This window comes from Antechinus flavipes, chromosome 1 (assembly GCF_016432865.1).
Source record: "Antechinus flavipes isolate AdamAnt ecotype Samford, QLD, Australia chromosome 1, AdamAnt_v2, whole genome shotgun sequence".
Lineage (NCBI taxonomy): Eukaryota > Metazoa > Chordata > Mammalia > Dasyuromorphia > Dasyuridae > Antechinus > Antechinus flavipes.
This window is the reverse complement of record NC_067398.1, coordinates 712776492-712905443: the sequence shown is the minus strand read 5'-3', so window position 1 is coordinate 712905443 and position 128952 is coordinate 712776492. Positions and strand designations below refer to the sequence as shown.

At 40.2% G+C, this 128952-nt stretch overlaps 1 protein-coding gene across 1 annotated transcript; it reads left to right on the top strand.

The window, feature by feature from the left end:
* Positions 1 to 54361: 54361 nt before the first annotated feature.
* PITPNB (phosphatidylinositol transfer protein beta) lies at positions 54362 to 127527 on the top strand. The gene is made up of 12 exons (XM_051973037.1): positions 54362 to 54534; positions 60529 to 60559; positions 75073 to 75218; positions 81201 to 81292; positions 82682 to 82689; positions 83188 to 83262; positions 86777 to 86860; positions 103789 to 103866; positions 119121 to 119231; positions 119579 to 119701; positions 124163 to 124248; positions 125523 to 127527. Exons 1-11 carry the CDS (start codon positions 54377 to 54379, stop codon positions 124208 to 124210), a joined length of 954 nt encoding a protein of 317 aa, XP_051828997.1. The 5' UTR covers positions 54362 to 54376; the 3' UTR covers positions 124211 to 124248; positions 125523 to 127527.
* Positions 127528 to 128952: the final 1425 nt, after the last annotated feature.

The window sequence follows — 128952 nt, the reverse complement described above, 5'->3', positions numbered from 1 at the left end:
CATCCCGAAAGCCAAACAGCATCAGGATGTGGAGACCCTCCCAAACCAGCCCGCCTCGCTGCTCGGGCTGCACCCACCAGATCTTATAGAGTCAGGCTGCTTCTGGACAAGGTCAAGCGATGACTTACAGAAGCTCCAAGTGGCCTCCCCAGCTCTGCTGAAGGGGCGACCCTGGAGGGCTACAATCTGCTGTCGGCTTTGTTGGGAGGCTTGGAATCCCTGTAGCTTATCTCAGCAGGAAGGACAACAAAAAGACTGAAGATTCTTGGGCACTGTTGGGTCTGACCCTAGTGCCTTAGGAAATGCATTTATGTCACTGTAGCTATTTCTGAGGAAATGCTCTATCCAGTCTCCTGATGGATGTGTTAAAGGGGGACAATGGCCACTTACGAAAGTTGGATTATAGGCCAACTGACTCAAGCTGATAAGAAAGATGCTTGAGCCCTGGGTGTGGTGGGGTCTGCCTCCGTGATGTCTGTTACTGGGGAGGATGAGGCAGGGGACTAGCAGAGCTAGAACTGAGGTGGGACCTTTGTGGCAAGTCTCTGAAGTCATTAAGTCACCAGGCTGGCTAAGGACGGCAAGTTTGCCTAATGTGGAAACTGAGGAGGTGAAAGCTTTCTTACTGATCAGTGTGAGGGATCAGACTGATGTGGTCACTTCATGTCCAGACTGGACAAGATAGGGATCCCCAACAATGAGGGAGGAAGGGAGGGAGGGAGAGTAGGAAAGAAGAAAGGGAGGAAGGGAGGGAGGAAGGGAGGAAGAAAGGAAGGAAGGAAGGAAGGAAAGAAAAAAGGGAGGGAGGGAAGGAAGAAAGGGAGGGAGAGAAGGAAGGAAAGGAGGGAGGGGAAGAAGGAGGGAAGGAAGAAAAGAAGGGAGGGAGGGAAGGAGGAGGAGGGAGGGAAGGAGGGAGGGAGGGAGAGAAGGAGACTTCAAGGGTATCATGAAGGTCCTTTGGGGCAGGTGAATTTTCCAAGAGTTTCTTCATCACTGGATCCTGGAGGTCCTTTCACTGTATCCCACTGTATTCTCTCCCACTTCAGACAGTCAGGACGAAGCCCCCAGCTCTCTGTGTCCCCCTCCTCCATATCTTCCCGCCACTCTCCCAAGCCCTCTGTGTGCTTGTAACCTCTAATCATACTAAATAATGGCAGAGAGTAGGGGCCTGCCGGGCAGCGGCAGCTGGAGCTGAACCCATTAGAGGGACATGTCTGCATCACAGGAACATTTTCCTTCTCAAATGAATTTGCATCCGATCTCAAGACACTTAATTACTTATTAAATTTGGAGCAATTGTGCTATTGGCCTTCGGGGTACCATCAAATGCTGCGTTTAAAACCTTTAAAAAGAACTGAATGTGAGCAGCGGAGCCGGAACTGCCCCTCAGCTTGGCAGACACAGGTGAGCGAGACCGGATTTAGTTCCTCCCAGAATACTTTTTACCAAAAGAAAGTGAATTTTCTTCAGGTATAAACGCAAACCCTCCCAAACAACTACAAACATTTATTGAGCACCTGCTGTGTGCAGATTACTGTATAGAGAACGGGGAGAAATGGATAAGATGCTCTCTCCCCCTGAGCCCCAGTCTAGGAGGGAGAATAGACATCCCCATGGAGCAGCAGGCCACACAGTGGTACACGAGTGACTGACAAAAATGGGGTGACATGACCCTGTCTGGGGTCGGGTGGGGAAAGCGGTTGGTTATCCTCGAGGGGATTGATGAAAGGAAGGAAGAAAGGAAAGAAAGAAGGGAGAGAGGAAGGAAAAAAGGAAGGAAGGGAGGAAGGAAAAGGAGGAGGAAGAGAGGGAGGAAAGGAAGGAAGAGGGAAAGAAGGAGAAAGGGAGAGAAAGAAGAAGGGAAGGAGGGAGGGAGAAAAGATGAAAAGAAGGAAGGAAGGAAGGTTCCCAGAGGAGACTGCAGCGAGTCAGGCTTTCAAAGAGGGCTCAAGTCCAACAAGCAAAAATGGGGAAGAAGAACCTCACAGGAACTAGAAAATGACTCGAATGAGAGGCGAGAGCTCCAAGACAGAGGGGTGGACAATTTGACTGGAGGAAGAGCAAGTGGTAGAGAGACCGGGGTGGGAGGAGGGGGACTCTAGGCCTGGGACTTCACTGGAACAGGGAACTCCCAGACTGGAGAAGTCCCTTCACTTATGCAGTGGTAAACAAGAGCCTGCATCAGAGCAGAGTTCTGAATCCTGTGTGTGTATGTGTATGGGCGTATACTTCTGTATCTATGTGTGTACTCTATGTGTAAAAAAGAGAAACAGGAAATGGGAGGGGAGGAAGAAGGAGGAAAGAATCTTTTTTTTTTTTGCTGAGGCACTGAGGTTAAGTGACTTATCCAGGGTCACACAGCTAGGAAGTGTTAAGTGTCTGAGTTTGAGATTTGAACTCAGGTCCTCCTGACTTCAGGGCTAGAGCTCTCTCCACTGCACCACTGAGCTGCCCCAAAAAGTCTTATTTCTAAGAAAAATTGAGAACTGATTCAAACTTATAATAGTAAGAATCATTTCCCAAATGATAAATTATCAAAGTATATGAACAAGAAGTTTTCTAAGGAAGAAATCCAAACTATTAACAGCCACATAAAGAAAGCTCTAAATCCCTAATAATTAGAGAAGTGAAAATTAAAACAACTCTGAGTTATCACCTTATATTCATCAAATCGAAGAAGTTAACAAAAAAGGAAATGATAAATACTGGAACAGCCATGGAAAGTGGGTACATTAAAGAGGGAGAGCTGGTCGTTTTGGAAAACAATTTGCAGCTTTTTACCTCACCCCCTTTGATACTATTATGAAGTCTATCCCCAGAGAAAGAGGAAAAGGATCCATCCATACAAAGGATTTCTAGCATCTCTTCTCACAATGGCAAAGACTTGGAAACTGAAGGGATTCCCTATCAGTTGAGGAACGGCTACACAAGTCGTGGTGTGTTTTCTTGCTTTCTCCATGGAGAGTGGAGTTGATGGGGGAACCCTGAAACGGTCCTTGACTTTTGGGGTGAACCCTGAAACTCTCCTGACAGGCACCCCCCCCTTGGGGCAGTGAAGTGGTTCCATTAAGACTGGCCCAGGACCACTCCCGATTTAGCTCGAACTTAAGGGGTCTCATTTAGCTACAGATCTGGACCTGCTATTTTTATTGAGTAGCTGCAGCCCCTACTGCTACTGGAAATCCAGGCCTGGGGGCAGCAACATCATTGAATTGAAAATTAGTCCAGGACCACTTCTACTTAGCTCCAATTTAAGAGGTCTTATTCAATTGGAAATCTAGGCCTGGGGCAGTGACAACATTGCATTCACCTGAAACGTGAGTCTGGGATTTCCTATTTAAAGGGCAATTTGGGGCTCGTTTTTTTGCAGAGGCTCGAAGCAGGATCATGTCAGGGCAAGGGACCTCTCTCCCTGTGGCACAGCTGTCCGCCAGGACCCCTGCCCGCCGTGAAGACATTCTCTTCTCTGCATTAACCCCTCTTTATCTCTCTGCCAGGATTTCTTTGCTAGGACCTTTGCCACTAAAGAAGTCAGTCTCCTAACAAAAACTGTTTATTAACTTTCTTTTGCCAGTCTAATATTTCGGTTCATGAATTCTTTCACGTTGGACCTGCACCGACCAAAAAGGGGTTCCCACAACTCTCTGCTCGGCCACTGACCGCATCATTTGGTTCCCTAACCTCATCAGTGGAGAGAAAGAGACTGAGAGATAGAGACAAAGAGAGGAGAAGGAGGAGGAGGAGGAGGAGAAAAAGAAGGAAAAGGAAGGGATGGAGGAAGAGGAGAAGGAAAAAAGAAGATGAGGAAGAGAGAAAAAAGAGAGCGGGAGAGAGAAGCAAGACAAAAGCAGAGAAAAGAGAGAGAAGAAAAAAGAGAGACAGACAGAAACGGAGAATACCGGATATTTGCATTCAGGGTAAAATCAGGAAATGCTTCTTAGAGAAAGGGGCACATGGGCTGAGCCTTAAAGGGATTCTAAAAGGCTGCATAAGCAGAATGGGGGTGTGGTATTTAAACATTACACTCAGGACTTTGTCCAGTCCTTCCTTTTAGAGGTAGAAACAGAAGGCAGGGACACTGTTTTTCCTTTTCACTAACATCATTTTAGAATTAGCAGCCAGTTCAGTGCTAAATGGCCAGTCGTGTCTAATCCCTATTATCTCTTGTCTCTTTACCCCAGTTCTTGTCCCAAAACCAGTAGAATCTGCCTTGATTCCCCAGGCCAGCAGATTACAAAGGCCCTTCCCCTTCCCCAGGAAATATACATTTTCCCCAAAGCTTATGGGGTTGAAGTCAAGGTGTTTTCTGTTTACCATTAGTACTTGTGGGAGAGGTCTGTTAGTCAGAAGTCCTTTTGTCCTGTGGAGACTCACGTGTCTGGTTTCAACTGCTGCTTCTGTCTGCAGAAGCTTGTGGCTGAATGCAGAAAATAAACTTCTTTATGGCCTTGTATTTCACATTGTAATTACTTGGGTTTTCTTGTCACAACAGTTTGTGAGCTATTCTGAACACAGGGAAATGAGGGAAAATTGCCTTCTTCCCTCGGTCCCCATCCTGGTGTCAGATTTGAGGTAAGGGTAGTAGCCCTGGAGTAAGAAGGGCCTGAGTTCAAATTCAGCCTTGGCTACTTAGTAGTTGTGTGATCCTGGGCAAGTCACTTAGCTCTGCTTACTTCAGTTTCCTCATCTGTAAAAAGAACTGGAGAAGGGAATGGTAAATGATTCTAGTACTTCTGCCAAGAAAACCCCAAATGGGATCGTGGAGATTCGGACAGGACTGAAACAGCTCAGCAAGAACAGTTTTCTTTTAAATCTCTGTTAGGGAACTGGAGAAAATGGCTGCCCACGGACTTCACTGATTTCCAAGACATGGATCTTCCCTATTGGTTTGTGGATTGCTGGGAGGGGGAGGAGGGGAAGGAGAGTGGTTTCAGGTTATTCCTGTAATCCTATTTCTGTTCTATGGTTCCTCCATTGAACCCCTTTCTAGTTGTTTATGCTGGCGAGAGATAAGGGAACATCTTAATCCCTTCTCACTTATAGAAGGGCTGGTTTGTTAACTTTGTCTGTCTGGACCCAGAGCTGCACAGTTGTTCTAGCTATCAGCAGTGTTCCTCCCAGAAGGAGGATGCTGTCCATCCAGACTTCTCCCCTTCTTGTGTCTTCTGGAATTTCTCTTGGGAAAAATTTTCTTGGCTGAAAGTGAAGGTGGTGGAGCAGATCTCCTCAATACTCTTGTATCTTCTCTGGCTGTTTTTCTTTTTTCTTTTTCTTTTTACTGAGGCCCTAGGGATTAAGTGACTTGCCCAAGGTCACACAGCTAGGAAGTTTTAAGTGGCTGGATTTGAGCTGAAGTCTTCCTGACTTCATGACCTGCGCTCTATCCACTCCACCATCAAGCTGCCCCATGTTTTTCTTTTAGCTATTGCTCACTTTCCATTGAGAATCAGCTCACTGTTTGCCTATCTCTCCCTCTTTATGTGTCTTTAGGGCTTAACCCTTCCTCGTGATGTAATCACAAGTCCCTGTAACCATCTGCTAAGAGCATAGGTTTGTTTAAATAAGCTTCAGGACGGAATCTCAGGACCTGTGTGACGTACTGTTTTTTTGAGATTCAACTGATCTGCTTTTGCACTTAGTAAGGAAAAAGTCTTGATTTGTTTTTGCTACATATGCACTCCCAGCATGTTCTTCGGGATCCCTCCCTCAACTAGGCGCTCCCCCTAAAAGATTGCATCCCATTCAGGATGTTAGGGTATCATCCCAGAGGGCTGTGGTTTTTAGTGCTATCAGGCACAAGCCCCCATCAGTATAATCCCCATTTATGGTTAGCCAAACTATTTAATTATTAGCTTTTAGGAAAGGTATTCATTGAGAAGTCACAAAACCTTTTCCCCCAACTCGCCTCTTGTACAGGGAGGGAGGCACACCTGGGCCCAAAGGTAACTGATAAAACCCTCTCTGGTGAGCTCAGAGGGTTCCAGGGAGCCGGTGGCTAGCAGCTCCTCCAGAAGTCCGGCTACTTTCTCCCTTTCTACAGTCATGTTAGTCCTGGCTGGCTGCCAGTCTTTCTACTCCTTCAGCTGGATTCTTTGTCTGCTACTGGTCCAGTCTCCAAATATCATCTCAATACAATAGAATATTGATTATATTATAATATAATCAATGGTTGATGAGCTTGGTATCGATAGCCACTGGATTTAGAGTTTAGATTTGTTTCTTACTCGGACAGCGTTCCAGCAGCTAAAATTTCTGCCTTGGCTCAGAGCTCTCAGAGGTGCGGCTAGTTTGTTTGATTAGCTCACACTAGTTTTTTCCTCGACTCAATTGAAGAGCCGATCACACCTGCTACAGGGATCACAGCCAGAAACAATTTTATTTGCACACTTTAAAATCCCAGTCATGTCTATTGATTAATTGCGGCGGTATTGAATTCGGTTTTTCCATTTCCCCAAAAAGTCAAACATTTGCTGTGCCAGGAAATCAACTGGAATATTTGGCAAAGTTCAGGTTCAAGTTTGTTGAGCACTATGGTTTGTTTTTTGGTTTTTTTTTCCCAAGTGCCTCCTTCAATGCCTTATACTAAAAAGTCTTTGGGGAAAATTCATGTGGATAGTTCAATGGGAAATTTACATCCCTTCATGCTTTCTGATTATATGCTGATACAATTTAATAAGCAGCTGTCATTTTATGAAGTTCTTATAGGTTAATACCTGTCCTGATGTTTATAAAAATGCTTCCTTTCTTGGGCAGCTAGGTGGCGCAGTGGATAGAGCACCAGCCCTGAAGTCAGGAGGACCCGAGTTCAAATTTGACCTAGCTATGTGATCCTGGGCAAGTCACTTAACCCCAACTGCCTCAGCAAAACAAAATAAAATGTTTCCTTCTCCAACCCAAAGGCATTGAAAAAATAAGAAAAAGAGATTAAGTCTCCTCACCAGAGGGAAAGCCTGATACCTACAGAGTTCCTGAAACAATGGAGTTCTCCTCCCAGAGATGGTGACCTGAGTCTTATTGGAAGCCATCCCCTTCATCCTCAAGTGAGAAACCAAAACTCCTTGAATGGAAAGACTTTCCTACTTCTACTTTGGAAATTACTTCCAATTCTTTGGCTGATCTAACTTAAGGTCTAAACAAGACATCTTCACGTTTCCCGTTCCATACCAGGCAGACCAAAATGTGTCTTGACTTAAGATGTCAAAGATCTCTGGGGCATTTCACCAAAGAGCACCCAAGTTTTAAAGGGTTTGAAAAGCCAAATAGAGGATTTAATTTGATTTTATTTAATTGCTCCTGGGGGTGATAGGGAGTCATTGATAGAATGAATAAGCTTCAGGTCTTGGTTGCAGTAAAACACAGATATTAGTACTTAATTGTTCCAACAAGCAAAAATTATCTCAAAAGGTCTGGTCTGAATGGTAAAGGAAACACACAGGAAAACCTACTGAAAACCTGTAGGATTCTGGGAAGGGGGTAGAGTAGAAAATCCCAAACTCTCCAGATTTCTCCCACAAATAAGACAGAATTATGCCTCAGAGTGAGCTAAAGTGGCTAAAAACAAAGCAAAAAAAAAAAAAAAAAAAAACAGCGATTCTTCAGGGAAAGTCGAAGATCTGAAGAAAGATCCCAAGATGGAGGTTTGGCTAATGAAGTATTAACATCTCCAGAGTAGCTCTGCTGAGACAGCAAGCCCGCAGCACTGGGGCTTGCTGGGTTGGGAGGAAAAGTGGCCCCAGTCACAGGAAGGTGTCTGAGCACACAAGACTCTGGGAATCTCTGCTGATAAGGACCTCCAGGTCGATCTGTGCTGCTGAGACATATCCCTGGGAGAGAAGGAATCAGCTCACACTGGTTGAGTGGTGAAGCAGTAGGGCAGGGATGCTTCTGGCTGCAGGCACTCACAGGAGAGCTGAATTCTTGGCATCAGTTCTAGACCAGAGGGGAATTGAATGAATATATGTGTGTGTGTGTGTGTGTGTGTGTGTGTGTGTATTTTTTTTTTTTTTAATGAGCAGAGAAAGGAAAAAGAACCCAAACATCAAAAGTGAATATGGGAATAGGGAAGACCTGGATTCATCTTCAGAAATCAAATCAAATTAAATGAGAGAGATTGAGGTACATTAAAAAAAAGTAACAATCAAAGAACAACAAAAAAGATTATGTAAAGAAAAGATCCAAAATTTTAAGGAAGAAAATGACTCCTTGAAAATTAGAATTGGGCAAGGGGAAGCCAGTGAAGTTATGAGACCAAGAAGTCATAAAAAAAAAAAAAAGAAGAGAATTGAAACATCTCATAAGAAAAACAACTGACTTGGAGAACAGATAAAGAAAAGAAAACAAGAATAATCAGACTACCGGAGAGCTGAGATAAAAAAAAAAAATCTTGGTACAATAATACGAGAAATAATTAAAGAAAATTGACCTGGAGTGTTGGTACAAGAAGGGAAAGTAGAAATAGAAAAAAAAAATCTACTGATCATCACTGAGAGAGGTCCTATGAAGAAAATCTACAGGAATATTATAGCCAAATTCTGAAATCCCCAGATCAAGGGAAAAATATTATGAGCAACAAGGAAAAAAACAATTCAAATATAGCATAGCCATAGTTAGAATCATCTTAGAAGCACCTACATTAAAAGATCACAGTTCTTGGAATACTATATCTCAAAGAGCAAAAGAACGGAGATTGAAGTAAAAAAAAAAAATCACAGCCAGCGAAATTAAGTATAATCCTGAATGAGGAAAAAAAAGATATAGTGAATCGCCAGACTTTCAGGATTTTATTGCAAAAAGAAACAAACTTAATAGAAAATCTGATATACAAGATGTAAGACAAATATAAGGTAAACATCAAAGTCTAATTACAAGAGACTCAATAACAACAAACTTTATTTTTCTACATGGAAATGTAAACCATATGTTTAAGATGGTCATTAGTCTAAAGTTATCATTGAATACTTCAAAGGAAAGATTTGAGTGGAGTTGAATGTGATGTGATTTTAAGAAGGAAAACTGTGTAGGAAAAGGGAAAAAGCGTAATTATGAGGTTCCAGAGGAAGAACTGATACAGAGGAATTAGATGGGGACTAGTAGTTCTGGAACCCTGCTCTCACTGGGAATGGGTTAGAGAGGGAACAATAAATATTTACATACATACATATGTGTATGTATAATGTATATTTTATATATGTATTTGTACATATGTATATGTATTTGCATATGTATTTTGTATATGTATAATGTATACATGTTTATATGTATAAAAGTCTTCTAAATTCAAAAAGAAATTAAAGAATAAGGGGATGGAAAATGGAGAGAAGTTAAAGAAGGGATTTTTTTTTTAAAAGAGGAAGCTATTCATATCAGATCTGGGTTAAAGAGGATAAGGGAAGAATACTTGTATATGGGCGGGGAGTCCATTAAATAGTTAGAGGGAAAAGTAGCAGTTAGAAGTAAAGCAGAGAAGTCAAGAGGAATAGGAAATAAGAGATATACAGAAGACTATTAGGTTAAAAAAAAAAAAAGCAGGGTAGTAATCACGATCTCAAACTTAAAGCTAAAACAGAATTAACAAAAGAGAAAAATGGGGAAACTACACTTTATGACAGTCACATTAATCAATACTGTTTTAGACTACTTAAAATAAGCAGAGAGTACAAGGTTGGAATATTGCTGTGATGTAGGAAATGATGAATTAATGGAATTAGAAAAATATGGAAATGCTTGGACTTATGAAGGAAGTTATCCACCTTTAGAGAAACAGGACAAATGTGTGTTTGTGAATATGCATATATATATAGCGATATCTGTATATCTCGTGCTTAATTGTAGTCAAAGTCCACAAAATCTAGCAGACCCTCTGAGGCCATTTCCCTAAATGGAGGTCGGAATCCCTGAGGGCAGCTAACTATTTCAACTCTCAGAGTTTATGGGATAATTCTGAAGAGCCTGGATTTCTAGAACTGTCGCTCCTGAGCCCCCACCAATGTGCTTTCTACTGATAATCGGCCACGTGTGTATCCTGTTAAGTTTGGGGGTTCTGAAATATAGTAGAGCTAAAGCCAATGAAGTTCATCATTAAGTTCAGCACCAATCACGAGATCACAAGATACCCTAAGGAAGGGTAAACTGATCCAGAATGGAAACTGAGCAGGTCAAAACTTCCATGCTAATCAGGAGAAGGGCTGGGCCAGTGAGTATCTGTTATGGGCCAGAACTCTGAAACAAGGATTCTTACAAGGTGTTAACTCAGTGCAATTAATAAAGACAATGGTTATCTAGTTTAGCGTGGTGCTTAATAGTTCTCTAAATTCAATCTGATTGATTTAATCTTATAACAAATAATGGTTTCCTAGTGATATAATGATAACTTTATACTCAGTGTAGAGCATTTAAGCTGAGATGCAGAGCCAGATTCATTCAGAGCCGGAGAAGACAAGAGGACTGGAGGCGGGAGCTCAAGCTCTCGGAGCCAAGGAAAGACAGATTCATTCCATCTCCATCAGCCTTGTGGTGGCTGGCCTGGCCTCCTGTATTTTCTCCACTGAAACCACTTCCCCTCTGAAGGCCTGGAGAAAGCTAGCTGAGCACCAGGAGAAGGAGATAAAGAAAAAGACTTTGGACTTTAACATCTGGTTATTCTTGTGGTGATTGCTGAAAAGAAGGCTGCTCCAGGGACCTCCAGAAAACCAAACAAAGAACACTACAAGTATCTTCTTCAAGTGTGGTCTGGGTAAGAGATGGAGATCCAGTCTCCAAAATCCCCAAACAATATAACAAAACCAATTGATACAAACTACCCACTTCTCAAAAGCCAGAACTTTCCCCTTACCGATAAGGTTCTTAGGGAAACTGGGCTTCAAGGTAACACATGTAGCAAAGGGGTAGTTTACAAGTCCTGCAGTGAAAGTCTTTCTCTTCATGGTGTGGCCATGAAGCTCTCCTTAGCAGTAGCTCTCTGCTGGACGTCAATAATCAGGGCCTTTCTATACTCCATAACTGGATTCTCTCCCTCAGGAGGAATCATGCTATCCATGATCAGAAAGTGCTTATCTACCTTCTGAATCCAATTCTCCCTGTGCAACAAGAGAACGGTTCGGTTCTGCACACATATATTGTATCTAGGATATACTACAACCTATTTAACATGTAAAGGACTGCTTGCCATCTGGGGGAGGGGGGGAGGAAGGGAGGGGAAAAATCGGAACAGAAGTGAATGCAAGGGATAATGCTGTAAAAAATTACCCTGGCATGGGTTCTGTCAATAAAAAGTTATTAAAAAAAAAAAAGAAAAAAAAAAAGAAAGTGCTTATCGGCTGACGGACTGAATATTGTTCTGCCTTCCAAAATCCCTAAGACAATGTCTGTTCCACTCTTAATCAAATTAAGGAGAAATTCCTACCTGATAAAAGGGTCACAGGAATAAATGCGGTTTTCATATCAGATCATTTATAAGGATTGTTTGAATAAGATGCCGCCCTTATACATATGTCATCATTTTTAATGACATTGTCTAAAGGCCAACGTGTACACAAGGCTACAGAAAGACAGCAAGCTGCTAATCCTATGCCTTCTCACATTCTGGGACCGTTCTCTCATGTCCCACCATATACACCCACATCCTCCCCCACACACCCACACATACCCACACTCCCCCCCACATACACATGCTATTTAGTCTTTCCTAACTCCTAGAGGAGATGGGGGTCTGTAATGGAGAGACGGATTTCATAAACACGCCTAACCGCAAAGGAACATTCCACAACAGGCAGATTCTTTGAATTGTTTTCCAAGTAATTGGGGATTTTTCCTTGAAAATCTACAAAGAATTCTTTGGAAAGAAAAACTGCACGAGCAAGGATCTGTGTCTCTTCACAGTCAGAAAATACGGGACTTGTAGATAAATAACTTCTGCAATTTAATAATGAATGAGAGGCTACATAAAGAAACAGCGTGCTGAACTTGAAGGATGAGATGTTAGAAGTAGAATTATGGGTAGGATTAGGGTAACCCAGAATTTGGGATTCAAATCCAGTCTCTGGAACTTACTAGTCAAGTGATCTTGGGCCAGTCAATTAACTTGTCTGGACCTCAGGCAACTCTCTATACCAGGAGATCTTAACCTTTTATCATGTCACGGATCTCTTTGACAGTCAGTCTGATGGAATCCTTTCCAGAATCATGTTTTTAAATTAATAAAATAAGATACACAGAATTACCAAGGACACCAATTCTATTGAAATGTGGTTATCAAAATATCTATGAAAAATAAGTCCATGATTAACTTCTGACAAAGAACTCTTGCATAGGATTAAAAACTAAGTCATGGATTTAGGACTGAGATCACCAGTCTTTCATATGATCTGTATTATTGGAGAGAGTTCCCAGAGCTTTTCCTATATTGGGTAGAAGTCAATTATGATGCTTAATCATAATTTCTGGTGAATTTAGTTTTGGACTAAAAAACTAGTTGATCATAATTGGCCAGTCGATATTTGATATTTGACACATGCATCTTGGGGCTTATAGCCATTTCTAGACAGGAGAAGCATAGGACTGGAAACTACTAGTGCTGGATGCAGTGTGAAGTCTCTGCTTGAGAAATGCAAATGAAGACAATTCTGAGGTATCACTATACACCTCTGAGATTGGCTAAGATGACAGGGAAAGATAATGTGGAATGTTGGAGGGGATGTGGGAAAATTGAGACACTGATACATTGTTGGTGGAGTTGTGATCCAACTGTTCTGGAGAGCAATTTGGAACTATGCCCAAAGAATTATTACATTGTACATACCCTTTGACCCAGCAGTGTTTCTACTGGGCTTATAAAGATCTTAAAGAGATCTTAAAAAAAGAAAGGAACCCACAAGTACAAAACTGTTGGTGGCAGCCCTTTTTGTAGTGTCAAGGAACTGGAAACTGAGTGGATGCCCATCAATTGGGGAATGGCTGAATAAAGTATAGCATATGAATGTTATGGAATATTATTGTTCCATTAGAAACGACCAGCAGGAGGATTTCACAGAGGCCTGGAGAGACTGACATGAACTAATGCAAAGTGAAGTGAGCAGAAGCAGGAGATCATTATACACGGCAACAAGAAGATTATACGATGATCAAATTGATGGTGATTTTTTCCAACAATGATCTGATTGATGCCAGTTCCAATGATCTTGTAATGAAGAGAGCCATCTGCACCCAGAGAGAGGACTGTGGGGACTGAATGTGGATCATAACATAACATTCTCACTCTTTTTGTTGTTGTTCGTTTGCATTTTGTTTTCTTATTCATTTTCTTTCCTTTTTGATCTGATTTTTCTTGTGCAACAAGAGAATTGTATAAATGTTTATATATATTGGATTTAACATATATTTTAACATATAAAAAAATAAAATACAATCTCTGCTCCACTTCCCCTCTTCAGTCCCCCTTCTTCCCCCCCTACTACCCCCCGGTCATTTCCATCACCAGAGTGCATCTCAGGACTTCTGCTTCACAAGAATCAGTGGGCTCCTGCATTTTCTGTGGGCCTGTGGTAGCAGAAGCTCCTAGGTCTCAGCCTGAACCACCACTGAGATACCCAAGTCTTCTGGTTTTCTGGGCCTGCACTCATTATCAGTGTCAGCATAATTTACCAATTCAGCCTCTTCTAGTCATTTCTACCAACATCATACCACAGATTTTTATCAAGAACTTATTGCGAAACATAAGCTGAGTGGTAAGGGAGATAGATACTAAACATAGATATAGAGATGGTCCAGCCTCTCAAGGAGCTAGCTCACAATCTGGGGGAAGAGACCCAAACACAGATAAATACCCAATCAATAAATCCTTTATTAAGCACCTACTGCATGCCTGGCACTGTGCTAAAAGAATAAGATTATCTCTACTCCTAAGGAGCTCCCATTCTGCACAGTATTAGCTGACAACCTAATTAGAGGGTTACTCAACAAAAGGAGCTCTTAGTTGGGCTTTGAAGGCTGGGTAAGAATTCAGCAAATAAGGGGAAGGAAGGAAAGGAAGCATTCTAAAGCCTAGAGGCATGTATAGGGAACTGTCCTGTTAGCCAGAGCAGATGGTCTGGAATAACATGAGATAAGGCTGGAAAGTTAGGGTAATACCAGATTAATTAGTAACTTGTGGAAGTGATAGACAGATAAGTCTCTCTACTCAAGGGACAATAGGGAGCCACTGAGGTTTTTTGAGCAGAGATATGTCCTGACTACAAGTATGCCTGAGAAAGATTATTTGGAGGGAGTCTGCATTGGAGGCCAGAGTAGGAAAGGAGGGAGAAAGGCCTGTCTGTAAGCTCTGTTTCTCACCTGCTGAACTATTGAGCAATCTAAAACAAGGAATCACTTGTTGGCCAAGCTCCTAGGACAGCTGCCACGACTGAACTCAGGTGCAGGGAGCAATTCAGGGAGGAGAGAAGGAAGCATGGCAGGAAATGATCAGAATGCTCAGGAATTGGGGGGAAGCCTACTATTCCTCACTGGCAACTGCACATGTGTGTATGCCTGTACATGCACATATGTGCACATATCCCTATTTCACCACCAGTTTCAAAGTCTTAAAAAAATAGAAAGTTCCTCCCTAGGAAGGTATTAAGAGTAACAGTATACATATAACTTGTGACAATATTGTGATACATTGAAGGCAATAAGATCCAGTTTCTCTTTTGTTTTGTTTTGTTTTTGTTTTAAAATTTATTTCATTTTTTTAAATGTAAGAAAAAGGAAAAAAAAGAAAAGAAATACAAAACAAAATAAAGCAAAACAAAAGAAAACATTGTCATATGTCCAGCAGATCATCAGGAAGTATATACATTAGTAGAATAAATTATATTTATGATCATCTATCTTTTCTTCCTTGTAAATTATTCTTTTGTTCTCTGCTGTGCACTTTTTTGCTTTATTTTTTTCCCTTATTCTTTTTTCCCCTTTCACTCACCCTCCTCCAAGTAGGCTATAGTTAAGAAAGGCTATATTTATGTATATATATACACACACACACACACACACACACACACATTTATACATATACACATGGACACATATACACTGACCCCTCTCATACACACACACACACACACACACACACACATACACACACATATACACACACACACACACACTGACCCCTCTCACACACACACACTCCCCTATTCCTGCTGACTCTGCTTTAATTCTGCTCCTTAACTTGCCTTGCTATTATTTAACCTCCTCCCACCCATGTATCTCTCCCTTGTCTTTTCCCCCACCTCTTTGCCCATCTCTTTCCTCCCAAAATGCTATACACTTTGTGGTATATATGTAGTATTGCCTATTTAACCCATTCCTGATGTACGTTTTCAGAACAACGAGCCCTCCTTCTGCCTCTAATGCCTCTGTGACTATTCTTCTTCTGTACCTCATTTGTATAGCCTAATTACTATTTTTACCTTAACTTTGTCTCAATCTTTCTTTTGAACTACCTTATTGCTGATGTCAGTCTTAAAGATATAGTATCCATTTCCATGTAAAAAAAAAAACCATAAAACAATTTGTCCATGTTAAGATCCTTAAAACTGATATTTGATATTAGTTTTTATATATCAAATTTTCTACTGAGTTTGAAAGTCCTGAAAATCCACAAGTTCTTTGAATGTCCTTTTTTTCTCTTTTAATAATATGGATAATTTTGCTGGAATGATATTTTTGGCTGCAGGTTTAGTTCTTTTGATTGTTGGGAGATATGATTCCAGAACCTATGGTCTTTTATTCTGGCTGCTGATAAATCCTGTACAATTCTAATGGTAGTCCAGCGTATTTGACTTGTTTTTTCTTGTTTCTTGCAAGATTTTCTCTTTGATCTGGGGGTTTTGAAATTTGGTGATAATATTTCTATGTGTTTTCCCCAAAGGGTCTCATTGAGATGGTGATTAGTGGATTTTTTCTATTTCTATTTTCCCCTCATATTCTATTACCCCAGGACAATTTTCCTGGATTATTTCCTGCATTATTATGGTAAGGTTCTTTTTTTGGACATAACTTCCAGTTAGTCCAATTACTCTTTTATTTGCTTGATCTGTTTCCCAGGTCTGTTGTTTTTTTAAAGATGTTTTATATTCTGTTTTATTTTTTCATTCTTTATAATCTGTATTGTTATTTATTGGTCTCTCGCAGCTTCACTGCTTCCCCCTGCCTATTCTAATTTTCAAAGAGTTATTTTCATCTTTGAGATTTTGTATCTCCTTTTTTAATTGATTAACTTTTTTGTAATCTTTTTTTGGGAGATGATTTTTATTTATTTATTTTATTTTAGTTTTATTTTATTTATCTATTTATTTATTTATTTTAGTTTTTCCTGATATCTTTCATTGATTTTTAAGTTCTTTTTTGAGTTCTTTTATAAATTCTCTCTGAGCATTTAGTATTGCTCTTTGGAGTAGAAGAAGCTTTTAAATTTATTTATTTACTTATTTTTACTTCAGTGTCCTCCTCTGAAGATAAAATCCAGTCTTTCCTGTCGAAGATCTGACTCTGTACCTCCCATCCTTGGTCACAGGGCTTGTGGGCATACAAGGTAGCATGTAAAATATATATGAACTAATCTCTCTGGGCCTCAGTTTCTGAATATGTGAAATGGGGGGATAATAATAGTAGCTACTTCCCAGGACTATTATGAATTTCCAATGAGATGTGATCTTTAAATGCTTTTCTTATTCAATCATGGCTGTACCTTGTTTGATATTTTCTTGGCAGAAGTTTGCCATTTCCTTCTTCAGCAGACAGGGTAAAGTAACTCAGCCAGGGTCACACAACTCAAAAGGGTCTAATTCAGGTCTTCCTGGCTCCAGGCCTGGTACTCTATCCATTGTGTCACCTAATTATCCCATCTTTAAATGTTAGTTCTTATTACTTATATCATCTAGTCATTTAATGGGATGTATTGGGTGGGTGGGACCCTGAAGCAGGAGTCTGAAGACCTGGCCTCCTGGTCTCTCACTACCTTCCTCTGAAAAATGGGAAAGCTGGACTGAATCATCCCTAACGCGCCTTCCATGAGCAACACGGGAAGAACCTCTAGCAGGCTGGTCAATAAAAGCCAGAGTCAGTGACCCCCAGCTGCCACTGGACACTTTTGTGGAATCCACTAGGTGGGGCTAAGGCGAGAGCTCCCACTGAGACCCTGGGGTCTGTGGGCTGTGCCCACCTTCTCAGTGACCAGAAGCTGGCGGTTCATTTGCATTTCCTGGTTGAATATCACTTGTGGGCTTTTCTGTTCTGCCTTTTTTTTCTCCCTTGCTGAGCCCCAGACTCCAAGCAGAAGATTGTATGTTCATTGCAAGAAGAAAAGCTAAAGGGCAGTGGAGATTTTTCTATTAGCGGGACTCCTGAATGGCAAGCTTTATGACCTCAGGGATGCTACAATGGTCACAACTCTCAGAGCCTGAAACTACTGTCGGAAGAAGATTTTTTAAAGCACAACATGCCAGTGAATGAAGTGTCTACACTTCCCATTTTCTGAAAATCATTGAAGATTTGAAAATGACAATTACCGGGACATAGAAGGTAAAATTCCTGCTTTCACAGAAAGACTCAGAATTTCTTTAATTAATGGGCTTTTAATTAATGAGGCTTTCTGGAATGATTTGGAATTCTTTTATCATAGAAGTGGCTCCCACTGACAACCTAAGTCTCCAGGGAAGTCATATCTTACCCTCAGGGTTCTAGGTTTGGGGGGAGCTTTCTAATGTTATCATCTCCAGCCCAGTTTTAGTCCATCCTACCCAATATCAATTAGTGCTAATTAATAACTCATCAGTACCATTGAGGTCACAGATTTAGTGGTCCCCTATCAATTTAACCAATTCGTTTTTCATCAACCTTAATTAATTAATTAATACCAATTAGCTTTTACAAAGGAAGATTTCTTGAAAAAGTACAACATTGGGGTAGCTAAGTGATGCAGTGGATAGAGCACTAGCCCTGAAATCAGGAAGACCTGAGTTCAAATCTGACCTCAGACAGCTGTGTGACCCTAGGCTTATCATTTAACCCTAATTGCCTCAGGAAAAAAAAAAACACAGCATGAATCAAAGTACAGAACATCCCCTTGAATCAAAATATAGTCTTCCTTTTGTCCCCTTGGTCAATGGGAAGAAGGGACTCACTCAAAGTGGTTGCTACAGAGCACTTTTGTCGCAAGCTCAGATCCAAACGTGGTATCGGTTCTGGGTGAGCTACACCCCCTTTCTACAGGTCATGGCATCTCAGCTAGTTTAGATTCACTGCTGGTTTGGGTTCCATTCCAGGCAGCAGAGGACCTCCTTAGAAGGTCTTGCCTTAGACTCTCACCCACTGGACTCTGGAACCTGCAGAGTCTTATTTTGATGCCAGATTCTGGACCTTCTCTGCTTCTTAGGACCTTCCAAAACTTCCAGATCTTGAAAGCACATCCTGTTTCATCTCCAGTCATCCTTCACCTCCTCGCTCAATAGACATAATCAAGACGGAAGCAGCAATCTGGCCAGATATACACAGACCAAGGGTTAGTCCAGGAAGTGAAAGTCAGCTGCTGATGCTCCCTCTCTCTCCACCCATAGGCCTCTGGCCATCTTGTCTCAGTGCCTAACAGGAAACAAATCTCGATTTTGCTGGCTGATGGATTCTCTAGATATGCTCGGTTTCAAGACGGTAACTATTCTTTTGGCTTTTCTTCACCCCTGGCTTAGTAGACAGAAAATGATAACTGAAAAAGGATAGAGAAGCTGATTAATGGAACAAATTAGATAAAAAAGAAACAGAGCCACAAAAAACAGCAGCCCAGTGTTCTACAAACCCAAGAATATGAGTTACTGGTAAAAGGACTAAAATGGTCAACAAGAATGGCCGGGAAAACTGGAAAGCAGTTTGCTAAAAATTGCATTTAGGTGGATAGAACACCAGCCCTGAAGTCAGGAGGGACCCGAGTTCAAATCTGAACTCAGACATTTAAACCTATTAAGTGTGTGACCCTGGGCAAGTCACTTGACCCCAATTGCCTCGGCAAAAAAATAAAAGAAAGAAAGAAAGAAAAAAGAAATTGCATTTAGGCTAGCATATTATACCATTTGCCATAAAAAATTCTGACTTTGCACATAATCAAAGTACAAAAGATTGGCATCATTTTAAAAAGGTAAAAGGAAATAGAAGATGATTTTGATTACATAAAACAAACAGTTTTTGTGTGAACAAAATCGATAGAGAATAACAAAAGAAATCATTGAGTGAGGGAAAGTTTTTGCGTCAAATATCTTGGATAAAAGTCTGAGTCCATTATGTAGGAAACACACACACACACACACACACACATGAGCTATTTCCCAACAGATAAATGGTCAAAGACTATCAATTGTTTTCAGAAGAATTGCATCAAATTATGACCATTTGAAAACATGCTCCAATTCGCTAGTAAAAAAGTGCAAATTAAAACCCTAACCCTAACCCTAACCCTAACCCTCATGCCTATCACCTTGGCAAGTGACCAAAAAATAGAAATAATGTTGGGAAGACTGGGAAGAAACAGGGACATGAGTCAGTTATTAGTAAGAATGAAGTATACTAGAAAACAATTTGGAAAAAGTGACTAAACTGTTCAGAACCTTTGACCTCAAGATATATACAATGACTGGGCATGTATCCCAAGGAAATCAAAGGCAGAAATGTACCTGAATAATCATATTAACATTTTCAGAAGGGCTAACAAACTGTGGTACAGAGATATGATAGGGTGTCATTAAGGACTAGGAAATGACTAATGTGAGGATTTCATTGAAAAATGGGAAGGTCTGTGATGACACAGAGTATGAGAAGTAGAAGCAGAAGAAATGAACACTAAAAAAAGTGAATTCTGGGTAACTGTAATAAATAACCTTGGCCCCACAATCAGATCAGGAAACATACATCCTTAGAATTCTGTCCATATTACCACTTATGCTCACGTATTAGTTGTTTTTCTGAAACTCTTTTTCTTTGTCATAAGGAGGCTTTGGTGCCTGAAAAGGGGCAAGAGGTAAGGAGGAAAAAAATAAATATTCTACAGAAATGATTGTGATATAAAAACAAAAGGTATCCATTCAAGTTTGGGATTTTATTTTGATTTGGTTTCTTATTTGTTTTTAAAGCTAATACAGAACTACCCAAAGTGGTCTATTCCAAAAAACAAATTAAGCTGAAAGTGGTCTTTCTAAAAGTGTGTAGTTTTTCTCATTTTAAATGAGACAAATCCAAAGAACAAATATCCAACTTTTCAGATGAAGTATACATTTTGTAAAATTCTGGTAGTGTAAAATGGGAAAATCGGTACCTCTACTGATATGTTACTGAACTCTATGGAAGAAATATTTAGCTTTAAAATAACCAAGGTTTGAAAGACTTACATGAACTGATGCTAAGTGAAGTGAGCAGAAGCAAGAAAACATTGTACTCAGTAACAAGAAGATTATATGATGAGGGGTAGCTAGGTGGCACAGTGGATAGAGCACCAGCCCTGAAGTCAAGAGGACCTGAGTTCAAATCTGACCTCAGACACTTAACACATCCTAGTTGTGTGACCCTGAGCAAGTCACTGACCCCCAATTGCCTCTGCAAAAATAAATAAATAAATAAATATGCTTAAATATAAATAAAATATACTTTAAAAAAATAACCAAAGTTCTATGTGAAGTGATAGGGATGAGGGTTGATAGGGAGCTGGGTGAATTTGCCCACCTCCTTAAGTTAATTAGATAGCAAAACCTGCAAAGAGGAGAAAAAATAAGTAAATACTTCATGGAGGAAAAAGTATTACTGTTTCTTGGTCATCTTAAAGCAAGCATGATGTGTCCTTTGAAGGATCCATTCTTCAGTGAAGGCCTACAACTTAGTATAAAGGTCATTGGTGATTCTTTTTCTTTGGGATATCTTTTCAAAGCCCTCTTAAGAACTTTAGAATTGATTGCATGACGTAAGAGACACTGGCACAGGACTACCCAGCATGCCGTGCCCTCATCAGAAAAGGTGTTGTATTCTACAAGCAAAGCAGAATTGAATTAGCCTGGAAGAAACACAAGATACACAAAGTTTGAGGAGCACCTTAAATGTTCATAGGGACTATTTGTTTCTGATCTATGGCAGAGCATTCTGAGCTCCTATTGTCTCATCAGCTCCAGTTGGATACTTCGGAACTCGACTTTCACATAGTGATAACATTTTGATCCTCTTGAAGAACAAGGGAAATGACTAAGCGACAAAGGAGACAGGTCATTGCTGATTCTCTTTCTTAGGGATCTCATCTATTCTATTTAAGAAGATTGAATCTGAGAATTGTATGTACAAGTATGATAATGAGATATTAGGAATACAGGTCAATTCCACTTCCTGGAGAAACTCAGAGAGATAAAGTAATAATAGATCAGCTAGTTCTATTGGGCTTTTGAAAACAAGTATTTTCTTCTCTCTTTCTTATTCTCTGCTTTTTTAAGCAGAGAGTAGTCTCTGTCACCAGTTTCTCTCTTCAGATGGATGCAGTGTTTTCTCTCTTTTCCTCTATCTCCTATTGTCTATTGCCTCATATCTGGGCTTCCTCATCAACTCAGCTTGACAAACTCAAACATTCCCAGCAGTTCTATGACCTGTGGTTTTTTAACTGTATTTTTCTGAATTCTCCACCCCACCCCCCAAAAAAAATCAGTGATATGTAAGTGAGTGGCATCCATGAATGTATCTGTCCCCCATCTTCAGTCCATACTTTTTGTCTCTGAGATCTCAGCCCATTTACCTGAGGGGCATTTTTCTTTCAGATTCTTAGAACCATTTCAAGTTGTTTTCTCACATAAATGACTTTTTTTCTGTCTCTTTCTTTAAATAAAATGCCCATATAGGAAAGAAGCTAGTCAATTCCTTAAGAACAGGGATTATATTATTTTTCAAGTTTTTCCAGCACTGATCACGGGACTATCACACACTAAATGCTTAATAAACATTTCCCAGCTTTAATATACTTTTATTGGTAAAAGTCTCTAGATTTTCCGATTTGCCATGATGAAACACAGCAGGTAAACCTGGTGGACCCCCACAGGAGCTCAATTGTTTCATTTTTGTCTTTGTAGCTAATTCTAAATACATTTTGAGGAAAACTGATTTATGCAGAGCAAGTGAGCACTGTCTAGCCTGGTGAGTATTTACTCTTGGAAATAGGAGTATGAATGAATATTCAGGTACCTAGACTAGGAAAGGAAAGAAAAGAGAGGAGATGGATATTGTGGAGAAAAGGATCCATTTGTAGAAGCAGATGGAACCAGCCATGAAGATTCCCCAGAAAGTGGAAATATATGGGCTATAATTTAGTCCATGGATTTCTTACATTTTAAAAACATTATTCTTACTGAACAAGAAGAAAGGGAGAAAGAAGAGTAAGAAAAAGGGTGAGGTACAACGACAGCTAAAAAAGGTCAGTAGTTTTCATTGGACACAGAGCCAAGAGGAACAGGAAGTAGAAATCCAAAGCTGTTCTGTTTAATGTAGGATGTCTTATTAAAGGCTTTGGACTTCCTCCTAAACAAGAATAAGCAGGGAGTAAGTGGAGTGCTTGGGAGGTCAGGAAAATCACGTGGGAGTCTTCATCTTTATTTCATGACAGTAACTGGATTTCAAAGCGAGATTAAAGATGGCTACAATCTAACAACGGTTTAATATTGTCGATGCAACTTTGAGGTTTCAATCTTATTCTTCATAGCGGATATTCAGTGGATCCAATGGACCTGATGAAATCATCAGAGTGGCCATTACAACTAGGTCCCCATTAGTGCAAATAATGAAGCCCTTGAAGGGGTCACATGTACTCAAGCTGTCCTGATTCAAAATTACAATCCCATAGACCAAGGTTATTGGTTCCAGCCCAGTCAAAATATGCAATGCAAGAACTCCATGGGATTCATTATCCAGATTCCTTGAGACTTGCCCAACCACAACCACCTAATATGGAAGCACCTTCCTCTGGATTCCTCATTTAAAGTAGCGAGGGATCAGTGAGACTGTTATTCTTAGCTTTCTGGCACTGTCACCTCGGGACTGCTGGAGCTGCCCGGACTGAGAGTCACTTTGGGGATTTTTTTGATTCATGAGTTCCTGTGTCCAAGAATTCATGACCTCAAAGTTAGTCTGCTGGTACCCAGCTTCTCTCTTCTCCATACTAGGTATGGCTGGGCTCAGTCACAGTCTGTAGGGAGACTACTTGAAGCCTTTCCAGCATAGCAGAACCTGCCAAAGCTTCCATTTGGTATTATGCTGTGATAAACAGGATGGGACTGTGGCACTGGTTCTTCCAATTGGTTCTTTTGTCCTTTATCTCTTCCTCCCCTCTTCTCTGCCCACCTTATTTTTTTTCTTCCTTCCCTTCTTTCCTCCCTCTCTCCTTTTCTTCCTTCCTTCCTTTCCTCCCTCCTTCCCTTTCATCTTTCCTTTCTCCCTCCTTTCCTGCCTTTCTTTTTTCCTTTCATATTTCCTTCTTTCCTCCCTTCCCTCCTCCTTTCCTTCCTTCTTTCCTTCCTTCCTTTTCCTTTTCTCCCTCCTTTCCTTCTCTCTCCCTTCCTTCTATCCTTCCTTCTTTCCTTCCTTCCTCCCTATTTTCTTTCCTTCTTTCCTTCCCTCCTTTCTTCCTCCCTACTTTCTTCCTACTTTCCTTCCTTTGCTCCCTCCCTTTCTTCTTCTTTCCTTCCTTCCTCCTTTCCTTCCTTACTTAATTTTTCTTTCCTCCCATTCTTTCTCCTTCCCTCCCTTTCATTTTTCCTTTCTCGCTCCTTTCCTATCTTCTTTTTTTCCTTCCATATCCCTTCTTCCCTCCTCCTTTCCTTTCTTCTTTCCTTCCTTTTCCTTTTTTCTCTCCTTTCTCCCTTCCTTCTAGCCTCCCTTCCTTTCTCTCTTCCTCCCTCTCTCCTTCTTTCTTTTTTTCCTTCCTTCCTCCCTTCCTTCATTCCTTCCTTAATTTTTCATTTCCTTCCACTTTTCCTCTTTTCTTCCCGCCTGTCTTTCCTTTTCCCCTTTTTTCTTGCCATCTTTTTTTCCTTCTTCCTTTCTTCTTTTCTTCCTTTTTTTCTTTCTCCCTTCTTTCCTCCCTTCCTTCCATCTATCCTTTCTTCCTTTTCTTTCTTTCTTCCTTCCCTTTCTCCCTCTTTTCCTTCCTTCCCTCTTTTCCTTCCTTCCTTCTTTCCTCCCTCCCTCCTTGCCTTCCTTCCTTCCTTCTCTCCCTTCTTTTTTTCCTCCCTCCCTCCCTCTCATCTTTCCTTTATCCCTCCTTTCCTGCCTTCCTTTATTCTTCCATAATTTCTTCTTCCCTCCTTTCCCTCCGCCTTTCCTTTCTTCTTTCCTTCCTTCCTTTTCTTTTTCTCCCTTCTTCCCTTCTCTCTCCCTTCCTTTTATCCTCCCTCCCTCTATTCTTTCCTTCCTTCTATCCTCCCTCCCTCTATTCTTTCCTTCCTTCCCTCCCTCCCTCTATTCCTTCTTTCCTTTCCTCTCTCTCTTTATCCCTTCCTTCCTTCCAGGTATGATATTATATATTTTGGCATAAGGTGCAAGTTTTTTGATGAATGCTTGGTCATTTTACAATCACTCTGAATCAACCACATGGTGTCCAAGTACACGGCAAATAGGATGCCTCTGTTCTTTCTCTCCGATTCTTTTTTCTCCTTTTCTGTCTCGGAATCTGTGGCCTTTGATAGCAGATGTCCCACCACATCCACAGTCTGCAGGCCAACCCCTCCTCACCTCCGCCCCCACCTCAGACACAAGCCGTGACTCAAAGCCACAGTTCAATGGTTAATACATATTTGGCATTGTTGCGAGCCTAATGTCCCCTCCCGGATCCCACAACTATCATTAGAAAACATACAATTTTACTTTCTCTATTATGAATGGCAATGAAAGAAGAAATCAGAAGTCACTGTACTCTTAGTCTAGCAGAATATCCCCTCTAGCAGAAAGTCTCCTCTCCAGTGGATAATGTGTGAATAGTTTCTACACAAGTGAAAAGCAGAAAATGCAATTACATTTTATTGCAAGAAATTTGGAAAACGTATTTTTAACAAAGTTAGCTATTCCAAAGTGTTACCTGAGGCTGCCTCTTAATAGCTCCTTTTCACAAGTGTGAAATTTAATGAAAGGCAGCAACATTTACAAGCAAAACCAAAATGGTATCTTAATTACTAGCTGCATTTTCTCAGGCAACAAGAGATTAAATGGAAATAGAAATTAGTTTTACAAATGGCATCATACATCTTTATGTTAAAGCCCCCCCAACAATTCACAGATGGTTATGTATCTTGAACTTCCCGATATTGCCGGCAATTTTCTTTTTCTCAAGTAACCACAAATCCATCACCACTCTAAGTTATCCATTCTATGGAGAACCTACGAGGGCTTAAGAGGAACAATTTTATATTGAACATTTATCAAACACCTAAGGTGGCTCTGTGTCCAGATGAAAGTAAAAAACTGGGATTTAGGGTTTTTTTCCTCTCGCTGGTTGTAAAAGTTGGAAGAGCAGTGGACTGGTGGGGAGCAGGAAGAACTTAGGGCCTAATCAGACTTCCTCTAAACTAAAATGCTTGGAGGTGGTCTTGTAGGGGAGTTTTAGAGACAGAGCCAATGCTATTATTGTTTGTAATGAGATGGACACCCCCCCAGAAGTGGGCACCATATATGAAAAATTTATCCCTCACTTTCACTCCATATACTTTTCAAATAGAACTTCAAACCCAGTGCAAAACATAGGCTTACTGCTATGTTCCTGGAACACAGTAGGTGTTTAATGGATGTTTTTTGAATCGGAAAAAAGATAAGAACACTCGGGAAGTGAAAGTGTATCCAAATGAGACAAAGGCAAAGTCATGATTCTCTTGCCATTGGTGAGGATGACCTTGGAAATAAATAGAATGGGCCATGTTGGTGAAGGGGGAAATGGATTGTCGGGTGGTCTCAGAGATGCTCTGTAGGAAAGTGAATGCTATTCTGATGTTTAAATCAGTGGGACTAACATATACAAAGTATTTTTAAAAGGATTATTTAGGTGAAATGGAATGGAGGATGCCAATAGTCAGCACAACTCGGCAGTCTGGCTTACCTTTCTATCATTATCTCATATTTTTTCCCTCCTGAGCAAATGCGCCTTACCAGCATGGACGTCCACACCTATAAACTCTGCAGCGGGGAAAGGGTTGGTTGATGGATCTCTTGAGTCTTAGAGTTCTGAGTTCCAGTAGGGTAGAATAGGCCAATAAAGTTTCCATGTGTGCCATGAGCCCCAAAGAGTAGAGGGCCAGTAGACTGCTTAATGAGTCAAAATAAACACCACAACAGAGCATGTTAAATCTATGCTGATCAGCATTAGAACTTGTCTGTGACTGGCTGCTCTACTTCCCAGAATTAAGGAGACTCATTCTTAAATAAAGAAAAAACAAAATACCCCAATACTCCTTGCCTTTCCCCAGATCCATGCCTTTCTTTGCCATGTTCCTTTTGAATACCTCTATCTATCTAATTCATCAAGCACTTCATACATACATATACATGACTATATAAAATGTAAACTTACAGTTTTTTTCATTCATTCACTTTATAGTTTATATTTATTCCCTTTATATTCATGCTGTAGATATTATATAAATATGAGCTGTCTTCCTCATTAGAATGTTACCTGTGATAATCCTGTAAGGACTGCATCATTCTTTATAAGTGATCCCCAGAAGGTAGCATGGTCTTTGGCACATAGTAGGCATGTAATAATTACTTGTTGATTGGCTGATTGATTTTGTGCATCCCACTATGCTACATGCCGGAGATAAAAACAAACAGACAATAATGAAACAGCTCAAGCAGCTTAAATTATATATAGATATATGTTATCTGGGTGTATATCTTCTTGAGACTCTACTTAGGTCTAAGAACTGAGCTTAAAGGTCACCACTGGATTCTTCTAACATTTAGACTTTTATGAGAGCACTCTATTCCGGATTTTATTTGTAGCGGTGAGAGAGAGGACTGGGAAGCACCACTACCATGACTCTGCTCTTAGCCATTGCTGACTAGCTGCCTAGATCCCGTATGTCAAATTCAAGGCCCCAAGGCCCCAAGAGGAACTTGTGGTTTTCTAAGTCATATGTAGCTTAGCAGGGATCTGTTTCAATTTGACTTTGACACCAACAGCCTAGATAAGTTTCCTACTATCAGTCCTCCTTTTCTGATCTGGGAAGTTATGTCAAAAGGTCTGTATTTTAGCTGTAGTCATTAAAAAATCTATTACTGGTTGCAAAATAGAGTGGTGCACCAGTGGAATAGATTAAGTACGCGATATACAATGATGAATGACCAGAGTAATCTGGTGTTTGATAAACTCAAAGATCCAAGCTTTGGGACAAAAACTCACTATTTGACAAAAACTGCTTAGAATGCTAGAAAGCAGTTATGTAAAAGCTAACTATGCCCTGACCTCCCATACCATATACCAAGATAATCTCAAAAGATTTAGACACAAAAGGGATATAAGCAAATTAGGGGAGCATGGAATACTTTACTTGTCAGATTTATGGATAAGGAAAGAGTTTAAGACCAAATAAGAGATGGACAGCGTTACAGGATGCTAAATGGATAATTTTTGAATACCAAATTAAAAAGCTTTTGCATAAACAAAAACAATACAGTCAAAATTAGAAGAAAAGCTGAAAAGCAAGTTTTTCTACTATAGGTCTCATTTTTCAAATATATAGAAAACTGAGTCGAATTTATAGGAATATAGGTCATTCCTTGGTTGATGAATGATCAAAGGATATAAAAAGGCAGTTTTCAGATAAAGAAATCAAAGCTATATGTAGTCATATAAAATGTTCTAAATCACCTTTAATTAGATAAATTCAAATTAAAACAATCGGTGGCATCACATCATGCTATTAGACTGGCTAATATGACAGAAGAAAAATAATAATTGTTGGCAGGAATGTGAGAAACTAGGGACACTAATCTATTGTTGTTAGAGTTGGGAACTAATCTAACTATTCTGGAGAACAAATTCAGAAGTACATCCAAAAGACATAAAACCGTGCATATCCTTGCCTCAGCAATACTGCTACTGGGTTTGCATCCCAAAGATATTTCAAAATGAAAAGGGATCTATTTGTACAAAATATTTACAGCAGTTCTTTTTGTGGTGGTAAAGAATTGAAAATTGAGGGGATGTCCATCAACTGGGCAATAGCTAAACGAGTTGTGATCTATGATTGAGATAGAATATTATTGTGCTATAAGAAATTATGAAGATCTTTCAGAAAAACCTGGGGAAACTTATGTGAATAGATACAAAGTTAGCAGAACCAGGGAAATATTGTACCCAGTATTATACACTAATCAACTGTGAATGACTTAGCTATTCTCAGCAATACATGTATGTATTGATCCAATGATCCAAGACAATTCTGAAGGATTCATGATGAAATATGCTGTCAAATCTAGAGAAAGAACTGATGGAGTCTGAATGTGATTGAAATATATATTTTAACTTTATTGTACTTGGATTTTTTGGTCTGCATTTCTTTTGCAACATAAATAATGTGGAAATGTTTTGCATGGCTGAATGTGTATACCTTTACTAAATTGCTTGCCTTCTCAGCAAGGAGAAAGAGAAGGGAGGGAAGGAGAGAGAATGCAAAAATTTTAAAAATGAATGTTAAAAGATTTCTATGTGGGGGTGGGACCATGATGATGGAGAGCAGACGAATATCTGTGTTAGCTCCTCTGAGCTTCCCTCAAATTAACATCAGATTAAGCCTCTGAATTGGTTTTGGAGTGACAGAACTCACAAATATGTGGAGTACAACAAATTTCCAGAAGACATTTTGGAAGAACCTCAGAAATTGGGCGGGGGAAAGAATTCAAAAAGGCTCTTTAAAAAGAGTTAGAAGAAAAAATGGGTAAAGGAAATCTTCGCAAGAGAGTATGGAAAAGGAAAACCAGAAATTATCTGAAGAAAACTCCTTAAAAATAGACTCGATGAAATGGAAAAAGCATATAACTCCTTACAAAATAGATATGAAGAAGAAACCAATTCATTGAAAAACAAAATCTGTGAAATGGAAAAAATGTAATTAACAGAACATTTCATATAAAAGTTCAATTGGCCAAATGCAAAAAGAAATAAAAAAACTATCTGAAGAAAATAAATCACTAAAAATTAGAATTGAACAAATGGAAGTGAATAAATCAATGAGACTTCAAGAATTAGTCAAACAAACCCCCTGCCTCCCAAAAAATGAAAAATAGAAGAAAATGTAAAAGACCTCATTGGAAAAACAACTGACCTGGAAAATAGATTTAGGAGAGACAATCTACAGAGAATTATTGGGCTTCCTGAAAACCATGATGAAAAAAAGAGCCTAGACATCATCTTTCAGAAAATCATTAAGAAAAACTGCCCAGATGTCCTTGAACCAGAGGGTAAAATAGCTATTGAAAGAAGTCACTGATCACGTCCTGAAAAAGACCCCAAAATGAAAACTCCAAGGAACATCATAGCTGAATTTCAGAATTATCAACTTAAGGAGAAAATATTGCAAACAGCTAGAAGGAAACAATTCAAATATCGAGGATTACTTGGGACCTAGCAGCTTCCACTTTAAAGATCAAAGGACATGGAATCGGATACTCTGAAAGGCAAAGGAACTTGGATTGCAGCCAAGAATCAATTATCTAGCAAAACTGAGCATCATCTTTCGGGAAAAAGATGGAAAATCAATGAAACAGGTGAATTTCATCTATTTCTAATGAAAAGACCAGAGCTGAATAGAAAATCTGATCTTCAAATACAGAACTCAAGAAAAGCAAAAAAAGGTAAAAAGGAAAAAATATTTTCTTTCAAAAGTTATAAAGATTATATTGCTATATGGGAAGATGATATGTTTAACTCTTGAGATCTGTATTTCTGTTAAGTGTATAATTAGAGGATACAGATATAATTTGATTTTATTGTGATGATTTAAAAAAGAAATAAAAAAGAATTTAAAAAAGGAAGAATACTGATTCTACAGGAAGAAGAGGAAGATGAAGTTAAAATGGGGTAAATTACATCTCATGAAGAGGCAAAAAATATCTATTGCAATTGAGGGAACAATGGGAGGGAGATGGGCATTGTGCAAATCTTACCCTCATCAGATTTGGCTCAAAGAGAGAATATCAGACACATTTAGCTTTATAGAGAAGCTTGTTTTACCCTATAGGGAAGTAGGAGAGGAAGGAGAAAGGAAGGGGGAGAATAATGGAAAGAAGAAAAGAAGTAGAAGGGGAAAGGTATAAAAAGGGTGTGATCAATGACAAAATACTGGGGAGGAGGGAAAGGGGGAAAGGGAAGAGACAAATATAACCGGGGGTAAACAAGATGGCAGGAAATTATAGAGATAGTAATTTTATCTGTGAATGTGAATGGGATGAACTGTCCCATAAAATGGAAGCAGATAGCAGACTGGATTAAAAGCCAGAATCCTACAATTTTGTTATTTACAAGAATGTCATTTAAAGCAGAGTGATACATTTAGAGTAAAGGTAAAAGGCTGGAGCAGAATCTATTATGCTTCAGCTGAGGTTAAACAAAAATTAGGAGAAACAATCCTGACCTTAGATCAAGCAAAAGCAAAAATATTTCTAATTAAAAGAGATAAGGAAAGAAACTACATCTTGCTAAAAAGTACCATAGATAATGAAGTAATATCAATACTAAACATATATGCACCAAATGGTATAGCATCCAAATTCCTAGAGGAGAAGTTAAATGGGAGAACTCAACCTTGCTCTCTAAACTAGATAAAATGAACTACAAAATAAATAAGAAAGAAGTTAAAGAGGTAAATAGAATCCTAGAAAAGTTAGGAATGATAGACCTTCGGAGAAAATTGAATGGGGACAGAAAGGAATAAAACTTTTTCTCAGCAGTACATAAAACCTATACCAAATTTGGCCATATGTTAGGCTATAAAAACCCCAAAATCAAGTGCAGAAAGGCAGAAATAGCAAATTCATTTTTCTCAGATGATGATGCAATAAAAATTACATGTAATATGGGGCCAGGGAAAATAGACCAAAAATTAATTGGAAACTAAATAATCTAATCCTAAAAAATGAGTGGGTGAAACAACAAATCATAGACACAGTCAATAATTTCATCCAAGAGAATGACAACAATGAGATAACATACCAAAATTTGTGGGATGCAGCCAAAGTGAAAATTATTAAAGTCAGTTCTCTATATAGTTTAGAAATGAGGCCTTTATTAGAACCTTTGAATGTAATTATGTTTTCCCAGTTTATTGCTTCCCTTCTATAATCTTGTCTGCATTAGTTTTGTTTGTACAAAACCTTTTTAACTTAATATAATCAAACTTATCTTTTTTTTTTTTTTTTGGCTCAACAAAGACAAATGTTAAAGGGGTTGTGGGAAAACTGGGACACTTATACATTGTTGGTAGAGTTGTGAAGTGATCCAACCATTCTGGAGACCAATTTGGAACTATGCCTAAAGGGCTATCAAAATATGCAGACCCTTTGATCCAACAATGTTTCTGTTGGGCTTTATATCCCAAAGAGATCTTAAAGGAGGAAAAGGGAACCACATGTGCAAAACTGTTTGTGACAGCCCTTTGTGTAGGAGAAACTGAGTGGCTGCCCATCAGTTGTGGAATGGCTGAATAAATTATGGTATATGAATGTGTTTGGATATTATTGTTCTATAATCTATATTGAAGAGGATGATTTCAGAGAGACCTGGTGAGACTTAAAGGAACTGATGCTGAGTGAAGTGAGTAAACCCAGGAGAACACTGTACACAGCAACAACAAGATTATACGATGATCAATTCTGATGGACGTGGCTTTTTTCAACAATGAGGTAATTCAGACCAGTTCTAATGATCTTGTGATGAAGAGAACCATCTGCACCCAGAGAGAGGACCGTGGGAATTGAGTATAGATCAGAAGATAGCATTTTCACTTTTTCTATTGTTGTTTGCTTGTATTTTATTTTCTTTCTCATTTTTTCTTTTTGATTTGATTTTTCTTGTGCAGCAAGAGGATTGTATAAATATGTATGCATATATTAGACTTAACATTTAACATTTAACAAGAGTACTTGCTATCTAGGGGAGGTGTTGGGGGGAAGGAGAGAAAAATTGGCACACAAGGTTTTGCAAGGATTAATGTTGAAAATTTATTTATGCATATCTTTTGAAAATTAAAAGTTTTAATAAAAAAGCTTTTACATGTAATTGAGAAAAATAAAAATTAAATGTAAAAAAAAATCTATCTTGTGGCAGCTAGGTAGCACAATAGTTAGAGCACCAGCCCTAAATTCAGGAGGACCTGAGTTCAAATCTGACCTCAGACACTTAACACTTCCTAGCTGTGTGACCCTGGGCAAGTCACTTAACCCCAGTTGCCTTAGAAAGAAAGAAAGAAAGAAAGAAAGAAAGAAAGAAAGAAAGGAAGGAAGGAAGGAAGGAAGGAAGGAAGGAAAGAAGGAAGGAAGAAAGAAAGAAAGAAAGAAAGAAAGAAAGAAAGAAAGAAAGAAAGAAAGAAAGAAAGAAAGAAAGAAAGAAAGAAAGAAAGAAAGAAAGAAAGAAAGAAAAGTGTATCTTTTCTTTTTCAGCTCTAACTCACCCAGAGAGAAACAGTGCTTTCAGTGTTAGATTCTTTTCTCTAAGGATGTTCCCCTCTCCCCCAGTTTCCTTCTCATAACTTCATTTCCCAAAGTGCACTCAGACTAGCAAAAGCTGTAGTTAGTTATTTATAAAGATAAAGTTAGCACCTAAAGCAAAGAAAGTTAAACCGACTTTCCTGTGCCAACAGGAAAATGTTTCAAGCTTCCTTAAGGACCTCAATAGGGCCAAAAGAAGATCAGGATTAATGCTTCGTGATATGTAATGAGGGATGGAGTGAGGGTGCTCAGCAACACTGAATTTGTCACAATGCATTTTATTCCTGATTAGCTCTGATACCCTCAATTCTGGAGTCTTCACCCATTTCTTTGCAGCAGATGGCTTTGCCCCCCTTCCATTCTCCCTGATCCATAAGTGTTCCCATGAACTTCTCCTTTTCCAGTTCCAGTCTCTTCTGGGAATCCAATTGGGAGCTGGATTTCATTTTTTTTCTCTTTTTCCTGCAGATATTTAAGTCACCCCAGAATAGCCTATCATTATTCATTCTATGTTCACACTTTATAAAAGGATCACCTTTTCATTTTTACAATTAATTTAACACCTTTAAATTGGTCATTTTCCTGTGATTAAGGGTGTGATGCTGCGTTTTCAAGGATTAATTCTCAGATATATATCTTCTTTCCTAGAATATAAGTTCCTGGGCAGCTAGGTTGCTCAGTGGATAGAGTACTAGGCCTGAAATAAAGAAGACTCATCTTTTTGAGTTCAAATCCAGCCTCGGATACTTACTAGTTGGATGATCCTGAACAAGTCACTCTATCTGGTATGCCTCAGTTTTCTCATCTATAAAATGAGCTAAAGAATGAAATAGCAAACCAGTCCAGTATCTTGCCAAGAAAACCCCAAGTGGATCATGGAGAGTCGGACATTTCTGAAACAATTGTACAGCAATAGCACAGAAATTAAAATGCTGGTAGCCAAAGTCACACAATGGCAGAGGTGGGATCTGAACCCAGCAACTTTTCTCATATACTTTCTCCTCAACCAATCTTCATGTGACTTCACTTTCAGGCTTTTTCCTATCCTTGTCACTGGACACTCTTTGGTTTATCACTGCCCTTTCTAAAATATGGTACCCAGGATGGAAGAATACTTCAGATAATATCTGGCAGTATCCTAATCTGGGATACCATGCCTCTGATTTAATTTTGAATTTTCTGTAATATCTAGCAGAATGTCCTGTACCTTACCTTCCATTTTTATCACCATTTATCCATGATGGTGGATATTTCTCATTCTCAAAGAAAATCAAAATGATACCACTGTGTCGGAGTCGAGTTATATCGTGTCCGACTGTGGCTGATCACACCAAACAAACGCAGAATGCTCTGTTCCCGGTCGGACACAAATAGTCCCTATGTACATTTCCAGTGGAGATGTCTCTCAACTGGTGCATCCATAATTCTTTTGAGCTACTGCAATTTAGCTTTCCCTGCAGAGCATGGCACTTTGATGCAGGCACGTCCTGCTGGACAGTTCTGTGCCCGTGTCTCCCGTGTCTCCCAAATGATTTCAAAGACCTTCTGAGAAACTTTGAGAGTGTCCTTGTATTGCTTTTTCTGACCACAGTGTGAGTTCTCTGTAAAATAGTTTTTTAGACCAATATACATTTAGCATTCAATCAATGTGGCTAGCTCATTCATGTTGCGTTCTCTACAGTAGAGTTTAAATGCTTGGCACTTTAGCTCCAGAAAGGACTTCAGTGGCTAGTACCCTATTTTTAAAATCTTCCTGAAGCAATTCAAATGGAGGAGACTCAGTTTTCTGGCATGGTGCTGGTAGACTGTCCAGGCTTCAAGACATACACCAATGAGGTCAGCCGAATGGTGCTGTAGGCCTTCTGTTTGATAGGACAATCTAATAACCCTTTACTCCTACACTGTCCTTCAGCCTCCCATACTCTGAGCAAGTGCGGGCAATGAATGTACCAATTTCGTTATTTATGTGGACTTTCCTAGAAAATATACGAACTTAACCAGAGCGTTCAAAATTTCTCCATTTGTTGTAACCTATAGTTCTCTGTGTGTGTGTGTGTGTGCTGGCTGATGATGTCCTGACTCAGTTTCCCTTTATTGTCCTGACTAATTTTCCTTAAATTGTTTTGCCTCAGTTTCCCTAAATTGTTCTGCCTCAGTTTCCCTAAGTGGTCCTGCCTCAGTTTCCTTAATTGTTCTGTCTCAATCCCCTTAGTTGTAAACCTTCCCCCTTTCTGGTTCATTAAGACTGGTATAACTCAGAGGTTATAAATGTATAAACTCAAAAAGGGGGAGTCCAGACTTTCTGTCTCTAGCCAGACACTTTCTCACCTTCCCGTTAGTAAGAATTTATGGTCCTACCCCACAACTTGTCAGAACTGGATTAATGGTTCCTGCAAGGAGATTCCACTTATCAGAGTTTGGACTCCATCCCTCTGCCTTTGTTTAGCTACTGTGTATAAATATGTCATAGAGAACTTACATTAGATGCTGGATGCTGGATTCTTGAAGACGATAGTCTCATTCACCTTTGGGACCAAACCATGGATCCATTTGATCCCAGTAAATCTCTCCCTTTCAAATAAAATATAAAAAAAACTCTAATCTCTAGCTTGCCTCAGTTTCTCCAACATTACAGGAGAACCTCTCTTTTCTTGACATTAATCATCAGAACAAGATTAGCGCAAGAAACAGTGAGTCAAGTTGTATTCTACTGTATTACAGCCTCAGAGACTGCATTGAGTGCACAGTTATTTGTTAATAAAAAGACACACACCAATTCTTCTTCCACTTTAATCTCAGCTTGTAGCCTTTTCAAGATCATTTCAAGTAAAATGATCTACCATCAGGATGGTAACTGACCTGGATGTCATTTTTGTCCTCATTGAAGATGGTTGACAACATTGCTGAAAATATTATACTAAAAAGCCCGGGAACAAGCAGAGGGCCCTGCATCACTCCATTGGTGATAGGGAAAATATAAGATTATGTCCACAATCTGGGCAAGCATCATGAAACTGATATACAATCCCGATGAACTTCTCTGGGCAACCACATTTGGACATGATTTTCCATAAGCTCTCATAACTATATCTTGGTCAAATCAACGGATGTTGTGTACAGATCTCTAATTTGCTCCTGACATTTCTCCTGGAGTTGTTGGGCAGCAAGCACCCTTTAGACCATTCCTTGGCCCTTTTTGAAATCAAAATGACTCTTAGGGAGATGACGGTCTTCCAGAAAAAGGATCCAGATAAACAGAACTTTGGCAAGAATTTTGACGGCAATGACACAAGATAGGTTATCCTGTGACAATTATGGGAGGATTTCAATTTCCTTTTCCTTCATAGAGATGGTTCATGGATGCATCCTTGAACTCCTGGGAGATGACCTTCTCTTGCCATATAATCTAGAAGAGTTCAGTCCCTTTTTGGATAAGCAGTGGACCTTCTATCTTCTAAGCCTCAGTTTGAATAGAATCAGCATCACCCATTAGCCCTAAAAGAGGAGGCTGTTGGAATTTAAAACCTCTTCTTCAGTTGGAAGTTTGGCTAGAGAGGGATTGACTTTAACCTGAGTTGAATACAGTTGTATTCAGTTGAACCTGAATATAATCAATGGCTTCAATATTGGTTGATGACAGTTCTGTTGAGAACACAATGGCAGTGTTAAGTTCATCTCTCCAGCATCATGTCTTTATCATTAATCAAGGCGGCTCCAGCAGTGCTGATTAACTAAGATGAACCATAAGTCTTTGGCCCATAAGACCAATTTTAATCATGTTTGAATTTGCATGATCCCATCTGGAGTTTTCTCGGCAAAGAGAGTGTAATAGTTTATCATTTCTTTTTCCAGATGATTTAATAGATGAGACAATCAGGATTGATCGGGATTGCTGAGAAGATGAGTCTTCCTGACTTCAGACCTCGCACTATGTCCATTGTACCACCTAGCTGCCTTCAGAGCATCATAAAAATGCTTTGGAAAATGGATTTTATCAGCAGAACCAGGAGATCATTGTACACAACAACAGCAATATTATATGAAGATCAATTCTGATGGATGTGGCTCTTTTCAACAATGAGATGATTGATGCCAATTCCAATGATCTTGTGATGAAGAGAGACATCTACACTTAGAGAGAGTGTAACTCTATGGTAACTGAGTGTGGATCACAACATAGCATTTCACTCTTTCTGTTGTTGTTCGTTTGCATTTTGTTTTCTTTCTCATTTTTTTTTTCTTTTTGATCTGATTTTTCTTTTATGGCAAGATAATTGTATAAATATGTATACATATATTAGATTTAACATATATTTTAACATGTATAACATATATTGGATTACTTGCCATCTAGGGGAGGGGGTGAGGAGGAGGGGAAAATTTGGGACATGAAGTTTTGCAAGAAAAATTATTCATGCATATATTTTGAAAAGAAAAAAATAGAAAATGGATTTTATCTGCCTTTTTACTGAGTAAAGAATCCTACATCTCTTTAAACTGTGCTTACATTTCACTTTTGAAGGAGTTAAACACTGCCTTTTTAGAGACAGATGAACTATCCTCCTGGTAAACCCCATGAAGGTCTCATTTTATGTTCAGCAGCTTCTGAATTTCCCAATTACTTTTGTTCAACCAATCTTAATGTTTGTAAGTGCTTTGACCTAGATGAGTCAACAGGGTGCTGTCTACCAGATCTCTACAAATTGCCTACATCTTTTTTGCTCCACTGTTGCCAACCTCATGTTGGCTCAGCTTGAATGAGCAACAAACTGTTCCCACTCAATTGACATTAATAATATGTTGATATTAAGTCTTCTAGTAGTCATCTTGCCTTGGGGTTATTGCTTTTGTTGAATATGACTGGTTAGAGACTTCTCTGATCAGTCCAGCTCTTTCAGCATACATCACCTTTGTTACTCTCATGTGCAACTGTCTCTTCTCTTTACAATGATGCAGCCTATTAAATGCCAACGTTTTCTGTGAGGGTGAATCCACAAAGTTTTATTGCATTTAGGTAAATGGAAGACAGTGTTGGTGATGAAGTCTCATGACTAATAAGTGACTGTTGTTTCTGATGAAAGCCTCATTTCTAAAATATATAGAAGACTGGCTCACATTTATAAATGCACAAGCCATTTCCCAATCGAAAGATGACCAAAGGATATAATTTTTCAGACAAAGAAATTAAAGCCATTTTTAGTCATATGAAAAAAATGCAGACATAGGTTCAGAAATACTTCCCTTCAAATTTTGATTCTAAAAAACTAGGTTGGGGTCCTAAACCACACTCAATTGAAATAAAAAAAAATCTCATCTGTCATTAAAAATGTGAGAATAATTTACTGAGTTATCAAGTAACACAAGATTAAAACTTGAATTCCATTCTGGGACATTCAAGAACAATGATCAATGAGCAAATATTTATCAAGCACCTTTTATTTATTTATTTTTTTTTGAAGTTAGAAAGATATTTATTCAAAACATGTTTCTGTCATACTAATTACATTCTTAGTGCCTTCAGGCAACTCTCAAAGGTAGTATCTTGTAGGGCAATTCCTTTTTTTTTTTTTTTTTAATAACTTTTTATTGATAGAACTCATGCCAGGGTAATTTTTTTTTTCAATATTATCCCTTGCATTCACTTCTGTTCCAATTTTTCCCCTCCTCCCTCCACCCCCTCCCCCAGATGGCAAGCAATCCTTTACACGTTGAATAGGTTACAGTATATCCTAGATACAATATATGTGTGCAGAACTGAAAAGTTTTCTTGTTGTACAGGGAGAATTGAATTCAGAAAGTATAAATAATCCGGGAAGAAAAACAAAAATGCAAGCAGTTTACATTCATTTTCCAGTGTTCTTTCTTTGGGTATAGCTGTCAAGCACCTTTTATGTGCCAGGCACTTTTTATTTTGTATTTTTGCGTCCAAGATTTCCCCCCAAATAGGGAAGCAAATATTTCACCTGGAGGGCTTCATCCTAGAGTCTGGCAGCCAAAAGCTGCCACTTTTTTGATTAGGTGTGACACACTGAGTCTATTTCAGCACAAATCTTCAGTCTTCCAGCAATGGCTTGAAAGTTGCCCTCTGGGACTTACATGAACTGATGCAAAGTGAAATGAGAAGAACCAGGAGATCACTATTATACATGATCAATTCTGATGAGCGTGACTCTTTCCAATAATGAGATGACTGATGCCAGTTCCAAGGATCTTGTGATGAAGAGAGCACTCTGCATCCAGAGAAAGAACTATAGGAACTGAATGTGGAGCACAACATAACATTTGTTGATGTTGTTCACTTTCATTTTGTTTTTTACTCATTTTCTTTCCTTTTTGATCTGATTTTTTCTTGTGCATCAAGAGAATTGTATAAATATGTTTACATATATTAGATTTAACATATATTGGATTGCTTACCATCTAGAGGAGAGGATGAGGAGAAGGGGAAAATCTGAAACACAAGGCTATGCAAGGGTTAATGTTGAAAAAATTATCTGTGCATATGTTTTGAAAATAAAAAGCTTTAAAAAAAAGAGAGAGAAAAGAACCCTTTCCTCTTCCAGAAAGTTGTCCTTTACCTCTCCAATATGGGCCACTGAAAAAAAGACAGTAATTATCAGTGCACATTCTATGGGGAATGGTTCCATTAAGCATTTATGGAAAACAAATGGAAGGTCTGTTTGACTGGAAGTGAACTTACATTTAAATAAAATAGACAGGCAAGTAGATATTTTGAAAAGGGCATCACATGCTAATTTGAGGATTTTGTATTTTATCCTAAAGGAAAGAATGAATTAATACAAATTTCTGAGCCCAGTAGTGACATAGCCAGATTCACATTTTAGAAATATCATTTTGGAAGTTGAATAGCTAAGTGATCAGATAGGGGAAAGATTAATATCTGATTATGTCAACTTTCTATTTAATGTTTCAATGGCTGCCTATTACCTCGAGGATCATATATAAAAGCCTTTGGCATTTAAAGTTCTTTACAACCTGGCCTTTTCCTCCCTTTCCAGTCTTCTCCCACCCTTATGTGTACTCTACAATCTAATGACATTGGTCTCCTTGCCATTCCTCTCATAACTCTCTATTCACCTCCCGTGGCCCAGAATGCTCTCCTTCTTCACCTTCCCTGCCTACCTTCCCTGTTTTCCTTTGTTAGCTGAAGTCCCACCTTTCTACAAGTAAGCCTTACTCAGCCCTTCTTAATTCCCCTGAGGCTATCTCCAAATTTATCCTGTCTGTATCTTGTTTGTACATGTTGTCTCTCCCGTTAGACTGCTGGGTCCCTGCAAGCAGAGAATGCTTTTTGCCTTTCTTTAGCTCCCCAGTATTGTGTCAGTTTTTAATCTCTATATTCCCAGTCTCTGGAACCAAGTAGGTCCTGAGGGAATGCTTACATACATATACATATATAGTGTGTATATGTACATATATGTATTTAAGTGTATAGATATGTGTTCACATATATATGTATGTATATATGTATTTAGAGTTAGGGTTATACAGAGAAATATAAAAACATATACATTTGCAGAGTCACACAGAATCTTGGAGCTAAAGGGGGTCTCAGACAAAGAATCCTCCCTATAAACATCCCCATCAAGTGAGCATCTAGCCTTCATTTAAGGACTTCCAGGAAAGGGAAACTACTGCCTCTTCTCCAGTGGAAACTCAGATTCTGACTCTGCAAGGCTCTTTTGCCTTAACTTGCCTTGATCCGCCTCATTTTCTTGCCACTCCCAAGCAGCTCTCGGGTGTTATCTTTCCCATCTTGAGGGCAAGAATGGCTTGTCTTGCGTGGTTGTGCTTGTATCCCCAATACTTGGTTCAGTGTCTAGTATAGTAAGGGTTTAATATATACTTTATCTCTTTTTCTGTCTTTATTTCTATCTCTATCTCTCCCCTTTCCTTCCTTTTCTTTCTTTCCATGTATGTTTCTATGCATCTATCCATCTATTTATCTATCTACCCATCTCTCTTTATTTTCCTCTTTTTGCTTCTTTTATCGAGACAGCCATTTTTCTCTTTCTCCCTTTTAATATATACAGTTGCGATAATGAAAGGTTTTTTTTAATATTACTCCATGAAAATCTGCAACTATTCAGATTCTTTTTCTGTTTTCCTTTTTTGAATGGTTTTGTTCATCTGTACTTTCTCATCTCTGCTACTTAATATCCCACCTTTTTTCTTGCTCTGTCTCTATTTAACTGAACATAATGGAGTAGTTGAATTTTATTTTTTTATTGCCTGTAGATTCTTTGAGAGAAAAGACTATTTCCTTTGTAGCTCCATTATTCAGTATAGTGTCTGGTCATAGTATGTGCTTTATGAATGCGTCTTAACTTGACTTCTCTATTGAAAAGGATTTTATGTTTAAGGCAGTAAGGTGTTATTCAATAAAGACATGCTCCAAAAAATAGATTCTTTCCTTCATACAATCTATTATGGTCCTATCAGCCACTAGTTAACTTTAAAATTAGATTATAGGATTTTAGGGTTTGTATGATATCACATATCCAATTTTCTCATATTATAGACGAAGAAACAAGATTAAAGTGCCTCTGATGATCTGAAATAAATGGCAGGTCACAAGTCTTTCAGGGTTTAATCTAATACATTATCACTGCCTCCAAAGAGTTGTTCATTTCTCTAAGACAACCAAACTATTGGGTATGCAATATATAATTTTGGCCTTTGCCAGCAAAAAGTTTTGTCTCTCATCTTTAAGAACATAAAACCTGCCATGCTGAATTAATAATAATAGCTAGCATTTTTATATTACCAACTATGTGTCAGGGCTAAGAATTTTTCAAATATCTCATTTGGTCCTCATAACAATCTTATGAGTTGAGTTATTATAAACCCCATTTCATAGTTGAGGAAACTGAGGTAAAGTGAAAGTAAGTGATTTTCCCAAGGGTCCCATAGCTGGTCAACAATTGATATACTTGGTTTGAATCCAAGACTTCTTAAGTCCAGGCCTAGGACTCTATCCATAGCAGCAACCAATCATATTCTCTCTCTAGAATGGAATGAAGTGACATATTGTAATAGGATCTTAAAAGTTAAAGATAACTAGTAATGAGCTTATAGGTAGTTAGGTGGACTTTAGCAGAGAAAGCCTGGAAGCCCTGGTAGGATTTTAATACTCCCTGAAGCAAGCAGGGATAGCATCAGTGCTTATCAGCTGTGCCTTTTGTTCTTAAGCAGGCCAGGTGGGGGTCTCTAGAAACCCCATCTTAATTCAATCAGAAAGCCAAATTATGATGTCAAACCCTCAAGGTTATATTTCCCCCATAAAAGATCTGCTCATACTGTAGTTTTGCTAACTTCTTTTTAGGGCAATCCCACCTTAGAGTACTTCTGTTCATGGCATCTTTCTCCTTATAACTCTTTTAGGGTCCTAAATCCCTAAACCCTAAAACATTTTTAGGGTTAGCCTGCCAGTCAATGGTGCAATCCCCTTTCCCTACTCACTCTTTTTGGGGTTAGTGTGCGAAACCGCTATGGATTTAGCCTCAGTCAATGGTATAATCCCAACTCATGGGATCTTCCCTTTAAGAGCTTCTTCCTCCTGGTTAATTGTGAGTTCCACTAGGGAACTTGTCTTTTCCTGTGTTAATTGTTAAAAACCCCTTTCTTTGCTAATTTCTATGTGTCATTCATTAATAAAACAGCAAATCCTTTGTAACCTGCAATGAAGATCTGACTTGATTTCTTCAGGTTGATTGAATTGTAACCAAATCTTTATACTATTCTTATGCTCTCCCAGTTATGCTAAACTACATTCTCCCAAATCTAAATCTATTTACCATTTCTGGTGCTTATTTTTACCACTTTACTAGCATTTAAGTAGAGTTTACTGTGTACCAAGCACTGTGCTAAATGCTTTACAGAGCTGTCATTTGGTCCAGCCTTTTTTCTTCCAATAACCTATTATGATCCTCTCTGCCATCAATTTATTTAAACAAACAAGCAACAAGAATTGGTTAAGAGCCTGCATTATGCCAGGTGTTGTGCTAGGTGATGGGGATATAAGTGCCAAGGATGAAACTCCTTCTAATGAAGGGAAACAAGTATATACATGCAAATATATACAGCATAAATATAAAATGAAACACATGTAAATCCAAAGCAGTTCAATACAAGGTAGTTTGGAAAGGAGGGTCCTAGCAGGAGGGACAGGAAAGGTTTGATGTGGAAGATGGTGCCTTTTTGGACTATTTATATTTTTAGCATGTGCCATTCCTTATGTTTATATATTTTCAACTGTTCCCACCTTTTGGTGTAATGGAATCTATATTTTATATCCCATGGTATAAAATTTATCCTTTTATTTATAAACCTTTCTGTGAGCTCCTCTGTTAGAATGAGTCCCTTCAAAGGAGGGGGCTGTTTTATGTTTTTTGTTTTTTTCTTTCTATCCCTAGTGCTTAGCATATAGTAAGTGTTTTAACAAATATAAGTAGACTGATTAAATATCTTAGATCAAATATCTAGGGATGCAATGAGCAAGTTTGTGCTCTCTAGGGCTCCTTTAAAGACTGGGAATACCATGCTATATTTCAGTCTCAGAAGAAGCAAGTATTTTTTTCAATTTCCTTATTTATTTTGATTGCCCTTCTCTGAACTTGTTTTGAATATTATAGAAGCAAGAAGAATGAATGATAAAGCACTTGAGCATTTACCATGTGTTCTTCACTGGGGATATAAGCAGAAAAAAGTGAGACCATCCTTGCTCTCAAGAAGTTTATATCCTTCTATGAGACACAACATATTCAAGTTCTCATCACTTTTGGCTTAGGTTTATTGACTTGGATCTGCTAATTTATCTACATAAAATTTCCTCTCTCATCTAGTTTCCACAGAACTATCAAGTTGATATTCTTAAAGTGCTAATCTAGCCACATCCCTCACCTGCTGAAAAACAGCCAATGGCTAACTCTTCCTGTTGGCCTTTAAAACTCTTGACAACATGTCTCCAGTATACTTCTTTAGGCTAATACATGCTTGCAGTTCTCATATCTTCTTCCTTATGATTGACCTGGCCTGCTCATTGATCCCCAGTATTTAATATTCCTTTTTTTTAAAACTAGTTATTTTTTCAATAGTATTTTATTTTCCCAAATACATGTAAAGATAGTTTTAAACATTCATTTTTGTAAAACTGTGTTCCAAAAATTTTCTCTATCCCTCCCTTACCTCTTTCTTCTCCAATACAGAAAGCAATTTGATTTATGTTAAATATGTGCAATTCGTTGAAACATTTCCATATTTGTCATGTTGTACAAAAAAATTAGATCAAAAGAGGAAAAACTGTAAGAAAAAAAGCAAACAACAAAAAGGTGAAAATGCTATGTTTTGACTCCTGAGTCTCTATGGTTGTTTCTCTGGATGCAGATGGCATTTTCCATTCTTGTAAACACTACATTGTAGGATTCTGACTTTTAATCCACTCTGCTATCCATTTCCACTTTTATGGGTAACTTCATCCCATTCATATTTATAATTAAGATTACTAATTCTGGAATTCCTACCATCCTCTTTTTCCCCCAAGTTATATTTTCCTTTTCCTTTCACCTTTTCTCTCACCAGTGTTTTACTTCTGATCACTACTTCTCTCAATCTGTCTTCTCTATTTTTTTTATCCTTTTCCCTTCTACTTTTGCCCTCTATTAACTCCTTTCCCCTCCAATTTCCCTGTAAGGTGAGAGAAATTATACTAAGCTAAGTATGTATGTTACTCCCTCTTTGAGCCGAATCTGATGAGATTGATTCAAACAATGCTCATCTCTCCCCCTCATCTTTCCCTAAACTGTAATAGGTCTTTTGTGCTTCATGTGATATAATTTATCTCATTTCACCTCCCCTTTCCTCTTCTCCCAGTACAATCTTTTTTTTTTTTCATCCCAATTTCTTTTTTTTATATCATCACATTAAATTCAAGTTATACCTATACTCTCTAAGTATCTCCATTCTAAATGCCCTAATAAAGATACAGTTCTCAAGAGTTACAAGTATCATCTTCCATGTAGGGATGTAAACATTTTAACCATTTAAAAAACATAGTTGCTTTCTTTTCTTCTTTTCTGCTTAACTTTTTATGCATAAAAAGATCAAATTTTCTGTTCAGTTCTGGTCTTTTCATCAGAAATGATTGAAAATCCCCTATTTCATTGAATGTCAATCTTTTCTCCTAAAAAATAATGCTTAATTTTGCTGGGTAGTTGATTCTTGGCTGCATTCCAAGCTCCTTTGCCATCTGAAATATCATATTCCTGGCCCTCAAATCCTTAATGTGGCAGCTGCTAGGTCCTGGGTAATCCTGATTATCCTCCTCCATATCTGAATTGTTTTATTGAATTTGTTTATTGCTTTCAATATTTTCTCCTTGATCTGTTAATTCTGGAATTTAACTACAATATTCTTTGGAGTTTTTATTTTGGGGTCTCTTTCAAGAAATATAAGTGGATTCTTTCAAAGACTATTTTACCCTCTGATTATGACATCAAAGCAGTTTTCCTTGATGGTTTCTTGAAAGGTGTTGTCCAATAATTCTTAGATTGTCTCTCTTGGATATATTTTCCAGGTCAGATTTTCCAATAGGTAGTTTACATTTTTTTCTATTTTTTATTTAAAAAAATGTTTTTGATGACTGATTATGTTATTCACTCCCATGTGTCCAATTCTAATTTTTAGTGAATTATTTTCTTTGGTTAGCTTTTTTTTGACTTCCTTTTGCATTTGGCCAATTACATACTTTTTAAAGGAGTTGTTTCGTAGCTGAACAAAATCCCTAAAGCTTGGAACAGTGTATGTTCCACCTTGGAAACAAAGCCTTATTTTAATAGTTAGAAAAACGAGCAGACAATAAAAAATTTTTCTAACCATAGAAAGTTACTATGGTGAAAAGGAAGATCAAAATACACATCCAAAAGAAGATAAACAGTTCCTACATCCAAAGCTCCAAGAAAAATAAAAATTGGTCTCAAGCTTTAGAAGAGCTTAAAGGGGATTTTGAAAATCAAGAGAGATAGAAGAGAAATGAGGAGAAATACACCACTGAGAGTGATGCAACAGGAAATACAAAAAAACTAAGGAGAAGAATGCCTTAAAAAGAGAAACTGGTCAAATTGGAAAGGAGGTACAAAAGCTCACTGAAAAAAATTATTCCTTAAAAATTAGAATTGAGCAAATAGAAGCTAATGACTTCACGGGAAATCAAGATACAATAAAGCAAAACCAAAAAGAAAAAAAAAATAGGAGAAAATGTGAAATATTTCGTTAGAAAAATAACTGGCCTGGAAAATAGATACAGGAACAACAATCTAAGAATCATTGGACAACTTGAAAGCCGTGATGAAAAAAAGAACCTGGAAGATACCTTTCAAGAAATTATCAAGGAAAACTTCTCTTATATCTTAGTACTAGAGGGTAAAATAATCATTGAAAGAACCTACCAATACCTTCTGAAAGAGATCCCCAAATGAAAACTCCAAGGAATATTGTAGCTAAATTTCAGAACTGAAGAGCTTGTCCCAAGCTTCTTTTGCAGAGGTCAGAGGTCTCTCCCTGACTATGCTGGGGTCAGTGGTACTTCAGGTTTTTCCCACTGTGCTGAGTGGACCTAGTCAAGTTCCATCTATTATGTTGGGATTTGGAGACTCACAAGTTGTGTTGGAGGTCTCTTAGTTGATCTGCTGATCCATTGGCCTTCTGAACCAGGACAGAGTAGCCAATGCTGCTGTATTTTGACTAAGAATCTCCTGCTAGATTTCCTGCTCTGGGCCTCCCAGCACCAGGCCAATGCTGGGCCATGTTTCCCTTGTCCAACTGAGACACACCTATCCTAAAGTCTTTCCATGATATCTTAAGTTGGAATATTATCACACTCCAAATGTTTTTGGGTTTAGTCATTCCAAAATATATGGAGATGCCTGTTCTAGTCTTGATTCTGGGGGAAGTTGGGGAGAGCTCAGGCAATGTCTTGTCCATTATCTGCCATCTTGACTCTGTCCTTCTTTTCCTAGTTTTTGTATGGACCATCTCCCATGCACAAAGAGAAGACCATCTCCAGCTCAGGAAATCTTTCAAGGGTAGAATCAGGCAAAATGTTGTATATATTCATGTGCATGTTATCTCCTCCATTAGAGTGTAAGCTCCCAAGAGGCAGGGATCATCTTTTGCCCCAGCTCTTAGTGCAGTGCCTGGCATATAGCAGGTCTCTAGTAAATGCCCATTGATAGTTTGTTTATGGGAAACTGTAATGTTCTTGTTTGGTTTCTTGAAGTCTTGGGACAGTCTTCTTTTCAGTAGAGTAATTCAGTAGAGTAGAGGAGAATAGCCAGGTGTTAAAGTCCAAATCCTTTAGTATCTCCTTCACAATCCAGTTTCCTTGCCTGGGACCAGCTAGCTTTCCTGAGAGCTTTGGTCTCAGTAGGGGAAGTGCAGGAGACCAGCCACCAGGAGTCTGACCAAAGATGGAATGAATCTATCTCTCCTTGGTTCTGAGAGCTTGAGCTTCCATCTCCAGTCCATTTGTCCTCTCTGACTCTCCCAGAGAGGCTGGCTGAAGCTCCCAGATTATATGTTCTAACTGAGTATAAATCAATCATTATATCACTAGTAAACCATTATTTGTTGTAAGATTAAATCAATTATACTGAATTTAGAGAACTATTGATCGCCATGCTAAACTAGATAACCATTGTCTCATCAATTCCACTGAATTAGCACCTTGTAAGAATCCTTGTTTCAAGTTCAGAGTTCTGGCCCATAATATTTCCTGCTTTCTTTTGTTTTAGACCATAGGATGGTTATACCCTCCCTGACTTCTCAAGGAGGTGGGAATCCCAAAAAGAAGGTGATCACACCTTCCCTGACTCCTCAAAAAGGGGTGAAAACACCAAAAAAGGAGGTGATCACGCCCTCCCTGACATCTCAGAAACGGAGATGAAAACCAAATTTCTGAAGGGTCTCACTTGAAATAGGTATACATAAATCCATCAACATGGGAGATATTACATAAGCACATAGTAACACGGGATAGTAGTGATGTAACAAACAACATGAATCAACAGGAGAAATTCTACGTGTCCATAAGTCCTAGAAATAGCTCAATACCAATCTATTGTCCATTACTTCATGTGTTTGGGAATCCAATCATTCTTGCAAGTCTTATCATGTCTCAGGGAATCCAGTGATTAATGCGGGTTTTGAAGTTCTGCAACAATCTTATGAACAATTTTTCATCTCAGGGAATCCTATGATTCCTGCTGGTGTTGAAGTTTTGTAACAGTCTCATTATCTTTCAGTGTCAGATGTTTCTTAGGTCTTCTTTGTTTTGAGGCTTTTCTCTTTTTCTATCTCTCTCCCATGGACAAGGTGAATATGGCTTGTTGGCACCCATCTGATTCCATCTGTAGAAATAGAAGCAAATCCTTTTCCCTAAGCAGTTAACCTATCTGGTCCCTTCCATTCACCACTTTCTGGATCTCGCCACATCACCTGGTGATTATCTAAAGATAGTGGAGCTGTTCACACTGTACATTGCCCTTCTAGTGGGTTATACAATATGTCTGTTGGAGCTAATGCATCTTTATCAAAAATTTAAAAAAAATGGTATAGAGAGCTAAATTTAGAAGTTTCTAGGATTACCCTAAAATGTGCACCCATATTGGGCACCAAAATGCAATATTCTTGTTTGGTTTTCTTGAAGTCTTAGGACAGCCTTCTTTTCAGTAGAGTAACCACCAGAAGAATATCCAGGTGTTGAAGTCCAAATCCTTTAATATCTCCTTCACAATCTAGTTGCCTTGCCTGGGGCCTAGCTAGCTTTCTTCAAAGCCTTTCGGATCAGCCTTGGTCTCAGTAGAGAAAATGCAGGAGACCAGGCCAGCCACCATAAGGCTGATGAAGATGGAAATGAATCTGTTTCTCCTTGGCTCCAAGAGCTTGAGCTCCTCCCATCTCCAGTTTGCTTGTCTTCTCTGGCTGAGGCTCCCAGCTTATATGCTCTACACTGAGTATAAACCAATCATTATATCACTAGGAAACCATTATTTGTTGTAAGATTAAATCAATCATACTGAACTTAGAGAACTATTGATCACCATGCTAAACTAGATAACCACTGTCTCATCAATTCCACTGTATTAGCACCTTGTAAAAATCCTTATATCAAGTTCAGAGTTCTAGCTCATAACAGGAAGCCTATCCTGATCTGGATGAAAAAGAAAAAAAAACTAAGCACTTAAAATGTAAAAAAAAAGAAACCTTCCAAGAAATCTTGAGGTTTACTGGCTAGTTATCTTTCTTAACCCAAGTCACTATGATTTTCATGACTGGCCAACAAAGGGCCCAGTCAAGCATCATTTGTTCATTGTTAGGGTCCTTGTTGACTCAGAGTGAATGTAAATAGCAATCATTTCTGTTTTGTTCAGAAATTCTTTAGGTCTTCCCCTCAGAGATTTATTTAATTTTTTGACTAGGTGAAAGAGACCATTCTTTGGCTCAATGGCTACCTAGCCTTAATCACTAAATGGGTGTAGTGCAAATCAAATTGACACTTATTAGCTTAAAAAGGCCAAAGTCTCCCATTTTATCCAGAGTTATCTCCAGTCAACATTGTATCTATGTCTGAACCCAGATGGTTCTGGAGGAGAAAGGGAGGCAGGTAACCTTGTACAATCCTTCCTCACTTAAATTCCATACACTTGCATGTCCCAGCATGACCTCCCTGATGCTATGGTCTTCTTTAAGAATGAAGACAAACAACTACAAAAACAGTCACAATAAAGTGAAAAACACTGCTAAGGACTGGTAATAAAAATAGAAAAGGCAATCCCTACTTTCAAGAAGTTAACATTTGAATAGAGAGAAATAACACAAATTATAAGTCAGGGGGTCCTTTAGGCATATTGGCAAAGCAGATAGCAATACATTTTTAAAAAATATCATTTCTATAGATCTTCTTATATCCTAGTTCCTTCTCCTCAAAAATGATTTTCATTTTTAGATATAAACATATGAAAAAATATGTAACCCATTTATTTTATATATATATATATACATATATATATGTTTATATGGAAACATAAAATAAATATATAAATTAGTGGGAAACATGTAAAATACAAACCCATATGAATAAAAATACACAAATACATGTGTTATGAACCCTCAACTCATTTTAAGGAATTATTAAAATGATAAGAATCATCAAGTCAATTCTCCCAGAATATCCTGTGTAGCCTAAACTCTTCTCATTCAGCCTCTATTGTCTTAATGTAAGGCCAAAATCTTTAATCAGATGATCCACTTTGATACTGTTTAGTTAACATCTTTAAAGAATCTTTTGGAAACTTCTCAGACCATTTTATTTAGCTCTGATGGTATCAAGTTTCCCAGACTATAATTAAAACAGTTTCAATATCTCAAAACACATCTCCCCAGTTCCTTGCTGATTTCTCCTCTTCTCTCTCTGAGGTATTTAAGTCACATCTCATACCTCCCTTCACAAAGCATGTGGCAACATCACCTTTGGATTTTGTCCATGACCTTTTCTTTTGAATAAAGATATCTTTTGGCAAAGAGAATACCACTATGATTTTATCACATGCGCCTTGTCATGTATTTTGAACTAGGAATTGCTCTCCCGACTCTCATCATATATATTTGTATATTAAAAACACATATACTACATATATTTTGCATACATCTTTTAATCATTTTTCTAGGTACATTCTGTTTTCTCCCAACAAAATGTAAGTTTCATGAAGGCAGGGACCATTTTACTTTTATCTTTCTATATTCAGTGTTAACAAAGTGGGTTAGTACATGGTAGGCCCTTAACAAAAACTCATTGAATTGAATCAGGTTTCATCAATTATTTTACAGAGACGGACAAACTGAGGCACAGAAAAGGGCAAGGGATTTACTCAGCAGGGCATAGGTAGGAAATATTGCAGATTGGGTACAAGCCCATGCCTTCTGACCCTTGAATCTCCTCCATCTATATCATTTTATTTGATGTTTTCATCTGTTCATGTGGATTCAATTATTGCTATGGAAATTATACTTAGATCTACCTGTTTAGTCTCTCTCCCAGAGTGGGAAGGGAGGAAACAGGCATTTTTAAAGCACTTACTATGTGCCAAGAAGGGACAGTAAAGTCATATACTGAATAAATCACCAGGCCTGGAGAGAGACTTATCGTCCTGCATTCAAATCTGGTCTCACTTATGATAGAGTCAGGGTAGAAATTCCCAGTTGAAATATGAAGTGCAAGGCACAAGGAACATGTAAAGAATTCAGAATGGTGTTTGCTTTGCCAAAAGATAGCTTTATTTTTGAGGTTATGACAAAGTGAAGAGGAAAAATAGATACCAGGAATGATAAATATGAAATAGATTCAGGAGAGCAATAGAAAGGATATAATGGTTAGCAAGGAAAGGGGTTTGAACAATTAACAAGGGAAAAATTAACCAAGAGAAAGGGAATACACCATGAGATGGGAATACATCACAGAGAAGTTTAATAGTCTAACCCCAAAAGAGGTTTGCAAGAGAAGGAGATTCTACCATTGACTGACAGGCTAACCCTAAAAGGAATTTAGCATCCTCAATGAGTTAGCTATAACAAGGAGAAAGACACCATGAGACATGGGAAGGAGGGGATGAGAAGACACCATGAGGGAAGATGCCATGGTGGGCTAACTAAAGGAATTTAGCCAAGCTGTCATAGGTCATGGGCAGATTTATAGGGAAAATTTAACATGGGGGAAGGTTTAACATAATTTAGCTCTCTGATTGGATTTAGTAAGATGGGATTTCTAAAGATCTCCAGGAGAGTGGCATTGTAATGGGAAGTCCACTTGAACAGAAGACCTACTTAAGACTCCTTACACTTGAGCTAAAGCCTTCAGTTCTCTTCCCTGCTTGCCTCAGGGAGTATTATAATCTTATCGGTATTTCAGACTTTCTCTGTCCACTCCCCTAGTTACCCAGGACCTCATCACTTCTAGCTATGTGACTGTTTGCCTTAGTTTCCTCAAGGAAAAGGAAATGACAAATGACTTCAGTGTCTTTGCCAAGAAAACCCCAAATGGGATCACAGAGAGTTGAACATGACTGAACAATGACTGAAAACTTCTCTCCCAACCTCCAGCCTACTACTGAACATCTAGAATGGGGTATCTCAAAGATGTTCCAAACTCAACATGCTCTTCAACTTAGGGAAACTGGTCTCCCAGCTGTTCTACAAACAAGACCCTCTATCTCCCGGCCTTCTGCATTCTCTTTCCACATTCCCCTATTCCTGGAATGTTCTCCTTTCTCATCTCTGTCTTCAAATTCCAACTAAAATCTTTTTCCCAACTCAATTCCAGTGCGTTCTCTCTCAATTGTTTCCTAATTAACCCGCTCATAGTTTACACTTATTCCTTTGTGGGCTGTCTTTGTGTTCTCACTACTTATCACAATGTGGGGACATGTTGTTCAGTTATCTTTATTTATTTTTTTGCTGAGGCAATTGGGATTAAGTGACTTGCCCAGAGTCCTAACAGCTAGGAAGTATTGAGGACAGATTTGAACTTGGATCCTCCTGATTCTGGGCCAGTGCTCTATTCATTGCACTACCTAGCTGGCCCCTGATCAGTCATTTTTCAGTCATGTCTAATTCTTCATGACCCCATTTGGGATTTTCTTGGCAGAAATATTGTAGAAATATTCTCTTCTACAGTTCATTTTGCAGATAAGAAAACTGAGGCAAACAGGGTGAAGTGAGTTGCCTAGGACCACACAACTAGGAGACCAGATTTGAGCTCAGCAAGCTGATTCCAAGCCCAAAGCTCTAACCACCTGCCTGCCCTTCTTAGCACACAGTAGATATTAAATATATGCTTATTGACTGACTAAATCTTGCCCTTTCTACCTTTACATCTGTTCCACACCTTCCACACCCACAAGCACAGGCCATCATCACTCCTTGCCTGGATTCTTTTGTCTTCTAAACAGTTTTTGTTCCCATCCATCATCCGCCACACAGTGACGGGGGTGTCTTTTCTAAAACAGATCTGGTCATCCCAGCCTTTGCTGGCTGCAGGTTTGCCTCATAGATCCCTGAGCTCTTCCCAACACCCTCTTTCTTATGACTCCAGACTTCTTAGACTCGACTCCCCTGGCTGCACGGAGGTGCCTGCTCTTCCTCAGCCTCTGCTCTCCCAGGGGCTGCCTGGCCCTCATTCCTGGAGTGTTCTGCCTCACTTAAAGCTCCTATCCTTCCTGCTGCCAGGAGGCTTTTCCTCCTCTCCTCAGCCGCGGCAGCTCCCCTCGGAGATCACCCGCCCAGGGTAAGCACTGAAGAGATCCTTGTTCCTGTTCCAGGTGTTGCTTCCGATTAACTGAGACCCGGGAAAGACTTTAGCTGAAAGTGGCCCAGGCCTCTCCGTGCATGCGGGACCCCCTCCAGTCATCCTGACCCATGGCTGGCCACTGGATTCCGATGACTGGAGGAGAGAGCCAGGATGAGGTCTGCATGGCCTTCCTCCCTTCAATCCAATTCACTGGAAAGTCCAGGTGTCCCCTTCCTGATGTCCCCAGTCCTCTTGGAGCACAAAGGTCAAACAGCCCCTTGCTCGGTTTTCCACCCGTCCCTCTCAAATTCTGACAACCGTGTGCTGGAAATCTTGAACAGACCCTTCTCATCAGAGGCTGCTTTTCTAACCTCAGGCCTAAAACGGAAGCGTCCCCGCAGGCTTCTGCCTTCTGGACCCAGGCAGGGGATGTCAGATCCCTATCCAAGGGACAGCCTTTCCAATCTGTGAAGAACGCTCTCAAGCCCCCCTGAATCTTAGGCCAAGTAACCCCCGGTCTTTCAAGCAATGAGGTCACGGAGGGACGGCCCTGTCTCCTCTTCCAGCTGTTCAATATTCTCTGTACTTTTTAGTTATCCGTGTGGCCCCAGAACTAAACGTTATACCGCTGGTGAGATCTAGGGAGAGCAGAGTGCCCCGGATCTACTCTTTCTCGGTGGGCTAGGTCTTGGGTTCAAATCTTGCTCCTGATACATATGGGCTGTTTTCGAATGTGCCCATCTGCCTTGGCAGAGCTCCCTCAAAGAATGAAAGCGCGGATCGAGCGTAAGCCGGTTGACATTGGTCCGGTTTTCTTTTCCGAGAGAGGGAAGTGACTCGGCCTGAGCTGGAGTTCCACTAGACCTCGCACCGCTTTTTCAGACACCGCGGTCTAGACGGGCCTCCCCGGCTCGTGCTGGGGGCACGAAGACCCAGCTCCGCTTCTGCCTCAGTTTCCTCCTCCTCCCCTTCCCCCCGGGGTGGGTGTCAAACGCCCTTCTCGCTACAGTCCAAGTACATCTTTAATTTACAAAGCACTTTAAGTTTGGCCAAGACCGGCCTCCCGGCCCAATTCGGGAAGTCTAAGGGGAGGGAGAAGTCAGCCCGAGGCCGGGCCGTGGGCGTTCCCCCGCGGGGCGAGGCTGGGGCGGGGTCCTCGCGAGGGTCGCGTGAGGGAGCCGGGGCGGAGCCTCTCCCGGGCCGGAGCTCCGGCCGGGAGGAGACGTAATTGTGGGCGTGATCACGCAGGCGCCGGGGCGGCCGCCGAAGGAGGGGGCGGGGCTTGACCCGATGCGCGGACGCGGCCCTCCGGCGGAAGGGTGGGATGGCGCAGGCGCCGGGACGGGGAGGCGGGGCTGCGCAAGCGCCGTGGGTGGCGGTAGCGGCGGCGGCGGCAGTGGAGACGGCGGCGGCAGCGGCGAAGGAACGATGGTGCTGATTAAGGAATTGTGAGTTGGGGCCAGCGGAAGCGGGGGGGTCTCAGGCTGGGGTCGGGGGACCGCTCCTCGGCGGGCGCGGGTCTCGGCGTGAGTCCCCGCAGGGTAACGGAGCCGGGGTGGGCTCGGCGGCCCCGCCCGACGCCCCCTTCTCCCTCCGCGCGGAGAGACCCAGGCCGGCCGCTCCCGGCTCCTCGCGAGCTGCCGGCTCCGCTCGCCTCTCCCTCCCCCTCCCCCGACTCCCGCGCGCCTGCGCACGCGCGCGCACTCCCCCGCCCCCGCGCACCGCTGCCCCTGCCCCGGTCCGGCCCCCAAGCGCGGGCGCGCGCGGCCCACTGCCGCGTCCTTTCCGTTGGGACCGGCCCCTGGGGGGGTCGGGGGAGGGGACCTGAAGCCGAGCGTGGGGGCCGCCTAGTCCGGCCTCTCCCTCGAGCCTCCTCGGCCTCCCGTACGCTCTATGGGGGAGGGACGAGCCTTACGGGAAGGAGGAAGGAGGGGGAAGGGCCCGGGACTAGGGTGGGTGAGGGGCGGTACACCAGACCCTGAGGGGGGTCCTAGTGCCGGTCGGTTCTCCCCCCCCCCCAAATTCCCATTAGGTGATTGATGTCAACACGTGTCCTAGGCGCCACTTTTCCCCTGGTACTGAGGGCTGCCTCATTTTGGGGGTGGGGAGTAGAGCTTCCTAAGAGCCATAGGAAAGTGGAGGGAGGAATATGGTCAGGGGACGCTCAGGTGGAGGAAGTAACCTCATGGAAGGAAGAAAAGTTGGCCAGGCAGAGAGAGACAGGGAGGCATTTCAGGCTTTTTTGACAGCCAGCCCTGGGGCATGGGTTGTGGTCTTCCCTTGGAAGTTGTGGGGCTGCAGGGGACTTGGGTAACACCTTTATTTACAAATCGGGAAACTGAGGCACAGACTTGGCAAGGTTCAAAGCTAGGGTTCGAATCCAGGCCCTTTGATTCCGCATCCCACTGCTTTTTAGAGGCCATAGGGAGCCGTAAAAGGTTTTGGAGAAATGAAGGCTTCTAGGGGTATGTGCTGCTTAACTAGCTCTTTGATAATGATCTAGATTCTTGTTGTAAGGAGGTATTTAGATTATGATCGCAAAGCTAGTTAGCAAGTGTGGGCTTAAGTTTTCATATCTGCAAAATGAGCTGGTAACATACTATCTAATTCACCGTTTTGAGGAAAATGTAAGCTTAAAGGGGCCCTAGAAATGTACATTTTTATTGTACTTTGAACACCACTGAAACCTCTCTACCAAAGGGATTTTAGAGACCGACTTTTACATACCTCTTCTTTCCCATAAGAAGAAATTGAGGCTCACTGAGGGAAAACCTAAGGAAGTATTGACAGGATTTTTTAGCAGAATCTGGACCCAAACCCTGCTCTTCTGCTCAGCACTGTGTCCTTTTTACTGTATAACATGACATGCAGGTAACTTGGAGTTCCATGTGTATTCTTCCTATTAAATACCTATTTTAACTGTCCCCTTTCAGTTATTTGCCATGCTTTTCTTAATTTGAATGGAGACTGCTTCATCATGGGCTCATAGATCTATAGCTGGAAAGAGTTCATAAGAGGTCATGTAAGCCATTCCTCTCCCTTGAAGTATGAGAAAAGACCTTAATATGATTTCCCACTTGTCTACAAACCCTAAGGTGAAACAGATTTTTCAACGAAAAAGATTTGGTTAATGATAAGTATTTCCTGAATTTCTTTAGTTTTCCTGTAACTAGATGTTGCATCCTTTTGTCTTTTACAGTAGAATGAAATGGTGGAAAATGCAGTTAAAAAGTTGGAAGATAAATGTTTAAAATGTCGAAGCTTTGTTAGCATTTTAAAAATTGTTTACTTTGAGATTTATGTGACGTTTTGGGGCCAAGAAGCTCCTGCCATGTGTCATCGTGGAATTATTTATTTATTTATTTTTAAACCATCATTTCTTTGGAGTAAATAAGTAGATGAATTAGTGGTATTAGAGGTGGAAAAATAAGATAAGTAAAGTTTTTATTAAGCCCTTACCATATATGTGCTAGGGCTGTGAAGAAAGGCAAAAATGGTCCCTTCTCCCAAAATAATTCAGTCCTTGGAGGGGGAGGCAGCATCTAAGTAATTATGGACAAAGTAGCTATATACCGGCTAAATTGGGAGTAGTTAAGAGGGAAGTGCTAGAATTAAAAGAGATGGAAAATGATATTTTAACTAGATTTAAAGGAAGTCTCAGAAAGGGTGCTGAGGAAGGAGGCTTTTCAGCTATGGGGTCATTCAGTGCAAATACTGTGAGTCTGGAGTTGGACTGTCTTTTTGTGGAACAGCCAGGAAGCTGATGTCACTTAGAGGAGTGTGAGATGTAAGAATACTGGAAAGTTGGAGGCGGGGAGGTTATGAAGACTCAACTGTTTAATTCTCCAAGTAATAGGAAGCAGTAAAGTGTCTGAGACCTTGAATGAAGAGAGATTACTTCAGCAGTGGGGTGGGGAGAGACTTAAGGCAGGCAGGTAGGAGGTTATGAGGGCCTGCTTCCCTAGAATGGGTGCAGTGTCAAGTGAGAGAGGAGGTGTGTGGGAAAGTGACAGGCTTTGGCAGCAGTTTGGTTTGGGGGGTATGGGGGAGAGGGAAAAATGGAGGGTGACATTTAGCTTGCACACCTGCCCTGAAATGTGACTGTGTTCAAGCTCCATTCTTCTGTTCAGTTTCCATGTTTATCCACAGGGACCCAAGTCAAATGTCACTTTTCTCAGGAAGCCTTTCCTGATCTCAGTTGGAAAGGATTCTCTTCCTCATTAAATCTCCCTGGTCTTTGTATCTCTCTTAGGTTTTGTCTGCTTTGTGTTCTTCTTGTGTACCTAGCCTGGGGACAACTCCATGGGCTAAAAAGGATTTCATCTTCACAATTCCTTCAGCACAAGACCAAGTACCTAAGTGGTGATAATGATGGTAGATCTTTGCTGAGGGAATAAAAGATCTGTGAAATGACAAAGGGGGCCCAAGGGGTTTTGAGATTTCAGTGGAAATATGCTAGATATACTTTAAAACAATTGGGTTTTCTGAAATAAAAGGAAACAGGTTTATGAAATTTGGAAAAATTAATTTTTTAAAATAAACTGATTTTTTTTTAACTAATGAATTGAGGCTTATTAAAAAAAAAAAACTTCCTGAAGTACATTACTCGTTCACTTTATTACTAACTTTACAAAACCAGCATTTCTTTGAAAAGCATGTTATATAAAAAAGATTTCATAGTATCTTTCTTCCAGTGAATTTCTTGGCAATCTCTTCAGTGTTTGTCATACCTAGGGAATTTTTTGTGAAATCAGATTAGACTGGCTACAGAATTGATAGAAATCTAGGGAATTTGTCTTTGATTGAAGTTTTAGCATAGCTTGGCAGTAAACATTTATTAAGTGATAACAGGGAATTCCCAATTCTTTTTGGAATTAAGCTGCTTCCCATTTGATGTCATTACTTGCAAAATTGTTATGTAGCATTTGAAATGACAGTGGAGTTCTTTTGGATTTGAGAATTTACTTGGTTATCCTTGGGATCCTTTACTGGCTTGCTTGTTGACCTGTCTATATCTCTGAATTGGACAGATAATGGAAAGTTGCCTTTGTGTTGATGATTTATTGTGTTTTTAGGGAATTCAGATATGTAGAGTACCTGACACATAGCAGGTGCTTAAAAAAGCTCCTTGATTGATGTGACTGAGTTAGGCAAATTAGGCTGGTTAGGCAAATTTAGAGTGCTCAGCCAGGTGCTTTGGGAATAATGTTAAGTGTTGAATAATGGGGGAAAGTTGTAAAGGCAACTTGAGAAGAGGTGGGAGAGGAATGGGCTTTTAGGCTTGTATGGTATGGTGGTCAGGCTCCTAATCCATCACTCTGCTTTGTAGCCAGAGAGCCATGTCTCTGTGGCCCGGCAAGAATAGTTGTCTCCTGGGTTTTGCTTCTTGAAACCCCTGTCAGTCAGTCATCAAACATAAATGCCTATTATATGTGCTAGACCCCAAGATAACAAGTGACTGAGGGAGACCACACACCTATAGGTTTATGTGTATAAAACCCAGAAAGCCTATATAAGAAAACTAGAGTGAGGGTGGGAGGCTCCAGTCTGGGGGAAGCAGGAAAAGCCTCAAGGAGAAGTTGGTCCTGGAGGGAGGCATTCCAGGCTAGGGGACAGTAGGTGCAGAAGGCCAGAACGGGAGCCCGGGATGCTAGGAATAAGATGCCCTGTTTGGCTGGGGCAGGGAGTTGGTAGTGATGTGTAAAAAGGCTGTTGGGGGGGGGGGGGAGCGAGTCTTTAAGAGTAAAAGCGAAAGCTAAATGAACAAATAGTGTATATTTAGAGATTATTACATGCTATTTCATAGCACTGGGCTAAGTATAACAATTGTTTGTTAGAAAGTGCCTGCCCCAGCAAGAAGGGTATCTTTGGGTATACTGTGTGAGGAAGTGAATTTAGGTCTGATGTAGATTGAGTCAAAAATAATCGTGCCCTTATTAGCACACCCTTTCCCCCTTTGCCTGGTGCTGACGATTTGTTTATCTTGGGTGGGGAGGCTAGCTAGGGTGAAGACAGGAACTAGGAATGATGGCTAACACTGGAGCTCCTTCCAAGCCTGTGGAGTGAGCCCAGCAGAGGATGTCTGGATCTGTTTGGAGAAGCTTTTCTCCGGGTTTTGTAGCCTCCCTCCAGGTAGAAAGAGGCATCCTTATTGACATTCAATTCTCTTACTCCAGGAGATGTTTATATTTGCTCCTGGAGGTGGCTCTAGAATTTGGTGTGTGTGGGGGAATGGGATGAGTGTGTGGGAGCAATTATGGACTCAGACTTGAGCCTTAGGAACTTCATTTTGGTGACTCTGGAGGCAAGGAAATCAGTGAGGCCATTGTAGATCAGTGCAAGCTGGAGGTGGGGGCCTGTCCTAGGATGGGGTGTGTGTGTGTTTGTGGCCGTGACGGAGTCCAGGATGTAGGGTGACAAACCTGGGTGACTCAGAATTGTGGTGGGGAAATTTGGAAGTGAAGTGGATTTGCGCCCTTTTTTGATTACCCCAGTTAGTGTTCATCCCTTTGCATTTCTTTTGTGTAGATTTTTGTGGGTTCCTGGAGTAATAGGTGTTTGCCCATGTAGAAGGTGAGCTTCTGGGAAATAGACATGGTTATGTATATCCCATTGCTCAGAAAGTGTTCAGTACATAGTATGTGCTTAATGATTATTGAATTGAATTATGGGGCTTTCTCGAGAAGTGGTTGTTCCCCTATTTTTGTTTACACCCGCCAAAGGGGTTGGATGACCTGCCTCTCCCATCCCATCGTAGACTGGACCTGCTTGTCCTTTTACCTTCCTTCCAACTGCAAACTTAGTGATTCTGGCACTTATGTTAAGTGGTGAATTCTTCACTAAGAGATTCTTGGAAGAGATGGGGGCAGAAATCAGATTGTTTACAAAGACAGAAGAAGAGAAAGCTGTCTTCAAATATTTGAAGGATTGTCCTGAGGAAAATTTCTTTCTTTGGCCTCAGAAGATAGAATTAATAGTAATGGATGATAACTGCAAATTTGGGCTTAGTTCAAGAAAAATCCTGATAGAAAAGAGCAGAGATCCAGCTGGTATCATGTTGAGTACTGAGTCTTCATTTTGAGCATTTGCACCTCAGAAAATGGCAAGGATTAAAGAACCATAGTTTCCTGAACCAAAAGAAAACATTCTGGATTTGAAGTCACAGGATTTGTGTTCAAATTCTGGCTCTTCTGCCTAAAAGAGGGGATTGGATTAGATCATTTCCAAGGTCTCTTCAAGTTAAGTCCTACAATATTATCTTTTAGTTGGGGTAGAAGACGCTCAGGTAATTTTTACAGTTTGCATTTCTTCATGGTATCTTTGGGCATAATGAAAAAAACTCTTTATACCTTTAGGGGTCTGTGATGTAAAATTAGTTTTTTCACTGATGTGGTTTGTAATGTATATTTTCTTTTTCTTTTTTTTTCTTTTTTTTTTTTTAGCCGTGTGGTCTTACCATGTTCAGTTCAAGAGGTAAGTTCTGTTTATTTCTAATGATACTATGTTTAAGCATAGATAGTATAGTGATATATTGTAACTCTTTTGTCTAAATTGTCTAAATTCATAGTTTGCCTTCTATTTCTCCAGCTGTTAAGACTCTTGAGTCTAGGAAATATTCCAGAATAATGTATAGGGGATCACAAGGTTGTAGTTACCTCGTGACTGGATTATATTAGCCTTCTGATTAGGTGGCTTGTCTCAAGTCTTTTCCTCCCATGCAAATCTTTTTCCCCCACACTTTAAAAAATAACTTTCCTAATACAGATTTGATTGTTATTCATCTCTCAAAAACTTTCAGTGGCTCCTTTTTGTATATCAGAGAAAAAGCAAACCTTTTGTTTAACTTTTAAAGAAAAGTATTGTTGCCTAATGGGAAGAAGAGCTTGGAGATTTGTGTGGTACATACTTAATAAATATATGTCGGTGATTTGTTTTTTGAAGCCTGACACTTCATAGCTGTGTGACCATAAAGAAGTCACTTGACTTTGTGTAATACTTGTATTATTTGCATAATGAGGTGGTTGCAAGGAGCAGGTGAGAGTATATAAAGCTTTTGCAAATCTCAGAAGGCTTCATTTGAAGTCTTCTTAAGAGCCTCTACAATCTGACTGGAATCCAACTTTCCAGACTTAACATAGTTTGCCTTTTATTCAGATCAGAATACTAATAGCTAATTCCTATCCTGCATCCCCATCTATTCTTTTTCCTGGCTTGTATTCCTTCAGCACCATATTCCAGTATCCTTCTTTTAAGGGTCAAACTAGGTGTTTCCTAACTAGTTGGATTCCCTCTTGATTGCTGTTCTCCTTCCCTCAGATTGGGTTTTATCTCTTTGTTGCAGTTACTCACATCAGTAAATCAGGCATTAAGTGCCTATCTACTATGTTAGGAAACATGCTTGAGCTCAAGGAACTTAATTTCATGGGGAAGATAACATGCAAACATATACAAAACAAACTAAACAATACAAAAAGAAAATCATTAACAAAGGGAAGACACTAGAATTAAGGGGTGAGATTGGACAAGGCTTCTTGTAGAAGGTGAGACTTGCAAGGAAATTAGGGAAGTATGTAGTTGGAGTGAAGGGGGGGTGGGTGGAGAGAGAGAAAGAGAGAATGAGAATGAATGAGAATATGTGTGTGTGTATTCTGGGAATGGGGACATCCTGAGAAAATGCCTGGATCTGAGAAGAAGGGTCTTGTTTATGAAACAGTCAGGAGGCCAGTATCTTTGGATCAAAGAATATGTATTGGGGTCTAAGAAGACAGGAAAGATAGGAAGTTGAAGCATTGGGAAGCCACTGAAGTTTATTGAATAATAAAATGATATGATCAAATCTGAATTTTAATGAATAAATGGATAACGGATTGGCATGGAGAGGGACTTGAGGTAGGAGAACTGCCAGCAGCTATGGCAGCAGTAGTCCAGGGATGAGGAGATGAAGGCCTGAATTGGTATGGGAGCAGGATCAGGAGAGAAGGGATGTATTTGGGAGATGTCACCGAGGTGAAATCTGGGGGATTGGGAGGATAAAATGTTGCCATCAACAGGAATAGGAAAGGGATCCTAAGTTCTGTTTTGGATTTATTTGGTTCTGAAGGCAAACTGTGTTAAGTCTGGAAAGTTGGATTAGAGTCAGATTGTAGAGGCTCTTAAGACTTCAAATGAAATTCAAATATAAGATGTCTACAGGACATACAGTTTAGAGGGGCCTGAAAGGCATGTGAAGAATGGAGATCAGCATCAATACTGGGGCAGGAGAGAGAGAGATCTGAGAATCCTCTCAGAGAGAGAGAGAGCAATTAAATCCATGGGAACTGATGAAATCACTAAGTGAAGAAGAGGGAATCTTGAGGGTTTCCTTCTGTGTGTGAGAGCAGAAGGAGGAGACAGAAAGAATGCTCAGAAGGGGAGGTGGAGAGTCAGAGAGAAGGTGTCCTGAAAAGGGAGAGGGAAGAGAGGCACAAGTAGGGGAGAGTGACCAACCATGTCAAAGACTGTGGAGAGGTCAAGGAGAATGAGGATGGAAATGAGGCCTTTGGGTTTGGCAGCTTAGAGATCATCAATAACTTTGCAGAGAAGAGCTTTGGTGTAATGACAAGGTTGGAAGGCAGAGAATAAAGAAGAGAACAAGAGGAGAGAAAGTGGAGACGTTTATTGGCCGAGGCCTTTTGAAGGAGTTACAGAGAGCATAAGAACCAGAGGAAGCCAGTGAGTGAGGATAGGAGGATTAGACAGGGGGCATGTTTATAGGCAGTAGGGAAGGAGTCGGTACATAAGGGAAAGATTGAAAATGAGTGAAAGAGTGGGGATCACCGAGGAGACTGTGTGTGGGAGATGGCAGGTATTGAGATCACTTGAGAAGGTAGTGGGGTTAAACCGCTTTGGTAAAAAGCAAAGCAATTTCATCATGTGAGACTAGAACTAGAAAAGAGAGGGGTAGCAAGCAAGCATTAGGAGATGAGGAAGAGTGCTTGCTATATCCCTGTAGTAAAGCATAAGTTTCTTGAGGACAAAGGATTTTGTCATATTTCTCTTTGTATTCTAAGCTAACAGTCGCAAGGGACACTTAATATTTGTTAGCTTGAATCCCTAATTCTTTGAATTCTTCCTCATAAGGCATAATTTCTGTGGTAGTTCTCTGCTACATCAACCTAGTTTATCCATGTCTCTTAAAATGTATGTTACCTATCACCTCATCTGTCAGATTGATTAAGATGATAGGAAAAGATAATGATAAATGTTGGAGGGGATATGGGAAAACAAAAGCATTGTTGGTGGAGTTGTGAAATGATCCAACTGTTCTGGAGAGCAATTTGGAACTATGGCCAAAGGGCTATCAGACTGCATACCCTTTGATCCATCAGTGTCTCTACTGGGTCTGTATCCCAAAGAGATGATAAAAAAGGGGAAAAAGCAATCCTTTTTGTGGTAACAAGGAACTGGAAATTGAGTAGATGCCTATCACTTGGGGAATGGCTGAGTAAGTCATGATATGTGAATATAATAGAATATTATTCTATAAGAAATGATGAGTGGTTGATTTCAGAAAAGCCTAGAAAGACTTCAATGAACTAACTGATGCTGAATTAAGTGAGCAGAACCAAGAGAACATTGTACACAGTAACAAGAAGATTGTGTGATCAACTATAATGGACTTGGCTGTTCTCGGCAATGAGATGATCCAAGATGATTCCAGTGGGATGAAAAATGCCTTCTGCATCCAGAAGGAGAACTATGGAGACTGACTGTAAATCAAAACATAGTATTTTCACCTTTTTGTTTGTTTGCTTTTTATTTTTCATGTTTTTTTTTCCCCTTTTGTCCTGATTTTTCTTTCACAATGTGACAAATATGGAAATAAGTTTAAAGTGATTGTACTTGTATAACCTATATCAGATTGCTTGCAGTTTTTGGAAAGGGGAAGGTGAGCGAAGGAGGGAGAAAAAATTTAGAATTCAACATCTTACCAAAATGAATGTTGAAAACTTATCTTTACATGTACTTGGAAAAAGAAGTGCTATTGAGGGAAAAAAAAATGTGTACCACCAAGAGCAGAACACATTGCTTCAGGTGTGGCTTTGTTTCTTTAGAGAATGGTGAAATCTTTTGGTCTCTCTAGATCTGGCTCCTCTACAGTCATGCTCACTGCAAGCAGCTAGAATATTTGGGTCTTTGTCCTTCACTACAGTTCTGACTTCAGAAGTCTTGTGTGTCAGTGACACAGATGGCGGCCCAGCTAGGATGATGCTGAACCATATCCTCACATGAGATCCCTTCTCCACCTTCTAAATTCTCTTCATGTTGTGTAGAATAGAGTGCTCATCACTTGGCCCTCTATCTTGCTGTGAGGTTAGTCTATCTTTTGCCAGGTCATGCATTTTCCTCCTGACAGTCATTCTCCAGAATTCATCATGGATTAAAAAAATACGTTGCAATCTATCCATACCTACCATACATCCCTTGCTGCCTTTTGGTTTTCAGCTTTGGAGTCTTTGGAGGTCTCTGGATTGGCTGACTCACTACCATATCAGCGGAAGAAGTAGAAGTGTTGAAAGATAGGCCTTTGTTTCAAGTTATTTAAAGCACTACACAGTTTTCCAAAGGCGGTCTGGCCCGTTTTCCATATCACTTCTAGATCTACCTCATCTATTTGAGTTGTCTGTTCCAGGGTTCTGTCCAGGGTCTATTTCTATCTGGACAGTAGTATCCATTCTTTGAACATTTGGTTTAGCCAGTCAGCAAGCATTTATTAAGCACCTCTCATCTACTGTAAGTGCTGAGAATGCAAAGAAAAGAAAAAGATCAGTCACTTCTCCTAAGAAGTGTATAGTCTGTTGTAGACGGCAACATACCAGACAAGGAAATAATGCTAGGAAAGACTGGAATTAAATGGAATTTTAGCTGGAAGTCGGGGAAGCCCGCAGGGTGAGGTACATCTATCCAGTGAAAATGCCTGCAGTCTGGTTGGAGTTTCTTGTTTGAATAACAAAAAGGATACCAGGCCATTAGATCTTAAGAATACATGGAGAGTTACAAGGTATGAGAGACTGGAAAGTAGGAGATGATCAGGAAGTGAAAGGCTTGGAGTGCCAAAGGGAAGATTTTGTATTTGGTCCTGGAGGAAAAATCCAGCCTCTGGAGTTTATTGAAGAGAGGTGAGGGTAAGGATGTGTGTGTGGTGGGGATGGGGAGAGACATGGTCAGACCTCTGTTTTAAAATGATCAGGTAATGGCTAAGTGAGTGAAGAGAGACTTAAGTCAGGGTGACCAACAGGAGGCTAAAGTAGAAGGCTGCTGGTTCTTCCTGTATGCATAGTGAGACTGAACTAGTAACTAGGGATCTCATTTTGTGTCTCATTTTGAACTTGGTTCTGGTTGATAAGTGATCTGATTACTCATTTGTTTTCAGGAATAACTTATATCAATAACGACTGTTTCCTGCCTTTGAAAACAGGATCAGTTTCACCTTTTATGATGTTGTTTGGCACTTAGCATGTCTTGTACCTCTTGGTTCTTTTTTTCTTTTGGTGCTTTAAAAAAAAGTATTTTTTTCCCAATTTCATGCAAAAACAATTTTAAGCATTTCTTTTTTTAAATTTTGAGTTCCAAACACTCTCCTTTCCTCTGCCTGTCATTGAGAAGGCAAGCAATTTAATAAAAGTTATACATGTTCAGTCATGCAAGACATATTTCCATATTAGTCATGTTGTAAAAGAAAACACAGACCAAAAAAAAAAAAAATCTAAAAGTTAAAAAAAGTGCTTCCATCTACATTCAGACCTCATCAATTTTTTTTTTTTTTATTTTCTGGAGGTGGGTAGCATTTTTTCTCTTTCAAAATTGTCTTAGGTCATTACTGTATTACTGGGAATAGCTAAGACATTGTACTTTTTTATGTTAGCACTTTTTTTTTCTTTTTAATTTTTAAAGCTTTATTTTCAAAACATGCATGGATAATTTTTCAACATTAACCCTTGCATAGCCTTGTGTTTCAGATTTTCCCTCTTCCCCTAGATGGAAAGGAATCCAATATACTTGTTAAAATATATGTTAAATCCAATAGGTGTAAACATATTTATATAATTCTCTTGCTGCACAAGAAAAATAAGGTCAAAATGGAAATTAAATGAGTAAGAAAACAGAAGGCAAGTGAACAAAAAGAGTGAGAATGTTATGTTGTGATCCATATTCAGTTCCTACAGTTTTCTCTCTGGGTTTAGATGGCTCTCTTCATCAGGAGATCATTGGAGGCATTAATCATCTCATTATTGGAAAGAATCACATTCATTAGAATTGATCGTTGTATAATCTTGTTGCCATGTATAATGATTTCGTGGTTCTGCTCCTTTCACTTAGCATCAGTTCCTATAAGTCTCTCCAATCCTTTCTGTTTTCATACTGCTGATTGTTTCTTACAGAACAGTAATATTCCATAACATTCATATACCATAACTTACTCAGCCATTCTGCAACTGATGGGCAGCCAAAAGGGTTGATAGATAGGTCTTTTTTCTTCTCTTTCATCTCTTCCTCCCTTTCTCTCTGCTCTCTCTCCTCCCTCCCCTCCTCTCCCCCTTCTTCTCTACTTCTCCTCCTTTTCCTCCTCTTCCTTTCTTATTTTTCCCCTCTTCTCCCCAGTAGTGATAGTGCTCAGTCAAACGATATGCATGATTTTATAACTCTTTTTACCATAAATCCAAATTGTTCTCTAGAATGATTGGATAGTTCACAACTCCATCCACAATACATAAATGTTTCAATTTTCTCACAATATTTGTCTTTTTTTTTTTTTTTTTGTTTTGTTAGCCACTCCCATAGGTGTGTGGTGGGACTTCAGAGTTGAGAAATAGTACTTCATTCTGACCCAGGGTGATAGATTTTTCCTGCCAAGCTTCTAAATTTTCTTGGATTAGCATATTGTTTCATTCCATCCTTTTGTTGGTTCTGCTGCCCTACAATTCATTTTGAGGCATTTTAAAAAGTTGTTTGGAGAGGAATTTGGGAATTTGGGAGTCTCTGCTATTCTGCCATCTTGGTTCTGCTCCCTTGTTTTTTGGTTGAAGAAAGTATTCACTGTGTGTTGGTATGAAACTTCTGTGCAATATAGCTTCAAGGCTTAGTTGGACTCTCCGCTTAGCAGCCTTATCTGGGATTCCCCAGGTGTGAGTCATTTACTCTGTACTGGCCCAAGACTTGCCGAGATCAGCACATTTGCCCCATGCAAAGGGGAGTGTCTGAATGAGGGCGCTGTCTTTAGGGCATCCCTTGGGCCAGGGCTGTCTGCTGGGCTTGCTCCTTGGCAAACATGTCTGCCCTTGTTGTGTGCTGCACTTGGGATGAATGATCAGAGGATTGGGGAGGATTGTTGTCTTTCATATTTCTTTCATATCATCTTACTTGATTTTGGCTTATAGAGGAAAAGCTCTAGGGTGGGATTTTACTTTGCCCAATCATAAACTTTTTATGGTTGATAAGCAATAGAAGCACAGTGAGATTATAGTCTTTAATCATAATCTCTTAGTCACATGTGTGATGGAAATGTGAAGTCTTGCTCGTGAAAGTCTTTTCTTGTCAATCATTTTCAGTCATGTCTAGTTCTTCATGACTTCATTGAGGGTTTTCTTGGCAAAGACTGGAGTGGTTGGCCATTTCCTTCACCAGCTCATTTTACGGATGAGAAACCTGAGGTAAATGAGGTAAAGTGACTAGCTCAGAGTCAGACACTTGCTAAGTGTCTGCAGCCAGATTTGAGGAGTCTTTGACTTCAGCCTGGGTACTCTCTGCATTCTGATGCCCCCCAGCTGTCTTGTGAAAATCCACTTGTTCTAATACCAATATTGAGGATACTCTGGACTCTTATAGATGATTTATATGATGATTTTATTTAGATAGAAAATGAGTCATCAATTACTGATAACTTTTATTTGTTTTGCCTCATAATGACGTCTGAGGTTATTTCCTTGATCTTGGAACCTTCCCTGCTGTCATATCAAAATTGTGTTGCCTGCTCTATGCCCTGCCTCTCTGGGCATTTGGTCTAGCTGCTTTCTCAGTTTTGTTTTCTTGGTGTTTTCTTGGTGACTATTTTCATTTCCTCTCATTGCACATCTGGGGCTATCATGTGAAGAGTCTAGATGTGGTGACTTCCCTCTCCTAGCTACAATGGGGAAACATTTGTTTTAAAAAAAATACCTTTGTGTAGATCTTGCCTGTTTTTCATCTCTTGTCCTTTTACCAGATTTCTCCTTAAATTCTTTGGAGTGACTTTTTTTTTTTTTAGGGTCCTAGTGAACTTCAGCTAAATTTGCTGTTCCTTCTGCCATTTCTTACTTTTTACCATTCTTCTCTTAAGATTTTATAAGTGAATTTATCTATCTCCAAACAGAGTTGTCCTCTTAGGCCATTTCTTTCCACTTGATAAAGAGTTCTAAGTATTTGTTGACTGTGGCAGTTTCTTCTCGTCGTTTTGAAAGAATTACTGTTAAAACTTCTCAACAAGTTTATTTTATTACTCCTGATGCCTAATTGAGAAGTTTAAGTCCAGGGTTCTTAAAAGACCGGGCCGGCCAGTGAAATGGAAGTTCTTGAAAAAAGGCTTCTTGGATGGCCATGAGAATAGTCAGTGCTTCCCAAGGACCCTTCTGACCAAATACAAAGAGGCTTGGCAACTTTAGACTTGCCACTGAAGAATGAGTGTTTTTGGCAGGGTCAACTCTAGAAAAAAATTTTTTTCATGGGCCTTCAGTATTGTCCGGCCTCTTTTTCTTCTGAGTAATAGAGGCAACAAGTATTAAGAAACATGTTGATAATTTAGTTATCGATATTCCGAATTTGAGGTCTGTATCCAGTCACTTGTAGTGAAACCTCCGTCTAACATTCTTGTGGCCAAACTAAAAGATGTGACTTGAGTGGGAGCCTCTCTTAATTCATTATATGGGTGGTGGTCACCCATATAGTAGGCGCGGGGGGAGGGACATGTGATAAAATACGTGATTAGGTATCATGGTTCAGCAGCAAGAAACAAGCCCCAAATCTTTGTACATCGGACCGATGCCTTCATTTTGAATATTTTCTTTGAGAAGAGAATGAGATAGTATGGATATAAAACAATAGACAAAGATGCAGAAGTAAAGTAGTCCAAAGCCCTTATTTTAAGGGAAACCAAGCCCTACAGCAGTAGGTGTGTCTAGAGTCACAATCTACTGGTGGGATTGCTCTGGCAATAGAGTAGTCTGCTCTTCATTGTACCAAATACTGTCAAGTTTAAAAGTGAGATTGATTGTACTTAAATAGAAAAATTATTACCAGTGTAGGAGTTAGTCTTGAATCAAGTCAAATCACATTAGTAAACCTTGATTAAACATTTTCTATGTGCTAGACACTATGATAAACACTGGGGATCAGAAAAAAAGGTAAAAGACTTTTTTTTTTAAATCCTTGAGGAGTTCACAATTTAATGAGAAGGTAACGGCAAGCAAACAAATTTGTACAGACAATCCCTATACCGAGTTAATAGGAAATAATTGATAGAGCAAAGGCTCTAGAATTTAGAGAGTTTGGGAAAGCCTTCCCATAGAAGGTGGGATTTTAGTGGAGATGAAGAGGGAGAGCATTGCAGGCACGGGGCATAGCTAGGGAAAATGTCTGGGGCCAACACAAGATGGAGAATCTTGTTCATGGAACAGTCAGGAGATCGGTGTCCATGGATCCAAGAGTACTTGTGGTGGGGTGGAAGGTGTGGGGTAAGGCGGGAGAAAGATAGGGGACTAAGATCCATGAAGGGCTTTTGAACATTTTGTTTTTGATCCTAGAGCCAATATGAAGCCACTAGAGTTTAGTGAATAAGAGAGGGGTAGCACATTCAGACCTGAGCTTTCAGAAACTCTCTGGCAGCTAAATGGAAGATGTCTTTGAGAGGGGGGGAGATTTGACCCAGACAGTCCCATCAGCAGACTGTTATGAAGTAATGTCCAGGCTTGAGCTGCTGAAGGGCTTCATCAGGATAGTAGTGGAAGAGAGAAGGGGACAAATTCAAGAGGTGCTACAGAGGTGAAATTGGCAGACTATATGAATGGTGAGATATAATGAGTTGGAAGATGATTCCTAGATAATGTGCCTGGGGGACTGAGAACATGCTAGTAGCCTTTACAGTATTAAGAAGGCAAAAAGCAGGGCCTTGGTGGCAAGATCATGAGTTCAGCTTTGGAAATGTGGACATTTGGACATCTACTTGGAGGCTGTAGGGATGGGAGATTGCAAATCAGCACAGGCTGGGGCAAGATTGGTAGATTTATTCATTCCTTCCCTCAGTAAGCACTTCTTCAGTGCCTCCTAAATGCCAGGTATTTTGCTAAACACTGCACATGCAAATAGGAAAAGACAGTCCCTACCCTCAGTAACTTGTGTTCTAATGAGGAAAGACAGCAGAACAGGGGAGGAGGAAAGGGGGAAGATAGAGTAGACAGAGAAATCCTAAATGAGTTTTGGGGTGTGGGAGATCACTTGGCTGAGGAGGTACCAGTCTTGTTCCCCTCCATAAATGGAGGAGTTGATGTCTCTTACCTCAGGGCAGAGGACATTGAGATATGAGGAGATTTTTCAAGATAAGATTTGCCAGTGATAAGTTTGGGCCATGGTGAAGTCAGAAGTAGGAGAAAGTAGTGTACTGAAGAGCTAGAGATAGAATATCAAGGGGAGAGGTCCATTAGTATAGGGATTGAGGGAAGGCCATTGGATTTGGCAATATCTGCAAAATGATTAGATTGGAATCCACATTATTAGGGCTTTAAAAGAGGGTGAAAGGAGAGGGTGGAGACACTTATTGTAGATGGCCTTTTTGAGGAATTAGCTACAAAGGGCAGAAGAGATGGAAGGATTAAATGAGGCATTTTTTAGGATTGGGGAGACATAGACATGTTTGTAGGTCATAGGGAAGGAACTAATACAGAGAAAGAGATTGAAACTGCGAGGTAAAACTATGTACAGTTTTATAGATTTGGGGCAAAATTCTAAACTGTTCTCCAGAATGGTTCACAGTTCCACCAGCAGTACTAGCAGTACATTTAGTGTCTGTTTTTCCACATCCCCTTTAATAGTTGTCATTTTCCTTTTCTGTCATATTAACTAGTCTGAAAGGTATGAGGTATTCCCTTTGAGGAGTTTTAATTTCTCTAATCAATAGTGATTTACAACCTTTTTTTCAAGTGACTATATATAGCTTTGGTTTCCTTCTGAAAACTGACAGTTCATATCCTTTGACTCATCTTAAAAATTTTTCTCGGGTCTCTATATCATGTAGCCTGTAAGAGAAACTTGTTTTAAGAATTTTTTTCTCCAATTTTCTACTAATTTTCTTCTAATCTTGGCTGCATTGGTTTTGTTTGTGCTAAAGATTTTTAATGTGATGTAATTAAAATTAACCATCCTGTATTAAATAATGTAACATAAGATTTTATATCCTATCATCCTCTTGTTTGGTCATAAATTCTTTCCTTCTCCATAAATCTTACAGGTAAGCTATTACAAGGTTCCCTAATTAACTTATGATAATCCCCCTTTATATCTAAACCATGTACCCATATAGAACTTATCTTTATTTACAATATGAGATGTTGATCTACACCTAGATCTGTTGAAATGCTTCCCAATTTTCCCAGGATTTATGTCAAATAGTGAATTTTTGCCTCCAAAACTTGGATCCTTGGGTTTATCAAATATTAGATGATTTTGATTATTTACTATTGTTTTATGTGTCGATTTATTCCACTTTTCTACCAGTCTGTTTCTTAGCCAGTACCAGATTGTTTTTATGATTACCATTTTGTAATATTGCTTGAGATCTGATACAGTTAGACTACTTTCATATTTTTCATTGATTTCCTGGAAATTTTTGACCTCCTATTGCAGGTGACCTTCTATTCCTCTTGTTACTTTTTCTAGCTCTATAAAATAACTTTTTTTTGATTATATAGCACTGCATATGTAAATTTTGTTAAAACTATCATTTTTATTTTGACTCAGCCTCCCCATGAGCAATGAACATTTCTCCATTTGTTTAGATCTGAATATTTTTGTGAAAAGTGTTTTGCTATTGTTTTCAACGTGTAGTTACTGGGTTTGTCTTGGCAGGTAAATTCCCAAGTAGTTGATATTATCTCTAGTTATTTTAGGTGGAATTTTCTCTTGTCTCTTGCCATTGGATTTTGTTGATGATATTTGAAAATGTTGATTTATGGGATTTCATTTTGTATACTGCTACTTTGCTGAAGTTAATTATTTTTAGTTTTTTAGTTTATTCTCTAGAATTCTCTATATATGCCATAATACCATCTGCAAAGACATTTTATTTCCTCATTGTCTTTTCTAGCTCCTTCAATTTTTAAAATTGTTGTAGCTGGCATATATGTAGCCAACATATAATGTTGGCCTATTTCCTTTTAAAATACAATTTTGACAACACAGTTATTCCTTCCACATTTGGGGGTTGGAGGGATGGTAACCCTGTGGTTTAGAAAATCTTTGTAAATTTTTTTTGGCCCTCTTTGTACCAGAAAAGTCTGATTTTTTTTTTTTCTTTTGGTCTTTTAATAGGGTATTTATAATTCCTTATTATAAAATTTTAGCTAAGTAGTTGGTCATAGACTCTGTGTCATCGTCTGGCCTTTAAGTTTAGTCTTTGACTTCCTCAAAACTGCCAAAATATACATTTAATTTCTTATGTTGACCTGTGATGGGGAAAATCTCACTTTTGAATGGATAGCTGCATCTGCTTTGGTTTCTTAATCCAGAGTAGAGAAGCTGCAGATTAGAAGAAAAGAGAGGAGGGACTATTAGTAACATTGTATTAGTTGACCATAGTTATTGACCATAGCAAGAACTGAGTTGCAACAGGAGACTGAACAATTAAAAAGTCATCAGAAAATGGAAAAATAAAAGGGCAACTCAAAAATCCTAGTAGCCTCATCTAATGCAGAAGCCTTCACCACTAACATTGCCTCAAGGGCATTCTTATGCAGTGATCTTATAGGTTAATTTTTATTCTATGTGATTTTATGTGAGGACACATGCACTTTATTTTGGCAAATTGTCCATCTAATATGCTTAAAATTAACTTTTAATAGGGTTTCACACTCAGCCTTTGTTTGTCTCAGCTCCTAGAACTACCCGCTTCAGAGAGTCATCCTCTCTTTGCTGGAATATGGGAGTAACTTACTAATTGGTCTCCTTATGTTGGGTCTTTGCTCTCTGCAGTCTGTCTATAGTTACAAACTGCCAAATTGGAATCTGGAAAGCGTAGGCCTGAGAAAGGCCCTTCCTTCTGCTGGAGGCAGATATTTTCAGAGTCCATGATATTCTACCTCCTTGTCTGTCCCTTTGTATAGGCTACCCCCTGACTAGAAATCCCTGACTTCTGACGCTTAGCTTTATTCCAGGCTCAGCTTTAGAAGTCTCATACATGTACTTGCTCCCATAACTTTTGCCTATGTTTTGTAGTTAACTTTTCTGTATGTGTGTTATTCGTCTCCAAATCCCTGAATGAAAGCTTCCTTAGAATAGTTCTTTCTGTCCAATCTCTGTGTCCCAAGGGTCCAGCTCAGCACTGGGTACCCACAAGAGTGGGGACTTGTCCAATGAAAGGATAATAAAGATAGAGGGTTGATGGTTTATGTCATTGGAACAGCTGATTTCTCCGACTATTAATGTACTCAAAGATCTCTAGTATTTTTTGCAACTCTGTTAAACCTTTTATCTTTGTATATAAAAACTGTGGTTTCTTGAACCTTTTTTCCTTTCCGTGTTCTTAGCTTCTGCTTAGCTAGATTTCCCCCCATACAGTCCTATTGTTCCTTTGTCCATGGTGTGGATAAAAATGAGAAACAGGAAAGACTTTTTCATAGAAGAGCTGCCTTGGGGCAGCAGGAGATCTTGCCAGCTGCACTTGGGTTGGGTTACTTTGTTTCTCACTTTATTTTTGACAAGACCTGTGACTTTATTGGTGTGCGCCGGCAAGGGAGGAAACTCTCCTTTCAATAATCTGTGACTCTAAAGTCTTGTTCCCTTTGGACTCTGAATGACAAAGTCCCTTGCTGAGCCAGATCAGTCATAATCAAACCTTTGGGCTATGCTACTGAGGCTGACTTTGTCTTCACTGGTTTCCTCAGTCCTTCTTGGGATAGTTGTCTCATTCTGTGCAGAAATTGTATTTCTGCTGTGTTTCTGACCGAGGTTTATTTTGCTGTTGCTTAAATTTTGGCTGTTAAGCCCTGTATTAGGAATTTGAAACATGGAATAAGAAAGACATAGGGACTTTGGCATTTGTCATCTTTGACTATGTTTGAGGGAGTAACTTTTTTAAGTTGGGGAAAGAAATCCAGCTCCTCGGAAATCTTGTTTCTTTCAGAAGTCTTTTTAATGCCTTTTGAGAAATGTTTGATTTTTTTTTTTTTTCCCATAAGGATGTGTTGACTTCCTGGAGTTGTGGGCTCTCTGAAAGAGGGATTGTGTTTGACTTATGTCTTAACGTTCTGAGAGATTAGTATATGATATAGGTGTATATTAGTGTTTATCAAATTGTTAATTCCTGTCGTTATAAAGCAGAATCCAAAAAAGGTTGTGATAATAGTATATTTTGGCATTATAGTATTTTCTTTGGTAGTATAGCCCAGATGAAGCTAAAGGGTAATTAGACAATGTTTAACAATTTTAAAAATACAAAAAAATAGAATATTAAATTAAAAAAAAAAAGCTCAATTCATATGCGGCTCACAGGCTCCCCTTATGTGTGGTCAGTGGCCTCCGTTTTTCTTTGACTTTGACACCATTGTCCTCTACCTACATGGAAGTCACAGCTTTAGTTTCTATCCCTTTTTATGTATGTATACACCTACACGTTTGTATGTACACACATTTAGGGTTTTGATTATAGAGGATTTTTGTTACACATATACTTCAGATGGAAATTGTTTGTTTTTTTGAAATTTCAGTACCAGGTTGGACAACTTTACTCTGTGGCTGAAGCCAGTAAAAATGAAACAGGAGGTGGAGAAGGCATTGAAGTCTTAACAAATGAACCTTATGAGAAGGATGGAGAGAAGGGGCAGTACACACACAAGATTTACCATTTAAAGAGGTAAGCAAGGCCCTGCATCGGAGATCAGGGCTGTCTGGAAGACTGACCCCCCCTTAGCTGACGTAGGCATGTGCAGGCATGTTGTGGCTCCTTCCACATGGAGATTTCCTCCAAATGTAGCAGTGCAGGGTTGACCCCTCCCTCTGTTTCTGCTGCCTTGTCTTGCATGATTTATTGGAGAATTCCAATTGGTAAGTGTACGATCAGAACAGGTGGCCAGGCCCAGGTGCTGCAGGGGCTTCTGGGAATGTGAAAGATCTCAAAGGTCTAGGTGCATTAGGCTGTGGGTGTTAGCCAGACAGTAGGGCTGGTGCATGTGAAGCTTTCAAGGGGCCATGAGACTTGACATTTCCCCAGACTTTGGGGTTCCAGCCCTATCTGTTAGGCCTCGCCCCCTCCCCAAGAATTGCCCATTAGTACCTAGGAAAGGGGAGAAGGCTCACAGTCATGGATTTAGCCTGCTGGGGAGTAATTCTAACTACCTTTGTTTGTTGGTGAGAGAGACCATGGATGGGTACAGTTGAGAGAGGACCTGGCTGTATTCCTGACTCAGGCCTCTGCTCTTTACACTGTATAACTTGTCTACTCACTTAGTGTCCATTAAAAGAAAAAAAAAAAGATGTTAGTGTTGGTGTGGGTGTTGGGAAAAAAAAAAAATTATGGCTGTTTATAATAGGAGTACATTTAAAATAGAGTGAACTTTGAAGGAAATCTCTTCTTTTTTTCATATAATGAATGTTACTACTTGATTGGGGAGAGTTTTTTTCTCTTTTTTTTAAAGAATATAACCAGCAAGTTAGAGCAAAATTAGTAAGTATACGAATTGGTATCTATTCTGGTTGTATATATCCCAAAGATAAATGTTTAATTCGGATATTTGAATGTTTGTGTTAGTCATAAAAAATACACAATTTTACCTTTCTTTTATTAATGTTTTGTGAATCATTTATTGAACAGGCTCATGTGAACTTTCATGAATTGAATTCTACCCATTTATGTTGCTGGAGATCTTGATATGTGATGTCTCATTCTGCCTGTTCTTGATTCACAAATTGCAAAAATAATGCTAAAGGGAAAGAAGTCAACATGATTTTCTAGAACGGTGGTTCTCAAAGTATGGTCTAGAGAATCCTGGGGATCTCTGAAATCCTTTTAGAGGATCTACAAATTCAAAAATAGTTTTTATTTCCAATATGGTAAATGTCTATAAATATAATCCAGATAAACAAAAACTCTTTGGAGAGATCCTCAATAATTTTTAATAGGATAAAGATACTGGAAACAAAAGTTTGAGAACCACTGCTCTAGAAGGCCAAAAAAAAAAAAAAAAGAATGTTTAATAATTTTCTTTGGCACCAAGTATGAAGAATCAAGGGGTACTCCATAATTAGCTCATCTCACCTGATCCCTGCATCCTCAGGAACATGTACCTGATTGTCTTCCTGACTACACAGAAAGATGCTCCTTTTTTCTTTTCTTTTCTTTTTTGAGGCAGTTGAGGTTAAATGACTTGCCTAGGGTCACACAGCCAGGAAAGTGTTAAATGTCTGAGGTCAGACTTGAACACAGGTTATCCTGACTTCAGGGCTGGTGCTCTATCCACTGTGCCATCTAGCTGTCCTTAAGCTACTCCCATTTTACCCAACATATCATTCCATTAATTTTTAAAAAGCCCCAGAGAAGGCTTACCCAATCAAAGGTTCACTGGGATCACTAATGACTTCATAAAATACATTTTTACATTTCCTTTTTTTCCCTGATTATTTTCTTTATGCCTGTTTGTTTTTCAAACTTTGTTTTTTACATCTCCCTTAATGAACCAAGTTATGCATAGTCATTGAACTTCTTGTAAACCAGCCCCCTTATTCATCTTTTTGGGAACTTGAACACTCTCTAGTTTTTCTCCTTTTGAGGTGCTTGCAATGAAATAAAACAGTGGTTTTCTATAAGGAAAGCTCACGTGGAGGGGAAGTTGTCTAGAAGATCAAAGTTGATCTCAGCCTTCTCATTTTTCCTTCTTTCCTTGATTCTTCCCTGGTCTCCTCACAGCTATAGCCCCAGCCATAATAGGAGAGAAACAGGAAAAGATAAAGCTTAGATGAATTGGTTTTTGTTCTAATTAACAGGTCAGAGTAAAAGATTGAGAGCAAGTACTTCTTGCGATTATCGGTTGAAATGAAGGCTATTGAGAAGCCCAGTTAAAGGACATTGCTCACGAGGAATGATTGTTCAATGTAAATATGAATATTTACTTGTCTTTTTGATGGCAAATCCTGTCAGCTCCCCCCAAGTGAGAGTATGGTCACAAGTCACAAGCCTCTTCCTCATTAAGTAATGAGATGTGAGACGGTAGTTAGTGATCATTCCCATGCTTTGGGAGCTCTGGGCCTAGTACTCATGCATACACTGCTGAACACTAAATCTTGTGCTTTCCCTTTAATCTTTTGAGTTTCTTTGTAATTTAAGGCACAGATGATTCCACTGCTCTGTAGCCAGAATGACATGATGGGCGCTTGTTAACTAAGAGTTCTGATCACCTTAGGTGGCCTGGCAATGACAACGATCGCTTTGTCTACTGGATGGGAACTCTGCGGTTGAGAGGCTGGCAAATACCCTTCAGTTAGTGGCAGACACTGAAGCTGGGAGAGAGCCAAGTGACCAGTCCGTGAGGACAGAGACAGTGTTTGGATGCTGCCTTCAGCCCATCACTGTCTTTCTCACTGAGGTTTTAAAGGCATTCACATGGAAATCACCACCTATATACCCATAATGAGTGAACTGATTTGTGGGCTGGGAACAGTGCCTTTTAGTGGGTTTTAGGTGTGGACTTGCATAGGACAGTAGGAGGTTTCCCTGCACTTTATCTGAGGCAGAGGTCTGTCACTGTCACTTTTTAGTGTCTCCAGAGTGGGAAAAATCTTTGTACCCCTTTTCCTTTTGGATTTCGGAATTTGGTGTGCACAATGAAGGGTTATAGTTGAACAGTTTCATAGACGCACTAGTGGTGTGGCTACCTTATAGGTGAATATCTATGAAGATCCTGGGGTCCTAGCGCTCGGGCTGAAAGGAAAATTCAAATGTAAAGTCATAGGTGGGTTACATTTAATTCATTGTTTTTCTGTCTCTAGTACCCCTGCAGAGGACCTGGTACCCAGCAAGGCACTTAACAAATGCTTGTTGAGTAGAAGACATGGAGTACATCTTATTCATTTTATAGATGAAGAAACTGAGAGACAGATTTGCCCAGGGTTACACAACATACAGAAGTGTATGAGGTGATACTGGAGCTCAGTTCTTTCAGATGCCAGCATCCCACTCTATGTAGCTCTCTCTCAAACAAACATGGTCCCCATAGGGGAATGAATTATTGGAAACATGCCCTGATAGTTAGTGAAGCTAATTACCAGCCCTAAAAATGAACATCCACCACTTTATGGAAAAAAAATGAAGTTGGGTTAATTCACCCCAATTTTTTCTTCTATGTCATTGTACTAAAATTGTTTGGAAAAACACTCAGATTTGTGCCTCGATAAGCCAGTAGTAAAGCTGTTTCAAAAGATTCTGCCTTGACGAGATAACTAAATGCAAAATTGGATTTGGTGTTTGGGGGGGAGGGGGGGATATTTGGGAAGGAATTGTCTTTTGTCATTAGGATGAACAATTTTTGTTGTTAAGATAGTAGTTTCTGACTCTTCCTGACCTCATTTTTGTGGATTTTTCTCGGCAAAGATGTTGGAGTGTTTTGCCATTTCCTTCGTGAGGTTCCCCATTTTACAATTAAGAAAACTGAGTAAGTGTCTGAGGCTGTATTCAAACTCAGATCCTTCTGAGTGTAGACTCAGCTTTCCTCTGAGCTCCTTAGCTGCTCTGTTAACTTTCAGTTCTGATTGACAGTGACAAAACTTTGTTTTGTTTGGGAAGCAACCTTTCGTAGATTGTAAAATACTGTGGGAATTTTTAGACAGAAACCCGAAGATGCCATATCCTTATCTTGTTAATTCATCTAATAGTGATTATGCAAATTGGCATTTTGTAAATTTGCTCTTTGGTTGACCTCCTGAAAAATTGAGCTGTGCTTTTCTTTTTTCTTTTTTCTTTTCTTTTTTTTGGTATTTTGTGGGTGAAAAATAAATCATCAATACTGATAAAAATTATCATCTATATTAAGTTAACTTTGGAGGATTCCTCACCCTGTGTTTTGAGGAGCTGTGATTTCCATTTTTTCCATTCAGAAAAAGGGCCTAAGTTTTTTGAGTTAGAAGGAGGTATGGTGTAAAGTTTCACTGGCCCCCAGCACCAGCAGTGACCTGGGGAGGTTCGGGGGGCAATCTTTCCTGCTGAGCCTCACTTTCCTGGGAGGGAAATGAAAGACAGGGCTGGACTCACTGCCATTGCCAATCTGAGAATTCTGAATTTCCTAGAGTAGGGATCTTGGAGTTGTGAAGACATTATTCTTTTCATGTGGTTTTTATGTACCTCCATTCCCTGAAATCTTATATCCCTTTCTCTGACCCTCCCATGAACTTGGAGGATAGAAGCCTTGGCAGCATTTAGCCTTTGTCAGTTTTACCCTTTTAAGGAAAGACTGATTTGAAGACATCTGTAAACATGTTTGCCTTTGTGGTCTCATTTTTAAATTCTGCCATGTGTAATTTGGGACTTGGCTCACTGCCTTTTTTTTTGCTTGGATGATAAAGGCCTCTTAAATGAGCTTTGGTTACAGTAATAGTCCAGGGGCTAAAGAGGAAGAATAAAGAAGGGAATCCCCAGGAGTTCTGTTTTCCATCATCATGTTGGTCTGCCATGTTCAGGCTGGCTAGAGATGGGAGCTTGTGGCCCACACAGCCGTGCTGGGAGGAGCCACCGATGCTTGCCTTGCTTTGGTGAGCGGGCCTGGATTAGATGGATCTTCCCCCCTCTCTTTCCATCCTTGGTGAAAACTTTTGCAAATCCTGGCTCCTTCACAGAGCAAAGGCGCCCTGTAACCCAAAGGGAAAGGCTGATGGAAGCCTCAGTTGCTCCTAAGTTTTATCCTCTCAACAGTCTCATCATGGATTCTCCCAAGCATTCTTGTTCGGGTCGGCCCTAAGACAAGGAGGAGACAAGTGTTGTCTGTTAACTGCTGGCCCAGGATGAAGCCCTTGTCTTTCTCATCTTTTTTTTCCCCTTCTCTTATACTGTTCTTCCCATCCGTATTTCTAAGGTAGTAGCTCCTTATCCTCTCTTACTGTACCATAGGCTCATTATGTTTTATGGCTACCACCGAGGTTAGGATAGATGGAAGGGAAGAGAGGTAGAACCTTGAATCCCATCCCCATTCTGACTGTGATACATCTGGATGTTTGCTTCTCTCCCCTCCCCCCAGCTAGTAATCCTTCTCTTGTGCCCTCCTTATCCCCTAACCCTGGCTAGATATTCAGTATTTGAACTTCTTACACAGGGACCAGGCCACTTTTGACCTTAGAAGGATCCAAGAATGATCTGCACACTATTTATTTTAGCAATATCATCCACATATCTTTTATCATTTCATCTATTGTCTAAATTCTCAAAAAAATAACCTGGAAGCCTCTTTGTCCACTTTCCTTTCATAACCTTGGAGAAATACTTTTTATTATTCTGAAATGCCTCTCCATTAAGAAGTAGTGTTCTGAGTATGGGATGGTGTTAATATAATTAATTTTATGAGTTGCATAGCCTTCACTTGGCCCTTGAGTAAGGGTAAGATCAAACTTTAGGTAGGTAGCCTTAAAACCGGGAACTACTTCTATTTATATGAAGTCATCTTCCTATTCATTGTACTTTTAATGATGTCATTTATTTTCATGTTTGCTTTCCTTTTTTTATGTAATTGCTTTAATATTGAAAAATCATGAAATCTAGTTTTATACAGCTTGTTCAATATAATAATTTTTGATTAAAGATTCTAACGGGCAGTCGATGGAGTGGCTAAAATTGTGTTCATTATTTTATTCTTCACAGTAAAGTTCCTGGGTTTGTCAGGATGATTGCTCCTGAGGGCTCTTTGGTATTTCATGAGAAAGCCTGGAATGCATATCCCTACTGTAGAACAAGTAAGCATGGACCCCCATCAGCTGCTTCTTCCTCCCCGTTTTCTGTGATACTAGTGAATAACTTCGCTCCCAGTAGCTAGAAATCACCCTGCAGAGTCTTCCTGTTCCCTCTGTCACACTGATTAATCCCTGAGCCAGTTAGACCAGCCTAATGGGGACACCTTGGGCTTTAAAACAGTGGCTCTCAAATGCCTCTTAAGAATTATTGGAGACCCCCCAAAAAATCTTTTGTTTATTTTGAGTTTAATCTTTTTGACATTTTACCATGTTAGAAATTTAAACAACATTGTGTTGTTATAAAAACACTTCAGACCTTCCAGTCCCCTTGGGTGGGTCTTGGGGACCTGCAGTTCCTGGATCTCACTTTGAGAACTACTGGAGTCACAGAACTTTGTTGATCTAGGTAATGGAAGCTATTCCTTCGTAGTTTTGTTGTTATTGCCGATATTAACTGAACTCTCTGAAGGATCAGATTCCTAGCCACAGATGCCAGGAAGAGGACTTTGTTCATATTCTAATGCTCCTAGAGAAAAAGGCAAATAAGAAATAAAAATCATACCCACTCCACAGACTAGAAATGCTGGGCCATTTTTTTCCTGTTATTTCTTGCTATTTTGATCGGGTAATATAATATGATGGGGAAATGTCAGATTCTCAAACTTTTATGTTTTGTTATGACTCCTTTAAATAAGGCTTGCATTTTCTTTTTTTTTTAAAGTGAAATTAAAACAATTTATTCCAATTATGTGTAAAAACAAGTTTTAACATTTGCTTTTTATACTTTTGAGTTCCAAATTTTCTTCTACCCTTCCCTCCTTCCTTCTTCAGAAGGCAAGCAATCTTATAGATGATACATGTGCAGTCCTGTAAAACAAAACATATTAGCTATGTTGCTAAGAAAAACACAGACTGAGAAAAAAAGAACAAGTTTAAAAAGTCTGCACTGATCAGTTCTTTCTCTGAAGACATTTTTCATCATGAACCCTTTGGAATTGTCTTATAATATTGTATTGCTGAGAATAGCTAAGTTATTCACAGCTGATCATCCTACAGTGTTGTAGTTTCTGTGTAGAATGTTTTGGTTCTGCTCATGTCACTTTGCATCAGTTCATATAAAGATCTCTATTTTCAAGTTAATCCATTTGCAGTTATCTTTATGAATTGAATTTTTATTTTATCTCTTTGCAGATTTCAAAAATTAAAAATTAAAAGTACTGAATTTCAGTACTTGTATAGAAATCAGTATCCTGATCTCAGCTACTAAATGTTTTGTGTGCAGATAGGATAATGTTTGTGATATGAAATCATTAGGTTGGGTTGTTTTTTATTCAGATTAATAAATTCTGAAATTTCTCCCCTTTCTTTGCCCGCCGATCCATTGTGCCTCAGTTGTGACGGTGAGTAAACGGTTCATTTTATGTCATGTTCTTTTGATTTCTAATCCCTGTACTGTTGCTTTCTACCCATTGCTTTCCTCTGCTTGTTACTGCCCACTGCTGCATGGCTTCTACCGCATGACTGTCCTACCCTACCCCTCACTTCCTGGTGGTCCTGGCCTTCTCCTGACCATGCCTTCAGCCGCCCCCTCGGTCCTAACCCTGGTGTGTAGCCCTCGCACACGCCTCAGGAAAAATGGGGACCTGAGAGTCTGGAAAGCAGCTTGAAGGCTGTGCAGTGTAGGAAGCTGGCCATCTGAGAAGAAGTCCTTCTTGTTCACTTGGGGCTGGCCACTAATGAGATGAGTTTACAGGCTCAGCGGCAGAGACTTAGATCTGTCCAGAGGCTGCTCAGGGAGGCTCGGGTTGATTGAAATTTTTGGATGTGAAACAAAACGAGATGGCAATACCAAGAAAGTGGCGAGATCAATGAGTGTCCTTTTGCTGTATTTTTCACAGAATGAATATATGAAAGATGACTTCTTCATAAAAATTGAAACCTGGCACAAACCAGACTTGGGAACAATAGAAAATGTAAGTCTCAGCTGTTTCCCTGCTACTTCAGGGAGTCTTTATTATGACATGGGCATTATGGGAGGGCGCATGGGGAAGAGACAAAGCAGAGCTGCTAGAACACTGATCCGAGAGTCAGGATGGCCGTGGCCTCGGCTCTGTTGTTTTTAGTGGCAAAGCACTTCCCTTTCTGAGCCTTGTTTTTCTCATCTGTAAAATGGGGATATTACTACCTAGAGGCCCTAATTTGGAATTAAGGGTGAGAGGAGGCTTGCAGAGTGTTTGAGAGGGCTCCGGTTGTTACCAGAGCTAGCATACCTGCTTGCCATTTCTTCACTTTTAGCTCAGGGTGGACTTGGAGATTTGTCCTAAGCCATAGACAATTACTGCTTTATTGTCATCCCTTACATTTGCATAGCCTGGCAAGGTTCCCATAGGGTGTTCTTACAGCAAGCCGACCCCAAGTCCAGCACCGATTCCACCAGGCCTCATGATTTGTGGGTTAATCTACAGCTGTGTCTTAGCCCTGATTCCCATCTTCTCTTGCAGAAGACCAAGGAGGCGAGGAAGCAGCAAACTAATTTGCCTCGGCTTCCTCGGTGTTCTGTTCTCTGAGGGAGGCTTGAATATTTGGTCACATAGCCAAGAGGCATGCTGGGAGAGGAGGCAGCGGAGGCGAAGGACTTGCTGGGAGGCTTCTCTCCATGAATCCCCCAGGCCCCAGTCTACCCAGCCCTGACTGTGCTCCACTCCCTGTCTGGGAAAGTCGTCTCTTTATCCTCAGAACTGATCATAGCAAGCCCAAGAACAGTCATTTAGTCCTCAGAGATTTAATAATTAACTTCTTAGAGATAGATGAGAGTTTTTGAGAGAACTCCGTTGGTAATAAGCAAGTGCCAATGTACTGTTGATGCAGAATTGTAGGGGTGAGTGATCATGAATGAAATGGTATTACTAGAGTGAGAGGGGTGGGGGCTAAAAAAGAAACCTCCCCTCCTCCCCTCCACTGTTAGGAAGTGTATCCACTCTGCCCCCATAGGCATTGTCTTGAGCATTCTAATCCCAAATGGGGCTTTTTTATAGAGTCTCATTAAGAAGAAGCTGGTATTGAAACTTGGGAAACTCCAGACTTAGAAGGGCAGTCAGAAGTCCTGGACATAGCTGGGCTTCAGATTAGATCGAGGCGGGGTCTAATGTCCCTCTTAGTTCAGAGGTCGAGGAATCATTTGAAAAGCTTCTTTTCAAATTTTGACTTTAATGAGGTCTCTATTTCACTGAAGCATAGATTTAAAACTGGAAGGGTCCTCAAAACTCATTTTAGCAATCGCCTCCTTTTTCAGAGTAAGGAGGCAGGCCACAACAATTAAGTGACTTGTCTAAGAACTTACAGCAGGGATTTGAGTCTAGCTTATCTGACTCCCAAACTAGCACTTAGCCTCTGCCCGGGCTGCTTGCCCAAAGTTTGTTTTTGTTCCTTGGTGACATCTTATTTGCAGATGCTTTCAGAAGGCTGTTGTTTCATTTTAAGGTAAATTCATAATGGTTCAGATTCTGTCTTGAACCAAAATAGCCTCGCATTAAAAGGGTTCATTAGGAGCTTTCTCAGTGTCCTGTGGGGATGTTTACAATGATGGGGCATTCTCAGAACTAGGCATCCAGGAATCAATGTTATTTAGAACATCCCTCTTCTTACACCTCCCTCCCCTTGCCGTCTCTAATTTCATTAGGAGAGGGAACTTTTAGCAATGCATTGAAAACTGCTCTGCAAGGGGGTGGTTGGGTGGTGGTGGTGGTGGTGATTATGATTATTCAGGCTCAGTAGCATTTGTATAGTAACTTGGGTTCTTGAAGCTTTCTACAAATATTATCACAGCTATTATATTATCATCCTCATTTTGTAGATGAGGATACTGAGTTTGGCAAGTCTCACATCTGAGCAATGGTATCCTTGGTTGCTGGGTTTAGTACCCTTCCTTTGTGGAAGGATGAAATTTGAATCTGGATTGTCCTAGCCCCAGTCCAAAGTCTCTCCAGTCTTCATCACTTTTTATTCTTGAGCTGAGAAATCAAATTGGTCTCGAGTTGTTTCTCTGTAAATGGGCTGTTGGCTTTAAATTTTTCTGTTGCCAATTTCTGCAGTGTAAAAGAGACTTTGCTAACTAAATTAGATCATGTGAATGGTACTTAGATTTTTAAAAAATTGCATTGATTTTTTTTTTTTTATAAAATTCATCTTCAAATATGTGTCCTCATTTCTACCCAGGGAGCATTCCATTATAACAATTTTCTTTTTCTTTTTTCTTTTTTTTTCCCTTTAAAACAGGTTAGCAAAGTACCTTGACACCATGTCTTATATATGCATTATAGTCTGATCAGATCGGGAATAATATGCATTATTTCACTGTGTGGCACCTTAGCCTCTTCTTTCCCCACTCCTACCCTAAAGGATGGGTAGGAGGCAAATTTTTATGAAGTGTATTTAAATCATTTTCTTTCTCAGCTTGAAAGGTCAGTCAAAGCCACTGGTTTTAAGATTGCATTTTGTATGTCCTTGACATTTTGTAAAGGACCACTAAGAGTCTCTTGAAAAATGTGGAACAATGATCACTTGTATTCATCAGCATTGCCTTCACCATTTGGAGACTTAAGTTGCATAAGGACAAAATACAAGAGGGCTTGAGGACCTTCCAAGTTTCTTTTTCTTCTTTTTTTTAATTTAAATTTTATTTTATTTAATAATAACTTTGTATTGACAGAATCCATGCCAGGGTAATTTTTTACAACATTATCCCTTGCACTCGCTTATGTTTCGTTTTTTCCCCTCCCTCCCTTCACCTCCCCCCCCCCCCCCAAGATGGCAAGCAGTCCTATATATGTTAAGTATGTTGCAGTATATCCTAGATATAATACATATTTGCAGAACCGAACAGTTCTCCTGTTGCACAGGGAGAATTGGATTCAGAAGGTAAAAATAACTCGGGAAGAAAATCAAAAATGCAAATAGTTCACATCGTTTCCCAGTGTTCCTTCTCTGGGTGTAGCTGTCTCTGTCCATCATTTATCCATTGAAACTCAGTTAGGTCTCTTTGTCATAGAAATCCACTTCCATCAGAATACATCCTCATACAATATCGTTGTCGAAGTGTATAATGATCTCCTGGTTCTGCTCATCTCACTCAGCATCAGTCCATGTAGGTCTCTCCAAGCCTCTCTGTATTCATCCTGCTGGTCATTCCTTACAGAGCAATAATATTCCATAACATTCATATACCACAATTTACCCAGCCATTCTCCAATTGATGGGCATCCATTCATTTTCCAGTTTCTAGCCACTACAAACAGGGCTGCCACACACATCTTGGCACATACAGGAGGACCTGCCAAGTTTCAAAACCAATAGCTTAATTAATGAAATGATTATTTAGGTTTTTCATTGCCCATAAAATGTAGAATAGAGGTAAAGATCGCTTGGTACTTGAGATCTTTTTGCTTCATATGGATACTCAACAGGTCTTATTCTTTTCTTCCTCTGCAGGTACATAATTTAGATCCTAACACATGGAAGACGGTTGAAGTTGTTCATATCGATATTGCAGACCGAAGTCAAGTAGAACCTGCAGTAAGTAAGGGGGCTTTATTCTCAGGGGCTATCTTATTGTAGGAAATACTACCTGCTTGTCTTTGGCATTTTATCTCATGTAGGCCTCTGGCCTCAGACTGTGGCCTAGATACACAGCCATAAAGAGTGTGTGTGTGTGTGTGTGTGTGTGTGTGTGTGTGTGTGTGTGTGTGTGTGTGTGTGTTTTCCTTATTTTCCCCTTCTTTAGCTTTTTATGGAGCTTCACTGGGATCTGTGGGGGATTCTCCTTTTTAAAAGTATAAAATTGTCAAAATCTGAATATTAAAAGCTGATTAGGGAAATAGTTATTTACCTTAGAAAAGGACTTGCTTCAGAGTTTCTTAATGCCTTTGAAGAGGGACTGAAGCATCAAGAAATAATTGATGTAGAGCTTTTCAGTGACACATTTATTTACTAAAGTGGGAACACTCATCCATTCCGGATTGGTGGGACTCTGGAGGGACATCAGCAGTTTGAAGAACTGGCCCATTTGTCAGATGGTACATGAAGATGCCCTCAGAGGGCCTCCCTTTCCTGTAGAAAACCGTACCTTTGATGGGCACAATATTACATTCCTTTTCAGTGAGCTTTGTTTTCAGATGGCCTGTTTATTGCTTTTACCCTAACCTTGTCGATCTGATACATCTGACTTAAACTGGACACAATTTGTTTTTGGTGGAAATCCCTGGACTTTTAAAATAACAACAAATGATTTACTGAAGCTCCTTTCTTGCTAACTTTAGAGTGCTGAAGCCTGGGAATCGGAGGCTTCCTTTTTGTCATTCCTTCCCCCAAGTAGGCCTAAGCCAATTGAAGACCTACAGTCCTCTTCTATTTCTATTTTTGGTCTTGTTTTATTCCATGATCTTGAACTAAACAGAAACCAACTCAAGAAAATGGATGTTGTGATATTTCCTGCTGGAATATTCTGGGAAACGTCTTGAGCAGGGATCTCCACCTCTTTTGTGAGTGGGGTGGGGCTGGCTCTACTTTGCATGACTTGAAGTTTGGTGTTTCCTAAGAACAGAGGCACACTGGAGTGAGTGCATGGTCCCAGAGCCAAAGAAGGCCCCCTGAGCTGGGGTCTTTGGGCCCCTGTGCTTGGAGAGTGGCTGCTAGGAACCGGCGTGCTGGCAGAGGAACTTATCTAGGGATGATCAGTTACAGAGGATCCGAACCTGATTTCAGGAGATGTTTACCATGCCTGGTCATTTCTGATACCAGCTAGTGGTAGGAGGATTGGACAGGAAACCCCAGCCAAGTATCCTGTGTTTATCAAACCCCTGGGCAGGTCCTCGTGGCGATATTTGGGGAAGTATAAACCCCAAACCTCAGAGGTGGGGGATGGTGTCAGTTTTGGCCCGTCTTCATGCTCGTGATGTTTCCTGGGAGTGATGAAGCCGTCTGACTAGGCTAGTCTCCAGATGGGAGGCCTGGTGTTATTGTTCCTGGTGGGCCAGGACTTCCCATCGACACTTGAGGAGCACCAGGTAGCCTCCACACTGACTTTGGAGGATGTCAAGCTTTCACTCTGAGAAGTGACCCGAGATGTGGAGGATGTTGGTGGGAAGGTCGTGAGAAAAGGGGAGATTTTGAGATCACAAGGAGAGCCAGACAGAAATGAGCCGGACAAAGGTACAAAAGTAGGAACGCCACTGGCATGTCGGGTTCAGTTAGAGTGAGTGGGTTTGGGCAGAGCCCAGAGTTTGGACAGAGGGGTTGGTCTGAGGTCCTAGCCCATTGGTTGACAGAGGGCAGGGCAGACTTTGACTTTAGGAAGAGTAAGCTGATCTTGGTGTGTGCCATAGATGAGAGCAGGCCTATCCAACTCAAATGGAGAGAAAGCCCTGCAGGTTTCATACTGACTCAGAGGACCACAAATAGACATTATCTAGGTCGCAGTGCATTGTTATTTATTTTGTTAAACATTTCCCAAGTACATTTTAATCTGGTTTGGGCTGTTGGGGAAGCATCGATGGGGAGCTGCCATCAGTTTGTCAGAATGAGTTCCAGAGCGGTGACAGATCTGGGTGCACTTTAAGAAGGGCTTGGCCTAAGCTGTATTCCGAGAGGAAGACTTGGTAGGCCTGGCCTGGACCAGAAATTTCTTCTGGGCCCCCGTTCTTGATCCCTGTTCTTTTCTGTCTTACCCCCGGGTCAGTTTTGGGGTGCACAGCTCCTGATCTCAAGAAACTTAGGCGCCCTTTTCGCCTGATGAACTAGGTGATCAGTAATAGCAGAATATTTAAATTGTAGGACAGTGGTAGCCTGATGGTATTTAGTATATTAAGGAGGCAATAGGAAGCTCAAATAGTATATGTATGAAGTGCTTCACAAGCACTTTGAAAACTGAAATGTTACTGACAGTGTTTTAAGAATTTAAAGAAACCAGGACTTAGTTTAACTCATTTCACTCCACCTTGTGGTTATTTTCTGCAATTGCAGATGAATCCAATGAAAAAAGTAGCTACGAAGGTTTTAGTTCAAATCGTGGTATTTGTGGACTCCTTTGAACTTAGAAGCCCATTATCCTGCTGGTGCCGAAGAAAAGGAAATCGGCCCTGCTGGTGTCCCAGAGTGTCTTTGTTATGGGGGTGGTTTTGTGCATCACCGTGTGTATTTTGGATACCTTCTCTTGGAACCCAGCCCAGCTTAATCCTTCCCCTAGCCCTTAGGTGTTTGGGTTTCTATTTTTGTTTTCATGTTGGTTTTTTTTTTTTTTAAACCACCTTTCTATAAAGGGTAAAGGCTTGAGATAGTCCAGAATCCTGTGATCCTGGGAGCATTTAAGACTTTTCACCTTGGATCTGTAATGGCATTTGGAAACTCAGGGACTCTGGTAGCTGTGGCCTCCGGATACTTTAATATTGTGCCAGGCACACAGTAGGCCCTTAGTAAATGTTTTTTTGATCAGTTGATTGGCTTAAAATGTCCTCAGGCTAATCCTTTGACTTCATTTAACCTTAATTTTCCTCATCTATAAAATAGGAGTAATAATTGCATAGTTGTACTATTAAATCACAGGGTTGTGAGAATCAGGTGATAGGTTATGTGTGTATAGTACTTGGGAAAGTGCTTAAGTTATCAAGAGGTCTTAGAAAGACCAGCTGGAGGAACTAGAAAATTTAGGTTCTAATTCTGGGGTTGATATTCGGTAGCTTGTGACCCTGAATCCCTCATTGGGGTCCTCTTGTTTATCCCCACATGTTTCCCGTTTATTAAGCACCTCTAATAGGTGGCAACCTGTCCTGGTGCTTAGTAAACTCAAAAGGCAAATCAAGGCAGGTTTTATCCTTAATATCTGAGATTCTGGGGGTTGGAGGAAGAAGGATGGGAGGTAGGAAGTATTATCTATGAGCATGATGAAAGCTGAGAAGGGCAAAGTTCAGATTGGATCAAGTGATGTGGGAATACATGAGGAGGGGGAGTGGATGGTTAAGTAGTAGGTAGCTGGATCAGGGAAGGCTTTTTTAAAAGAAGGGGTAGCTAAGCAGAACTGGAGCTGACCAGCATCTGCCAGTCAAAGAACGAGTCTTGGTGGAGGGCACAGCTTGGGGGAGGTACTTAGGGGCTGCCCATTTCTGGAAAGAGTTGGTGGCCAATCCAGGTTGGTTGGATTATTGAGGGTCTGAAGGGAAGATGTGTGAGTGAGGGCCAGGAAGAAAGGAGGGCAACAGACCCCAGGGGCTTGTGAAGACCATGAGATGACAGATGTGTGTCTGTGGGCCTCCAGGTTCCTAAACCCTTGTTCTGAGGCTCTGGATGCCTGACTGCTCTTTCGGGTGTTCCTTGATTGTCAAGAGGTCAGAAGGCGCTGATGCTCCCTGAGACGAGGGCAGTGAGCTGGGGCTTCTTTGTCAGTTGCTCCTTTCTGGTTTGGTGCCCACTTCCAGCGCTGCCATGATCAGACTTGTCATGCAGAGCCTTGTTCTGCTAAAGAGCGAGCAGCACCAACCTGCGGGCCAAGACTTTGGATGGCGTTCGGAGCGTTACTCGCAGAGCTCCCGATAGCCCAAGAAGGAAGGGACAGGGTGCGCATTCTGTCAGTGATCTGGCCCTGAGCATCTCGTGCTTGCCAGGCGCCTGGGGCACATGTGGCGGGCCCTGTGTATTTAGGCTGTTTTATTTCCACAGACCTTAGCATCATTTGCAACTGACCAAGTAGTTTTATGTCAAATGCAAGAATATCTAAGGTTTTTGCTTAGATGAAAATAGAATTTGATTCAAGGTTGACAGCATTCCATGCCAGAATGTGAAGTTTTGTAAGATTTTCATTTCAAAAGTTGTAATTGATATGTAACCAAAATAGAAAATTGGGAGATCTTTAGAGGTTCTGATGAAAAGCACATGCCTAACCTCCAACTCATTTCCAGAATGTACACAAACAGTTCTTTTGCCATATGCTTCTGCTTTTTTAAAAGTATATATTTGAACCTGGCCCTTTTAATCATCCCCAGCACTTTGTCTAAGTAGCTTTACATGGTTTGTATACAAAAATCACTTCCCAGGAGAGGGAGAGTCTTTAAAGTGCGGGCAGGAGTGTCCACCCAATCTGATCAGAGAACCTGCCATTGGGGAAAACTAATTTGAAAGAAAATGAGAACAGCAAAAACCCCAAGAAATTGAAACCAGATTTGCTTTCCAAGGCTTGTAGAATGCCCCAGAATGTCATGGACTTGATTTTGAGATGGAAGAGTCATTGGCAACATAGGCCTTACTCCTTCATTTGGAAAACATTGAGAACTTTGTAAACAGCAACTTTTGATGTAGCTATTAGTGGCTTTTCCCCCTTGAGATTCCAAGGCCTAAATGGAAGAAACACAAATGGTATTGGAAGGGCAACTTGGTGGCTTTGTGAATACCAGTGTCAGCTCTGGTATCAAGAAGACTAGTTCAAGTTAGTAGGTGTTTGATCCTTGGCCAGTCACTAAAATATTTTTAGTGACCTCTTTGCCTCAGTTTCCTCATCTGTCAAAAGAACTGGAGAAGGAAATGGCAAATCATTCCAGTGTTTTTGCCAAGAAAACTGAAATGACCAAAAAACAGCACCAAATGATAGGCTTTGGCCCAGGTTACAGGCCCTAACTCTTGCTTCTGGTCTTTAGCCACTGGTGTGGTTTTGGTTCAAAATTTTAGGTTTTTATCTATGACCCCTTTGATTTCTTGATTTATTTTATGCTCCTTTGCAGTGAACTCTGGGTACTTTGAGCTCAGAGTAGGACTTTTGTCTTTCTATGATTGGGATCATAGCGACCGACACTTTTTCTTTTGTTGCTGAGATTTCTTTTAGAATACCCTAAAACCTTGTGATATGTATGTTCACAGGTAAGTTCAGAAAAATTTATTTTTCAAAGTTGATGACAACTTGTGACTCCTAAACCATATACTTTTACAATTTTAATATTGAAAATAAAAATCCAGCATTTATGTAGCACTTTAAGGGATACAAAGTATTTTACATATGTTATCTCATTTAAGAAAATAAAATTGCAGAGGATTTTTTTTTGTTAAAAATTATTTAATTTTTAAATTAAATTTAAAAATAATTTAATTAAATTATTTAATTGCTGTATGACTCTGGGTAAGTCACTTAAGCTCAATTGCCTCAGCAAAAAAAAAAAAAAATCATTTAATTGCCAGACTTATCTTGACTCCGGTCAACTCTATAAGGGCCTTTGTTGTCCTTTTCTGATACCAGTTAATGGTTTACTTTTCTAGAAGAGTGATCAACTTGATTTTCCTTTAAAAAGAAATTTGAAAACTCCCATGATATTTGATTAATATCATTGATTTATGGCTTCTATCATTGTCAGCGGTAGATAGACATGTATTTGCCTGATCTGCCCTGAGGATGTTTGACAGTGCCCTCTGGTGGGAAAAGCATGGAGTTGTTTGCTTCAGCCCGAGCCCCTTTTCAAATGGATTTTTTCCTCTTCATAAAATTCCCCGGATGTTTATGTACAGTACCTCACTGGAGTTCACTAAACTTCATGATTAATACTGACGTAGAATTAGGAGAAAATCATCACCAGTTGATTTAGCTAATAGTTAGCTGTCTTTTTCAAGTTTGTTGCAAATGTTGGAGGAAGGGGGTACAAAAAGAATACCTGCTTCGGGGAGTATCTTTTTTCTGAACCATCTTTACCAGAAACTTATTCTTACAACTTAAAAATTGAACACCAAGAATCAGTACAAATAACAAACTTTATTCAGTAACTGTTTCCTTTTAAGTAAATATTTGTATTTACTTAATATATAATTGTATATATATATAATATATATAATAACAATATTTAAAAATATTTAAGTAAATAATGTGTTTAAGCAGTCATTGTCCAGGGCCTCATCAGAATTGTTTTGTCTTAGCCATTTTTCCTTTTACTATCAGTATAAAATATGAAATATGTAATCTTTTGTGAGAGATGGCTGAATCATCCAATGAAACTATTATTTTCAGGTTAGTCAAATTCTGGTTGGTTTTGTGTAGAGATTTTCATTGACCACTCTCCTTTGTGAATAATGGCAATTCCTGAGTAAGCACTTGTTGGTAGTCTTAATTTTAAATAGATGAGTGAACTTTGCAAATGGAAAGACCCAAATCTGGCCAAGCTAGAAATCCCATGAGCCGTGCTCAGCTCTTGCCTACGAAGCCCACTGGGAGTAGGAGCCAGGGTTTGTTTTCTTGGTTTCAGATGCTGTCACTAGTAAGCATTACATCATGTGCACATACACATTTTCCATTGGGTTATTGAAGCTGTGTATTGCATTATAGAGTGACTACTAGAAGTATAGGATTTTGTTTTTAACATGCTTTTTTACAGTATGTAAATAAAAGGGAAAAAGAGGATTGCCCATTTCTTTCCCCTCTTCCCCCCAGGTATTTGGAGTTTGAAAGTTCATTATAGAGTACCCAGAGCAATTGGCAGCTGTCTTCACCCCTAGTTGTAATGTGGAGGAAACTTTAGATAACCTTTATGTAATACTGGTGTGATATTTCCATCCCTAATTCCTTTAGGGACACTTAATTCTTGCTTTTAACAAATTTTAACAAATTAACAAATTAAATTAAAAAAGAACATAAAAGGGGCAGCTAGATGGCACAGTGGATAGAGTGCTGGTCTGAAGTCAGGAGGACCTGAGCTCAAATCTGGCCTCAGACATTTAATACTTCCTAGCTTTGTGATCCTGGGCAAGTCACTTAACCCCAAATGCCTCAGCAAAACAAAACAAAACAAAACAAAACAAACAAACCCAAAACATAAAGATCTGGAATTTTTCACGATAGCAGAAAAAAGGGTTTCTTACTTTACAAATGATTAACTAAAGGCAACCATGAAATTATATTTGATTTTTAGGTAGTGTTTCAGGGCCTGGTTTCCTGCTTCAGACAAATGAGACCAAGAGGTAGCACTTTGCATTTCTGTAGTAATTGATCTCTTCATGGCCATCTTGAGCCTGTGACTTTCCTCATTCAGAAGATTGAAGTTGTGAACTCACTTGGAACTTTCGTGCAAGGTGCAAACTGTAAGTTTGCATGTGTGGAGAGCCAGTGGTACAGTGGGTGGCTGGGTAGCTGGTGAGAAGACTGCACTAGTGGGCAGACTGCAGAGTCGTGGCTTCCTCTACTCACAGTAGGCTTTTAAAAAATAGTATAAAATAGCCTTTTATTTTTCCAAATACAAAGGTTATTTTCAGTATTCACCCTTGCAAAACTTTGTGTTCCAAATTTTTCTCTCTTCATCTTTACTTCCTCCCTCCTCTAGACAGCAAGTAATCCAATATAGGTTAAACATGTGCAATACTTCTAAACATACAATAGACTTTTAACATGCACTGTAGTCACAATTTCTGAATTACCTGGTTAGCAACAGCCAGACTAATGTGCCACCTTATAGAAGAAAAGGCTGAGGCCCAGAGAAGGAGCCCTTGGGTCTTCAAGCAGTTAGTGGTAAAGCTTCCCAGCATATTTGTGAGAAGCTAATGTGATACCACGTGCAAAACACTTGGCAGATGTTGAAAGGTGCTCTCTCAATGTGTGTTCTGGAAGCCAGGGCTGGAGTTTAATATGTCCACCTTCCCAGGTCACTGCCTCATTTCCCACTGTGGATCTCCCTCCAGGCCAACCCCAAGAAAACCTGTTTCCTTCACTTTTCTAAGCCCTTTCCTCGGTCTGGTCCTTTCCTTTGCTGGCCTTGGAGTGTCGACATGTTTATTTCATCCCTGAGTCTTCAAACCATCCTCCTCCTCTGAATGGGAGTAAGGCCTGTTTATGTCATATCATTGTTGGGAGCATTAAAGGAAGAAAGGCTTTCTCAAGGGATTTGCAGACTTAAAGTGTATGAGCTTTACTCTGATGTCTTTTTATATTTGAGAGCACAGTTGGCTTATAGTAGTTGGAATAAGTTAATGTTTTCATGATTTTACTTGTAAACACATACACACACACACACACACACACACACACACACACACACTTTTAGAAGAAGGTATGGCTTGGTTCTTATTTTTACATTCCCTTTTCTAAAACCAAATTAGTTTAAAAAGTGCCTGCATGAAGATTTCCTCTTGAAAAATAATCTTCTTTCCAGCCAAGTACAGTACAGGATGGGATTTTTTAAAAATAGCACTTGCAATGCCTTAGTAGATTTTGAACATCTTGTCTCTTTTAAAAAGTACAAGTTTCCTGTAGGGTAACTCCATTTTAAGAGTAACTTCTGAAAGCCCAACAGAGCTCCCACCTTGTAGAAGGGTACCAAGACTCTCTAATCACTTTGAAGTTTCACTCTAGTAGAGATGATCTCATATACTGTTTGTTTGTTGAATTTATATCCTGTTATAAAAAAAGATGCTCAATTTTTCATTTACTTTCCCATTAAATATTTCTGGTAGCTTTCATTGTAATAGAGAAAGAAAATTCACTCAGTGTGTTTCAGAAGAAGTTCCCTCTCGGAAGGAACTGGAGTGTTAACTTTGATGATTGGAAGGTCACTTGTACATGCTGATGGGGAGGAGTCTTTGACCTGTTCTGTTTTGAAGTATTTAATGGAAAAGTTGCCTGAGAATGTCACAGCTGATTACTTAGCTTGCTAATATTCAATGATATACAGGATTTTTAATGTTAAATAAAATCTAGCCACAGCAGAACATAACTAGTGCTTCAGGCATGTTCTAATTTAATTGTAAGATATATGTTTTATAATATGAAACAAAATTATCTAGAGGAAATGGACTTTATTTTAATATGATAAAGATACCTAATGCTTCATTGGAACCTTTTTTAGATCTTTTTTTTTTCCCCTCTGGAAATGGTTCATTGATTAAGACTGACAGTTATAGTGTAGAATGATTATCCACATGTGTATTTTGTGTCTCACCATCTCATCAGAAAATCAGGGCAGTTATTTGTGCACAGGCCATGTTTCTGTCCTTCACTAGCCACATAGAATAAACAAGCTCCCTGCCATGGGGATGGATAAAGGCAGGCATTGGCAGCCACCTCCCTGTTCTGGTCCCCTCTTTGTGCTTGTTTCTTTTTCTTTAGCACTTGCAACAACATCAGCTCCTTGTTCGTTTGGAGAGAGAGAGAGAGAGAGAGAGAGAGAGAGAGAGAGAGAGGGAGAGAGTGTGAGTGGGAGAGGGAGGGAGAGAGAGAGAGACTGTTGTAATTTGATTTTAACACGATTTTTTTTAGGTGTTTCTGCTTTTATCTCCTACAATATCTAATTGTATAAGGTTGATCTTGAACTATTGGGCTAATTCTGATAGGAATATAAAGTGACAAAATATGTGGAGAGAAAATTATTAGCTCAGCTGAATTAGCACTGTCATTTAACATTCAAAGGTCCAGCACACTCTTAATTAGCTGCACTTTGTTGGACAGTTCCCCTGGTATGTCTCAGTGCCCCCTGTAGTCCACGAAACTGCGAGAGACTAAAAGAGGAAAACATTCCTGTTTCAAAGTCAGTCAGGGAACTTCTGGCCCCTGTGTTGTTGATTGCAACTTATCTGACTCAGTCTTAGATGCCTGGGATGTGGATGTCTTACTGATTTTTCTGAGATGTTTCATCAAGATGGCAGATGATTCCCAGATCAGTGACTTACTTCAGTCTCTTTGCTACTTAGCACAGAGCCTGGCACTTAGTATGCTGACTTCCAGATTCATTTCATAAGCTTCTAGCTGCCTTCTAGATGTCTGGGAGGAAATCTTCTATAGATGACTTAGTCACCATCTCTAAAACAGTATTCTTATTTCTTCCCAAAATCTGTTGTTCAGATTTTCTGCCTCAATGCCACCCTTAGTCTCCTCAATCACCATATGTTCTGCTCATACCCCAAAAATAATTTTCCTAAAATGTAGGTCTGAGCAAGTCATTTCCTTGGTTCCCTTCAGTAAACCCTGGGATCGGATATGAAATCTTCCATTGAACATTTAAAGTCTTTCCCAACCCACCTCCTTCTTGCCTTTGTAGTGCTTTCACACTTTAGCATCTTCTACACACTCTTTGTGCTTTTGGAGTCCAATGAAGACCTGCTCCCTTCTCAGAAACACATTTGTACATGCATCCAGTAAACTGGAAGATTATAAAGAGCCTCATTTGTCCTGGACTTCTGGGTGTTCTTCCCTAGAGACACTCTTTGTTTTTTCTATGAGCCCAGGGCTGGACTGTTCTTCCTCATCTGCCTCCTGATCTTCCCGGCTTCTGTCATTTGGAGCCTACTTTCTGCTCTAGGCCTCTTGGGGTGCTTCTTCCCCCCTTCCCTCTCATGACATATATCTTGTCTGTGTATAATTGGGGCTTATTGTGTCCTCCATTAGAACATGAGCTTCTTAAGGGCAGAGACCATGTTCTTGCTTTTGTCTCAGTGATTTGCCCTTTGTACAATATCTGGCATGTGGTAAAGTAAGACCTTGTCTACTGACTGACACATCTGGTATGTCCAAACAAAATCCAAACTTGATTTTGGACCTTACCATTGGGGGATGGCCGTCTTAGAGCTGCTATTCTTTGTAGTTCGTCTTCTTCCAAGGGGTACAGTGATGAAGGAATAAATGCATGCCCAAAGGTCGTAGAACCTCCACATCTCAGCCCAGAACATTTATGAGATTTTAATGAATGTCTTTCATTGAAGTGTTCCCATTTATTTGTTATTTATTCCATTTGATTAGGTCTCAAAAGGAAACCTTAGCTTTCACTTGCAAATAAATAGCTCTTTTCAGTTAAGAAAAGTTGTATTAGCATTAATCAGAATTTGCCAGTGTCTCTCATTTTTGTTTTTTAATGTTTGGGGCTCTATTATGAGTAGAAATGAAGGAATAATTGGGAAATGACACCTAATCTTATAAGACGGGCTTTACAAAGCTTCCTCTGGCCCTTCTGCCCCCTGCCCAGCCAGTCCTTTGGGGCAGCATATAATTAACATTTGATCATAAAAAAATTTAAACACAATGCACCTTAGCGATCTCTGCTTCTAAACATAATTTGAAAATGCATTTAAAAATACATTTCCTTGGCCAAGTGAATTTGCTTTCCTTTTTTTCCCAAGGATTACAGAAAGTGCATAGCAAATTCAGCCTTCAGAATACCCAGGAGCAAGTCGGCTACAGCTGTCTTCCCCCACAGTATTCTAAAAGAACTAATGAGATGAGAAGTCTACAGCTGGTGGCAAGCACAATAAACCAGGAGCCAAGGGCTCCTCTTCATCAGATCCGCTCCTTTCCCCATGGGATCCCGAGGGAGAGCGAATACTAACAAAGCCAGCAGGCTGTCTCATTCCACTCTATTGCTCATTTGCAGCTATAATTGGTAGCTGAGGTTGCATTCTCTATTCTGAAACTGTCATACATGAAGGAATATATTTGTTCATTGTGATTTGGATATAAATCGACTGGTATCCGTCCACATGGAATGAGACCAGGCTGGCCACACCACAGTGAGGCTGGAGAAGGCCAGGTAGCCCAGAGAGTAATATGTTGACTCCCATTGAAACTAGAGTGATGATTTCTGTCTCACAGGTACTATGTTCACAGACTAAAACACTAAAAAGGTATAAATGCCCATTTGGGGCAAGATACAACGTGCCCAGGGTAGAGCAGTCTAAAAAAGAGAAGGCCCGCATTTTGTTTGGGAGCATTTTTACCAATTTTGTTTCTCTTTGAGAATGAGGATGAAAGCAAAATTTGCTATCCTTTGTAAGGGAAAAAAATGTCTTAGAGGAAAGATTGCTTTGATCTCCACGGCACTGAAGTGTCAAAGTGCTTTTAAAGGTATCTTTTCAGTACCTATTTGCCATGTACTGATTCTTCATAGGATTAACATGAATTTAAAGCTAGCGTTAACCTCGCCCTGAGCCAAGGGGTATAACCTCCCACCCCCATTTTACAGATGAGGAAACTGAGGCTCAAAGACAGGAAGTGGCTTGCCTGAAAATACTCAGCATTAAACAGAATAGGGTTTTGAATCTGGATTTTCTAACTCTATTCTTGAGCCCTATCTACAGCCCTGCATACTCAGATGAGGATTGGAAACACAAATGTAGTGGTTTTGTTGGTTTCTGTGCTGTTTAAAATTGCTTTATGTTAGGCTTAAATCAGAAGAGTTTGAAAGACCTGTTCCACTTTATTCTGTTACTGTAAATGAAATAAACAGTGAAAATCCTTAGAGGAGATTGTAGCAAGGCATAGTGGGGAAGGGGATTTTCATTGACTTCCTCCTCTTCTCTTTTGAGAAACATTCCATTAACTGACAGACTTCCATTTCTTTTCTTTATATCTCTAAGCCACAGGGTTGGATTCCTTGACACAGCCCCCTGCCCAGGGTCTTGTGAGCATATTCTCTCCTTGAAAGATGTGACATTGAGACATGACATGCAGTGTGCAAACTGGTGCTGGGTGCCCTGCAGCTCCCCCCTCATATATCACGGGATGTTTTCATTGTTCCCCATAAGTTTAGAGCATTAATAGGTTTGGCATAATGATGCTCAGAGTAAACATTGGGAGAAAAATATCTCCCATGCATCAGTGTTTTTAAGGATTAAGGCTGACTGTCCAGAGCCTTCATTGGGTGGGGATCCACAGTTAATTGTCTTGTACATTTACTTCTCTTTAAAGCTCTTAAGGTGGTTTCTTCCCCTTGGCTTCAAACTCTGAGGAAAGAGATCTTTCTCCTTCTGTGTCCCCCTCAGCATGCTGCAAAGCAACAACGTGTCACAGTTAAAACAAATGGGCTGGGAGGGGAGGGACGGATGCCTGACTTCTAATCCTGCCTCTCACATTTAGCTGTGTGATTATGGGCAAGTCATTGAACTTCCTGAGTCTGTTTTCTTATCTCAAGGAGATAGTAAATAATACTTGTAACCTCAAAGAGCTGAATGAATCCCAAGGAGAACAGAGGTAAAGTGCCGGAGACTTTGATTAAAGCCCTCTTTAGATATGGCAGTTATCACATAATGGGGGCACGAGTTCTGAGGGAGGGATTGCATTGGTCTGAGAGTGTCAGATGTAGAGAAGAATGTATCACCTGGGGTACAAAGAAAGGTAAAAGGCGGGAGGGTGGGGGACGGGGTGGGGGGGGGGACGGGCAAATAAGAAAGAGTCTCAGGAGCATGGTGAAGGGCTTTCTGCTGAAGGAAAGGCTGGAGGTGAGCCTGGGAGGAAGCCAAGGGAAGCCAGGATTGCAGGATTGTCTTTGGATCACAGAGTACCTGGGACAAGGCTGGAAGCGGCCATGGTGCAAGGGCTTGGAATACCAGACAGATTTTATGTTTGATCCTGGAGGGCCCAGGGAGCCATTGGCATTTATCGAGGAGGGGAGACCGTAGTCAGATCTGTGTTTTGGGATCATCAGGAGATAGCTGAATGGAGGACAGCCTGGAGAGGGAGAGAGAGGGGAGCCAGTCTCCTGAGGGCAGTGTCAGCAGAGAAGGAGGGTGTGCTCTGGAGACCCTGAACTGAATGTGTGTGGGGAGTGGGAGCTTGCTTCAGTTGCTGATTCCTGGCTGGTTTTGTGGCATGTGGTGACTGGGTGTGACAGGGCAAGCCTTGTGTATCTTTGTTGGTTGTTGCTAATAATGGAGATATCAGGAGTGACGTAAGCCTGTGATGAGCCTCTCTGAGCTTTGTCTTTTGACCTGTTTTCACCCCAACTGGCCACATATTTGAGGGGAGATGTTAATAAGGGGAGAGGGCCCAAGGGAGAATAGCAGGCACAGAGGAAGGCCTTCAGGCCTTGATGCCACATGAGAGCCAATTGGCAGAACGAAGCATCTTGGCTGTCCTGAAACAGGGAGGATGATGGGATTGCCATCCTCAAGGGTTGAAGGGCTGTCCAGGAAGGGCATATCAGGCCTCCTCGTCTTGGCTGCGAAGCAGAACCAGAGGTGGCAGCTGGAAGTTGAGGCCTGGTGTTAGGAAAACCATCCCGGGAGCATGAGCGGTCCCAAAGGGCAAAGAGTGGCTCTGGAGGCCACTTGTCGGGCACGGTGCCATGAGGATTCTTGCTCAGAATTTGTATGCTCTGGACTAATCAGATGAACCCTTTCACTTCCATTCTCTAAGAAGTACTAGAGCCTCTCTATAGTGGCTCCCAGACTTTTAATAGAGTCCAGGCTTGAGTTCTAGACTCTGTGCTTCCCTTAGATGTGACCTCTCTTCCTTTCTCAGTGTCAACGTCTTCATCTGTGAAATGGGAGTGCAAATGCTGTTTTAAGATTTGCCTCAAGGCTCTTGAGAGGAAAACACTTTTGTAAACTATGTACCCGTTATTATTAGGTGCCCCTGCTGCTTAATTAGCTCTTGAAATGCTTCTCTAGTTGATGAGATTTCTTTTAAAGGCTTATTTCCCATTTGTTTCTTTTTTCAGTTTCACCCTGTTGGCCTGGCAGAAGTAACTTATAGGCATCCTAGGTACATTAGTAAGTGCTTTGGCCAGAGGTTAGGCTCTTGGATCTAGAGCTCAGAAGAATCTCAGGCGGCCTGGAGCCTGACAGTTTCTATTTTACAGACTAGGTTGCTAATGCCCAAGGAAATGAGGGGACCTGTCTGAGATCTACAGGTGTTCAGAGGCAAAATTTAGGCTGAAATTTTGACTGTAGAGTTCTTTCCCAAAGAGAGTGACTGGATAGTACAGTGGATAGTGGTGTATTGGGGAGAGCTGAGTGCCAATCCAGCCTCAGACACTTAATGAAACAGGGCACCCTGAGCAAGTCATGTGACCTCTGTTTGCCTCAGTTTCCTCAGCTGTAAAATGAAGATAATAGCACCTACAGAATTGCCGTGAGAATCAAATGAAATTTTTCTAAGTGCTTTGGAAACTTTAAAAAATCTCTCTAAATGCTATTGTTTTTACTATGCATGTTATGTCAGTAGTAGAGTAAATATAGAAATACCTGTAATAAATAGTATTTCCCTTTCAAATGAAGTCAAATGCTTTGCAAGCCTTAAATAATAGCAGTTATGACTATTTATAAAATATATTCTCGGTAAATGTGTTGATAGAAATGATTGCATCTTTGTTTTGGATTAGAAGAATGGGAAAAATTCTTTTTTAAATTTTATTTTTATTTTCCCCAGCTACATGTAAAAATTTTTATTTTGATTATTCTTGTACATTCATTTACACACACACAAAATTATGTTAGGAGAGAAAAATCAAAACATTCCGTCTCCATAGTTCTCTCTCTGGATGTGAATGACGTTTTCCATCCAGAATTTATTGGGATTGCTTTGGATCCCTGAACTGATAAGAAGAATCAAGTCTTGTCATAGTAGATTATTGCACCATCTTGCTTTGCTGTATATGGCATTTGTCTAATTCTGCTTGTTTCCTTCAGCATCACTTCATGTAAATCTTTCCAGACCTTTATAAAATCAGCTTGTTCATCTTTTTTTTAATAGAAAATAATATTCCATTACTTTCATAAACCATAATGATGGGCATTTACTCATTTTCCAATTCTTTGCCACTACAAAGGGAGCTGCTGGAAGGATTCTTTGAAGCTATTTAAAATGTGCCCCAGATGACTGACCAGGATGTGTTCAGGACAGATGTTGTCCTCTCCCTGCCCTCTACAATCTCAGAGTGATGCCATGGGGTTCCAGTCTAGTTTCTGCTGTTCAAATCTATCCTCTACTTAGCTATATTTGATGAGTGGAGGAGAGGCTTCCAGTTATTGCACACATCTTGGGATTAGTGATTCACTCTTCAGGATGTTATTTCTAACATAGGAATTAGTAGAAATTTTAGCAATTGGAGTGAAACAAATAAATTCATTTAACTGATGAGTATTTTTCTTCCTCTCCTCTGGGTAGTAGGGAAGTTGGGACTAACCTTGACACCTTTTTTCCAGTCTGATCGTCCCAAATCGATGCTTATTCAGGCCACCTTAGCTTTAGTCTCTGGGTCTAGGAAAGTCATGGGGCACCAATCTTCAGCTTCTATAGTTCCTGTTTTGGGTTGGTAGCCTGCCTCCTGGTGATATGCCCAAGGAAGCCTCTTGAGTACCATCTCTAGGTAGTGCCAGCCTCTGGAGGGGTGCATGTTCCTTTTCTGTCCATGTGTAAGAGAGCTAACTGATGGCTGCCTTAATCATGATCCAAATGGAATGATGCTGAAAATGCCACCTCTAATATGGGGAAGGTCCAAGAAGAGCTTCCCTGTTTCCTAGCATATAGGCGAGCTTTTCTGCTTTGCAGCAGCATGTTCCTTCATGGGGCTAACGGCCCTTAAAGTGCTTCTCCTCATGACTAAATGTTTGCTTATTTTCTTTTTTGATTCCTAGGTTCACAATTTTAGAATTAGAAGGGACTCTGATGTTGGCCTGTGTAAGCTTTTTTGAAGAGAGCCCAAAGGACAGGTCACATAGCTGGGTGTGAACCCCCATTTTGTTGTTAGTATATCTTCATAACTCACACTTTTATCTTTTCCTGACAGGATTACAAACCGGATGAAGACCCAGCATTATTCCAATCAGTCAAGACCAAGAGAGGACCTTTGGGACCCAATTGGAAGGTACTCCCCAAGGGTACTCATGGATGGTTATTGACAGCAGAGCATTGATTGGGCAATTATTAAATCTTGGGAAGGGACTAATGTTTAAGATATAATGAGCTCACTGGGAGTTTGGTTCCATGGAAGCAGCTAATGGATACAGCTAGTCAGCAGCTGGGCAGCACCCCATTAACAATCAGTATTCCCAAATCCATCTTAAGTGCAGCACCCTTTGGAGAGACTGGGCTTTTTTATGTGTTTGTGGGGGGGGAGCATCCACCAGATTGGACAATGGAATTCTTTCCTTCTCGATTTGTGATTTAGTTACCCTTTGGCAAATGTTAAATAAGTTATCTATCCAAACTACCCCCTTTCTTTACATTTATTGATTATACTTGAGCTTTCAGAACCAATACTTGTGTCTAATTAGACTAGTTGTTCCGACCCAGCCGGCACTCCTGAGCACAGCAGATCTAAAGGCAAAAATGAACTAATCTGTGCCCCAAAGGGGACTCCATTTTCTGGGTATGCAGAGAAGTGTTTGAGGTTGGAATAAGGAGAGAGAATACTGTCAGAGACCACCAGGTACTTGAAGGAACCTTGGGGGAGCTACTGATGAAGGTCTGCTTTCCAGGCTGGAAGCAGATGAGCTACATACAAGGCTGGAGGTGACAGGGAGGCTCCTGGGGCTAGCACCTGGGGTCATGTACAAGGAGACATAAGCAAGCAAATGGTGCATGGGGAAGCCTTGTAGAGGTTTTATCCTGGAGGCAATAGGGATCCTCTTAAGAATCTTAGAGAGGGAGGAAGGCCCACTGACAAGGTTAAGAGAGATTATTTCAAGAATTGTGCAGCATGGACTAGAGAGCCATTGGATCATAGAACTGAATTAAAGTCCATTCCCTTCATCAGTATATGTGAAGAAACTGAGGTTCAGGGAACTCGTCATCAGAGATAAGCTTTGAACTGAGTCTTCTGAGCCCATGTTCTTTACCTCTTTCAATTAAAGCTGTCATAGTAGTTACAGTGGAAGAGGATGAGACCCTGAAATCAGGGCAGGTGATCGTGGACTACTTATTAGGTGTGTAAGAGGAAACAATTGAAATAAGGGAGAGCACTGAAGGTTGGTCTTTCAAGGGAGTTTCAAAGGTAGATTTGGTAGGAGGAAGGCCAAGACCTCCATTTGGGGGTGTCCCATAGGATGTCTTGATAGGCCCCTATGGTGCTGGTGTGGAGGTAAGTTTCTTTGCCTGTGGGGAGAAGAGTATTTAGACAGTTGTTGAAGTTTGCCTTATGCATTTGCCACATTTCAGAGTGCCCATGGAGTCATATGGCCAGTCTGAGAGGAAGGCAGGATGGATGGATGCTTATGTTTTTCTGGTCATGAGACAAGAAAAGCACGTAAATATTCCCTATAATTAAAAATGCCCAGAGCAGATTTTCTGCCATCAGGGTTTTATTTTGCAGCTCATCTGTCTATTTTAAGCCATTCTCAGGCCATCTATAAATAGTGTGTGTCTAGGTGCCAGTTGGTGCTCGAAAATAGAGATTGTTGTGATGTTACAGCAAATAACTGGTGTGGTGGCTTATTAAAGAAGTCTTGTGCCTCTGGAGAGATTGGGCCTCTGCCGGATTCCTTCTCTGTCTGACAGACAGTCTGTAGTCCTGCCTTGGGGCTGCTGTCTCGAAGACTAACCCAGGCACAGTTTGGGAAGCGCTGATACAATTGGGAGAATAAAACATCTCCCATCTTCAGGCTCTGTCTGACTTACTAAAATTCAGATGGATGTTTTCATGAAATGAATCGTACCAGTTAGGACCAGAGACTTGCTCAAAAGTTAGGAACAATTTTGTATGTAGGATTTTCTGTTATTTATAAATTAGAGGAGATACATATTTTCCTAAATGTGTTTTAATATATTCTTGAAATCATCTTGCTCGTTTTGAGCTCTGTGCCTGCAGGGCTGAAGCAGGCCTGAAGGCTGTCACTGGTAAGCTCTGGCTCCTCCTTTTGAAAGAAAAGACCATTGTAGGGGCAGTCAGCAAGTCTGCTTGCTCTCTTGTAGTCGGGTTTTAAAGATTTCAGCCTTATAGATACTGCCCTCTCTAGCCAAATAATTTATAGGACTTCAAATGAACAACAGAGAACAGAGAATTGTGAGACTGAAACATTGAGACTCCCAGAGACTGATTAAATATTAATATATTTTATCATAAATTATCGATTCCTTTCAAATCTGTACTTGAAAAAATGTGTCACATTATCTAGTGTGATTTCTGTTAGATTTGGTGTCCTAATTTTTTGTGTAAGATTTCATCGCCAATTGTGTAGTCGAGCAAAGAGCTGGGTTGAATTCACACACCAGCCATTTTTTTTTTTTTTACACAACATGGACTACATATATAAAATATTTAGTTTATTGTCAGAGGGGTTTAAGCTGACTGCAGTCACAATTACTGTATTTTCTGTAGTGCCTTGATGGCTATTGGAAAAATGGGATAAGTTCTGTCCTTAGGAAAATGAAGAATTTCACATTTTTCCCAGCAGTCTGTCAGTTTCCATTGTGGGATGCTGTCAGCGAGTGCCCCTCGAACCCTCTGCCCACCAATGTGAGCTGGGCTGTTGGCCCTCTGGGCCAAAGGAAGTGGTGGAAACTCGTTGAATATGTTTAGTCCCTGATCGCAGAATTTGTTTGTGTGGCCATAGCAGCAACAGCTCTACTAGAGGGAAAGTTCATGAACCGAATGTTGTGCTTGAAAACATAAATAGCAATCAAATAGCATTTCTATTAAGCACCTGCTGTGCCCGGCACTGTGCTGGGAGCTAGGGACATGAAGATAAACATGAAGCCGTCTTTCACCACAAAGGATAAGATGAATGGATCTGAGGGTGTGCTAGGGATAGATGGAGTCACTTGGAAGGGGGCTCGGGCATCTTGGTGAGCAGGAAAGGTCCAGCTAGAGGTTACATGGCAAGGATGGAGACAGGCTGGCACAAGCCCTCTAGGGACCTGTGAGGAGCCCAGGCCTGAGTGAAAGGGAGGAAATTGGAGCCATGTTGGGACGGGCTGTTAGTATCAGTGGCAAAGGAGCTGGTATTGGTTCTTAGGGGATGATGGGGTCATCTGGGAGCTTGGGCAGCAAGCTGGGTTTGAAGGGCAGAATGAAATGGATCAGAGATGTTGGGAAGCTTTCAGAGGAGTCAGTGAAGGGGAATATGGGCGCCTGACCAAGGGTCTCGATTTATGGAAGTGCCTTAGGTCCTGGTGAGGAGACAGAATCAGAGCTGTGCTATGTGCTTCCTGGCACGCCTGTGAGCAGGTGCTTCAGGACGTTCTCTGTGGCCAATCGGGGAGGCTTTTGTCACTGGATGGAGGGCAGAACTGCTAGCTACATAGTTGCCCTCCTTTCCTCGTGGCTACAAACACCTTTCTTGTTTGCTTGGGTGCAGTGAGCATAAAGGCAGCATGCTCAGAAGTTTCCTTTTTATGACCTTTGCCTTTTCCAAATCTATTTCTCTTTTAGTTGAAGCAAGAAAATATCTATTATTTTTAAACAGATGAAAATCTTACTTCGAAATTTTTTTGTGTGGTCTACTAAAGCTTCCTGGTTCATTTGGTTCATTTAAACCAAGTATCTTCCAGGCATCTGGGATGGCAGTAATTAGATAAATATGATGACATTGGTTATACTTGGAGGTGCCTTTCTGTATAATGAGGACGCCTCCACATTTGTATCTTCAAGTTTTACATTTGTTCCTTTTCCCAGAAACATCAAATGGAGCTCTTTCTGGTTGCCACTAAATCTTACTCAGTTAAAGGAAGATACTTGTGGGCCATTTTTATTTTCTGAGTCTTTGATTCTGTAGTGCAGTGGTCACCCCACAGCACATTAGGTGGTGAGGAAGAACCTTGAAGCCAGCCTGTTTCTTTGCCTCTATTAAGTAATTCTAAGTTGAATAAGCAGAATTTTGACAAATCACCTTATCAATGATCACTAATGAGCTCTAGCCTGAGGGTTCCCTCCTCTGTAGACAGTAGTGGGATCAGTGGTGACCATTAGCCTGCTCCCAGGCTCCTGAAAGAGGGAGAAGGCCAACAGGGATTGGGGGTGGTGGTCTGGGCACCCCATGATTCAGGCTGGAGAGGGGGACAGAAAGAGACCTATGCCCAAGGCTTTGCAATTCTGGGGCACATCTCTGCTCCCTAATTTTCTGTTTTCTCTTCAGTAGAATGAGGGTGAATGAAGGTGGCATCTTGAAGGCCTTTTGAATCAAAATCTACCACTTAGGGGCAAGAGAATCCAGCGATTAGGGCAAAAGATCCAGGGATGAGGTTAAGGATAGAAAGAACTCTTGGCTGTCAAGGAGACCATGCTCAGTTCTGAGCTAGGATGATGGGCCATGGAGTTGGCCTTAGGAGCCCAGCAGAGAGAAGTTGCCAAGAGCAGCGGACTAGAGACCATGCATCTTCATTGCTGTTGACAGCTCTGTGGTGTTGGGCAAACACTTTGCTCATCTATATAATCAAAAGGGTTGTTCCACTTCCACCAGCAGGCTTCTTTTCAGTGCCTGCCAGTGTGGTACAGGGGACCGAGAGCCGGATTCAAGTCAGACTGTGGTCAGTCATTATCTGCTTCCTTGTAGCAGTAATCCTAGGTGTTGGCTAGGCACTGTGTTGGGTGCCAGAGATGAAAAGTAAAAACAAAAATGTACAATCTCTACCACTATCCCTTCAGGGGAAGTGCCATCTGTTTTAGATGATCTCTCAGTTTTGTTCCTGGCTCTGAAGTTCTTTGAATTAATGTATTCAGATCTGTTTGAAACCACATCTTCGAGGTGGGTGTTAAGAAAGTAACTCAAACATTTGCTTCTTGTTAGACCTTTTAAGACCATGTTGTAGAATTGACTTTTTTGATTTTTAAGCACAGCTATTTTTAGAGCCCACATTTTCAGATATCTTTAAAGTATCTCTTGGAACTTGGCACTGAAACATGGGGTCTCTTGATAATGAAGAAACATCGTATTAAGGGCCTCTTCCTACCCTGTGTTGACAAAACACTAAATCCTGGGATACCAAGATAAGATGACCATGGCCCTGTGGGACAGTCTGAGACAAGACTAGGCAAGTGTGGGGATGCTCCCTACATCACATCAACTGTCAGTCTAGTCCCTATGGAAAGCTTGGTCAACTTGATGTGGATTGTCCAAGCCTGCTCTGATATCTGAGGGTCCTGAGCATGCTGAGCATGAGTGGAGGCAGACATGATCAAATCAGAATGGGGTTGGGGGCAGTGAGGATGGAGATAGTCCCAGCAGAGGGAATTGGGAAGGGCTCTTATAAGTTACAGGAGGGAGAGTGCATGACCTGGATTGCCACAAACAGAAACTTGTCATGAACTGGTGAGATTAGGGAGCCACCAAGGGGCTTTGAACCAAGAGGAGGGATATCTTGAATTTTTGTGTCCTTTGGAGCTTTCAAAGCCTTGTTTCACCCTTGTTTTTCAGATCTTTATCTTTGTCGGTTCTTGTCAGCTCTTGATAGCTCTGTTATTGATATATTTTCCTCATCAGGATTGAGTATATCTTAGGTGATGCCATTTTTACCAATTTGATTTTTATGGATATCTTTTTCTTTTTTAAATCACTAAGTTTTCTTTTGTTCAGAGAGCCATTCCATATATATATATATATATATATATATATATATATATATATATTTACATAATAGTACTTTTCCCCTCCTCGAAGAAAAGAAATAGGATGTAAGAAATCAAACTAATTGGTACATTAAAATTGGTTGCAGTGCCTACCTGCAGAGGGAAGGTTGTGGTCATATCTCTTTTTTGATCTTAATCTAATATTGCTTGTTCTGTGGAGGTTCTTTGTTGACTCCTCTGTTGTTGTAATCTTGGCTCTGTTTCCTTTCTCTCGTTTCTGGTGAATCTTGTGATGCTTCTTGGTATTCATCATATTCCCTGTTATGTGTGGAGTGGGGACATTTCTGTGCCCCAGTTTGTATAGCCAAAGCTAAAGCACTTGAAATGTGTGTAAATAGTGTTTTATATAATGTATTGCCCAAGCAGTGTGATTTTGTGGATAACGTGCTGGGCCTGAAATCAGGATTTGGATTCTAGTTCTACCTTTAGTACTTAACTTGTGCAGCTGTGAGAAAGTAGTCACTTTATCTTTGTGTGTTTCAAGTCTTTCCCCAATCATTATTAATGGATTCCCTCTTTCTCTTGACAATAACTTGCAGTCTCTGCTGGAGAAGGGGATTCTTAAATCAGGCTTTCGTCAAATTGACACACTTAACTTGACTTTCATAGATGTGAGGCTATAATATGTATTTATCTTAATTTCTCATTTGGAAACAATCCCATTCTCGGATCCCCTTAGAAACTCAGGAAATCTTTAAGCCTTTAAAATACTAATTTTAAAACAGAAGGTAGTTTGATGTCCTGAAGGTACTTTGATATTTTTGTCCCCCTTAAGTTTAAGTCATAAAATGCCCACTTGGTTTTATGTGACAGTCTCCAGAGTTACTTTACAGCCTGAGTTTGGACTCCACATCTCCAGGAGGAGTCGAGAGCTCAGGGTGCTGACTTTTTATGTGGCGTAGGTTGGGAGAGCAGGACCGGCCACCAAACAGTTGAAGTCTCTTTCCTGATGCTGGGAGCCTAGAGGACATTGGCAGGCCTAATCTCTCATTAGTGACATAATGTCACTATGAAGACTGGAGAGTCTTTTTAATCTGGAGCTTTCTAGAAGAGGGGGTGGGAAAGAACAAGAAGAAATTTAGATAATATAAAAAGATTAACTTTAAAGAGTTGGTGTTTAAAGGAGGATTAATAGCTCTTCAATGGAGTCTGCCAAGGCCTATTCAGAGCTTCTTACTCACCTCATTCACCGCCACACCACAACTCTCACCTGTGGCTCCCAGAAGTTGTGGCGTGCTCAGTGACCTCATCTCAGCAACACCATCTCAACAGATGGAGAGCAAGTGACAGGTTCAAACCCCTGATTGAGCTATGGGGAAGTTGGTTCCAAGCACACGGAACTCTGTGGAGCACTTAGAGCTTGATCAGACACTGAAGGCGCCTCAGTTGCCCACGGCATCCCCAGTCATTCAAGGCTGTCCTGACTTGTTTGGCCTCTACTGAATCCTGTACATACGAGTCAGGATGTTGACCCATGATGTCACTAGTTAGCCCTTCGGAAAGGACAAACACCAATCTGCTTTGATGTCCTGAATCTGTAGGGAGAGTGGTGCGATCCATTTTACAGATGAGTAAACTGTGGCTTGGGATCACAGGACTAGAAAGAGTCAAACTTATGTCATCTTGATTTCAGATCCAAGGCTCTGTCTGCTACGCTTTTGGTGATCAGATTAGATTCACTCTAGATTTTATTATGGAAAGAAAGCTGAGATTCTTATTCATTCATTATTCATTCATTCATTCATTCATTTATTTATTTTGGAAAATACTTTTTAAAATGGGAGAGACTCCCAGATTGCATGATCAGTGTCAAAACATATCTGATCTACAAAAAAGAAAATCTGGGGCATACAGATTGGAGAGAAGAACTAATTTTTTTCCCTCTGCTCTTTGAACTCTTGGTCTGTCTTCATTAGTTTCTTTTACTAAAATGTCTCGTGCTAAACTGTCGTTCTGGCCCGGTTGTGTCCCGAACGGAGACTGATGCTGAATGTCGTGTCCGATAGTTCCTATCTTCTGGGTTACTCAATTCTAAATGCTGTGCTTCAGGCAGATTCCTCTTAGAAAGTTTCAGGCCAACCACTTCTCATCTTTTCAGTGATTGCATGTCTTTAAACCTTTCAAGTAGAGCTGGCAGCAACCCCAGCGGGGTGTCATTTATTTTTAACTTGTAATTACTCTTTTCTCAGTGAGCTAGGGCTTGAAAACTTGCATTGCAAATCCTGCTGAAAAGGAACCTTCAGACAATTATCTAAAACTAATCCTCTGTAAGGGGAGTGTGAGCCCTGTGTCCATTCTGGGAAAGGTTCTGGTGCTGGGTCTGAACTTGGACTCATTATAATAAGTGAAGACTTACCCTGACAGATTTGGGGACAAGAAATAAACGTGTTGTTATCAACATCCAATAAAAGGCTTTGAGAACATTGTAGTTTTGGAAATTGAGTTTTTAGTATCCCTCGGGATTCACTTTTCAAAAACATTTCTTTTTCCATTTGTATATATTTATTTGTCACAGTTCTGAAAGGTGAGAGCTGGTGGATTAGACAGACTGATTGCACACCATGCCAGCTAAACATACAGCTTTTTGTTTGATTATATTATGTAGCTTGAAGTATACATTACTTGCCCTAGGCCTCTTTCACATACCTTAGGGGTAACCTAATATGTGTTGTTAAATTAAAAGCATGATTTGGTCTTTTCGGTTTCATTTCAAGTTAGTTATGAAATTTAAGGAATTTGGTAAAAATACAAACTAAGGAGGGATTTCACAATTGGTTAGTGCTTGGGATCGTATAGTGGAATTGGAATTACATTGTGATGATTCACAATTTGGATTTGGGATTTTTCTATTGGCTTCGAATTAAAATTCAAGGGATCCTGTCTCTTGATAATCAGATGACTTTTACCCTTATTTTTGTTTTCCTGAATTTGCTTGTTAGTCTAATTTTTTTAGTTGTCTGCTTTAATCTTAACCTAAGTATAATTCCTATGTAGCTGTAGGAACATTGAAGATTTGGGGGGTGTTCAAGTTGTATCTTTCCTTCCATAGTTTTGTGGAGAAATGCGAAGTTTGGAAAGCCAGCTATAAAACCTTTTTTAAGGGTGTAAGTGTCTATGTCTTATATAGAATTGTCTTTAGTCTCGTGGGTGATGGAGAGAAACCAAGTTTAGTGAGGAGATGGGGTATGGTGCTCATGGCATGAATGATCTTAGGAGCTGAGAGGAGGTGGCGGGCAGGAATGAGGCAGGACCTACAGTTTTGGAGAGTTCCTCTTCCTGCTTTGCTTAACATGTTCTCAGAAGTTAGCCTGCTGCTGGAGAGGTGCCCCCTTTTGTATGTGACATTGACGCTCATGGCCCTGGCATATGAGACTCCTGCCGTGCCATGCTATTGTCCCCTGTTCCCATGTCAGACAACAAGTTGTAGCTCAGAGTGGTTTCACAACTGCTCCAGAGACAGAGGTGGTAAGTAAGTTTGGATTTTGGCTCCCAAATCCAGGGCTTTTCATTTTCTTAAGTGAGAATAAGATTCAAGGCTTTTGTTTATTTTGACTTAATAGCTCTTTCCTTAATTGACATTCCTAAAATTAGTCAGGAAAACCTGCGTTCAAATTCCTCCTGAGACACTTGTAATTGTGTGACCCTGGGTAAGAGACTTCACTTCTGTGAGATCAGATGCGATATTTGTAAAGAGCTCAGCATAACGCTGAGTACATAGTAAGTGTCCTATAAATTATTAATTTGTTTTAGAGAATAACAATTTAGAGCTGAAAGCAGCATGAGTATCAAGCATTGTTGGGAATTATTAGGTAATGTTAAAGAAAGAAGCAGCGTCAAGACTGTTGCATTTCTTGCCTCTTCCTCCTCCTGGGATGTGTGAGAACGTAATCGCTTGGTATAGTCCCTCTGTACTTGGATGACAAAGCACTTGAGCTCAAATCTGTTTCTAATAGATGCTTTCTGAAGTTCTGTGCACCAATATTGGACCCATCCAGGTCTCCTGGTTGGTTCTCCCTCTCTGAAGGACTTGGCCAGCGCTGGGTTCGGTGACAAGAGACACACACCACACACATACACTCTTTACCAAGTGGGCATGTGTTCTTTCTCCCTCTTAGCCTGAGGGTAATGATTGTAGCTAAGAAGGACAGTTGCTCAGCACTCCTGCAGACTCCACTTTGTCCATTGCAGCTTGTCTTTGTGGTCTTAATGTTCTGGCCAGACCAGCTACCTGCTGTGCTTTCTACTTGACTCACAAACTACCTTTTCCCTCTCTCTCCCTCCCCTATGACTGGAACATAACTCTTATTTTGATCTTTGCCTTTCAGATTCCTTTTTCCATCAAAGCTCAGATCAAGTGGCACTTTAACATGTCAAATCTTAAGCTTGAGTTTAGATACTCGTTTCACACAAAAAAGAAATGGCAAAATATGCCAACTAAAAAAGATGAAGGGGTCTTAGTGGACTGCAATTCTAAATTCTGAGCTACATTAAAAGAGATATACCTTAGAGGAATTCTTTGCTACAATAAAGAGGGTTAGTGTAAATATTTTTCAGTAGTGATAGTTTCCCCTCTTTGTTACATCATCAGATTTGTAGTTTATTTTGGACATGACAACAAAATATTTTCTAGAATGGTTTTGGATTCATCAATAATTCCAAGAATTAGTACCCCAACAATGTAAGTCTAACTTTATTTCTGTAACGAGTGTTTTGTAATGGTACTAATATAAGTTCTGAGTATGTCTTAATAGGTAGATTCACATCTATCGACGGCCTAATTTGCAGTGACTATAAATGGATGTCTTTCTCTGTCTCTTCCTATTGCATTTTCTTAGCAATACATAGAAGGGCTGATGACTTTGAGGGTCAGTTACTTTAGCAAGGTTATTGTTTCAGTTCAGTTTTAGTTGACTCTAGAGTTCTTCAAATAAAAATGATACCTGTTGCACAGCCCCAGTCCAATGATTTTGTTATTTTTTTCTTTGCTAGTGATCATTTCCCTACTTTTTGTCTGATCTTATGGTAGCAGTAGGAATCCTAACTTGGCCCTAGAAGGGCTTCTAAGAATTTCTCCATTATAGATAATATTCGTTGCTTACTATAATAAAGAAAGGTGTTTTTTTTTTTTAACATTATTGTGTATATTTTGCCAGAAGCATTTTCTACATTTACATGGTCTGTTTATCAGTTTCTAAAATGTCATTCTAGCCCTCAGGTTGTATAAATTCACCCTTATTATGGTGTATGATCTTTTTAATATTTTTTTAGCCTGTTGACTTATATTTTATTCCATATTTTTTACTCATTCATTAGCTTTCTGCTTGATCATCCCTCCCTTGCTTGGATAGCAGGACGATATTTGACTCATTGAAGCAATTGGTTGAATGGTTTCTTTCATTTCTCTTTTTTTTTGCCCCCAAACTGTATTATTACAGTTAATTTTTCTTTGGGTGTTTACTAGGATTCACTTGTAGGTTTGTTTTCTTTTGGGAGTTCATTTATGACGTGTTCAATTTTTTTTTCCTCTTAAATTGAATTATTTAAAAGGTCTATCTTATTCTGATAATCTGGGAGTTTTTATTTTTGTAAACAATGATCACTTTTGTTGCTAGAAAATTGTGTGAAGAAGAGGCATCATGACTTAGTGGATAGAGACCTGATTTACCTCTGAAATTGCATACACAGCTTGGGTGAACCACTCAGCATCTGTGCTCTTGGAGGTTCCCTAAGACCTTAATTTGCAGAAAAGGCATTGATCAGAATTGATAGATAAAGAAACTTCCTCACAGGGAGCTGTGATGAAAAACCATAGCTCTAGTCCCAAAAAATCAGACCTCTTCTCATGATTTTGGTTATTTAGAGTCTCTGGTTGGCTTTTAACCAAATTAAAAATTTTTGCATATTCTTTTGCAAAAAAACCCAGCTCTTAGTCTGTGAGTTCAATTTTTTTGGCTTTTTTGTTTTCAGTTTCTTTTTTTTTTTTCTTTTTTGCATATGTTTGAAGTTTTTTGATTTGTTGCTTTTTAACTTAAAAAAAAATTAGATGCACACTTCTTTGACTTGTTTTCTCTGGTGGTTGAAAGTATTTAGAGAAAATATTTCTCTCAAAAGAACTACTGTAATTTAATCCTTCTAACTTTGGTATGTTATAGTTGCTATTTTCTTTAATAAAATTATTGTTTCTACAATGTGTTCTTTTTCCTCTTCATTCTTTAGGATTCTGTTACTTAATTTCCACTTAAATTGTAATCCTTTCTTCAGATTTCACTTATTGATTACATTATGATCAGTAAAAGTTGTGTGTTCAACATTCTGCTTTTTTGTCTTTGTGAGGCATTTTTTTTTGGTCTGGACACAATACATTTTTGTAGAGTTGCCATGGAAAGCTGATACATATGCATACTACTTTTCAATTCACTTTCATTAATCACTAGATAACAGCTGATTGCTACTTTAACGCTTTTAGATTCACCTGAAACATAATAAATTCTACTCAGGCCTTCAATTTAATTCTGTGAATCTTTGTTTCAATTGTGTTTCCTTTAAACAACATATTGTTAAATTTTGCTCTCTAATCCATTTAGCTACATTTCTGTTACATGAAGAAATTAATCACACTCAGAGTTAACAATTGTTACTTGTATTTTCTCCCCATATATATATATATTTTTTTCCTTTCTCCCTTTGGCCCTATTGCCTTGAAATAAAAAAAAGCAAGGTAGGAAAAGAAAGAGAATAGATTCAAAATCAGTCATCTGTAATTGGAGTGGCTGATCCTACTCTTGTGCCCATCCATTCTTCACCAAACCCAGAGCCAGATCCCTGGTTCTGACCATTTGGGACCAGCCTTCTTGTTTGCCCTGTGGCTCCCTCGCAAAAGCTGTCTTTTATATATGTGTGTACATTATATGTATGTGTACATATATACACACGTGGTTTCGTGTGTGTGTGTGTGTGTGTGTGTGTGTGTGTGTGTGTGTATTGTATCTGCCTTTTGGATAAGAAAGATGACTTTCTGAATTTAGTTACAATAAATAAGTTTCACCTTCATTTCTTGTCTAGTATATTCCTTTCCCTACCTCCCTTTGATTTCTTTCAGAACTAGCAAATCAATAAAATCATAACCTGGCCCTGCCTTTTTCTTTATTATTTCTTTGACCTTGAAGATAGTAGGATTCTGAAGAGATAGTTGTCTCTCCTCTCCAGTGATTGTGTAATCATGTGATCATCCTTTAGCTCCTTAATTCCTCAGACACATTTGCCTTTGTAAGCTTCTTGTCTGCTGTGCATGTTGCTCAGATTTTACTTCTTTTTCTAAGACTTGGGAGAATTCTCACACTAAAGGTCTTATCATTTCCTCCATGGAGGTTGATATTTTCCTTTCTCCGCATGAGTTATCCTTGGTGATAAGTTTTCGCTTTTGCCTTTAGGATTGTGCATCTAAGAATTTCTTTTCTCTCTAGTAATTGGCTACCGGATTCTGCCTACGGTTTCTTGACCCATGAACTTTTTCTTCCTTTCCCTGGCCCTGGAGGCCATGGATCTTGGCTGACATTTTTGGATGTTTTCTGGTTGGAGTGTCTTTCTCTTTCCACTTTGTTCTTTCCTGGTGCTAGCATAATTCTGGGCGGTATTCTTGAAATACAGTGTCTGAGTTTTAGTTGTTTCTGGGAACAAGAGTGGTTATTTCCCCAAACTACTTTTAGGTCGGTTATTTTTCCACGGTGGACACCTCATTTGGCCTTCTAATTTTTCACGCTTTTGACTTTGTTTTTGTTTCTGGTTATTTCAGTGAGTCATTTGAGTTACTTGTTTCATTGTTTTCAAGATAGTCTCTGTTCTAAGCGCTTATTCTCATGTCATTTTCTCCCTTATGAGTTCTATTATTTCTTTCTTTCTTTTTTTAATCCCTTGTTTTATTCTATCCACTTAGTTCTTGTGGCCACTCCAGTTCCCACCCTGAGGCTCTACTTGTGTTTATTGTGGAATTTATTTTTCATCTTATGGATTTACTTTTTGATCTTCTCTTAAACCCATGGTATTTTTTTTTTTTTTATTGAATTAGTTTTCTTCTGTTTACTTGTGTCTTTTGCCTCAATTCCTGGCTTTTGACTCAGCAGCTAGGACCATTATCTATGTGCTCTGAATCCAGGGCATAGCTCTGGTCTTGTTCTCACTGCAGTCTGAGCACTGTTGCCACTGCTTTGTTCTGGATGGTGGCTGTGACCTGGTCTCCTGCTCCCTGCCATCTTCCTAGTTCTGGTCTTGGAGGGAGAGCCGGGCCCTTAGGCCATCAGCTGGGACCTGCCTCCGATCTCTGTTGTGTCTGCATGTGCTTGGAGGAGCCACTGCCCCAAGCACCTGTGGGCTTGGGGTCCTGGATGAGATGCAGGAGGTTGATGCTGCTTCTCTGGTTTTGTGGAACTTCTGCCTCATCGGACATGCTTTTTTCATCTTTGCCGAGATGTTTCTCAGACTTGGGTTTGGCTGGAATCTTGCATGTTGCCATCTTTCCATTACCAGTGTTTAATAGTTTGATTCAACTTGAGTATCCTCCCAAAAATTCCAAAAGGGGCATAAACTTCATTAATTGTACAAGTCAGATGTATATGTCCTGTTCTTGGAACGCGAGTTTGTTTGAGCCATTTTTGTGTATTTTTAGCTTGCTCTTTAATTCGAGCCATACTTCAGCCCGCTGTTTGTACACAAATGTTTGACAGTTTTAAAGAGCCAGGATTTTGGAGGCGGTGGCGGTGGCAGTAGGCCTTGAGCAAGCTATGCAGGGGCTCGGAGCCACCAGCCCAGGCCCAGGGAGCATCCACTTCTGCCCTGGAGCCTTTTCCATCCAGAATAGACCTGGGAAGTCCTTGGTTGCCTCATTTTTCAGATGAGGCATTCAGTGCTTCGTCTTCTTCATTTCCTCACTTTACAGATGAGGAAACCAAGGCAAGAGAGATGAAATGTCTTGCCCAGAGTTTCCTGGCTAGGACCTGTTGAAGATGGAGTTCGAACCCCGAATATCCTGACTTCAGGTCCATTTGGTCATGCTATTTTTCAATACACTCTTACATTCTGATTGTGGTCAAAGATCTGAGTTTTGGTATAGGCCTTAGACTCTAGGAAGTAACAGAGATTGTCCCAGGCTTTCTAATAGCCATAGCACTATTGATTTGATTATTGTTCCCAGAGCAAGAAAAAGAAAACTTGTGAGATAGGGAAGAGAGACAGACAGAGATAGCAGATATCCTTGGCTGTTTGAGGTGGTTATTCTTGGTGTCCAGCTGGTTGGGTGTAAAGTATGGTCTGGGCCTGATCTGTTGAGTTGTTTGTCTGCTGAAGTACCCATAGCTTAGCTGCTCTTTCAAAGCTGAATGGATTAAATAACTCTCCTTTTCCCTCTTCCTCTTCAGGGAAACAGGACATAGTAGGCACTTAATAAATGCTTAATGGATAGGGAAACTTAGAACTTTTGGATGCTTGAATTAGAATTTTAGTTAATTTCAGTATTTTCAAGTACAATTAAATGATATTTTCTTCTTTGCATTTTTCCCATCTAGAAAGACCTGGCAAATAACCAAGACTCTCCCCAAATGTGTGCCTACAAGCTGGTAACCATCAAATTCAAGTGGTGGGGACTGCAGAGTAAAGTAGAAAACTTTATCCAAAAAGTAAGTCGCCCATGAAAATGAGTGAGACCAGGTGTCACATATGCTCCCTTATGCTATAGAACTGGGATCCGTGCTGCCCTCCGGAGGGCCTGCACATCTCTGGAGTTAGACCGTTCTGGGGAGCTCTCTCTCGTTCCCAGCATTTGAAGCTGTCGGGAAAAATTAGGCTCCTTCCAGGACAGCCTTACTTGATTAGCACGGTAGCCATTGCAGAAGGGCCTGAGATGAGGGGTCTTGGTGTGGCACTTGCACATAAATGCCTTGGGGATCATTAATGTTCATGTAATAGAATAAAGACTTCTGCCCCACCGGCCTTGTAATGGACCTTTCTCTCTTTCTTTTCAAAGCAAGAAAAAAGAATATTTACTAACTTCCATCGCCAGCTCTTTTGTTGGATTGACAAGTGGATCGACTTGACTATGGAAGACATTCGAAGAATGGAAGATGAGACCCAGAAAGAGCTAGAAGCTGTAAGGCTGCCTTCTTGTCTCGACTCTGCATGAAGGGAAAGGGAGCATTGGCAGAGCTGACTTTAGACTAGTGTTCCTTCCCTTGACCTGGGATCTTAGGAGGAGCTTCCCCCCTTTCAGAAGGAAATCTGATGATGATGAGGGCCTTCCTAGATTCAGGGTGTTGAAATGTCACATTTCTGTTTTTGTTTTTGTTTTTTCCCTATAGCCATTAGGCCTTTCTAGATCTCTACTGTTAACCTCAGTATATTGATAATCCTCTTGATCTTTTAGACCAGAGTTCCTCATACTTTTTAAATAGGGGTCCAGTTCACACTGTCCCTCAGACTGTTGGAGGGCCGGATTATAGTAAAAACAAAAACTTCATAAAGAAACTTCATAGTCCTGGGTGAGGGGGATAATCGTCCTCAGCTGCCTCATCTTGCTCGCGGGCTATAGTTTAAGGACCCCTGTTTTAGACCATTAAGCTCAAATTTAACCCCATAGTTCAAAAAAACTTGACCTTTTCTCCCCAACTTCAGAATTTTTTCTCAATTTTGTTAGTAATGGGAGCTGATGGGCAAACTAAGGAGAAATCAAATTTTCCTTTTGGTTGGCTAATAGTATTTTCCCCATTTCAAAATGTCAAGGGTCAGCCTGAGAGTACATGTCCTCCCCTCTTTTGGAAGTGTAAACTTCCACAGTGGCCTTTTTCCCCATTTGACAGACCTGACTAGAGATTAGAAGTAAGTCAAGGTTTTCTTCAGCTGACAAAAGCCCACTGTGGAAGTAGACCCAGGAGATGTTTCCATAGAGTCATCCCAGGTACATGCCAGCTAATAGCAATGTTTAGAAACACCATCAAACAAAAGGACCATGGAAGCAATTCTATTTCTCTGACACAATAGAAAAGGAAGCTAAAGCTGTTGTGTTTCAAATTGCCGGAATTTTTGTAATTAAGGAAAATCTGCTCCTAATTAGTTTATATGAACCTTATAAAGGCCTTGGAAATGTTTGCTTTATAAGGCAATAAAATGTTTTAACCTTACCCTTCACATAAAGTAAACTACAGGCAATCCCCGAATTACAAATGGATTGTGTTCCCAAGTGCTTTTTGGAACGCAGAAAACCTTTCCCTCCAGAAACTGTTATAAAGTGCAGTTACGTTCCTGACCCAGCCTACAAAGGTCTGCTTAACACAATTTAATTCAACAGACATTTATAAAATACCGAGTATACAGAAGGCCCTATATTGGGCACAGAGTCTACATGATTAGATGAAAGAGAGCCATGCTTTTGTCTGCATTGGGAGCTTCCTTTACCATTGCATATGCCATCCTGCTTCTGGTTTAGAACTAATTTAGGACTGAGAACTTTTTTGAGACATAAAGAGGCCAAAGTATGCACTCAAAAGTACTGAAAATTTTTAGTTGGAAGGACATCTCAGTGGCCATTCATACCTTGAAAAATAATGTCCTCTGTCCAGCCCTTTCTGGAGGGACTTCAGTGAGGGGAAAAGCTGTTGCCTTCCCAAGATGGCCCCTTCCAGTTGGGCTTAGCTCGCCATGGTGGGACACTTCTCCTTATCCAGTTTTGCAGTTTCCAGAATTATTCCTGTTCTGTCCCATGAGGCCAAACAGAAATTTAGTCTCTTTTTTTTTTTTATAACTCAAACCCAGATAATCTTGTTCCACAGAAATCTTTTATTTTTCATACTGGCTGGACAATTCCTTCAACCAGTCTTCATCTATCAATGGCCTTTCCAGACTCACACCCCAACTGATCCCAGTACTGCTTCTACACCCATATGGGCTTCTGCTTCCCCATCTGTGATATGAAGAGATGGCCTCTGGGGTCCCTTCTTTAATCCTAAAGAAATCTATCATGTGAGTGTGTTTTAGTCAGAGAGGAGTACACACAGCATGGCTGACAACTTTTTAATTTTGGACATTGTGCCTCAAATGTAGTCTTAAGAGTACATTAATTTTCTTGCCTGGCTGTGTTCTCCATTTTGTGCATGTGAAAATGATTGTTTACACTCAATGGCCCTCTTGATTTGGTCTATCCCGATTAATTCCAGCTAGTCACGTCACTTGGGCCCCATGTCTTTACCAGTCTTTACCAAAAATATGAGTGGTTGTTAGTTAAAGAGAGAGTGGGATAGAACTCATTCACTCTGAGGCAACGGCGACAACCCCATTAAAGGGGGCTAGATTTCTTTGAAATGTTAAATCATATAGGTTCCTTATTGTGGTAGCATGAGATGTAACCAAGTGAAGTGAGAAAGATTTCAGCAATGGGGATAAGAAGGCCTATGTACCAGGGATCTATCTTTGGTCACTTCTGCCTTTAGGATCAGAAGTTCCCAGCTTTTTTCCTCCTCCTCTTCAACCCATAAGTGCCTTAAAATCTTCCAGGCTGTTTTTGGTTTGTTTCAAAGCACCCTGGCCCTCCTGATAGTAGCACTAGCTGCTGACTGGCAGGCTGGATTGTTTAGAAGTTGGGGTCTGCCTGCTTATTAACAACCCCTCTAGCTGGTAAAAGAAATGTTATGAGATAGGCAAGCAATTATGCCTTTATTCACAAATTCATTTATTAGAAAGTCTTCTATAGCTCTTAGTTTTAAGCTTAAATCTTCATGTTTCCATTGCCTTCCATATAATGGAAGAAATTGTATGTGGGTGTGGGTAGACTGGGGAGCAAGGGAGGGGTATTTTGTTGTTTAATGTTTCAAAAATTCTAATGAACCCTTTTTCTGCCCTCTGTGCTGTTCATCTTAACGCGAAATCTAGTTCTTATACTGCTCAAAGTAATGCAAGAGTGCTTTATGCTAGGATTTCTCACTTTGTGTACTAACAATATGTCTTCCAACATCCACAGATAAGGCACAGATAAGGCAGGCACTGCCTGAGGTTACAGGTTCCCTTGCAGACCCTACTTAACGAGCAGGTTTAAACATGTAAAGCCTTCTTTTTGATAGAAAGGAATTTCAGTTTTAATTCCACTGACGCCCGATTGAAGTATTTTGGACAAGTGTAATTCTTTTTCGTTCACAGATATTTCAGGAATTAAAATCTCTTTTAGGATGGGCATTGGCCCCAAAGAGAGGGCCCAGGGACGGGAGGTGTCAGGCATGAGCAGAAGGCCTTTGAACTTCAGGCTTTAAGCTTAGCAGCAGCTCAGTTTTTAAGATAAACATGATCCCTTGTTGCCTATCTTTCCATCTAATGTATGAAAACAGGGGGGAAAAGACAACACAGTCATCCTTTGACATTTGTGGGTACTATATTTGTGGTTATGATTAGTTGAACATTGGTCATCAATAATTAAAGGTAAATTTTGGGAGATTTGTAGCATACTGTGGATTGCATATGACTTGCATATAAGTCAAATATATAGTATATATTATTAATCTGTTCTATCATTTACTACCATAAGTATACATACATAAACTTATTATAAACGGTTAAGTTTTGTTCAAAGTTTCATCATGTTAAAGAACTCTTAACTTATTCTCTCTTTTTGGAAGTGCCTCCTCTTTGTTTCATTTTTGATCATGCGACTTCCACCTTTGGGAGGAGAAGGAAATTTGTGCAGCAGTTGATGCCGCTGGACTGTGGTGGCTGTGAAGTTTGCAAGACACTAATGTCTCTCGGAGAAGCTGTGGCTTTTTACTGGGTGTCGTGTGATCTATATTAATATGATCAGAATTATTAAAAATATAGGTCTGGGGTAGTCTAGAATTATTCTCAGGGGTCTTGCACCCTAACTCCCACGAACATTGAAGGATGACTGTGTTACTTTTCTTCTCTTCCCTTTCTGTCATCTTCTTTCACAAACTTCATTGATCGTGACTGAGTTATGATTCCATGGCTGTCTTGGTCCGTTTTCACATTTCTGTTCTTCAGCCTGCCTTCATTCATTGGCAAGTGCCTTGTTTCTTGGCTCCTGTCTTCTTTGTAATTCTTGTTTTCTTCCTGATCTTTTTTTGTCCCTTCTGCTCCTTTCCTAAGCACACCAAGTGGGGTGTGACACTAATGGCTCTTGAGTGAATTATGCCTAAGGAGCTGCTTTTGTCAGATCGAGAGCAGCTGGAAATTCCCCGTGCCCATTCCTTCCTCTCTAGCCTCAGCAGCTGTGTTAGGGCCCAATCCGACCTTTGAAGGCTATTTCAAAGAAATGACACGGCGATAACATTAGTGGACATTTCCTTGCGTCTAGGGCTATTTTAAAAATAATTTCACACCAACACTTTCTCTGAAGCACTCAAGGACAGCTAAATATCTGTCATGCTGTTTGAGAAAATACTCCTTAAGAACTTCCCTTAGATTTGAGCTTATTGGAGAGACCTAGAAATGTTCTCCCAAATGTGGATGTGACTATAATTGCAGCTCTCACTGTAGAGCGTCTTTGCCTTCTTGCTTACTAACCTCAGATTCGGAGTCTGTGATTCAGTAGCTCACGGTTTTATTTTACGTTTAGATGCGTAAGAAGGGTACCGTCCGAGGCACAACGGCTGCTGATGTCTAGATGAATCTTCTGTAGGGTCAGAGGCCATATCAAGCTGTGTAAGTGAAGGGCTGGGTGAACAGGACGCCACCTCAAATTCCCACTTTGCTGGTGATGGAGAGTCATTTGATGAGCACAGACTCGCCATATTCTGATGGCTTCATTTCTCAACATGAACAAACCCCACATAGAATAAAAAGCATTAGCATTAGAACTCTCAGAACTTCAGTCCTCATATAAAGACATCTGTGGCACAGGTTGAGATCAGTAATGGAGTAATATCCACATGTACAAAATGGACTGAGTGTGCTTGAGTTCCACATGGCTTGGCTTGGGAGCCAGCTTTTTGTTTATCCTCATGAGGAGAGTGTGATGGAATGAGGGGAAGTGACCCGCTGGAAGTCATAGAAGTAATCAGCTGGTAGAACTGGAATTCTAACCCAGGCTCTCATATTTGTAGTCAACAATTGCCTCACATCCTGGTGCCTTTGAATGTTCTCAGGCTGACCTATTAACCTAGTACTTCAGGGGTGGCGAAGCAGCTCCCCTGCCATCCATTGTGGACCAGCTGAACCAATCTCTTCCTCCTCCATGCCTATTCTCTGGCATCCCAAATCTTTAATTCTTAGATTCCTAGGTGACTCAGTTCAGTTCTAATATTTGTAATCTCACCTAAGTTGAATTTGTAATGTCCATTTCTTTGGCGTGGTGGTTCATTTAAAGGCTAGAGCATTTTTATCTAGCAAAGGATGACTTTGTAAAAAGAGAACGGCCATCACAATTTACCATAAGCATGGAAGCCGAATAGGACAAAACAGAACTTATTCTGGAGAAGAGCAAATAATAGGGGTCCTTTCTCCCTTGCTCTGTGGCCCACATTCACTGTGAGGACCTTCTGTTTGGGCCATTCTTTTCATTGTGTACTTAAGACTGAATAAACTACCTGGGTATGAAGGAGGAGCTTCAGATGATCTCACACTCTTACCTAAATGCACACTGCAGCCCACGGTTGGTTTGTCCAGCTTTTTTGCTGTCACTTTATTACTTGGAATAAATTCTTAACAAAGTTTAGTGACCTTTTCAGCAATTAATTTGCTTAATTTCTCCCACCAATGGGATAGTGTTAAGCCATTAATAAGATAAATCTTGAGTAGGTTTTTTTAAAATTAAATTTAAAATTAAAAAATTAAATCTATTTAGTTTAAACGGACTTTCTGATAAAGGTTTTTTGCCATATTAAGCATTTTTTTCTGGAAAATTGATAAGCTTTACAGTGTTTAAAAACTTAATTTTGTCTCCTTCCTCATACCCTTCTCTTTCCATTTTCCTACAGTTACGTAATCAAGGTCAAGTGAGGGGAACCAGTGCTGCCCAGGACGAATGAGGAAGGATCTGACCAGTAACTTGCAGTGTTGACGTTTCACAGACATGTGCGTGTGACGATCTGTACACATGTACCGCTATCCAAACACGTGTGTATATATGTATATGTGTGTGTATATCTGTAGCTGTATAGAAACCGCATGTAGAGCTATAGATACTGATGCACGCACTTGTGTATATATGTACATACATACATACATCTACTTAGGGGATTAGTACAATTTCTCCAGAGTACTGTACCTACAGCAAAAAGGCAAAGGAAAATATTTTCATTATATATACCTGAAGCAGATTTTAATAATTATCAGAGTAATGCCATTAATGGATGAATTGACTACAATGTGATGCTAGCTGGTATGTTTCATGGATGTCAAGTTGTGGACCAATATATACTTTTTTGTTGTTCTCTTAAATGTCTGTTAAAACTTTCTATTTTAGTCTCATGAGTAAACAGACTCCCAAAGCAAAAGTTTATTCTGAATTTTTTGTTTTCCCTCAGATTCTGGAATGTAAACTATGAATGTATTTATAGCTATTTATTTCTGGATGGTCACGATCTTACAGCCAACTTTGAGGATTTCTATGAGTAAGGAATCTGGCTATAATTTCATTTGTACTTGCCCTTGAAGAAAAAAAAAATCCTTAAAAATTGTACCTGTTTTTATTGGATTTTTGTACATTTAAATTTCAAGTATTTTTCTATATCAGAAACTGGCAAAAAAAAAATGGGGGGAAGACACTGGCTTGTGATTTATAATAAACACTATAAACATTTCAGAGAGCCTGTTAGGCACAAAAGAAATGGGTGATACTACTATTTAATCTCAATAAAAAATACTGTAGGCTCGTCAAGAAGTTGGAAGTGTAGCAAGCACTTCCCTTGAGTCAAATTTTTCTTGTGTCTGAAATGACTATTTTCTAAAACTGCATTTTGGAAACTATGCAAATGGCCTCAATTTCTCACAACTTACACAATGGAATATAATGATGACTTTTAGCTCTTTTCATGTTGAAAATACATTTTAGATGAGAGATCATTCACTTTCAGATGAGATGAAAGTGTAGAGCGTGGCCAACCATGGGTCTCTCTGCGCTGTCCGAAGACACGCTATGAAGATGATGGTATAATTCCAACCCTTTTGTGGATGGTCCTCAGATCTTCAGGATTTTTTAAGAAAATACTCACCTGGAGCCTCTCCTAGATATCTATTAAAATGCTTGTTAGATAGAAACAAAAAAGTTATTTTAGGAACAACACATAAGTAAGATTTTTTTTTTTTTAAATTGGCTTTCTTTGTCAGATTCCAACTTTTTTCTCCTCAGTCCTAGAAGCTTGTGTAGGACAAGGTTTTAAGCCTTGATGATTGAAAATCATGCTCTTTCCCACTTAAAACATGCTCTCCTGCAGTAGAGGAACCCTACTGGTCATTTACTTTGCTGAAGGCCCAGCTAGCTCCCTTGCATCTGTCCACAGTGATTTTTGTCCCCTCTCGAAATGATTGCCACAATACGGCGAGGGGCGCTTTGCATCATGTTGTCCCGTTGGCCCCACCCCAGCTGCACTTCACACGTCTTCTGTGTACTCAGGATGAACACCAATGTTTACTTTCTGTGCATCGTTGGAACGTGGGCTTGTCAAAGCAAGATGGTTTGTCTGAGGAGAGTTGTTGCGAGGAGGATTATTATGGCCGACCTGTCAGCACAAAGGGTCTGGCTCTTTCCATTTCACAGACTCGGTCCTCAGTGGCACCTGTGGCATCATGGGGAGTGTGCTCTCGCATGGACAGGAGCACCCGACGCATGGATTTTAATGGTTTCTTGATTCACTGTGGAAATTGGAGGGATCGTATAGTGACTGTAAAATAACGCGTTTACTCGACAGTTTCTTGTGTAAATTATAGTAAGGCAAAGTAATTGAAATTGGAACTGAAAATAAATTTGATCACAAAATGCCACTGACGTCTCCACGTGGGTTGTTGTTTTCTCTCTGTGGTGTTGGGTTGGGACATCACTCGGTGCCCCCCTTGATTGTTGGATCAGGAGCATGCCGTGTGCTCGAAAATCGAGTGCTCTGCTCTCTTCAGTATTCTTGAGCCGTTTGTCCCACCTGACCAGGAGCTTATCACAGAATGCTGGTTCCTCGGGTCCGTGTCCACAGAGTGTAAGTCCTCCTTTTCTTAAGCTGTTTTTCCCTTTTGTTTTTTATCGCCTTGTGATAAAAGGGATGAATCCCGAGTTACCCAAGGCTTTTCCTTTCCCGATGTTTATTAGCCGAAGAGATGAGGTGTCTTGTACTTCCCATCATGGAGAAATGTAATCCATGTATTGTTTGGGCCCCACACTCTGAAGCTAGGTCAGAAGTAGGTGCGTCTCTGGAGAGGGCTCATGGAATCTCTTGCTCGTGCCCCAACCCAAGGAAATCCTAGAAATTTCAGTATTTGCCCCAGAAGGGCTGGTACGGGCCTTTACATGGGAAGGAATACCTTTGAAACATCTATATTGGTTTCTCCTTTTCTCCTTTGGAAGGATCTTTGGCTTCTCTTAAAGCACGAAATGTCAACGTAGGACAGGTCCTCCTGTATCCACCGGAAGATGCAGGCAGAGCAGTAGGTAGCTCCCAGTGCCCTTCACCCTGTGAAGCCTGGGCAACCCCATCCAACCTCCTCTTCTGTCCCTTCTTAGTAGAGGCAATGGTCACATCCACTCCTGGGCCTCAGGGCATCAGGTGACATAACCTGTGTGTGCCAGGTATCAAATGAGGATCCGAGGCTTGAGAGTGGGTCTTGCTACACTGCTCTCCCTCCAGCTCTGGTGTTTGAAGGGATGCTTTAGCACTAGGCCATGTCAACTCATCTGATTTTTTTCCCAATGGCTGGGAAATTTCCAACTCTTACCACATTTCCTTTCTTTGGTGCTCCCAGGAACTTGACTTTCTCCAGAAGATGACCTCTCCCGGGGCACTGTTTTTAGTGCATTGGCTGCCTTCATATTCTGAATACCTTGGGGTATGAGGAGGAGCTGGCATATCCCTTTTCCCCTTCTCCCTGCTACCATCATTACAACCAGCCTTTGCTTGGAAGTTGTCTGGTCCTTATGTCCTTATGTCTTCCCTTGGGTCCCTCCCAGGTTCTTCACCCCAATCCGGACTCCCTGCTTAGTTAAATACTCAGAACTTCAGACATACGTCAAGTTCACCCATTGAACATTGTCCTTAGATTTCATCTCTCAGTCTCGGGGCTCATTATCTTTATTCTGCTTCAGCCACCCATGGATGATCCTACCTTAGATTTCATCATTTCTCATAACTGCCAATTCTCTCAGAACTCTGAAACTGCTCTGTCATGATGGTTCGGTATTCTGCACTGGGCATGGAAGACGAA

Coding starts and splice junctions, on each gene's coding strand:
- PITPNB (XM_051973037.1), top strand. CDS start 54,377: ATGCGCGGACGCGGCCCTCCGGCGGAAGGGTGGGATGGCGCAGGCGCC. Junction 60,560..75,072: donor TACCATGTTCAGTTCAAGAG/GTAAGTTCTGTT, acceptor TTGAAATTTCAG/TACCAGGTTGGACAACTTTA. Junction 86,861..103,788: donor GAAGTCAAGTAGAACCTGCA/GTAAGTAAGGGG, acceptor TTTTCCTGACAG/GATTACAAACCGGATGAAGA.